Genomic DNA, 144,179 nt, shown 5'->3' with positions numbered 1-144,179 from the left:
ATCCCTTGATGATTGTGGTTATCATGAAAGACACTGCTATAAGATGAACACTAGTAGATAATGGCTCTGGCCTTAATGTGTGTAGCATTAATTTATTGCATAAGATGAATGTGGATACATCTCTTATTGAGCCTGACTCTCGTCCCATTCGTGGCTTTGACAATGTGGCTAAGACTTCATTAGCTATCATCACCTTATCTCTCACAGTGGGACCTGTTACTTTGCCTACTCCTATCCATGTTATGTCGGGAAATTTAACATATAACTTGTTATTAGGGAGGCCTTGGATTCACAACATGCAAGCTGTCCCCTCTACATTGCATAGACAAGTTAAATTCGTTTATAACAATAAGACATATACTTTGATAGGTGATACTAATTTTCAAGCTTATTTACAAACATCTAATTCCAAAGGAGATTCTTCTAAGCCATCCTCGTCTAGTGATGACTCTCTAAACAAGAAACCTATCGATGAGTCTTCGCTCTCCGATGATCAAAATCCTTTGGATGAGTCTGGAACTCCTGAAGAAGATCCTTCTCGACTTGAAATTACACATAAAAAGGATTTTGATCCTGAGAAGGTTCTCGCAGAAGATGATTGGGGATCTCTTGATTTTAACCCTACCTTTGTAGGTGAATATAAGGTTCCTTCTAGAGAGCTTAAAGTTGAAAAGAAGGAAGAAGTTGAAAATCATAAAGTTGAAAAGAAAGAAGAAGCTAAAAATCAATCAACCTTACCTGAATCTATGAGTAATAATTTTGTGGCCGCCTCTCAAACTTCTTCTCCTCACACCTCTAATTATGAAGAGTTTGATTCTTTGTCTTATGAAAAACCACCTTCTCTTCCTGAAATGGCTGATCGTTATGGTCGTGGTTTTCGCATTTTTGCTAAGCATGGGTATCATGGAAAAGGTTGTGGTGCTAATGAACAAGGGATAAGAGTTCCTCTAGAGACTAATTTTCAACATTATGCCTTTGGACTTGGCTATAATCCCTGCAGACGTACTAAAGCTTCTAAAAGACCATGCATTAGTGTTAATGCTATCTCTACATCTTTATCAATGCAACACCCTGAGTATATTGATGAGGATTCTTCAGGTGATTGTGCTCTGGATATCTTCCCTACCGACGATGCTTTAGCTGAGTTCTTGGGAGCCTATGACACTCTTCCTCGTTATCATCACAATAGGGGACTCCCTTATTGTTTGAACACTGAAGCCTATTTTGGAAAAGAGATTGATAACGATAAGATTGTGAAAGAATTCCCTCAGTTAAAGGATACTCCTCAACAAAGTAATCTTCTCATAAGTGACACCACTGATGTTAAGATGGATCCTTGCAACAAAGAGAAAGTTATTAAAATTGGGAAATGTTTGGATGAAGAGGAACATAAACAATATGAAGAACTATTGCATGAATTCCCTGAGATCTTTGCTTGGACATATTCTGACATGCCTGGTGTAGATCCTAAGATCGTTACTCATAACATTGTCTTAGTTCCCGATGCTAAGCCCGTGAAACAAAAGATTCGAAAAATGAATCCTAAGGTGGCTCTGCTTGTTAAGGCTGAGATTGAAAAATTATTGGAGGCTGGATTTATCCGCCCTATTGACTATTCCCCATGGATTTCAAATATTGTCGCTGTGGCTAAACCAGATAACAAAATAAGAATGTGTACCGACTTTCAGGATTTAAACAAGGCTTCTTTAAAAGACGATTTCCCTCTTCCAAACATTGACATGATAGTTGATTCTACAGCAGGACATGCCTTGTTATCCTTCATGGATGGATTTTCAGGTTACAATCAAATTTTCATAAACCCTCAAGATCAATTCAAAACCGCTTTCACCACTCCTTGGGGTACGTTTTGTTGGATAATGATGCCTTTTGGACTTAAAAACGCCGGTGCAACTTATCAACGAGCGATGACCCTTATCTTTCATGATTATATGCATAAGATTTTAGAGGATTATGTTGATGATATTTTAGCCAAATCCTTTCTTCGCATGGATCATGTTAAAATCCTTCGTCAAATCTTTGAAAGAATTCGCAAGTATCACATGCGCTTGAATCCCCGAAAATGTGTTTTTGGTGTGGATAGTGGAAAACTATTAGGATTCATAGTTTCACATCGTGGGATTGAGGTGGACACTAAGAAAATAGATGCTATTGTTAACATGCCACCTCCTAGAAATGTGTCTCAACTTAAAAGCTTACAAGGAAAGATTCAAGCTATTCGTAGGTTTGTGTCTCAACTTGCGTATCGTACCTTTCCTTTTACTCAACTTCTTAAAAAGGATATCACTTTTCAATGGAATGAGGATTGTCAGCCAGCATTTGAAGATTTAAAAGCGTATTTGGCTAGTCCTCCTATTCTTCAACCTGCCGAACCTTCTAAACCTTTCCTTCTGTATACAGCTGCTTCTTCTCATGCTCTCGCAGCATTGTTGGCACAACATGATAAAGATGGTAAAGAATGTCCGGTTTATTACATAAGTCGTACCTTACTCGATTATGAGACCTGATATTCTGCGATAGAAAGACAATGCTTGGCCTTGGTGTTTGCGACTCAGAAATTGAGACATTATCTTTTAAATTCAGAAGTCCACGTCATGGTAAAGTTTGATCCTTTGAAGCATCTTTTCTCTAAAACTGATTTATCAGGACGTCTAGCTAAGTGGGTTATGATGTTAACTGAATTTGACCTTAAATTTGTTTCACAAAGAGCAATTAAAGGACAAGCGTTGACCGATCACTTAGTTGAGGCCCCTTCACCTTTCTCCTTCCCTAACCCTGAATCTTTTCCTGACGACTTCATTCTTTCTATAGAGAAAGATGAAACTTGGGAGTTATACTTTGATAGCTCTAAGTGTCGTACGGGATTGGGGGCAGGTGTTGTCCTGATTTCTCCTACAAAGAAATCTATTCCCTTATCTTATCGTCTAAATTTCCTATGTACCAATAACATTGCTGAGTATGAGGCTCTTATAGCAAGAATAAAAGCAGCCTTAGCTCTGAATATAAAACACATACATATCTATGGAGATTCGCAATTGATTATAAGACAAGTAACAGGACTATATCAAGCAAAACAAGACAAATTATCACAATATAAAGACCTTGCTATCTCTTTACAAAATTTTGATTCTTACACCATGGAACCCGTTCCTCGAAAAGATAATCGACATGTGGACGCAATGGCATGTGTGGCTTCTCTAGTATCTGTAGAGGACCCTATGGTCGATCTTAATTTTGTTATTCACAACCTTATTTCCCCAACTATTGAAGACGATTCTAGCCTGGTAACATGTTGTGACCTTATAGACTCAAATGAATGGTACTCGCATATCGTAAGATATTTGACCGATGGTACCTTTCCTGATTCCGCTAATAGTAACACTAGGGCTAGAATCCGCAAGCTGTCTGCTAGATATATCATCCTTTCTAATGTCCTTTACCAAAGGGGTTATGATGGTCTTCTCCTTCGCTGTCTTAACAAATCAGAAATCCCCGTTGCTCTTGAAGAGGCACATTCAGGTGCCTGTGGGGGGCATTTTGGGGGCAAATCCTTGGTTCATAGATTGCTTCGTATGGGATACTATTGGCAAACTATGCAGAAGGATTCCTTTTCATTTGTTAAAAAATGTCATCAATGTCAACAACATAATAATCTGATTCATGCTCCTGCCCAAGAGCTTCGTTCTCAAGTAGCTTCTTGGCCTTTCTCCGCATGGGGTTTGGATCTTATTGGTAAAATCTCTCCTCCTTCATCTCAAGGACACACCTTCATTATAACCGCAACAGATTACTTTACGAAGTGGGTAGAAGCTATTCCCCTTCACTCTACTACTGCTGAAGTGATTTGTCAATTTCTTCTAGAAAACATCATTTCTCGATTCGGGATACCTTCCACTATAATCTCAGATAATGGGACATCATTTAAAAACAAGGACGTGAAGAAATTCCTCGAGAAGTATCATATCAAACATCGATTTTCTACACCATACTATCCTTAATCAAATGGCCAAGCCGAATCATCCAATAAGATAATTGAACAAATTCTTCATAAAACCGTAAATAAGCATGGTAAGGATTGGAGTAACCAGCTAATCTATGCTCTTTGGGCCTACCGAATGAGTGTACGAATTGCTACGGGAACTACTCCTTATAATCTTGTTTATGGTGCTGACGCTATTATGCCCTTAGAGTTAGAGATTCCATCACTTAGGGTTTCTCTCAAAGGTATAGTAGATGATGACTCTTATAGAGAACAACGACTTCAACAGCTTGAGATGCTTGACGAACAGCGTATAAACGCTCTTGAGCATATTCAAGCGTATCACAAAACTCTACAACGAAGCTATAATGATAAGGTTATTCAACGTTCTTTCTCAGTAGGTGACTTAGTCCTTTATGAGAATCAGCGCAATGTGAATGCCTTACCTGCAGAAAAGGGAAAATTTAGTCCTAATTGGCTTGGACCATATATCGTTATTGAGGATTATGGATCAGGTGCTTACAAAATAGCGGATGTAGATGGTACGCCTCTTAAAGAACCTATAAATGCTATGCACTTGCGTAGATATTATGCTTAATTCTTCGTTCCTCATCTATCTTCTTTTCAATTCTTCAACATTGGATAATATGTTAGTATCTCCTAATTAAAGCAAAATAGAATTAAATGATATGTTGTTTAATCTATATTGCTTCGTTCCTGACAAGTGTGTCTTCTTACTTTATATAGTTTGTCTTGAATTCATTTATGTAAATTGTAAAAGATTTACATTCTCATTATGCTAGCATATTATACAGTGTCGTTATGTGTTAAGTAGAATCATATCATGTTGTGTTTAAGTTCAAAAATTAAATCACATTAGTTATATGATTCTTAGACTTAATGCATATTTCTTCCTTATCATCAATGTTGTACTTGATTAAATATTTTAATTAAGTCACACATGTATCAATTTAATCATGGAGCATTGAGAAATCAATCACATGGAAATTAAAATCTGAACATACATGTACATTTACCAAATGTATTAGATTTAATCAAAGCAAAATATACATTGTTTTAAGCATTAAAGATAACACATTTGAGACAAAAGAGAAGCATGTATATATACACATATATATGTGTGGATCGTATACAAATATAGGTCACTGTATATCCAAAATGTGACCTCTCCTACATCATAAAATAATCTCCTATCCCTAGGGCTAGTGGCTGGAGAGTGTCGGCTGGATGCTCCCTCCTGATCTGGCCGTGGAGGTGGACCCATGGGTGTGTAGCGCAATACAGACTGTGAGTGACTTCGAGAGGAACTCCTACGATCCCTATCCATAAGGATCGCGCGATAGGTGGTAGCCTCGGCTTGAGCCACTGCTAGATCTCGCCGCGCCTAATGGAGGTCCTCTGATAGGACTCTCTCTCTCTGTCGCGCCTGCTGGAGGTCCTCCGATAGGACTCTCTCTCTCTCTCCCTCCATATATCTACCTGTACTCAGAATGGGGAAAACAAATCCTCATGCCGACCCGCGTTCCCCTGAGGCCTATAGGCAATCTGTGAGGAACTGGGGATCTGTGCTATCATGGAAATGTCTGTCATTGCTTGCTGAATCAGGGAACGCCACTCCTGCACATTAGCTGTAGCAGTAGAATAGATTTTTGTTAGTACCATTCTATATCATCAAAACATTAATCAATCAACATAAACCTACTATACCTGGGTCTCCCTCACGCCAGTAGGGATCATGATACGGTAGCATCTGTGACTGGGAACTACTAGGCTCCCCTCGCTCGAATGATCTGTGCACGATGGGTGTAGGCTGGACGGTACTAGGAACGGGTCTCCATGTCGCCTCGTGTTCCCCCTTTTGGGGAATAAGAGGTGGATCCAGAGCTATGGTGTCGTCTCCTGAATGGTAGGGAGCTGCATCTGACTCCTCCTCGTCGTCCTCCTCCTCATCATCCTCCTCGTCATCCTCATCCTCATCCTCATCTGCATCATCACCTGCATCTTCCTCGTCCTCCTCTCTATCTGTATCCTCCTCCTCGGCACTGGGTTGATCGTCTGTAGGTGGGTCAGGATCTCCTGCCTCCTCATGACCCTCTCCCTCCTCTGGCTCCTCTGACCTGGATCCCTGGTCCTCGTCTTGGTCTCCATGTCTCCATGGGCCTGGATAGCCTGTCGGATGATCTGGTGGAAAGATAGGACCTGGATATGATCTCATAAACCATGAGATGTACCTGCGCTGTGCTCCAGGCTCTGCAGAATAATCAGTGACTACATCCTGATCAGATCCCTCTAAGTCTGTCATCTCGATATCATCTATCGTCGGTCTCGCTACTGCTCTAGGTCTGGGAAGGACCTGTGAGTGTCGAGTATAGATGGCCACATCGGCTGGAACACACTGCTCTAGCCCGAACTGCCTCCATACTCGATCGAAGTAGAATGGGACTATGATGTGTGAATATCGTCCCTGCAGTAGGCGGTTCCTCTGTAGGCATGCTAACTGTCTCTCCATACCATCCCATCTGTGCATCCGTAGGTAAGGTCTCCACACTGTCACCTCGGCTGTCAGTCTGTCAAAAATCACTCTCCAATATAACAAATCTCCAAACCTCCACTCGCTGGTAAGTGGATAAGCGAACACCCTAGGTCGCTCGCTCGCTGTACTCAGTGGAAAGACGACGGGCCTAGTGCATGTGAAGTGCTCTAAAATCCACACCTGCAGAAGTGTGCATGTCATCAAACTGAACCCCTATCCGAATACGTACTCCTCAAGGTCATGATAGAGATGTGCAAGCATACTCCGACCCCAAGCATACACTCTCCTGTGTCTCTCCATCGCTCTGATACACCATGTGAGACCCCCGTGCATGTGCATCCCTCGCCCATTAGGGCAGACGGCTAGTGCTATGATGGCTATCATAAGGCGTCTCAGAAGTGGTAACTCCCTTGTAGGATGTAAGAGCCAGCTAACCATAATGCGACCTCGCGTCTCGCTCGACATGACTCTCCCTATGCAGTACACCTGCTCTCTCTGATGATCCTCCGCTGACCGATTGGTCGCATATGTAACTGTCGCTCCTCTGATAGGAAGACGAAGTATACAGTATACATCCTCGAGTGTGACCGTCAACTCTCCTACCGGAAGGTGAAAAGTGCATGTGTCAGGATCCCATCGCTCCATCAGTGCCATCAGCATCACAGGATGAAATCGAATGGCCGGCATGAGAATCATATACCACAATCCCACAATCGATAATGTGTCTCTCTCTGACTGAGTCAGCCACGGAATCTGATCTCGCAAACTGTGAAGAATATGTCCCGCTGTATGCTCTCTCATGTACGGGAGACCCTGCAACACGAAAACATGACCGTAATCAGTACTCAATCATCGAAATCGCAAATGCAAACAGTCGAACATTGTATGCTAGCCCTGAAACCTCTCGCCAAGCCCTGATTGGGGACCATGGCGCCCTGTCAGGGACCATGGCGCCCTGAGGGGACCATGGCGCCCTGTCAGGGACCATGGCGCCCTGAAGGGACCATGGCGCCCTGAAGGGACCATGGCGCCCCTGTCATGGACCATGGCGCCCTGAGGGGACCAGGGCACCCCACAGGGACCATGGCACCTTGGGTGGGCCCCGGTCAGCCTTCAAGGCCTGCATACGATCACGGAAAAGTCAAACATGCGAAAAATCAAAAGTCAAACGTTCAGTCAACTCAACTCATCTAGTGGCTCGTCGTCGATCACGGCCTGGCGCAGGATCTCGATCCTCGTGGGACGCTCCGGTCGTCGTGAAGGCATGATGATGGCTACGTGGGCTCCGCTGCACTGAATAGTATTCTGAAATCAACAAAGTGACGAATACAAGTGTCACTTTCGAAGTATATACTCTCGTTTGTTTACTCTTACTTTTTGAAACTCTAATTTTCCTCTATCATTCATTTTATCATAACTTGAGTTTGGGAGATGCGATTTTCGAGCTGTTTGTTGTGTTGGAATCGTATTTTCATTCCCCTACTCTCGGGATGTTCCAAAAAGTGCTCTGATGAAGCCTATTTAGTGAACACCCCTCATCAATACTCTCTTACACAATTTGTCGCAAGTAAACATGCTACCCTGTTTCACCTCCTTAATAAGAAAGTCGAAACAGGGGGGGGCATATAGCTACTCACAGATTTCATCACTTTCCCTAGTAAGCATTAGGTGATTTTGTGATCTAACGTGTGTTTTGTAGGGTGCGGTTCCTAACTGTGTACTACAGATACCGCTGGGGGCTTCGTCCGACAACTTATGGATATATCCTTTTTCAAATGATGTTTACTTTTCTATACTTTAGCTTGCATATGCACATAGTACTCATATGACCGCTAAAGTGGGGGCTAAATGTAGCGTCGTAAATTGTACGCACTCTCTAGGGTGGTACAATTTCACACCTAGTTTAGCACCCGCCTTAGTGCATTTTACATTTTGCATTGCATTTCTCCTTAAGCACTTAATTAATCGAATTAATTAGGTCTAAGGTCCTATTTCATCATTCTCTACATCATAAAGTTGGGCCCTTTCACTAAAGTGCACCCTTCGCATTTTATTCCTCTATACATCACTTAATCAAAAACCCTAATTAAGTCCTATTTTCGAACTTGGGGGCTTGGTTTTGGGGTCAAAACATCTCAAAATCACCTGTAACTTCGGGATTCTCTCTAAAATCATCATATCCGACGGCCCTGAAAATTTGGTGAAAAGTTGTCAGGACCATGGCGCCCAGAGTGCACATGGTCCCGAACATTTTTCCCAAAATTTTAGGAGCACAATCCAATCATAAAATAAAGCTTAACCCCAAGAAATTGGTGGGATATTCAATCTCTAGGTCGGCCAAAAGACGAATTTACGATCTAGGGTTTCCTACATAAGAGCTCTCTTTCTTCATTTGAAGGGATCCGATTTTTGTTTTCAGGAACTTCATATGCAGCGAAAGAGCAGATCTTTGAAGACTTCAACAACATTCAACATCCTTCTATCAAACATCTATCAATTTCATTCATTCACTTAGGGCTTGGAAGACATTGAAGAACAATAGAAGATTACCGACTGAAGATTGGCTTGTACTCCTCCCTTGAGGGTTGGGTATGATTTCATGTTGTTTTCATGTCTTAGAATAAGCTTCAATACATCATTTATTCATGCTTTAGATCACATTGCATTTTGATTTAGAGCATTTACATTATCATTTACAAGCAATTAGGGTTTACTTTCTAGGTTGCTCTAGTTTGCTTTCTTGCATTTTTGGACCTTGCACACACACTAGGTCTGCACACACAATACATTTTACAAACAACTTGGCTATTCGTGGAGGTGGAAATCACCGAAGCGGGGGTTTGACTAAGGCAAAACCCTATATAGCCGCCCATACACCCTTTTTCAGATATCATTGCAGGTTTCGGGAATCGGACGATGCCGCAGGATACAGATCCGGAGAGAGAAGGTCGAGATAGCACCCTATATCAAGTTGTAGAGTAGAAGACTGGGATAGGGGCGCTGGGCGCCCTGGTCCCTGGGACAGAGGCGCTGGGCGCCCTGGTCCTCCGGACAGACAGCTTACAGACAGCTTCCCGACAGTGTTTCAGAGTGCAGAACAGCAGTTTCTGGTGCAGTTTTTAGGACAGTGGCGCCCGCGTCCCCATCCCGAACATTTTCAGTTCGATTTTGACTCCGGGTACACATCTGCATTCTTATTTCATCCTTGTATTTACAGCTGTTCATTGTTTAATCTCAATTCTGCAATCTTGTTATTAGTTCATACTTGCATTTTGGGATTAGGGTTTGAACTTGCATTACTTGATCCTATAATTTCAACAAGGGAATAGAAATCCTAATAGATATCCCGTGGCTCTCTCTTTCACCAAAAGAAGTAGCCAATTGTGCGATATCTCTAGGCTCTTTCGTATTCCGTAATGTGTGTCAAAAGGTAGGATTAGGGCATGATTAACCTAGTCTCGCTTTTTCCCCTACACAGTTTGTATACTAGTTAATCTATCTTCTTAAAGTATTATCTTATCTTCATACATTGGGCAATTTATCACTTTAGATCATTTTTGTATATCCTTCCATTTATATATAATTATATCTAGGTACACTGATAATTAGGTCTATATGATCTCTTACTCTTATGTCTAGTTACTAAAAACATGTTATTTATTATTTTTCATCAATGAATTATCATCATTATTTTATTTTTTTTCAACAAGAGCATGCTATTTACAATCCTTTATTGTCATGCCTATTATTTTAGAGAATATAATAGATTATCACTATTTGATCACGCATTTTTGCATCTTAGTATCATATGATTGTTCCTCACATGATGATCTTGTATTGTCATTATCTTGCATGATCTTATGATCATATCTTGGTTTATAGAGTGTAATGATCTTACATTTCAATATCTTATTTTAAGCACTTACTAGCAATCCTTATATATTCTTACTCTAAGCGGGATCATCTTATTTCCCACTTCTTTATTGATCTTATGTATGAAATATTTTATATTGGTTTTAATTGTTGATGCATTTTACAAGAAATGAATGCATTAAATTGAATATATAATAGATTTATGAAGTTTCATTGAAAGTTTTTATTAAGTTTTGTGCGCAAATTTTATATTTAAAGATTCAATAGTATGTACATGTATATTTTTTTAAGTTCAATATTATATTATATTTCATGTGTATCTCATTCAATAACATAGAAATGTTACTATTTATAAATGTTTCTTTAAAAAACTAAAATAGATTCTTCTTTGACATAGAGTTGTATATAATTCATGTATATATTTATATATGTAGGAGCTCTTTGTTATCATGGATGTCTTTGACATAGATGAACTATTAGGTGAAAATCCCCCACTACAATCCCCTCCTCCTCCTCCTCCACCTCCACCTCCACCTCCTCCACCACCACCACCACCACCTCCACCTCCACCCCCTAGATTGGATGAAATTCATTTAAGAGAACGAATTATTGAAAACCTACAAGTGATTGAACAAAATATTACTGCTATCCAAAATGAGCCAATCATGCCACCCCATCTTACAGAGTTTGCAAAATCAATGCAAACTGTTGTCGAGTCAGTTAGATCTGTTGATTCTCAATTAGATCAATTTTATAGACGACAACAAGAGTTGCGTGATTTTTATGCCAATGGTTTAACTTATAGGCAAATCACTGATCTCAAAATAACCAAAGCTCATTTATGTCCATATTTTACTAACCCAAAAACAAGAGAACCAATGCAACCTAACCAGAAAAGAATTTCAATTAGGTGGTGTGTGCATCCAGAAATGGCTAGACACTTTTGGGATAGATGGTGGATGGTTTTTGATTATCCACCACATCGTAATTATGAGGTCCCTTTTTATTTTTCGAAGAAATTATACTGTGAGTTTGTAATGCACCAAAAACCAAATTATTTTGATATTAAGTCATTCCAGGGTGTTGTTCGTGGAATGCCACAGCATAGATTAGGGACAAGGAGTAATAATCATCTACCAGATCCACCCATAGTTCCACTTGTTGCTCCATCGATTCCTGCAAATGTGCAGAACACATCATTCATTTCAACATTAGATGCTTTGACTTCCCTCATAGGTAACCTGAGTGAGCAAGCTACTCACATGGCATCCGCTCCTTGATGGATCCCACATATGTGTTCGAGTTGTCATGAGACATGTGTAGGTCCTGCTGATCTAGGATCTACTTCAGTTTCAGCTGATCATGATGCAGCAGATGATAGTATGATGACATCATATATGGATTTTCTTTGCTCTGATGATCATCTTGACCAGGTATAGATATATATATACATGTGCATGTCAATCTTTAAATACTTCATTAAATATAGGTATAAATTAAGTGGATGTCTTTTTTTATACAATATAATACTTCATTAAATAAATTTGGTTTATGTAGATAAGGACTACACCTAATATTAGAGTCAATATTGCATCTACTGGAACACAACTCGGCACACCTTATGGGGTGTAGTATCAATTTCTATCTAGACATTGTACTAGCTTTTTAAGTTAATATGTTATCATTGTATACTATATAAATTTTCATGTTGATACATTAAATGCTTCTTTCTCCAAGATTCAAGTCATGAGGGACTCTCTACATCACATCGAGAAGAGGGTGTGACTACTGTGACACCATCTATGGTATGTATTTTAGAATTCATAAGTTAAATATGAACTCTTACAACATTGTAACTTAACTTGAAATTATTTAATACACACATATATATATGTTCACTAAATATGATTTCATTAAATGCATGTTTATAGGTGGATGCTACTATTAGGATAGGTTATCGTCATAATTTTTATCAAAGCCAATTTGAACGCACATCGACATCCTTTGAGGTCTGAATATGTAATACTTAATTTGATCTTATTTTGACTGTTAATTTAAGATTTAATTGGACATTTTGAATTTGACCTTGTACAGGAGTTAGCTAGCACTACATTTGGTGTTGATACTGCACAAGATACTGCTAGAGGATCTGATGAGCATATGGTAAGTTTGTAACTTAATTTATGAATTCCAACTGTATTTGATAAATGATTCTTTTAATAGTTAATTTCAAGTATTTTAATATTATTATTTTCTTGTACAGCATGAGACAGGTGGATCTGGATCACGTCCCAGGGAGAAGAGACCATGAGATGTTATTGATGATAGCACTTAGATTTTACTATTTATTTGGCTCTGATATGATGTACATGTACTTTTTAATGGACTTTACACATTTGTTTACACGTGTAATTATTTTTTAACATTGTATATATTGTCTTGGACGTGCACATACTTTATATATATGGATAGTTGCATAATAGGATTAGATCATATATATATATATATATATATATATATATATATATATATATATATATATATATATATATATATATATATATATATATATATATATATATATATATATATATATATGGATTAGATATTATATGCATTATGTGGACTTAAAATTTTATTTATGGAAGTTGTGCTTAAATAACTTTATACGGATTATGTGGACTTGAAATTTTATTTAAATAACTTGTGATTAGATAAAATAAAGGTGTACATCACGAACTAACAATGATGATAAGACCAGAGTATCGAAACATATCTTATAATTCTAACATATTCTAAATTAAAAAGTATTAATCATCATAGATAAGCAAAATATATAATCAAATATATAATTACCATTATAATAATAATGATGATAAGAGAAAAGTATGAAAATAAATATATTAAATAGAACTTGATTAAAACATAATTATCTCATTCAGTCTCTCATTTATGTATATTACACAAAATGTAATCAAGAAGACCTATCTAAAATAAAATAAACAGTCTATTTAAATTATAATAACAAGGATTTATATCTCTCAAAATACAACATAAAGTATGCACAAACAATAGTAGTCATTGAGGCCAAGTCTACTCTAAGAGACCTGGAAACAAAAATACATATGATTAGTTTTGTTTTATTTTTTAAGCAAAAGTGGCAAGCCACATTAATAAGAAAACTGATTCAAGAGCTCAATAGGGAAAGAATCAGGAAGAAAACCATATATCCTTGCTCAGATACAATGAACCAAAGAGGGAAAAATGCTATGAGAAGAAGCCCCCCGAAGATCCGGAGAGATAGATAGAACCTCCCCATAGAACAAGCCTCTTAGGGGCCAAATTTAGAGTAGCGGGTCAGGACGAGACCGGAAGAAAACTTAAAAACTGACCCCCACAACCGGTTATCATGCAGGCTTGGAAAGCAAAAATCTAGTTGTCGGAACACTATAGAGTTGCCACGACCGGTTACCGGTTGTGTTATACCAAAACTTTAATACCGATATGTTGTCCTCTTTGACCGGTTCATTAAAAACCTCCATTACCGGTACTAGCTGGCAGGCTAAGAAGATGACTCTGCTATCGGCATAAACGCATAAACCAACACCGGTAAACAAGGGACAGTCAAAATTTTTTGGGTTATACCGGTTGCCATCATATTTTTGACACATCAAAAAGGAGCATATTCTGAATAGCAAAAAACAAGGCCAGAATTACTTTACTTGTCCATGGCTGCATCCTCCTGGGTCTGAATTTTAGGGGCATCGAAAGCGGGCTGAAAGGAGGTAGTCCATCCCATGGCCTCATCCTACACCGGTGCATTGAGGTCTGGCACCCTATCTATAGCCTGTCCCCTTTCCACAGGTTGCGAAATTGGCAGATAGGGATCAACGTTTTCTATTTCTAGAATCACCATGAGAGCCCCGACTTTAAGTTTGAATCTATGCACAATATGGTCATCCAATTGTTTGCCAAATTTTTGCAGGCCATTCTTCACATGGTGGAAGTTTTGTCATTCGAGGGCATGTTTTATGCGGTCATAGAGCACCATGTAAGCATGACCGGTTTGAATAAAGTATCATGGAAAAAGGCCCCCGAGGAGAGCTGACCCCTGCCATAGATTATAGTTTACCAGGGCTTCATGGAACGAGGTCAATGCAACCACATCTTGTCTTACCAACTTAAGGAATACTAGTTCAAGCAGAGGAATAGATTGCAAGAGATCCAGGGCATTGGACATAAAGGAATTGAGAAGTTGATAGGGATAAAGAATTTGTTTGGCTTGAGGGGACAAAATCTCTCACCTATGAAGTCTTTGACAGCTCTTCTCAATTGTGGATTGTGCAAAAGAAAAAGTTGGTCGAGGTCCCTGTCATTGATGTGTCCATGAAAAGCAGCCAAAGGTTCTGAAATTTTCACTGAAACCCCATCGTTCCATGGCATATACTCCCAATACATTTGCTTGCACCCTACGCAAGAGCCATTCTCCATATTGTAGAGCCCTGAGATACTTCAAAAATTTAAAAAACTTTGATAATTTCCGTTGAGAACTATGTATATAAAAGCAGGCTGGTTTCCATTTATAAACAAAAATTAGCATCTCGAAGTGCAATAAATGATCGGACTTTAAAATCAAGTTTGTGATTTCTTGTATTAATTTGTGACCATAATGTAGTTGAGAGGATGTGTGAGAGGCCTAAGTCTGTTTTGCCCCATGTGAAGTGACATTATGAAAATCCCATAGTACTCCGCACTAAACTTTCATTCATACCAACAACAAACTTCTTTTGATTGCATAAATGCTAGTGTCCTATTAGTCTTCATGGTCGTGGGCACCGATTAAATGCCTACGTCGAGTACTTATTAAGAAGTAATTTGTGATTAGAGAGTTGTACGTTCCTTTTGAACCAATTCAAGCAATTTGGGAAAAGATGACAGTTTAGTGGGAATTACAACAGACTCAACTGAAATGCCATCGCAACCCATATTTGCTAACATGTCAGCAACAGAGTTGCCCTCTCTTAATGTGTGGCTGACAATGTAGTTCGAAAAAGTGTCGAGTAGATCCATGGTATGCTTCAAAACATATGATAGATGTCATGTCTTAGATATTTTCGAGGTAATTAAATTGATAATAACTAATGAATCCCCTTCTATATGTATATTGGAGAAGCCACACTTCCTTGCTAACACCAGGCCAACTAGTAAGGCGTTTGCCTCCGCCAAGTTATTTGTACCTAGAGGGATGGGTGAAGCTTGGAAAGCACACATTTTGCCAAATTGATCTCGAATACAAACTCCAATTCCCGACTTCCCTGGGTTTCCACGGGAAGAGCCATTGAAGTTGATCTTAAATAAATTAGGTGCTAGGGGTACCCATTTTATGGAAGACCTAGCTCTCACATGAGCTGAGGACCAGTTCGGGGGAATCCCTATTGGAAAAATAATACCATTCCATGATTTTGCAATTACCTTATCCCACTAGGTGAATGACTGGAAGTCCTTGGAATTAGCGAGAGAAGAATTTATGATTTCTACAATTGAATTTTCCAACTTGATCAAAACTTGATCCAGAGAAGAGGATGTTTTTCTGAAAATTCTTTTGTTCCTCTCCCACCAAATGGCCCAAATAATATGAGCAGGAGCACATTGCCAAATGCTTGAGAGGGTTGATGTAAAGAATAAAAGAGGCTAAGAGTTAAACATATCCCACAGTGATTTCAGAAAGGGCATCATAACTTGGAGTTTATTCATGATGAAGAACCAAAATTGGGAGGCAAAGGTGCATTGTAAAAATAAATGATCAACTGTTTCTTCCTCTAAGCCACAAATACACAATTAAAAGCTTGTGTAATGCCTAGTTTTGCTAGTCTATTTGCTGTTAGGATTCTTTTGTTCAATGTTAACCATGCAAAACAACCTACTTTTGGTAGAACAATGTTATTCCAACAGAATGAGTATGCCCAACTACTTACCTTACTACTATAAGGCTTTGTAACCTTCTTTAATTGAATATTGCCCTGATTTAGAAGCTACCCAAAATAACACATCATCTCTATTAGACATGAGAACTGTCCTATTCAATAAAATATTTGCCAATGAGGAAGATTGCTTGGTGGATATTGGGAGAAGAATGGGATCTATCCAGATTATTTTCCCTGAATATATTTCTACGGCAGACACATAGTCACTCAGTTTTGTACCCCAATGAGCTATAGCTATATTCATAGTGTCTTCCATGTTATCCAATTGAGCAATAGGAGGGTACCCACACCATGAGTCTATCCAGAAGTTAGCACTGAGACCATTATTGATTTCCCATGAAACGTACTTAGATATTACATTTCTTGAATCCATCATAAAATTCCAAATAGCGGACCCCTTTGGAGGATCTAAAATTGTCAACACTCTTGATGGTTGAGTGTTGTCCAAATATTTAGCTTGCATAATCTGGCACCATTTGGAAACCGGATTAGAGTACATTTTCCAAATCAGTTTCCCTCCAAAAGCCTTGTTGCGATGCTTCAAATTATGAAGCCCAACTCCCCCTTGGAATTTTTGGCATGACATATTTTCTAGAGAGACTAAGGGGATTTTTCTTTCATTTGTCATATTACTATTCCATAGAAAATCTCTAACAATTTTCTACAATTGTTGAATGACAGATGATGGAGCTTTGAGAATAGACATGTAATAGTTCGGTATTGATGTTAACACTGACTTGATAAGAAGAATTCTACCTGATAATGAAAGCCACCTTACTTTCCAAGCTGAAATTCGCGCCTTGATTCTACCAATAACAACAGACCAATAAGAAGGTTTGTTTGTTCCCAAAAAAAGGGTATGCCAAGGTAAGAAGATGGAAATTGATCCATTGAGAAGCCCAAAGTCTTGGATATTCTTAGTGACAAGATTGAAGGTGTGTTGAAAATGAAAATCTTAGACTTAGCAGCATTAATTTTCTGGCCTGAAGCGGAAGAATAGATTTCCAATGTTTGCTTGATGAGCTTGGCTTCTTTTAGAGAAGACTTACCAAATAACAATGTATCATCAGCAAAAAGAGAGTGATTTACTACTATTGAAGTTCTTGGAAGAGTGACACCAAGCCAAAGCCCTTTTGAAGATTGAAAATTGATGTATCTGCTAAAGGGATCTACCATGAGAATGAAGAGAAAAGGTGATAAAGGGTTGCCTTGTCTTATTCCCTGTGTACCCTGGAAAAACCCTGAGGGATGTCCATTTATTAGAATATAAAAATGCACACTTGAGACATAAGTTTTGATCCATTTGCACCATTTGTCTGAGAAGCCAAATTTTGATAATACCTTAAAGAGAAAATCCCACTTAATCCGGTCGTATGCTTTCATCATATCAAGTTTGACAACAAAATTTGCTTGTTGGTTTTCATGGATAGAGTGTAAAACCTCATGTGCTACTAGGGCTCCTTCCATAGTCTCCCTACCTGGGACAAAACCCCCTTGTTCTGGTGAGATGATCCTAGGTATGAGATATTACATTCTAAGGTAAATGGCCTTAGTTACGATCTTGTATATTGTGTTACAAAGAGAAATATGTCCGAACTCTACGAATGTTGATGGAGAAGGAGTTTTTGGGATGAGAACAATATTTGTTGCATTAAAACTTTTTAGCATTTCTCCCCTTTTCCTAGATGATTAGTTTTTATAATGAGGATGCATTGAATTTAAAATACAACATAAAGCATACATCACGACTCTTCAAAGGGATTTCCCTTAAGGGTACAAAAATTTAACTTGTAATTATTCAAAATGAAACATAAAGTATGCACAAATAACTTGGTTTTCATTGATGCCTTCTACTTGTGGTAGACCTGAAACAAAATTACTAGATTAGATTTTATAATTATGATGCATGATTTAAAATGCTATATAAAATATGCATCACGACTTTTAAAAGGGAGGTGGATTAAGGGTTCAAATTATAACTTACTTGATATTCATTCTGTTATACCATCTGCATCCTCTCTCTTTTGCAAAGCATCTATAATTGTCTTGTGCTCTTCCATAGAGAGAGTCCATAATTGTTTATTAGCAGGCCTACCATGATATCTATCCAATTTTATATTAGTTACCACTAGCAAATGCGAGTAATGTATAATCTTCTTCTCTAATTCATAAACTTCAAATGTGGGCAATCCATTCTTTCTTGTTAGATATTTGTGTAGCCAAGTGCCAACAACAACCATAGATCCTGTTGGATAGTCATAACCATCATCATCTACTCGAGGAGTGTTTAGCTTATGTTTTAACTCTACACATTGAGTCAAACAATACTCTGTCCCCTCTTCATTGTCCTCTGGTGCAACAATAACATAGACATGTCCTGTGCACAAAACAATTTTATTTTAATATTTAATGAGAAATAAAAACAAAAATATACACTGTAAGATTTCATATATATGTACTATTTAATAAATCAAAATAAATTTCAAAAATAATTTTACCTTGTTTTATAAGATCTGAAATGCGATCATAGTCATTTGATGCAAACATTAGATCCATATCTTCATCAGTTCTTTCATGCGGATCATTTGCATCTATGGGTGTCAATGATCTTTGTTGCCATTCTTCAACCCATTCTTTATTCTCACAAAATTCCCAATCTTCGAAAACACAAAACTGACAAAAGCAAGCAAGCTGCCTTGTGAATATAGTCCATGTGTTTGAATTAGAACTCTTAAACGAATGCCATTTAGCTGATCCAATGATGGTATTACAATCATGCCAAATAGGAATACTATCTTCCTCTACCAATCAGAAGAAATGTCATATTGCAGAGTTCTCAGTTGATCCTTTTGACAACTTTGAATTGCACCAATCTACAATTGCATGAGCATCTCTGAATTTCACTGCATCCTTGAATTTCAATTGTTCTCTAGCAAGAGCTCTTTTTACACAAGCACCAGCTCCATCATGTTCCCCCTTACCATGTCCCACTTCAAAAAAACTCCATAAATGTTGGACATTGGTTATCTTGTGAACTTTGCATAGCCAATAAAACATTCTTGCATTTTTGAATTGTCCAGTGTAGTTATCTGACCATATCATATGTTGTTTCATGTCAATTTCTCTTTCCTTAAGATTATCATGAAATACCTCGAAGAAATGTTGAACAAACTTTGACGAGTGTAATTGATTATCACTAACATAGAAATGATACTCCCTCAAAAAAAAATTGTTACCTTATGTACTGTCATGGTCATGTCTATATATAATGTGCAAAAATATGGCCACTTGCACTGAGTTGTAGTATTGTGATTGAGTTTCCTCTTGTGGTTTTAGAGTATAATTTTCTACAAAACCACAACTGATACTATTGTTCCAACTGGAAATGTGTTCTTGCATATGCGAAACTGTCCATCAAGCCATCGGGCATGTTGGGAATGTTTCATATATTTTGGAACAATGTGACTTTTAAACTCACCGATAAATAAATTCACACTATTCTATTCTGTAATCAATTCTAAAAGTTTCCCCATCTTTCCATCCTTTAGAGGGTATTCTATATTTTTAAATCTCCTAACATCAACCATTTTTTGTCCAAACTCAGATGAAAGATGTTCATGAAAACATTCACCTATCAAAGAATAGTTCCCACATAAATTGCAAAGGTCATAAATGCATGAATTGGAAAGAAATAATTGTTCATTAGGTGGTTACAAAATAAACATGTAATAAAATCTTTTATAGTTTCAGGTGGAACATAAACACCTCAATCCCGCACAAGATCATTACCATGCAACATACAACATATATATCGAAAAACATCATAATAGTAACGAAACTGAACATGAGTTTTACAACAACAAGATATTCTTTGTTTATTGATTTTAACATACCAAGGTTTGTATTTTTCATATGATCTTTGACTAATTCGTAAATTCATTAGCACAAATTCATCACTAATTTTTTTAAAGAATTCAGTTTGAGTCATGTCAAGAAGATGTTTTGGATGAGGATCACGAATTTTTGATCTCACCCTTAACTTTAAAACATCTCTAGCATTTGATGAAACTCTAGTCCGACCTTTGAAGTCTACCAGTAAAACTCCAACAATGGTTTAGTGGATCAATTTCAATTGTGTCTCTTCTTTTGGCCGCTCTTGACAAGGTTCTACGATGTAAGTTCAAATAGCCACTTATATCACTTAACATTCTTTTACTAACAATTGTTTTGTCAACTATAGCAATTGTTATAACTCTATGTGTTGCATTCGTATCTTTAGATCGACTTGTTTTTCCAATAGAATCGATGGCACTGGCAACAATAGATACAACTTACTTATATGATTCATCTTTTCTTTTTGGTTTTGCATAAATACCTATTTTTTTCATGACTTTACGCATTTTTTACATTTTTATTAATTGTAGCATTAATTGACATTGGAATCCTAACTTTTTATTATAGAAAAATTGTTTATATAATCTGTTTGCATGTGTTCTAATTTGTCTCCAAGAAGCTAACCCATTAAGATTATCTAGCACATTGCTATAAATAGTAAATAAATTACATTCATTTTCTTTCAAAGAGGGTGGTGTAATATTTTCAATTTTTATTTCTTTTCCTATTGGTGTATGAAATTTATATCCAGCTTCATTTAAATCAGCAATTTGATTGGCATCATAGTCTTGGGGATTTAAAAACATACCAGGATTCGCATCCACATGAACATTTGCATCAACAATCATACCCATGTTTGGTTCTACATTTCTTGTGTCCATCATGATCTCTTCAATGGTCTCATCTACAACTGGCACTGAACTAGATGCTTCATAAGTGTTATTCAATTGTTGTTATTGTGATCTTCGATCTCTTTGGCATTTTGCATCATTCTCTCTTTGTGCTTGAATTTCGTCTACTGTCATTGTCCTCTTTTGTTTCTTTTGACATTGCTTAGAACCCATCTTTACAAACTCCTCTTCAAAAAATAATATCTTTTTACTGAGTTCTTCATAAATTTTTGTAAAAAATATTAAAAAGTACTGCCAAATGATGTAAAAAATGTTTGTTAGTACGGATTTCAATGATAGTGTGGTAAATTGATGCAGTCTGTCTTTTTTTTTTTTACAGTAATGGTTATTTAGGAACGGGGGCCTGTTAGTAAATCCAATGGTCAAAAAAATGGAACGGGCCCCCGTTTTATAAACGTGTCCCATTTTGTGGAAGTTGATTCCACAACCCACCACTTGGCTCGGGATTAGGCCTGGGATAGGCCTGGGATGGCCACACCTGAGACATGGACCTGCAAATTCAAATCTCAATGAATGAAAGCACAAATATGAACTTTTGAAATAGTTTATGTGCCTCTAATTAGATAATTTTTATACGAAATTAAAACCCATTTCAAATTATACTATCTAGATTCTAAATATATAAATTTATTTAAATATTGATTATTTTAACTATTTTTCATTTAATTTATACTAAATCGGGTCCATAAACTTGAAATATTAACTAATTTTATTAATTTAATAACTTTTTTATTTTAATGAATTTTGAAAAAAAAATTATGTCATCAATCTACATAAAATTATTTTATATTTAAAAAAAATTTTAAAAAAAAATTAAGTTTATGTCAAATTATGTGGGTCGTACACGTCAAATTTTTAAAAAGATAATTACGGCCATTTAAAAATTAATTAAAAAACATATTAGAAAAAAAAATACAGAAAAATATGCTCATCAATCTTCAGTGTGTTACAAACCATTTCCCAAAATGGTTTGAGAAAATAATTTCAATTGTGTCAAAAAGTGTGTGTCGTACACATGCATGGTATGGTCCTGAAACAAGCATTTTTAAAACATAGTTTTTAGAACTCCATTCAAAAAGTTATTTTTTATAATGTGGGTATTAAAATAAATTACATATTTGGAAAGTACACTTAGAAGGCTATTTTTTATATTACTGATTTTTTCCAAGATTCAATCTCTAAGTGTTTCAAAATTTAAGCTCAAATGAGACAAAATCTTAAAATCAAGGAAAACACTTCCATTTTTTGGCCAAAAAGTGGACTCAACTTCTTGCACTGACCCTATTTGTATATGTATATATATGTATGTATGTATGTATGTGTAGCGTCATAAAATTATGATCCTTGCAATTTTTGACCGCATCTGGGTCTTTGCATTAGTGGATGAATCCCTAAGCCTAATTGGAGACCCGAGACATGCTCAAAACATTTGAAACTTGCATTTTCTACCACCCCGCACTGTCTTTCTGTCACTACCTATCCTAAATTACGGCAGGACAGGGGCATGGCACCCTTGTCCCAACTCTATTTTGGGCCTTTGATCAAACCTTGCATGGGGCTTGTCAATTGTGAGCGGGAAAAAGTTTTCCTATGTCGGCCTAAGATGAAAAATTAGCTAAATACCCCTAATTGGCAAGTATATAAGGATCATTTGCCCTCCTATATCAATAAGCGAAAACTAAGTTCAATAAGTGAAAGTAAGGTGAACAAATGAGAAGTCCCCATTATCATCATCAAACATTCAAGCATTCCTTCAAACATTGAGCATTTCAAGTTTCCTTTCAAGGCTAGGTGTTGCATTCAAGTAAAGGATTCAACCATTGAAGAGGACATCTCTATCAACATTCAAGACATCCTATTCCACATATCCTTTCAAGAAATTTCATCAATATTTCAATTGCATCCTCTCTTGAGGTGGATTTTACTTCAGACATTCCTTTTCATTCACTTGCAACATTTTTCAATTACTTGGTTAATTCCAAAATGGGGTTTGACCTGAAGGCAAACCCCCAATCCCAACAACATTTTCCTCTCTTTTATGTGTGTAGGCTACACGTGTGCGGTCGTAATTGCAAGTTTAGGCTTCATTTTTCAGAGATGGAAAAACCCTTTTCGGCGTGTAGATTTTTTGAAGGACGAGGTGCAACTTCAACCTAGTCCCAACACGTTTTGGTCAGATTTGCAGGGAATCTTCATCTCAACATTTTACTGCTAATTCCAGGTGCACAACTTCATCCCTCATCTCTATCTCAAGATATAATTGCTTCTTTGATATCTTTACACTTAGTCTCAATTTGCTTAATTCAACTCGTCTATTTTAAAAGAGGGTCAATTTACTTTCCAAATACACTCTAAATCCCCTACAATTCACTTAGCATTCAATCTCTTTCCATTAGAATTGGATCTAGTGAATTTAACCCATATCTTCTGGAGAGAAGCATTGAGCACTTCTATGTACACCTTGAACTAGATACAAGTAAATAAAGGGACAAATAAAACTCCCTATGAATTATGGTGTGGATACTCACCTAATGTCTGTTATTTTAAAGTATTTGGAAGCAGGTGCTATATCAAGAGGGATGAGTACTCTAGAAAGTTTGATCCCAAGAGTGATGAAGGAACCTTCTTAGGTTACTCCACAAAGAGTAAAGCATACTGATGTTTGAACAAAAGGACTCGTAATATTGTGGAAAGTGCAAATGTCTGAGTAGATGAGTTCTCTGAGAAAAATGAACATGACAACAAGAGTGAACCAGAGTATTATAAAGGATTCGAGTACACTGCACCGGTCGAACCTGCTGAAGAGAATCCTGTTGTAGTGGAAAATGAAGAAGCTTGTGAAGTAGAACCTATACAACCAGTAGAATAAGCTCCAAGAAATGAACCGGTACTAGCAAAGTATGTCAGAAACAATCACTCCGCTGAAAATATCATTGGTGACAAAGATGCTGGAGTACTGGCTAGAAGAAGAGCAAGAGAGAATGATTGTCTGCTCTCCATAATTGAGCCCAAAACATCAAAGGAGGCTTTAAAAGATGATGAATGGATCAAAGCCATGGAGGAGGAACTAAAGCAGATTGAAAAAAATGAAACTTGGACTCTAGTGGCTAGACTGGAAAACAAAAATGTAATAGATACCAAATGGGTGTTTAGAAACAAAATGGATGAAACCGATCAAGTGGTAAGAAACAAAGCAAGATTAGTCTGCAAAGGCTATGCTCAGGAAGAAGGTTTGGACTATGGAGAAAACTTTGCGTCGGTGGCTAAGCTGGAAGGGGTCAGAATTTTCTTGGCCTATGCTGCTTAAAAAAATTTCAAAGTTTACCAAATGGATGTCAAATCAGCATTCTTGAATGGTGTTTTAGAGGAAGAAGTATACATAGAGCAACTGGAAGGGTTTGCATCTGAAGATGGAAGAAATATGGTATGCAAGTCACAAAAGGTTCTATATGGGCTAAAACAAGCACCAAGAGCTTGGTATGAGAGGTTGCACTCATATCTATTAAGTATAGGGTTCAAGAGAACCAGTGATAATAGTAACCTGTATCTGAAGACCGAAGAAGAAAGAAAACATATAATTGCTGAAATCTTTATAGATGGCATTATCTTTGGAGGAGATGATGAGATGAGCAAAGGTTTTGTAGATCAAATGAAGGAAGAATTTGAGATGTCCATGATCGGTGAGAGAAAAAAATTCATCGGCCTTCAAGGCTCACAGCTAAAGAATGACATATTCATCAACCAAACTAAGTACATAAGGGAAATTTTGAAGACTTTTGGAATGGAAGATTGCAAACCTATTGGAACTCCAATGGTTACAGGTTTCAAGCTCTCCAAAAATGATGAGGCTCATGAAGTAAATGAGACATTTTATTGATCCATGATCAATAAGTTGTAGTATGCAGTACATAGTAGACTAGACATAGCACAAGTTGTTGGCTTGGTTGCCAGATTTTCTGCAAATCTGAAAGAGACTCATATGGTGGTAGTCAAGAGAATATTTAGATACCTAAAGGGGACTAATGAGTATGGTCTCTAGATCCACATAAGGGAGAATTCATCTTAAGTGTCTTCACTGATTCAGATTGGGCAGGGAACATTGATGACATAAAAAGCACTAGTGGAGGTGCATTTTTTCTTGAAAATAGGATTGTGTCATGGACAAGCAAGAAACAAAACTGCATCTCTCAATCCACAGCTAAGGCAGAGTATGTGGTTGCTGCAATCAACTGCACACAGATAGTATGGATCAAGAAATTATTGGAAGGTATCCAAGAAAAGGTGACTGGACTAGTAGTGATTCACTATGACAACACTAGTGCCATCGATATATTCAAGAATCCGGTGATGCATTCCAAGACAAAGCATATAGCTATCAAATATCACTATCTAAGGGAACAGGTTCAAGAAAAGGAAGTGAGGTTGGAGTATATATCAACAAAAGAGTAGGTGGCTAATATCTTCACCAAGCCACTACAAAAGGATACCTTTGAATACCTCAGAGGTAAGCTAGGGGTGATGCCCCTACCTGTAGTAAAATAAGTAAAAGGGGCTCTATATCAATTTGGTATGATTTCTTTATGAAAAATATCTAAGACTATATTGATAAGTGTGGGCTACTCTAGTTAGGGGGAGCAGTCTTGATTAGTGTACTGAAATATATCTTTGGCATTGTTGTCAAAGGGGGAGATATGATTATTGTTTGAGCATAGGTAAGTAGTGATTGAGCTAAAGTTGTTGAAATAGAGTATTACCAGTGTTAGGGGGAGATATTCATTACTCGGAGTAGAATTAATGATCGGTACAGAAATAAAGAAAGAAATGAGGAAAGTACATGCAACTGATAAGACAGATTCTAAAGTGTTGCCATCAATGCCAAATGGGGAGATTGTTGGCATTGACAAAACAGGTTAATCCAGAGAACTGGTATATGCACTGAGATTTGTCATTGATGTCTAACACTGGCCAGTGGAGTGGTATCGGTGGAGTGGTGTATCTCAGTAGTAGGTGATGACTTGTAAACACATGGAAACAGCATAAGAGACAGATGACCAAGGTTCAATCATCTCAAGGGAAGACAAACTAAGCTAACCGGTCTATCACTCAAGAAGATCGATGTTGAGGTTAGATCTTCAGGTTGGTCATTCTGATGATGATGAACTCACAAAAGGTGACTTAGGAAAGAAGGATTGAGGTTGTATGCAAACTAGAAAGTCATTGGCAAATAAGAAAAGAGACTTTATGTAAGCACAACAAACTGGCAATCAAAGGATGAATCGGTAATGTAGAGAACAGTGGTATACTGGTACACTAGCGAGGCAACAGAAAGATAGGTGATCACCATAAATCTTAGAGTGATGATTAGTTATTTAGATTCAGTGGCAAAAGGTGAGTTGGTGAGCTTGTGTCTACACCAAACTAAAGGTTGGTGAAGTCAACTTTAGTCATCATGAAATTAAGCCATGATTACCTGCGGATTTTCTGGTTCGCATTTATAAAACTGAACCTGACCCAGAAGTCACTATTTTTGGAGGATGCGGCGGCAGAATTGGTTGAGTATTTGGCAGAATTGTTGCATAGTGTGCAAAGAAAGAGCGGGAAAATTTTGAATTCTAAATCTACCAAAATTTGTGATTGCATTGGTTAAGGAAACACCTGAAGGTGACAAAAAAGAATGTATAAAGTATTTTGAGTTCATTCAAAATATTCTTGATCGTAAAATTTGCAAAGAACAGATCATTTGCAAGGTGATCCAAAAACTGCAGAGTAGAGTGTGAGGAAGTGCTAAAATATTTAGTAGAGCAGAGAGCATATGAGGTAGATCAACAGAGTGCAGAGCCGAGGATCAGAAGACCGACAAAGTGCAGAGTTGAAGGTATAAGTAGAAAACCGATATTGTGTAGAGAAGACACAACCGGTGTGGATAGAGTATAATTTTCATTGTGATCTGATCAAGCTATTAGTAGCTACTTCAGTAGATCATCTTTATGTTACTTTCTAACCATTGCAACTCAAATCCCTTAACTAGGTGGACTTTGATAGGTCCCTTTGTAAAATCCCTTAATCGGGTGACATCTTAATTGATCTTCCTAAGTCCTTTAACTAGGCTACCTTTAACAGGGTAAAAGCACTAACATGCCTTAAATAAAATCCCTTAACCGGGTGGCACCTAATAGTGTCTTTGTAATCTCCTAATAGGGATGGCTCTTCACCAGGCGTACTCCAGAAGAGTACAAATTTTGTGAGTTCCTACTCACATCGACATGGTTTTCTCCCATTTGGGTTTCCATGAGATAAATCTTGGTGTCACAGTGTATCTTTTCATGCATGCATATTCTTCTACAGTAATTGTTTATATTGATGAGTATTAAGTTAGTACAGACTTGAGTTAAAAGTTTTAATTGTGCAAAACTGGTAGTGTTGATTCACCCCTCCCCTCTCAGCACCGGTTGGGACTAACATTAGTTCCTATCATATTTTTATCCACTGGTCTTGGTACCACCTCCCACGTCTTATTTTTATGTATCTGATTCAATTATTCTTCCATTTCTTTTACCAACTTTCTTCTTCTCTTGCTTCTTCATATTATTTAGGTTCTATTAGAGAGAGAAAATAGTAATACTCTTACTTATTTACCTCTGTAACACTTCTTCTTGTCTAAAATCCTTTGTTTTTGTCTCCAATTATCTGATCTTCTAAATGATTCCTGTGCACATATCTCGGGGTCTTGATTGCTTTCTCTAGTTCTTATTTATATTCTTTAGTCTCATCTGTATCTTTCTCATTATTATCTTCTGAACCTGTCTTTTCTTCTATAGCAATAGACAATGATCTCAAATTTAATCTCGTGAATATATTTATGGGCAGTCTAATCTCATGTCTCAAATAATTTTACATTTGTACTTTCCATATCTTTTTCAATCTCTTATTTTAGCATTGATAGGCCTTATTGTTCATACAAAACCCCAAGAATATTCCTTCATCTACTCTAGTATCAAACATTCCAAGATCATTTTCAACTCTTCTGATGTAGCACTTACTCCTAAGGATTCTAAATACTTCATAGTAAGAGGTCTTCCATTCCATAGCTCATAAGGTGTCTTAGTATGATTTTATCTTATTTGTACCCTATTAAGAATGTAAACAATAGTATGCATAGCTTATTTATAATACACATTAGGCAAGTTAGCATCCTTCATCATAGTTCTAGACATCTCAATAACAATCCTACTCTTCCTCTCTACCACACCACTCTGTTGAGGAGTCATTGGAGCAAAAAAATATCTTCTAATGCTATATTTCTTTAAAAAATTGTCAAATTCATTTGAAGTAATTTCTCCACGTCTATCAAATCTCAAACATTTGATTTTTTAGTATCAGCTTGATTTTCAACCATTGAGTTGAATACTTTAAATCTTTCAAAAGCTTCAAATCTTTTTATCAAAATTATCACCCATGTCATCCTAGAATAATCATCAATAAGTAACATTTAATACCTTTCTCCATAAAGTCTTCTTGTCCTTGTAGGCCCACACAAATATGTATGAATCATCTCTAAGGGATATGAAGTAAAATACTCCTTATTGAAATTTCTCTGTTTGCTTTTCTAATTGACATTTTTTGCACAAAATATCAATATGTTTGATATTTTTTGGTATATCTCTCACTTATGTAATATTACTATTGTTTATCATGTTATCAAAGTTAACATGTCCCATCCTTTTATGCCATAACCGATATTCACTGCTTTGAGTCAAAAAACATCTTCCTCCACTCTTGTCTAATGTAATTAACATTTCCATTTATTCTAAAACCTTATGCTACCTTTCTTCTAGTCTTTCCTTTTCTAATTATACATTATGTCTTATTGAACACATCTTCATAACCTTTGTTGCACATACAGTTTTATGCTTACCATCAATCAAGATACTTCCTATTCTACAAAAAGGTGCAACTTCCTCTCTTGCAAACTTCACTGATTCACCATCATACTTCTTGAGATTTTTTGTCTTTATCTCTTGTCATGTGTTTTCAACATCTAGAGTCAATGATCCAAGATCTTGATTCAACATTAGCATGTAGTGCAGTCTTCTCTTCTGGTCTTCTAGACCTAGATCTTGATTCTTTTGTTCTATAACCAAAAATAAAGATTCTTAATCTGAGTCCTTACCTTTATCATCCTAGGATGAATGTGTCTCCATATAACAAAGGCTCTTTTTTTCTTTATCCCTATCATCTATCCTTTTCTTAGAGTCATGTCTTCTATATCTACTTTTCTTTTCACAATCATCAAATTTTCTATGGTCTTTTTACTATAAACATTTAGAAGCATACTAACCAAATTCTTCAACAATTAAAGAATTTTGAGGGTAGCTTACCTTTGTACTTTCTATTTCCTCTCTTCAGTCTTCTTACAAAGTTTGCCTCAATCGCATCCAATATTTAACTTATTTTTGGTTCATCTCCTGATACTTGAAACATTAAATGCAACTTCTTTTTGGAAAATTTTTATGTCATCCTTCTCTCCAATTTCATAGGTAGATAATGTTCTAATAAGCTAATCAATCAAATAGTTATTCAGATCATGATATTATTCAATAGAACATTTCTTCAATTTGTAGGGTTTGGTTAATGTAAATAGGATCTTTCTAATAACACCACGTTCTTCTAAAATTTCATCAATATCTTGGATAGCCTTTGCAATATTATTCACTCTATGTATGTTGTTCTCAATGCTCGCATCATCATCCATTGTGAAACCTTCAGAATTCTTCTTCAAATTCATAATCCTAGCTTGCTAGGTCTTCAAATCATCTTCATATGCATAACATAAAATATTTTTGATCTCCTCAGCTTCTTTCAATCCTTTAACCTTACAAAACACTTCATCACTTAGATAGCTAATAAGTACTGTTATAGCCTTTTCATTTGTCTCATGAGCCTTAAGTTCATCTAGAGTTGAAGGTCCATTCTAAGATCATTTATGACTAGTTTGAATAATCTCCTTGATTCCATTTTGGAATGTCTCTAGGTAAGATTCTATTCTTTCCTTCCAATAAGAAAAGTTTGTTCCATCAAATAGCGGTGCTTTAACATGAAGTTCCTATGCCATTTCCAAATCTACCTCAAGTGATTAAGCTTTCCAAAGAAGAACCAACACTCTAATACCAATTGTTGAACACATGGTGGGATTGAGAGGAGGAGTGACTTAGTCCAGAACTTCAAAACAAATTAATTTTAAATGACATCAACTAACTTAGTAACAACACATTAATCATCAACACATGAACACCAGATTTAGTCATTAGCAAAAGTAATGTGTAGATATAGAAATTAGTCAGCCACAAAACATTATTGATATAAAAAACTTCATGTGAATCTCCACACGCCATTATGAGACCCATAACAATATATCAATACAACTTATAACTCATATCTAGACCAAAAGAATATGATTTAATTAAGATAACTTAATTAGACACATCGAGTCATAACATAACTAAATATCCTAAACATAAAGCAACAAAGCTTCCTTGCGAAACAAATAAACCATTTGGGAAACATACTAAGAATACTACACATGCCATGAAACTACATTCACTATCTACAATACAATCTACAACATATCCAGAGGACACTGGAGCTTCTCAAACCACTTTGACAAACACACTTCCTGCCAAAGAAAAAACATAACTATCCAAAATAAAATGCTACACCCAACACCAAAAGTACTAAATGTAATCTGCAACATAAAGCACAACTGTAACAACTATGCACATATTCAGACCAACATCTATCCAAATAACTATGTTTGACATCAATGAGAACCATACAAGCTCATTCTTCCAGCAATGGATTCCTTTGTCAATGAGGGATTAAGGTTCGAAGGATGGAAATATTAGCCTAATGAGATATAGATTCTCCATCATATAAAAAATATTTTAAGTAAGAACAAACATGAAGGGTTTATTAATTATGCAGAGTAAGGAAACATTTAAAATTATGCTTTATTATTATTTTGGTGTGGAATGTCAGTGATTCTTTGAAGTTGAGGTAGAAAAGAAAGGATGTGGTGACTTGGAAAGGCTATGGTTATTTTTATCTTTTTTATATTTTTAACTTTTTCTTATTTTTATATTCTTATTTTTTATTTTTTTTTGCTATTCCTTCTTCTTTCTATCTTACCTTGGATTCCATGTGCAACTTCTCCCCTCTCCCTTTTAGTCAGTCTAGGCCTACAACTAACCATTTTTCTTCCCCTTATGAATTGTTTCATCCTGATGATGGATCATGGAGTATGATTCAAAACATTGATGCAAAAACTGTCACACAATTGAATCTAGAAGAAATTACTCACAACAATACAGATTGTGGAAATCTAATATCATTAATAATGATCGTCGACATGATATTAGAATCTATCTTTGGGAGATTTCTAAAATGAATATATATAATCACATGGGGGAAGAGTACAAGTACACCTAGAGAAGGACTTCTTGCAATACTTACCATTTATGGATAATTAAGGATATTATAGAGCAAATAAAGAGAATTAATTATATGTTAATTCTTTCATTCTATAGTAGGAAAAGAGCTTCATTGACGACCTCCACACTTATTATCAATCAATTCCCATAAAGATCCACTAAAAGATCATTTTTCCTTGTTCAAGGTCATAATACTATCAAGTGCTCTATTTAAAAATGTTAAAAATTTGCAATCATGGGAGGGCAAAGGCTACATGTTGAGTCCACTTTGTATACCTCTCTCAAGAAAAAAACTCAACTTTGGGACATTTTCAACAAGGGGGAACAACTCCCTTCTTTAAAATCATCAAGGGTAGTAATGAAGACCTATCATCATAGTTTATGAATAGTTGTAAAAATATCAGAGTGCCCATAAGGGGTGTACGAATGTAGCCTTTAGGGGAACTTATTGCATAACCCATTGGGCTTAATAGAAAAGTTGAGAAAAATTACTAATTAAGCAAAAAACAAGCATATGAAGGCTATATTTATCTTTTCCTAGAGGAAGGCAAAAGATTAAAAAGGTAGTAGAGAAAGGATTTAACATCTAGAAGAGCCATTGATGTCATCGAGAGCTATTAGCTACCACATGATTAAAACATTTCACTTTGGAGGGGAGATTTACTATGCTCCATGGTTAGCACTTTCCTCTCCTAAACCATTTGAGGCACCACAAACTTGTAAGCTACCCATTCTTCCTTTTCTCTTCAATGGATAAATATGTTATTGAGGGCTGCACTAAGGTTTTATCTATGCAATCTACAACTATTATTTAGATAATATACTTATTCTTGATCCTACTCTACCCTAAAATTTTCCTACCAACCAAGGTTAAAACCCTCCACCTCCGTGCAACTCAAAAAGAAAAATTGTCTTTTCAGGATGATGTGCCATCCTTATCCCATATTATTTCTCTATACAAAGGTTTACTTTCTCTTGCAAAAAAACAAACTCTGATCTTGGTTGTGACACAAATGCTCTGGTGATTGACATTAGCTCTAAAGTTATCCTAGACAAGGAAAATAATCCTATTAGTAACCCTAAAAGTGCATGCCCTAAGTCTATTCGCGCTAAAGACAAAGTGGTGTGTAAGTTCTCAAAGAACAACTTTATTGTTTCCACCTCCCCTACTATTGATATTTATGACACTGCACTGGTTAAGTATGTTAGTGTTTATTTCAAATTTGAATCTATTTATAAGCATAACTAAGCCAACCAATAACCCAAGATCCACAAACTAATTCAATAAAACTCAATAGAGAGATCTGTAGACACATAAATATGACCACCAAATTAAGTAAATATTTAATTTTTATTTAATTCACTAACAATTCAACTATTAATTAAATTGATATTTAACTAATTAATCGTAACCCCCTTCCTCTATTAATTAAATAAAGTACTCAAATTATTTGATTTAATTCATCTAGCTAATTTCAGACTTTTAATTAAATAAATCATATTTATTTAATTAAATCCCCCTTTCAAATTTAAATAAATTTACATTTAATTAAATACCCTTTTCACATTTAAATATTTCAATATTTATTTAAATCCATCCAAATGCAAGTTGCACCATAAATTAAAATAAATAAATTTTATTTCAATTAAAAACCTAAAATCCCCCACTTTCAATCTCCTACAAAATCCACTTGATCACTAATCCCTTCTTCAAAAATATTTTAATTCATTCTAATTAGCCTAATTTCCTCTTAAACATTTGCACATTCCTTAAGAAGGGGTCACTTCTCAAAAACATGCAAAGTCTTTATAAAACATTAAAGGCTTTATGTCTTCAACAAGTTAACCTCTAAAGTCTTCCAAAGCATGTAAGGCACTTACATAGCTATTAAAGTCTAGTGTCTAACTAACCCACCTTTGGCCCTTGATTAGAAACTTTCTCTCTAACTTAACCATCCATTTAACCCATGGGTCTCTTCAAGCATTCATTGCTTTGACTATGGTTATCCCTTTAACCCTTGCATAAGAGTTTATCCTTTGGATAAAGGTTTTGTATACTAACTTAACTTTATCCAAACCCCCTAGGGTAACCACCATGTATTCTCGGGCATTTAATGCCTCTTCTCTTTCCTCTCAAGCCTTCTTATGTTGATAATTGTCACCATTTCATTGGTGAAAATTGTAAACATGGATTGAGGATCAACGAATTCTCAAGAAATCCTAACCCTTGTTAAGATTATTCTATCTTGACCATCCAATTTCCCATTTCTTCTATAAATAGGCCTCATTCCCTCATTATCAACATCCTCCAAGTTTTTATGCATATAGGTTATTGTCTATCAAGGTCATTAAGTGTTACTTTTTCCTCTCTTTGTTTCAATCACCATATTAAATATTTAGAAGCATTTTTATCATTAACATAGCATATATCATGTTAGCATAACATAATATCCACATCATAGCATGTTTAGTTTCATTATCATAGTATAATCTTCATCACAGCTAGTTTTTTAACAATCTTAAAGATCTATAATGCATTGCATATAGATCATTTTCATCACATATCACTCATTCTTAGATTTATCATTCCAAAGGTCAGTTGCTCAAAGATCTAAGAGCAACCATGACTTGAGGCATCCTATGAGATAGAGAACAATGGGACGTCTTGCAAGGATTATTTATTTAACTTGTTTTGTTGGTTAGATCCTTACATATAATGTTCCATTGGTATGCTTATTATTTTTCTCCTTATTGACAAAACACCACATTTCAGGTATACAAGATCTACCATGCATGTAAATAAACCATACAACAATAAAGATTATACCTTTACATCCATGATAGACTTGTCTACATTGCTCTTCTATCTTCCATGATCTTGTAATTGATAGTTATTTCTATTAAATTTGTATGCACTTGCACAAGAGACCAAGGAAAAATGGATTTGGTTATGATGAAGTATGACTTCAAGTGTAATGATGTATGCTCTAACTAAATTTTGGCAGAGTATAGGTATGCTTGTGTGTATATCATTGAGGAATGAAGGGAGGAAGCCTCTTTTATAGAGATTATCCTAAACAAGGAGGGTTTAGATTAAGAGGTTAAAAGACTAATGGCCATGATCACATCGTTAGAAGAGACTCAATAGGATTAGAGGATAGGTAAAGATGAAGGGTGGAGATCAAGAGTTGAAAAGGTAGAAGATAAGAGTGAATAAGATTAAGATGTTAAATTTAAAATGGAGAGATGGGTAAGAGGTGGGTCAAATTTGGAGAAAGCACAGAGTGAATGAATGGACAATTAACGTTTGTCACATGCCTACAAATTTATATTATGATCCATGTGAACAAGATGGAGGGTCAGGATGAAAAGAGGAAAAAGGTAAGTAAATTAATTAATTAAATAAAAGTCATTATCTATATAATAAAGGAAAGGGCTAGATAAATTAAGTAAATCAAATATTTATTTAATTTAGGAAGGAGGGATCTAACTAAATAACAAATATTTATTTTCATTAGAAGGAAGAGGCTTAGAAAATCAATTGAATAAATTAAATATTTATTTAATTTATAGTGGAAGAGGCTAATGAATTAATTAAATAAATAATAAATATTTATTTAATTAAAGGATAATTTTATGTGTCTATAGTTAGAACTACTTCCTCTAGGGAGCATAGGTCTATTAGGCTTGCAAAATTATTAATTACTATACAAATACTAAGGCCATAGAGAATAACCATAATGATGATAAAACTAATGATATTAAGAAGACTCAAATTTTAATGGAAGTAATTCTAAGAGAAGAAAAGAGATCCAAGAAGAACTAGTCAATGCGAATATGAAATAATCACTCTCCTAGTTCGCCCAACAATGATTTAGTTCAATAAGGCTCTAGATGGACTAAATACCCTAAAGAATTATGGAATGAAGAAGAACAAGATGCTAGTTGATGCATGAATGAGCCCCATGGCTGGTGGGAAATGACAACAAAAATTAAGGATTTTAATGTCATTATCAAGAGCCTGGAAACCCCTCAAAATTGCTTGGGTTGTGAAAGAAATAGGGAGTGGATCAAATAATTGGAAGGTTGCATTGAGAACCTAACCAGAATTAACAATGGCTTAATCTCAAAGTGTGTGATGGAAGTTGTGACAGTGTCAAAGAAAATCGAGAAAATCAAGAAAAGAAAAGCTCTTGCCAAGATTGAGGATGGATAGACCTAGGGAAAGATAAACAACACCTTATTCCCATGGGAGGAGTTGAATGACATGATGGATGGATGGATGGGGCTATATTTCTTAATGCCCCTAACTATATTTTTATTTTCTATTTTTGGTCTTAGCTCTTTTTAGTTAAGCCCTAGTTTTTGGTGTTGATAGTTTTTTTATTTGGATATGTAACAAGTTGGGGCCCTTCCCCACCTAACTTAATAAAAATAAAATAAAAATTCTTACTTTTTAGCTTAAATTTGACAACATTTAGATTTCAAAATATTAATATTAGTTTAAACATAATATTTTCAAAATTATAACTTTTATATACATATAAAATAAAAATAAATATATTTAAAAAAATTATTCCACCATTTCATATTTACGAAGCATGCCAAATCTTTTTTAATTACTCTATATATTAATATTAATTAATTTTCTTAAAAATATATGTTTTATAATTTTTGTTTTAATAGTTTTTTAAATAACGATAAGAAGTTTAAAATTTATATATGAAAAAGGAGATGTAAATGATTAAATTTTAGAAATTAGAATTAAAAAAAATGTATTAGAAAAGAAAAAATAATGTAATGACAATAAAATTTAAATATCATTTGTATTTAGTAAATATAATTTAAAATAATAAAATAATTTTAAGGTAAATAAAATAGGTCCAATTGATTTATTAACATTTCTTTAGATATGTGTATTTAAGATATCTATACTAGTATTATATTTAAAATATATTTATTGTTTACATTATATAATAAAATAAAATATATAATACTAAATATAATTATAATATAAATTTCATATAAACTAAATATATAATTTCAAATTATATGTAATAATTATAATACCTAATCGATAGAGTAATTATATGATAATTGATGACTTTTTGGCTTTCTTATAATTATGTAAATGTGTCGTTTTGTTACCCTTAGGCATTTGAAGTTTGTGCTTTTTTTTAAAAAAAAATGTTACTTTTAAATATATTTTTATAATGGTAAAAATTATTATTTTTAATTATGCATATAAAATAATCATAATCTAGTATGAATCCAAAATTCTACAATTCAATTTAGATAAGCTTTATACTTCAGTAAACAACAAACAAACTCTCTCGTTCTTGTTTTTAGAAATTCTTTCTTGTCCAACATGATCTATTTCATAACACATTTCACTCTTTTATACTTAAACCTTGAATCGAAATGAAGTGTGATCTAAAATGTTAATAAAAAAATTCATATATAATTGAACCTCTATTAAATTCAAGAGCACAGCCAAAACTTAAAATAAAAAATACTTTAAAAACAAATCCTCACTCATAGCAACAAGGTTAATAAAACGATCCTTAAAAAACATCATTATCGGTTGAGGAAATCTTTCACAAAAATTTTAAAAATAAATAGTAACTCAGGCCACTCTATTAGACTTCATTGGAAGCAACACAAATTTAGGACAGGCCATCAAAAAAATCTAAAGAAGTGTAATGTAAATGAACGTATCTGTTATCTTTCGACGCTTCCTTCTTTCAAAACCTGGACAGCTGCAGAAAGTACTATTGAACAGATAAAAACGTCATAAAAACTAGGAGTGATGGGCCGCGCAGACCGTCAAAGTTTAATTCGCTGCAGTAAGTGGCAACGTAGCAAGTAGAGCCAATTATGTTTGAGATTCAAGTGGCGAAGATGTAGTCAAAGCAACGTGTTGCAGCTCACGATGAAAACTCTGGCATACGTTCACCTTCATTAATGACGAGAAGGACAATCGTATTTCATTTGTTTAGTTAAATGTTTTTTATAAAGATTCTTTTGTAGTCTACATTAAGTTGAGTGTAGGATATAATCTAGTACTTTTTGGGGACAAATAGATATGCATACCTTATTTTGTGAAATTTGAATTTGTGACTTTTTTTTCAAGAATACAAATTTTCTATCACAAAAAACATGTTATTTAATAAAATCAAATTTATGATTAGTTTGATTTCAAGAATCTTGATTAATTTATTGATTAGCATGAATCTTCTAAACTTCAGCTATGTTTTTTTAATGTATTCACCTCTATTTTGTAAAAAAATTTCTCCTTTTATCAAATTAAAAAAGAAAGAAAAAATCTTCCTTTCCCGATTTCAAACATACCCAATTTATGTTTACCCTGGATAAGTTTGATTGAAATTTCGATGTGCCTAAGTTCTGGGTAATTCTCATTGTCCACCGCTTACCTCTGCCACAATTGTCTTCTGGTTCCTTGGTTTCTTTATTTTGTGTTAATCCTTTTGCTAATTTATTTTATTGCATTGCTCTGTGTAAATGAGTGAATCCCTTATGGAAGAAGTGTTTCCACCTTACCATGTTTTTATTAATCATAGAGGACCTGATGTCAAGAAAACGCTTGCCAGTCTCATCTATCACGCTCTCGATACGCATGGGTTGAGGGTGTTTCTCGATGAACAGGAATTGCAAGTGGGAGATTCTTTAAACCCTGCATTCCGATCTGCCATTCGCAGTGCCTCCGCTCACATTGCTATATTCTCCAAAACATATGCGCAATCCCCATGGTGTTTGGATGAGCTGTTGTGGATGTCTGATTCTGACCCTGCTTTTACTAAGATTATCCCCATCTTCTATGACATCGAACCTTCAGAACTTCGCCATGTTGAGAAGGGAGCATATGCCACAGCCTTTGAGGAGCATAGAAAGAAACAAAGATATACCAATGAACGAGTTGAAAGCTGGATAAACGCCCTAAAAAAAGTCTCTTCGATTTCTGGCGTGGTATTCAGGACAGATAAAGAGTAAGTATTTGAACGATTTGAAAATTTATTAATGTATATTTAGTTAGATGAACTCTTGGTTTATGACAAGTTTTAAAAAAAATTTGAGTAAATTTTTGAAATTTATTTTGTGGGAGTTTTTGGATCAATGTTTTGGATCACACTCTGTTATCTATCATCAGGATCAAGATGAATGAAAGCACAAGGATGATTGATCAGTCTTTTGCATTTTGTGCTCTCATTCATCCTGATGGATCACGGAATGCGATCCCAAATGTTATCCAAAAAGTCCCACACAATCAATTCCAAAAATTTACTCTCAGAAAAATTCTATAAATTGTAAAAATCTCATATGCACAAGGATGATTGATCAGTCTTTTGCATTTTGTGCTCTCATTCATCCTGATGAATCATATTGATCCAAAAAATCCCACACAATCAGTTCCTAAAATTTACTCTAGAAATCTCATATCATCAATTTCTAAAATTGTTTCAGTGACTACGGAAAACGTTTGAAAGAAATAGTAGAGATTGTCTTGAGAAAAGTGGAAAGGGAACAACTGCATGTGTGTGAGTACCCTGTGGGACTTGGTCAAGTGGCAGAGCATTTCGAAAAGGAGGTTTTGAATCGGAGTGAATCAAAGGGCACCGACGCTGTGGGGATTGTGGGGCTCGGTGGATCGGGGAAGTCAACTCTGGCTACTCATCTCTACAACTCCATGCGTTCCCGATTCCACAGATGTTGTTTCTTGTCTGAGGTGAGTAAAAACGACTTATCGACTCTGCAGGAAACTCTCCTTAGGAATCTGCTGCGTGATCAGAATTTGCGTATTGAGAATACGCGTAGAGGTAAGACCTTGCTTCAAGATCGTCTGCGTGGGTTGACACGTGTTTTGATTGTTTTCGATGATATTGATAGTACAAAGCAAACAGACAATCTGTTATTTGTAAAGGATGTTTTGGGAAACGGCAGTCTGATTTTGGCGACATCTAGAGACCAAACTTTGCTTGTCAGATCTAAAATTGAAATATACAATGTCAAATTACTGGGTGCAAAAGATGCCCAGGAGCTATTCTGCTGGCATGCCTTCCGCAACACCAAACCACTCGACGATTTGAGAGATATGGTGGAAGAGTTGGTTAGAATGTGTAGAGGTTTTCCTTTGGCTTTGAAAGTTTTAGCGGGGCAGCTCCACAGTGAACGTGACCCAAGAAAGTGGAAGCAGCAATTGGAAAGCCTCCGGAAACAATTGCCGAAGGACGTATTAGGACGGATAGTAATGGATAGCTATCAATCTCTCGACATAATAGAGAAAGAGGCCTTTTTAGACGTTGCCCATTTCTTAATGGGAGAAGACAGAGATCTTGTGGAGAGGGTTTTGGATGGGTTGAATGATAACGGCTTTCGATGTCTTCAGACGCTTTGCCATAAATGCCTCGTGGAGTTTGATTTTGTAGATGTAATTCGTCCAAGAGCATTACAGGTAAAAATTACCTGCAACCCTTAAATAGGCGTAGATCTTTATCTCGATTTATATAAGTTATTAAGACTGTTAATTACAGTAATGTAGCTAATGAACTTGTTTCCAGGTTGAAAGCGAGAATATAAGTGTAGGTGTTTGGAGAATAGCAAAGGGGAGCTTCAAAATAAGAATGCACGATTTAGTGAGGGACTTGGCAAGACGAATCGGCGGACAGGAGTTACCTCTTCGCCTTTGTTGCTCATACGATAAAATGATCTCCACTCGGGTATTTGATCTCATTATTTTTCAACAGTTTCCGTTATTATTTTGCCATTAAACATAAAATTGTATGTCAAAAATAATCAGCAGTCTAGTTTTAAAAAAGAATAAACAAAATTGGAATCTTCAATCTGTTGGAAGTGGAAACAATCTGAGAGGGGGGGGTGAATCAGAGTGTGACAAATTTTAACAAGATATACTTTTATGAACTTGACAATTTTAATTCACAGTATGCACAGATGACTGAGACTTAACACCTTGATGAAATACATTAATGAAGCATGAAATATACCATAGAACCAACTAAAACACTTGATTCAGACTTTAAAAAATGGTATTAAATCTTTTACACGATCTTGAAACATCTAAATGAGTACTTCAAATATTGCATTACATAAACCCAACAAAACAGAGTATGAAATAAAGAGAGCTAAAATATGACATATCAGAGCATAAACTAGTAAAACAGAATGAGACAAGACAATGCACATAACACCATAGTTTTCATGAGTGGAAAACCCTCCTGGGGTAGAAAAACCACTCGGTAAGATCCCTTATATTAATTCAAAAAGAGCACCAACTCAGTTCACAAGTTTTAGAAACCACAAGGCCTCAAGGAGCACCAACCCCTCTTCTTATCAATAAATATTTCAACTTGAGCTACAGCCACTGGTGATTTTATGCATGCACTTAAATCTTGCAGTCACAAAACCATCAGGGATTGGAGCAAGAATATTTTACCAGTCTGTACAAATGAAAAATTTTGCAACAATATTCTTCAAGGATGAAATCAACACTATCAGAGAGAAAAAAAAATAAAAATTTCAATCTCTGAACAATATAGTTTCAAACAATAAAGCCTCATGTACTCTGCAACAAAAAACAGAGTATTGATTCTCAAGAAACCCTCGACTATCTCTGGTAAACTACAGCACTTCCTTTTTAAACAAATGCTATGTCTTTCACTTTATTCACACTCCTCTCTCTCTGTTTTTTCTTGTCTCAACTGTTCTCAATAAAACTGTTTTATACCCAACCAAAAACACCACATGTTCTTCCAGAATAACCCTCGTATAGGGTTACCAATAACTTACAGGAATTGCAAACTGAAAATCAAATAACCGTTTTTAACTGTGCAACGGAAAGGGAAGAAACTGCTTGAATACCCAGTCATGAAAAACAAAAACAAAGCATGAACAAACTGATTCGAGCTCCTTAGTGGCGGCTGCGTCTCTCATGGCGTTAGGGTTTGTGACGGACGCCAAACAAGTTCAAAAGTAAAATGAAACTCAAAACATTTCTCGAAAACCTTTTAACCTATCGGTCACAAAAATGTATTTTGAAGTATATGCTGTTTGTCCGTAGATAAATTAAACATGATTTAAACCAAAGATGTTGTTTCAATAAATGCCAAGTCAAGTTATTCATTGCATCCGTGTCACCCGTCTGGCTCGAGAGAGAGAGATGTTTTAAACACATAACACGTCAGCCAAGACAAAGTGTCCGTGTCACTAAACTGACCCATGAGAAGGACATTTTAAATAAATAACCACATGCTTATTAAAAACACAGCTTCCCCTTTTTTTTACTTTCTTGTCATCGAGGACAAACGTACCAAAGAGCAACAAACTCCCCCTTTGTCCTTGATGGCAAAAAAAGAAAAAAAACTTAAACCATCATTGCCATGAAATATGTCATCAACTGAAAGGACCAAAATCAATGTAAGGAATTCCACTGTCAACAAAACCTTGTCATATGCAAACCTGTAAGGAAAAACAACATCCTCTGAACCTGTAATATGCAATTCTGTAAAGAATAAATACTGTCAGAATAATGAACTCCCAATCTGATCTGTATCAAACAAGAGTACCAAACTGTAATACCCAAATAAAAATGTCTTATGCCACTGTAATGAAATTCCAATGCCTGAAAAGTCAATTGTCATTGTAATATCACTGTAATATCAAAAAAATGCCAATGCCAATGAAATGCCAATAAAATGCCAAGTCTGTAATGGCAATGCCAATGCCAATGAAATGCCAAGTCTGTAAAGTCTGTAATAAAATGCCAATCAAAAATGAATACCAATATGTGAAATGCCAATATCCAATGTCACTATCAAAAAAGTGAAATACCAAAGTCACTGTTCACTGTTGCACTGAATGTACTGAATACTAATATGAATACCTATGTCACTCACTGTTGCACTGAATACCAATATGAAACTGTCAAAAAAATGAAATACCAATGTCACTGTTCACTGTTGCACTGAATGTACTGAATACTAATATGAATACCTATGTCACTCACTGTTGCACTGAATACCAATTTCTCCCCCTTTTTTTTAACTTTTTTTTAAAACACAAGGACAAAAGGAAAGAACAGAGCAACACTCCCCCTCAAAGTATGCTTTAGGTGGAGACAAGAGCAGATTGAGAAAATACTCCCAATCTATCCCTTAACCGTTCAAAGACTTCTTTAGACAAGGCTTTTGTAAAAATATCAGCAACTTGGGCTTGTGAAGGAACAAACACTAATTGAAACTCATTAGCCAATTCCTGATCTCGTAGAAAATGGAGTTTAATGGCAACATGTTTAGTGCGAGAGTGCATAATAGGATTTTTTGAAAGATCAATTGCACTAGTATTGTCACAATAGATTGAAATGGGCTTAATAGTAGAAATGCCCATATCAGTAATTTGATGAGACATCCATATCAGTTGTGTGCAACATGCAGTGGTTGCTATATATTCTGACTCTGCGGTGGACAGAGTGACACAATCTTGCTTTTTACTGTGCCAAGCAACAAGACAATCACCAAGAAAGAAGGCAGCTCCACTGGTGCTTTTACGATCATCTAGACAACCAGCCCAATCAGAATCAGTGAAGCCAACAAGAGTGAAGTCATTATTACGGGGATACCAAAGACCATAATCTAGTGTGCCTTGAACATATCTAAAGATTCGTTTTACAGCATTCAAATGAGATTGTTTAGGTGCAGATTGAAAGCGAGAGACTAGACATACTGCAAACATTAAATCTGGTCGAGATGCAGTTAAATATAATAGACTTCCTATCATTGACCTGTACTCAGATTGATTTACTGCAGGTGAGTCATCAGATTTGGTCAATTTACAGCCTATTTCCATTGGAGTGCTGACTGGTTTACAATCTGCCATATTAAATTTTCTAATCATCTCTTTGGCATATTTGGTTTGTGACAAGAAGATACCTTGCTGAAGTTGTAACACTTGAAGACCAAGAAAGAAATTCAGTTCCCCAAACATAGACATTTCAAACTCAGATTCCATGATTTTAGAGAACTTTTTGGATAAAGAGTCATTATTACAGCCAAAAATGATATCATCTACATATATCACAACCACTAGGACATCATTACCTTCGAGTTTAACATATAAGTTGCTATCTACAGCACCTCTAGTGAATCCATTTGCTCTAAGATGATTATCCAGTCTAGAGTACCAAGCTCTTGGAGCCTGTTTAAGGCCATAGAGTGCTTTCTTTAATCTGTATACACAATCAGATTTGTCTGCAACTTCAAAACCTTCCGGCTGTTCCATATAAACTTCTTCATCAAGATAACCATTCAGAAAGGCAGTTTTGACATCCATCTGATAAACTTTAAATTTTTTATAGCAAGAGTATGCAAGAAAAATTCTGATTGATTCTAATCTAGCTACTGGTGCGAATGTTTCTCCAAAATCTATTCCTTCCTGCTGAGCATAAACTTTACAAACAAAATGAGCTTTATTTCTAACAACCTTCCCAGATTCATCAAGCTTATTTCTAAAGATCCATTTGCCTCCTATCACATTCTTATCATCTAGCCTAGGTACTAACTCCCAAGTTTGGTTTTTCTCTATTTGACTGATTTCATCTTTCATTGCATTTAACCAACATTCATCAGATAAAGCATCAGAAACATTTTTGGGTTTGAAATCAGTTACCAAACAAAAATGTTCAGCCAGTTGAGCTTGTTCAGTTGTTTTTGCCCTTCTTCTAGTCAAAATACCTGCATCTATATTGCCAATAACTTGACTTTGAGGATGTCTCTTTGTTATAATTTTTGAGGGTGTATAATGGAGAATACCTGTCTCTGCATTTGAATTCTCTGTATTTTCTTCATCAGAACTTGATGAACATATTTCATTTTTCTTTTCTGTTTCTGCAGGTTTAGGAACTTGATCAACCTTTGTTAAAGTAATTTCCTCTTCCTCAATATCCTGCAAATCATTACTTAACAAAAATTGTTCATCAAACCTTACATTTATTGTTTCAACAATTTTATTCAGTCTATTATTGAAACATCTATAGGCTTTGCTATGAGTAGAGTATCCAAGAAAGATACCCTCATCAGTTTTAGCCTCAAAATTTCCTAGATTTTCTTCATCTCTTTTTAGATAACATTTGGCACCAAAAATTTTGAAATATTTGATAGAAGCAGCTTTTCCATACCAAAGTTCATAAGGAGTAAAGGTAGATTTTACCCTGATTTGTACACGATTCAAAATGTAAACAGCTGTGTGTACAGCTTCTTTCCAATACCTGTCTGGTAGATTTGCCTCATTAAGCATTGTGCGAGCCATTTCTTTGACTGTTCTATTTTTTCTCTCAACTACTCCATTTTGTTGAGGTGTACGAGTAGCAGCATATTGTCTCTTAATACCATGTCTTTCACAGTAATCAATGAATTCTTGTGAAGTGAATTCACCACCCTTGTCTGATCTTAAGCATTTCAATTTTAGATCAGATTCTCGTTCAACCATTTTTCTGAAAATCTTAAATATATCAAATGCTTCGGATTTGTGTTTGAGGAAAGTGACCCATACCATTCTGGTATAGTCATCAACAAAAAGCATAAAATATTTTTCACCATTTATTGACTGTGTCCTTGTAGGACCACATAAGTCTGTGTGTACAAGCTGTAATGGTCTAGTAGAAGAATGTTCTTTAGACTTGAAAGACACTTTTGTTTGCTTTCCTTTCAAACATGCTTTACAAACTGAATTGAATGGTTTACTCAAAATAGGCAAACCTCTAACATTCTGATTTTTACTGATTCTAACCAAATTGTCAAAATTTATATGTCCTAGGCATTTATGCCATAACCAATTTTCTTCTATTTGACCCATAAGACAAATGCCTTCATTATTCTCATAGTCAGTGGAATCAAGCAAACTGTAGATATTGCCAATTGTTCTCAAACCAGCAGCAACAGTTTTACTAGATTTATTTTTGATAGTACAATCTTGAGAGCTAAAAAACACACTGTAACCACTATCACAAATTTGACTGACACTCAATAAATTGTGCTTTAACCCTTCAACAAAGTACACATCATGAATAGGAGTATCATCATTTAGCAGTAATGTACCTTTACCTCGTACATAAGCTCCTGAATTATCCCCAAAGCATACAAAGCCACCATTAAAGTCTTCAAGATGCAGAAATTTATTTCTATCTCCTGTCATATGGTGTGAACAGCCACTGTCCAACACCCATAAAGATTTCTTATTTGAGAGAAGTGCAGTTTGCACTATCATTGATTGCTCAATACCAGATACAAACTTAGGTTTCCATATTTTATTAGGGCTTGCCTTTGTTTTGCACTGTATAGTAGTATGCCCAAAAGAGTTACACTTATTACACTTTACTGTGTTTGGAAAATCATATCCTTGATTGTAACCAAACATAGGAGATCTTTGTTGCAGAAATCTGCAAGTATTAACCTTATGACCAAACCTATTGCAATAGAAACAGTATCCATGAAAAAAGCCAAACCTAAAAGGTTTTGTTCTGTTATAAGTCTGAAATGATTTTCTAGTTGCAGGCTTAGTGTTCTGTCTTGATGACTCAGCTTTATCAAACCCTAATCCAGCCAAATCTTTATGCAACTTCTGCTTGCTCAAGATATCATTTAGATGTATTGTACTTTCATACTGTTCAATTTTTTTTTGAAGTTTTGCGAACTGTTGTTCTAATGTTTCAATTTTCTTTTCTCTTTCTTCAAGAAGGGACTTCAAGTTTGAAGTCACTAAATTTGCATCATTCAACTCGATTTGTAAAATCTGATTTGAATTTTCATGTGAAGCTACAAGTTTCTTTAACCTCTTTATTTCTTTTAAAGCACAAAGCAATTCTCCTTCAAGATCAATTTCTCCTTGATCTAAATCTTCAAATTCATTTTTTTTGCTAGTTACATCTTCTAATTCTGCCATAAATAGAGTTTCATCACCTTCACAAGGTGAATCATCTGATTCATTTCCAGAGTCTTCTTTAGTAAAAAGACTCTTCTTTTTCTTGAAGGTATTAAATCTCCTTTTAGGATTCCACATTTTCTTTTTGTAGAATTTTTCTGGTTTTTCCTCTTCAATGTTTTGATCACTTAGAGGACATTGAGCAGCAAAGTGTCCAGCTTTGCCACAATTAAAGCACTTAAAAGGTAATTTGCCCTTATATTTCTTTTTTAGTTTTCTAACAAAAAGGGCTTCTATAGCATCTGAAAGCTCAGATTCACTATTAAGTTCTTCTTTCTTTTCTACTTTAAAAGCTGTTTCTTTTGAAGAAGAAGGATTATTACCTATCCTCATCTCATAGGCAGTAAGAATGCTTTGTAGGTTATCAAGTGTCATGGTAGAAAAACTTTTCTTTTCTTCTAAGGTTGAAACCTTAGTTTCAAATTTGGGTAACAAGGTTCTAATCACTTTATTGACAACTTCCTTTTCTTCAACCTCTTCACCAAGACCCTTTCTCGAATTTACTATTTCATCAACTCTAAGAAAATAGCTTGCTACTGTTTCATCTTCTTTCATTCTTAAAGATTCAAACTGATTTTTGAGTGTAAGAATTTTAGACTCCTTAACCTTAGCATCCCCTTGATAAATGGTTTCAAGTTTTTTCCAAATATCATAAGTAGAAGAACAATGCATGACTTTAACAAAAACATCTTTAGTGAGACCACATAAGAGAGCATGCTTAGCTCTGGCATTTAACTCATACTTGGTTTTATCATCAGGATCAGTAGGAATAATGGAAGGAACTGTATATTTTGTGGTCACAATATTCCACACATTAAGATCAACTGAAATGAGATAAGTTTCCATCCTAATCTTCCAGAACACATAATCAGTTCCATCAAAAAGAGGAGCTCTTGAAAGTGAAGCACCTTCCTGAGTTTGAGCCATAAAAAAAAACTTCCAAGTGACTAGGAACAATCCCTAGGACAGACCTATATGAGGGACCCTATGCTCTGATACAACTTGTTGGAAGTGGAAACACTCTGAGAGGGGGGGGTGAATCAGAGTGTGACAAATTTTAACAAGATATACTTTTATGAACTTGACAATTTTAATTCACAGTATGCACTGATGACTGAGACTTAACACCTTGATGAAATACATTAATGAAGCATGAAATATACCATAGAACCAACTAAAACACTTGATTCAGACTTTAAAAAATGGTATTAAATCTTTTACACGATCTTGAAACATCTAAATGAGTACTTCAAATATTGCATTACATAAACCCAACAAAACAGAGTATGAAATAAAGAGAGCTAAAATATGACGTATCAGAGCATAAACTAGTAAAACAGAATGAGACAAGACAATGCACATAACACCATAGTTTTCATGAGTGGAAAACCCTCCTGGGGTAGAAAAACCACTCGGTAAGATCCCTTATATTAATTCAAAAAGAGCACCAACTCAGTTCACAAGTTTTAGAAACCACAAGGCCTCAAGGAGCACCAACCCCTCTTCTTATCAATAAATATTTCAACTTGAGCTACAACCACTGGTGATTTTATGCATGCACTTAAATCTTGCAGTCACAAAACCATCAGGGATTGGAGCAAGAATATTTTACCAGTCTGTACAGATGAAAAATTTTGCAACAATATTCTTCAAGGATGAAATCAACACTATCAGAGAGAAAAAAAAATAAAAATTTCAATCTCTGAACAATATAGTTTCAAACAATAAAGCCTCATGTACTTTGCAACAAAAAACAGAGTATTGATTCTCAAGAAACCCTCGACTATCTCTGGTAAACTACAGCACTTCCTTTTTAAACAAATGCTATGTCTTTCACTTTATTCACACTCCTCTCTCTATGTTTTTTCTTGTCTCAACTGTTCTCAATAAAACTGTTTTATACCCAACCAAAAACACCACATGTTCTTCCAGAATAACCCTCGTATAGGGTTACCAATAACTTACAGGAATTGCAAACTGAAAATCAAATAACCGTTTTTAACTGTGCAACGGAAAGGGAAGAAACTGCTTGAATACCCAGTCATGAAAAACAAAAACAAAGCATGAACAAACTGATTCGAGCTCCTTAGCGGCGGCTGCGTCTCTCATGGCGTTAGGGTTTGTGACGGACGCCAAACAAGTTCAAAAGTAAAATGAAACTCAAAACATTTCTCGAAAACCTTTTAACCTGTCAGTCACAAAAATGTATTTTGAAGTATATGCTGTTTGTCCGTAGATAAATTAAACATGATTTAAACCAAAGATGCCGTTTCAATAAATGCCAAGTCAGGTTATTCATTGCATCCGTGTCACCCGTCTGGCTCGAGAGAGAGATGTTTTAAACACATAACACGTCAGCCAAGACAAAGTGTCCGTGTCACTAAACTGACTCATGAGAAGGACATTTTAAATAAATAACCACATGCTTATTAAAAACACAGCTTCCCCTTTTTTTTACTTTCTTGTCATCGAGGACAAACGTACCAAAGAGCAACACAATCAACTTCTAAAAATGTTTCAGCAATCTCCATCTTGTAAAAATCCTCTGTAGAATAGTTATTCCCTTTTTCGAACTTCCATTAGAAATTGAGACCAAGTCCTCCTCCTGAAAATAGGTTGACTGGTCCCGTTCTTCTATTTGAATCTTTTCATTTAGGACCTCCAGTACCGATTGAATCTGTAGTTTCTCTGCATTCCATTACTTTTTCCAGTATAGTTGAACTCTAATGTTCTGTTTATCTATGTACACTTTCTATTCCGTGGTTCTATATCTGTCAAACTCTAGTTATTCACAATCTTTTTAAAATCCACATAGGGTTGAATTATCGTCGACACTCCTCTCTGGTTCTTTTCAGAAATCTTCTCTAAAGCATTACTAGTGCATCAGATATAAGGATTTTCCTAGAAAATGAATGCTGCAATCTTTTCTGCTATAACCTCATCGGTCCACATGTATAGAAGGATTTGTTATGTTATCCGAGAAGCTTTTGATTTTTTACAATTGCCAATTAAAATGATTTTTAGGCAGGTGATCATAGCACACCCAAAAAAATTCGCAGCTTCCTGGAGATCGCCATCTATTCCATCTTCGTATCAAGAGATCTTTCCTCGTGAACATTTTCCTCAACTTTCATAAATTCTCCTAAATTGGTCCCAATTTCAAACAAAAGAACGTCCCAATATCTCTTTGGGAGGCTATAAAATCTGATTTAGGCAGGATGTAACCATAGAGTACAATTAGTGGGATAAAAGTTAATTTCCAAGCTTGCATGAAAACACCATCATCTCCACAGATAAAGTAAAACCCTTAATTGAGAATTTGATGGATTCTCCGGAGATCATCACAAATCTTGAGCATGTTGGTATTGGTGGAGAGGGGCGTGGTAGTTCTGGACAAGTTCAGTTTCTTTTTTCTATCTAAAAAGGTTTCCATACGAATAATCGTATGGAGGCTCTTTCTATTTTGGTTGCATTGGAACACAATTGTTCTCTTCTTTGGCAGCGGATTGTTGTTGAATTTGACTCCCAGGTTGTGGTGTCTTTGTTGAATCGGCAACACTTTGATGGTGTTAGTTTGCAGTTGTAGTTGGTTATTCGGCAGATTCTTTTGTTTTGTGATTCTATTGAGTCAGTCACTTTCCTTCATATTCCTAGGGTATGGAATGGGGTAGTTGATTGTCTTGCTAAATGGGTCTCTGAATTTATTGAGGGTTGGCCTATTGAGAATAGGGCTCAATTATCTCCTGAGTTGTCTCATATGCTGGATCAACTTGTTGATTTGGATAACTCTTTGTAATTTTCTTAGCTGGACAGTTCGCCTTCTTTTGTTGTATCTCTCATTCTGATTCGAATAAATTTTTACAATCAAATGAAATTGAAGGCCATAATAAACACATTTCTTGTCTGCTCTCGTTATCTTATTCTGAACTTCTTCGTTGCCTAAAACATTGCAGGGATTTTTAAACTCTGTGATTTCTGGGTCCCTCGTTTGCTACTCTCGGAAGACCTTCCAATGCCCTCTTGTATAGCATTTAATAATGTGGTCTTTGACTAATTTAAAAAGGATTTTTGTGAGGACATATTGCTTCTTCTGCCCATCCTTGTAAAGGTCATCTATATATGTGATTCTTGTGGAGAAAAATAATGCGTAGAGGAAAACAATTTATCATCTGTCCTGTTTTTTTTCCACTGTAGTACTGTTTGTAGCTTTATTTTATTATAGTCATCTCCGCAGATAATTAAAGGTAATGCTTGAGGAAAAATAACAACAGCTTACAAGTTTTTGACTATAATGCACATCTCTAATTTATATCAATGTAATTTTGATCAAAGTAGAATAAAGTTTATTTTGTGGAGTCACCTGTTTTTTTTGGTTCTACAGCCGTACTGAAGGTTCCAATACATCTGCAGCGTTTTGAAATAACCACAAGCCCTTGTTTAGACAATATGCGTGCAAGCTGAAATTATCTATACATTATTTTATAGTAATTGTTTTCAAAATGTATTTTTACATAAAATAATAAACTCTGTTTTTCCCTATCTAAGGTTTCTGGTTCCCATGGCTCTACCCAACAGTACGATGTAAGAGGAATTCGTAGAGATGAAAATCACCCGCTGCCACAATTTCTGCAAAATCAAGATATATACGGACTAAACCTTCTAGTGGTTCAAAATTCCGCTATCCTGCAGCAATTAAATAGTGTGTCCGGTGACTTGATATGGTTTCGCTTGAGAGGATCCAGGGACACTTTAAATCCGTTTGCCCTCCCATGGAATAGTTTAAGGAATATTCCTTCAACTCTCTTACTGAGAAGTTTAAGAGTGTTGGAAATTCATGGTGTTAGCCCTCAAGATTTCAGCAACTTGTTTCATGATCGTGAGGTATGTGGATCCTTCCTCAGCCAACGCTTTAACTAGAGCAGAGCTTTTCCATTATGTAATCGTAAATATTCATAGCAATTAAAACACTGTTGGTATCGCAGCTGTGTGCTTTGGAAGTCGCATGTACTAAAGATTTTGGAAGCGCAAGCGCAGCTGATCCTTCAACAGCCTTTTCCACAAAACAAGGTTCAGCTTCAAAAACTGCACCTTCATTGCATCCTCCAATTAATATGGGACAGTGGTTTCAGGCGTGGTTAGGCAAGCTGAATTTCAAGCATTTGGTTAAGATAGTTTTACAAAATATCGGAGGCCTGAAAACACTCCCAATTAAGTTTGAAGAAGTAAGAAATCTGAGACGTGTAGATCTATCTGGCTGTAGCGATTTGTGTCATTTGCCCCATTCTTTTACTGAAGAGCTGTTGCAACTTCAATATTTAGCTTTGCGAGATTGCTGGAACCTCATTCTCCACGATTTGGGAAAAATCTCCACGCTTGAGTACCTCGACTTTCAGGGTTGCTCTATGCTAAGGGAAATACCCAAAGGAACTGAGGTTCAAAAATCTTTAAAGCATTTAAATGTGGTCCATACTCAGTTGAGGGAATTGCCTCACAATCTTGAACAGCTGGAAGATCTTGAACAACTACTTATAGGGAGCTCAGGATTGACAGAGATGCCATCTTCTATATATAATTTGAGCAGTTTGAAAGAGTTAACTTTCATAGGATGCACTAATCTACTTTATATTGACAACTCTATTGAAAAGTTAGTACATTTGGAAAGTTTCAGAATATATAAATCTGGAATGAGAGCGTTACCTGAAACAATTGCATGGATGAATTTGAAAATTTTGGATGTTAAAGATTGTCCACTTGATTTGGAGCAGTTGCTGAAAGGAGCGGATCCGGGAAATATGTCACTGGATAGTTCTCAGGCACAGGGAAGTATTGGTCAGGCTGCTCGTCCGAATCGCTCAGGTTGTTTGACAGATTTAATCATTAGAGACAGCCACATTTTAGAGATAGACATTCCTCAGGCCGAAAGTCTTTTTCCCAAACTTGAAATTGTTGATCTGTCCGACAATCGTCTTTTGACAAAGATTGGAAGGTTACCAGGCAATTTGACAAGTCTGAAACTGAGGAACTGTACAAAGCTGACAACACTGGCATGCCTCTCTAACCTGGCAAGACTTAAAGTTCTTGACATAAGCGGATGTTGTGAACTAAGGACGCTAAAGAAGGATGGTCTGAGATCAATACAAGTTATTAACGCCCATGGGTGTTGGAAGCTGAGCAGCATTGAGGGTCTGGATGCATTGGAAAATTTGTCTTGTTTTCAGATGTCCGTTCCTTGGGGGTACAGCGACATATCATCTCACCCTGGGTATCTGGTGAGTCATAAAAACAATTCATTATCTTTACCTGAAAGAATCCTAGAACATTTTTTTCCCTTTATTTTTGGCGTGCTTAACAAATCTGTCGATAAATTGTGTTTCTGGCACACAACTGTTGGAATTTCTATTAGAGACTATGCATATATATACACACAGATTTTCTTTAGACAGCCACTTTCATCTATTTTCTTAATTATGTGAGAAAAATAACAAGTGAAGAAAATTTGCAAAGAAAAACAAAAGCACATAATTCACAGATTTACATGGAAAAACCAGGTAAAAATATACCAGTAAAAAACTATGAGCAAATTTTGTCTTTCGTATTGATTCTCAGGAATTACAGAATTACAACAAATTTAAAAATTGTCTTTCAAAACATGACTTCGAGCAGCCTTAAACAACCGAGTTGCAGAGTCCTACTTGAAGACAACTTACTAAATACAGTAAGTATGACTCACACAACTACATGTAAAACACATGTTGAAATTACAATTTATTGAAAGTTTTCCAACAAAACTTTCTATTTATAGTAAGTCTCAAAAAAATTACTAGTGGGTAATCCATGATGACGCAACCACTACTATCTAAGAAGGCCATTATGACTCAACCACTGCTAGATGGGAGTCCAAGGTAACTCAACCATAGCAAGCTAAGAGCCCAATTTGGACTTCACATTCCAACAAATTACTCATGCAGGGAGGTTTGTGAGCCAGTGAAGGCCTGCAAACCAATCAACTTCTAGAAAATGAAAACCATCATCAAAAGTAGCTTGTAAGAAACATTAAATCAAGGAATTTCAACATGACAATAGGCAGTTTATTACAACGGCACAAGCCTTGCAAAACCTAGTAGATGCAAGCGCACAATTTACTAGAATTACAGTTTTCACTTAATAGTAAAGTTCCCTTCAGGGACGCCCAATATGTTGAAATATTCAATAATTATTGATGTCATATCCTCCACTCTCTCCTTCAAACTTGTTTCCCTTTTTAGTTTTTAACGAGGTTGTGGGTTCGAATTTAATTTGTAGCAAACTGTTGCTAATTCATAAAGAGTCCACCTGAGTTATTGTGTTGGAGTTTGGAACTGCAATGGTAGAATAGGCATAGTCATGAATAGGGGAAGCATATTAGTAATCATTATATTTAATTTTGTATGTCCACAGATTTTGAATGGTACATTAGACTTTAACGATTTTTTTTTGTTTTCTTTGTATGTAACTTAATTGCTTATAGCTATTGTTTTGGCTTCTGGATAGTAACGATGCATGTTGTGGGATCCATTATGCACATAAGGGTCAAAAGTAAACATTTCAAAGTGTCACCCAATCCCTGTTCAAAGATGCCTCTATAACTGTGCATTTAAATTGCCAATACTTCTGAATAAATGCTCTAGTAGTCTTGTACTATGGGTATCAATAATGGTGCACAAATGGGCCAATTATGGTCCAAAACTGCTAAAAAATGGGTGACCATTGGTACATATGAAATTTATTAATGGGCTTTTAGTTATTCTTTTTTTGGTTTCTTTTTAATTAGTAATAGGGGGGTTGAGTGTGCAAGGAGTGAACACTTATTGGAATAGGGATGGTAAATGGTGCTCTTCCCCTAATGGGTGCCCCACTTGTAAAGAGTTTATGGTAAGAAGGAGAAATTCCCAACGACAAGCTTCCCATAAAAGACTACCTCAAAAACTACCTCTACCATAAAAGACATTCCCTCTATGATAAGCTTCCAATAAAAGACAACCTCAAAAACTATCTCTACCATAAAAGACATGGTATGAGATCCCAAGGTTAGTGAAAGAATTACAAAACACATAAATTGCTAGAAAATAATATTTATTCAATTTGATAAAATGATTACAAATATTTAAATCTATTCTTTTGATATTCATTAAATTTTACTCATGATTACATTATTTGATCATCCAATCTAATATAGACATTAAATATATTATACGATATTTGAGGCTTTGCATACTTCTTCTAGAAACTTATCATGTTGATGTGGTGAAAATTTGGATTCTAACTTATGTATGCAAATTAAGATCTCAAATTTTCATTGGAAATTAATGATAGGGTTCAAATTCAATCTTAAAAGGAGAGCTGAATACTTTGATTGATTTTTCCCTTTTTTAGGTTTGTGCGATTGGAATTGAGTATGCAAGATCTAGGCTAAATGATAAGAAATTGATATCTTTCAACAATAATAGTGAAATTCAAAATTGGAAATCAACACAATAGCTCAAATCTGGAAAGAGGATGCAAAAAGAAACATGTTATAGCGAACCGAGCTTGAGAATGTTGGACACCATTGTTTAGTACCTTAGTTTGAGATGCTTGTGACCAAAAAGTACTAGATTCCCTATTAGAGGATCTTGTAGATCTATCTTCCCAAAATTCAACCAAAAAGTGTTAGACAAGGTTAGATGGCACCCTAGTACTGTAGGTGTTTTTGCCTCTTCGAAATCTAAGAATGTCTTTGTTGTATTCTTTGCACAACTATAACACTCTTTGTGATTGGATTTGAACCTACACACACAAAAATAGGGAAGAAGGGTTGTCTGGTATAGGGGCTTGCCTAAGTCAAATCCTGTGTTGGTGTTCTCACCTCCACTATAATAATGAGGGATAAAAAAGAGTTTGTCCTTAGAAGGACAAAGGTTAGAACAATAATTAAAATGCTCAAATTGAAAAATTATACCTTAGATATGGAACCCTAGACTTGATATTCCTTAATGGATGTTGATGCATGCCTTCATTATGAAGTGACACATTATGATTGATTATGATTGTTGAAACAATGATGTATGGTTGAATGCTTGACTTCTTGATTATAGATTTGTGTTCAATTGCCTTGAATGTACTTAATTGAATGCTCATAGTAAGACTTAGAGTTTGAAAGAAAGGGGGAGTTGTATTTATATGAAACTTATAACCTTTTCAAATTTAAATTTCGAGGAAGATTGACATCAAAGCATGATTTTTCTACTTCCAGAGTTGCCATTTGAAACTCAAATTTTGAATCCAAATGCTAGGATAGGGGTGCTAAGTGCCCTAGTCCTTACACTTTGAGCTAGGAAAAATGTCATGAATAAGGTAATCCACCAAGTTACCAAAAAAAGGTCTAAAACCAAAACATAATCAAAGATGAATTAAGTGCATTAGGATCAACCACCAAATTGAGGTCAAACGAACTGTGAACTTTGTAAAAGGATATAATTTACTATTGAACACAAAATACCACTGAGAGGGGGGTGAATCAATGCTTTCTCAATCTTCCTTCTTACCAATCTAACTTCAGACAATCAACTATTTACTTAACCACTAAACAATCATACCAGTAATGCAAGAGACAGAAACAAAGAGATCATTCACACACAAGAGATTCACAACACCAGATTTACGAGGAAAACCCAATATGGGAAAAACCTCAGTGAGAAGAGCTGCTAAAGACTACTACTCCAATCCAGCCTCACAGGTAAAACACTGACTTACAAAGATTTTGGGCACCAACCCAAGGAGCACCAACCCCTACACCAAGCTTCAACTTGGTGATGTATATTGAAATACGATTTGAATACAATTGGGGGTTCTTGTTGCAAATGAATTTTGCAGCTCTAGAATCAAATCACTCTCTATTATCTTACTCTCCCTTTCACACACAGTCTCTCAACACACTGTGTCACACTAGGATGTTGCCTGCTCTACCACATCTTACCTGTTAGGTTCAATTAGCAGCCTATGATACTGTCGGTAGAATCCTCTCACCAGTTTGCTCGCTCACTCACACTGCAACTTGCTCAGAACACCTTCAAAATTTTTTCTCCTCGCTCACTCTCACTTCTCTTCACTTCACAATCTTCACAGCATCAACAAAACTTTTTGTCCAGAGCTCTCATCACTTATCTAGTGATTTCCCCCCAAAATGCAATTCAAAAACCTGAGCGATAAGGGTTTCCTTTTTCTGACATAATCTTCATGAGATCCAATCCCCCTATCTTGGATCAATCAACTATCCTTGAAGACTGCTTCTGCACACGGTTTCAATTATCCAATGCATGTTTTCCTCGAAGTGGCAATCACAAATCAGATCTTTTGTCATCAAGTCAGACGACACATAAAGTATTCTAGAAGTTTCCTTTATGAGAATGTCATGAATCAAATTTCCTTTGCATTGATTCAGGTGCCAACTACTCCCTGATCTTCCTCGAACCGCAATCAGTCTGACGCAATCCCGTGATTTGTGGCTCCTTCATTAATGGCGATTATCTGGTTCATCAACCCTATCAATGAGGCTTCATCAACCACAACACACTTGCCACCTCATCTTCATATGGCATCACAGCGATCAAGACACAGCCTACCAACACACAATCAATCCGGCAAACACATACTGGTAAACCCTTTGCCAATAGAGTGTTCTTCTTCTGTTAACCGGTATAGCATCCTATACCGGTTGCACATCTTCACCTCCGGTGGTGTGAGACAACTTTTAACATTCTGCCTCTTCATCATAAACAAGCAACCATCCTTCAGACCAGTTTGTACTTTACCAGTAGACCTTCATTCTTTATGCTCACCCTTATGTGGATCTCCATCATGCCGGTTGACATCAATGACAACTTAGTGCCAAAATGCCAACAATCTCCCCCTTTGGCATTGATGTCAACTTCTCACAATGCACTTCATACCAAAATTTCCCCCCCTTTAACACAATGACAAAGGGTACTTGTGCACTCCCCCTTTGATCCATAACATGCTCCCCCTGAGCCACATAAAACCTTCCTAGGCAGATGATACAATGCCCAACTTGTGTCAGAGGTACTCAAAAGTGCTGACCGGTAATGGTTTGGTGAAAATGTCTGCTACTTGTTCACTAGTAGGAACATAATCCATTCTTACCTCCTGTCCTTCAACCTTCTCTCTGAGGAAGTGATATTTGATTGCAATGTGTTTTGTTCTGAAATGCATGACCGAATTCTTTGCTATGTTGATTGCACTCAAATTGTCACACCGGATGAGAATAGGTTCAGTGATGTCTACCTGTATATCTTTGAGAGTATGCTTCATCCAAAGCACCTAAGGCAGCATATGTAGCAACAACAATGTACTCAACTTCAACAGTGGATAAGGAGACTGAGTCCTACTTCTTGCTATGCCAAGAGACCAACCGGTCACCTAGAAAGAATGCACCACCACTTGTGCTCTTTCTATCATCAATGCATCCTACCCAATCAGCATCAGTGTATGCTTCCAAGATAAAATCTCCCTATTTAGGATACCACAAACCATAGCTGAGAGTTCCTTGTAGGTACCTAAAAATTTTGCAAATAGCATTCATGTGTGACTGCTTTGGTGCATCTTGGAATCTGGCTACCATGCATACTGCCTGAACTATATCTAGTCTTGAAGAAGTAGATACAGTAGACTGTCTATCATGGATCTGTACAAAGTCTGATCCACTACCGGTGATTCATCATTCTTACTCAATTTGTTGTCGGTCACCATGAGAGTACTTACCGGTTTGCAATCTTCCAGTTGGAATTTCCTCAGTATCTCCTTTGCTTACTTGACCTGTGAGATAAAGACTCCTTTATCTTTCTGTAGTATCTGCAAGCCAAGGAAGTAAGTCAATTCACCAAGCATTGACATCTCAAATTCTAACTGCATCTGATTAGCAAACTCTTTGTAGAGAGTATCCTTGTTGCCTCCAAAGATGATGTCATCTACATACACAACCACAATAATCATGTGATTCCCATCTTTCCTTATGTACAAATTACTGTCAGCACTTCCCTTTTTGAATCCTTGCTCCTTCAGATACTGATCTAATCTTGAGTACCATGCTCTAGGAGCTTGCTTCAAACCATACAGAGCCTTCTTTAACCGACACACAAATGTCTCATCATCATGCAACAGAAATCCTTCCGGTTGCTCCATGTATACTTCTTCTAAATTTCCATTTAGAAAAGAATATTTTACATCCATTTGGTATACCTTATAGCCCTTGTAGGCAGAGTAAGCACCTAATTGCTTCTAGTCTAGCCACAGGTGCAAATGTTTCTTCAAAGTCAATCCCCCTTACTTGAGAGTATCCTTTGCACACTAGTCTAGCTTTATGCCTTACATTTTTACCTTCTTCATTCATTTTGTTCCGGTAGACCCACTTTGTGCCAATGATATTCTTGTCTTCCAGTCTAGGGACTAATTCCCAAGTCTCGTTCTTCTCAATCTAGTGCAGTTCTTCTTCCATGGCATCCATCCATTCTTGTCTCTCGCTAGCCTCAATGAAAGTTTTGGGTTGATCTTCATTCATGAGGTATAGGTTGACTTGTTCATCATTCTGAGCAAGTCTTCTTCTATTCTGCACACCATCACTCTTATTTCCCAAAATTTGTTCTTCTGGGTGATTCAGTTGTATGTACCGGTTGGGAACCTTCTGGGATGCTACTTCTGGTTTAGTTTCTGTTTAAGTTTCATAATATTCATCACTGGAGTCATCATACCGGTTAACCTGTGGTTGAGATCCTCTATGCATATCTTCATCAACTTTCACATGCACACTCTCAATGACCCTTCTTAGTCTTTTATTGTAGCATTTGTAAGCTTTTCTCTTAGATGGGTAGCCAAGAAAGATTCCTTCATCACTCCTGAAGTCAAAACTTCCTAAACCATCCATATCTTTCTTGATGAAGCACTTGCTTCCAAATACTTTGAAATATTTGACTGATGGCTTCCGGTCATACCATAACTCATAAGGTGTCATCTTGTTGTTTGTTCTTAATTGAACCCGACTCAAAGTGTATGCAATAGTATGCACAACTTCTTTCCAATAAGTATCTAGCAGATTGGCCTCATTCAACATGGTTCTGGCCATCTCCTTGATTGTCTTGTTCTTCCTTTCTACCACACCATTTTGTTGTGGTGTTCTAGGAGCAAAGTATTGCCTTCTAATTCCATGTTTTTCACAATAAGCTTCAAATTCATTTGATGTGAACTCTCCACCCCTGTCTGATCTTAGGCATTTTAATTTGTACCCACTTTCCGTTTCCACCATCTTCCAAAAGATTTTGAATCTTTCAAATGCTTGTGATTTATCTTGCAGAAAGGTGACCCATGTCATCCTTGAGTAGTCATCAATGAAGAGCATAAAGTATCTTTCACCGGTAAGTGCTTTTGTTCTAGTCGGACCACACAGATCTGTATGCACAATTTCAAGTAGCTTTGAGGTGTTGTGCTCCTTTGTCCTGAAACTCACTTTTGTTTGCTTACCTTTTACACATTCATCACAAAATGTGTTTGCCGGTTTGATGATGAGTGGAATATTCCTCACACACCCCTTTTTGCTTACTGCAACTAAGTTATCAAAATTTATGTGGCGTAATCTTCTGTGCCACAACCAACTTTCATCTACTTGTCCTAACATACATTGGGACTCATAGCATTCCTTCATATTATAAACATTTCCATCAGTTCTCTTTCCTTCTGCCACAACTTTACTGGTACTATCTTTCATTATCTGGAAACCTGTGGAGTCAAAGGTGAATTTGTAACCTTTGTCACACATCTGACTCACACTCAACAGATTATGTTTGAGGCCTTCCACATAATATGCATCATGTGCCTTCAGTTTTCCATCAATGCTTAGTGTTCCTTTTCCCTTTATTTTGATGGAGGAATTGTCTCCAAACCTTACCGATCCACCAATCCAATCTTTAAGTTTAATGAATTTCCTTTTGTCACTAGTCATATGGTTTGAGCAACCACTATCTACCACCCATAGATTTTTCCTCTTAGCATGCAAGGCAGCCTGCACTATGAGACTTGATTATGCCTTTTCCTTTTCTTTCTCAACCCAAACTGGTTTGATTTCCTTCTTCTTGTCAGCTGCTATATTCAGCTCAGGTTCAGTTACCGGTTCATGATTTGGATTTTTCTTCATTTGCTTGATCTTCTTGTTTTTGCATGACTTTTCTATGTGTCCAAATTCTTGACAGTTATAGCATTTTATATTTTCATTAAAGGGAACATCCTTAAAATTATTGTAGGGTACTGGTTTGTTCTTCCTACAATCAAAACTCTTTTGTCCATATCCATTGCACTGATAGAAGACAACATTCATATCCTGGAGTGCATTAAATGAATTTCTACTTTCATAATTCATAGAAGGCTTATTTTTTAACCTACAGTCAACTATTTTGTGCCCAAATTTATTACACCGGTAACAATAACCATGAAAGTCTGATACATACCGGTTGGGTTGTCTTGGTCCTAAATGGAACTGCCTCATTGGGGGTCTTCCATTCATGTTGTTGAATCCGGTGAATCCTTCTCAGTCAATTCTGGCGTTCCTCCTTGGGTTTGCATATTTATGCATGAGATGTGGCCTCCGACTCATTTCTGTATACCGGTTTGGATGTCGATTTCCAACAGCATTTGCATATGTCTTTTTTTCGGTATCCTTGCCTACAGTGAATGTCTTCTTTTCTTCACCTTCAATTGAAGAAGTGAACATTATCTCTTTGTTGGATTTACCTTTGTGGGTTGAACCTTGACCAACTTCAAAGCCTAAGCCTCTGGTGTCTTTGAATTTCTTTTGTTTGCTCAATGTCTTATCCAAAGCCTCAGTGTTGCCTTCATACTTCTTATTTTTATTTCTTCCTTGCTTTCTTTGAGCTCCTTTCTGAGCTTTATTATTTCTTCTTCTAGTTCTTGATTCTTTTTTTCTTTCTTTGTCAAATCAAGGGTTGTAGCTTCATCGATCCTCTTAGTTTCTTCCAGTTGCAGCTTCAAGTCAAATATAATTTGATCGGACTCTTCCAAAGACTGCTTCAAGAGATCTTGTTCATCTACTGCAACAAGCTTAACCCTCTTGATTTCTCTTCTTGTTTTACTCAATTTTTCAAGTGCACTGATAAGTTCACTCTCCAAATCCACTTCAGCCTCAATATCCTCTTCTTCCACATCTTCATCAGCAGGTCTTTCAAGTGCCATGAAAAGATTTACTTTTCTATTGTTCTCATGGTCATCATCTTCTGATGGATCTTCATCATCTGTTGTGTCATCCTCAATGGTATATAGATTGTTTTGGTTCCGGTAGCCTCTTCTTCCCTGTCGGTAGTCATTCCTTTCTTTGTCTTTGCCGATAGATCTTCTGAACTCTCTTGACTCATCTCCACCGGCTTCTTTGTGAGGACAACTTGTAGCGAAGTGTTATACCTTCCCACAGTTGAATCATTTAAGTGGTATCTTTCCTTTGTACTGGTCAGATCCTCTTTTGAGCTTCCTAACAAAGTTTGCTACTTCAACATCAGATTCTTCACTGGATTCTTTACAAGTAATAGCTTCTTTTCTCTTTTTGGTGATTTGGAATACTGCTTCTTTCCTTGTGGAAGTCTCATCGGTTTTTCTCATCTCATAGGCTGTCAGAGAGCCAAATAGTTCAACCATTGTAAAATTCTTTAAATCCTTGGTTTCTTCTATGGCTGACACCTTAGTATAATATTTGGGAGTGAGAGATCTAAGTATCTTTTTTACAAGAATCTCATCTGTGATTTCTTCTCCAAGTCCTCTAATAGTATTCACAGTTTCATCAAATCTGTGAAGATAGTCTGCAATCTTTTCATCATCTTTCATTTTAATGCTTTCAAGTTGTCCCCTTAGTGTTTGCAACTTGGCTTCCTTGACCTTTTCATCTCCCTCAAACAACCTCTGCAATTTGTCCCATGTCTCCTTTGCTAAAACATAGCGCATGACTTTGACAAATTCATTATCGGATAGTCCACTCAAGATGGCATGTTTTGCCTTTGCATTATTCTCATACTCCTTTTTTGCATCTAGATCAGTGGGAGGAGTATTAGGAACGACATATCCATTCTTGACCGACAATCCACACACCAAAACCAAGAGATGAAATATAGGTCTTCATTCTTCTGCTCCAGAAGCCATAGTTGGATCCATCAAACATTGGGGCTTTTGAGGAAGCAGACTCACTTCTTGCCATTGTGCTCAAAGTCCAGAATCTACCCAAGGTTTAAAGATAACTGGGAGCTAGGCTCTGATACTAATTGTTGAACATAGAATACCACTGAGAGGGGGGTGAATCAGTGGTTTCTCAATCTTCCTTCTTACCGATCTAACTTTAGACAATCAACTATTTACTTAACCACTAAACAATCATACCAGTAATGCAAGAGAGAAAAACAAAGAGATCATTCACACACAAGAGATTCACAACACCAGATTTATGAGGAAAACCCAATATGGTAAAAACCTCGATGAGAAGAGTTGCTGGAGACTACTACTCCAATCCAGCCTCAAAGGTAAAACACTAACTTACAAACATTTTGGGCACCAACCCATGCACCAAGCTTCAACTTGGCGATGTATATTGAAATAATATTTAAATACAATTGAGGCTTCTTGTTGCAAATGAATTTTGAAACTCTAGAATCAAATCACTCTCTATTATCTTACTCTCCCTTTCACACATAGTCTCTCAACACACTGTGTCACACTAGGATGTTGTCTGCTTTGCCATACCTTACCTGTTAGGTTCAACTGCTAGACTATGATACTAGCGATAGAATCCTCTCACCGATTTACTCGCTCACTCACATTGCAACTTGCTCAGAACACCTTCAAAAAAATTTCTCCTCGCTCACTCTCACTTCTCTTCACTTCACAATCTTCACGGCATCAACAACTTTTCTGTCCAGAGCTCTCATCACTTATCCAGTGATTTCCCACAAAAATGCAATTCAAAAACCTGAGTGATAAGGGTTTCCTTTTTCTGACACAATCTTCATGAGATCCAATCCCCCTATCTTGGATCAATCACCTATCCTTGAAGACTGCTTCTACACATGGTTTCCATTATCCAATGCATATTTTCCTTGAAGTGGCAATCACAAATCAGATCTTCTGTCATGAAGTCAGCCGACACATAAATTATTCCAAAAGTTTACTTTATGAGAATGTCCTAAATCGGATTTCCTTTGCATTGATCCAGGCGCCAACTGCTCCCTGATCTTCCTCTGTCATTCCTTCTTCCTCGAGCTACAATCAGTCTGATGCAATCCCATGATTTGTGGCTCCTTCATTAATGACGATTATTTGTTTCATCAACCTTGTCGATGAGGCTTCATCAACCACAACACACTTGCCACCTCAGCTTCATATGGCATCACACCGATCAAGACACGACCTACCAACATGCAGTCGGTCCAACAAACACATACCGATAAACCCTTTGCCAGTAGAGTGTTCTTCTTCTATTAACCGGTATAGCCTCATGTACCAGTTGCACATCTTCACCTCCGATGGTGTGAGACAACTTTTAACATTTTGCCTCTTCATCATAAACAAGCAACCATCCTTCAGACCGGTTTGTACTTTACCGGTAGACCTTCATTCTTTATGCTCACCCTTATGTGGATCTCTATCATGTCAGTTGACATTAATGACAACTTAGTGCCAAAATGCCAATATTTACGATACTACAGTTATCCCCCACTTTAGCAGGAGTGTGAACATATACTCATGACAAATTATGGAGAAGAAAAAGATTCTTTCATTGAGATATAAAAAAGACAAGATAACAGCAAACTTGGCGAAGTGGCAGCTCTAGAGACTTGGGATCTTATCAACCTATAATGTCAAAGTAAAAAGAAAGCACAACATGAGCAACATGATCATGCCCCCAAGATTTAGGATTTTATCAATCTATACTATCAAGATAAATGGAAATCACAACATGATCGACATGATCATCATTAAATATACACAGGGATCATGCAAAACATTAAAGGTGTGGCATCTACGAGAAGCAAGAAACCTCGGATCCTCACTAGGACTCATAAAAAAGACATGACGTATAGAATCAATAATATCCTTAGATATATTCTAGGAATCATGTTACAAACATGCAAAGAATGGCCTCTAGGGCTAGTAAGATCTTCGTATGCTTACTAGGAGCCAAGTTCACAAAGAGTCACAAGGCTAGGAAGTTGTGTCATGTTAGGTGGCTCATGCACAAGTGAAGGTCTCACAAGGGCTACCAAGTTGTGTTAAGGTAGGTGAGCTTCACGTCAACTAAGATTACACAGTTAAGAAAAAATATATTCATAGGGTAATCTTGATAGAAGACTGCAAAAGGATGTTGTAGTGGCACAAAGAAGTTTGTGGTGTATACTCAAACTATACAAACCACGTATAGCCTTATGATCATTTTGGATTGACCTCATCCCCCAAATGCAATGGAACTATGAGTACAAAGAAGGAAGAGCATATAACCTAGAAGTATAAAGGGTCTTTTTGGGTCAACATGGAAGAGACCAAAAAGCCCCAACAGTTTGCATTAGCCCCAAAAGATAACATAAAAGGACATTTGTAAAAAAAAATATTTATGACATATAGAAGGATTAAGATACAAATAGAGGAATGCCACAATGAGATGAGTCTCTTTATATCCTTGTGCCAATGGATCTTCAAGAGTCATCCAAAGAGAACCTAACAATTAAAAGATATACAAAGAAACACATCACTAGGAGTCACATTACATACAATAAAAGATACAAAGACAAAGAGTATTTGCACCAACAAGATAATCTAACATATCTCCCACCCCCCAATCTTTCTTATCATTATAAATTGATGTCAAGCATGATGCTAAAGGAGCTAAAACTAATATAGTAGAACAAGCTTTGTCTAGTTCCAAACATGGACCATTCTCTAGAAAGGAGCATTATTATGTGTGTCACTAGTAGCTAAAGCTAATTCCTTAGAAAATACCATAGATAGCTCAACATCATTTTCAACAATTTTAACCATGTCATCAATATCATCATCCAAACTTATTACCATGGGTAGTTTAATAGTATGAGTAGATCAATATCTTAGTATTAACAAATTCAAATTTCAATGAGGTTGTGTAAGGAAAGGGTCATTTTCATGTTGCCAAAAAAAAAAAATAGGGGACTACCTCAAATCCCATTCCATTTCGTTGACTCTAAGATAAAATTTCAGCCTTCAACCAACTTTTCTTTTCATTATGATAGTTTCTTAGACCTTCTTATGTGCCTTCACCCCTCTCCTAAATATCCTACAAAGGACATTGTGAGGCAAGAGGATGATTTCAATAACACCTTTATTAATTCTCTCCCTTCAAAAGATGAAGTATTAATAAATAATGCTTGTTCCTCTCCCAAAATTGACCCTGCCCATGAGGACATCCCAGTTCAAGAAGAGACTACTAATATTTCTCTCAAAAATCTCCCTCTTAATGATGCATATTTGAAGAGAGATGTTGATCCTTCTTCAAGATATTACCTCTCCCATTCAGAACATTTAATGCGAGAGGATGATATGGTGGCTACCTTTCCCAGTGACACTATACCTTTTTTTCATTTCAATAACCTTTCCTCTAGGGATGAAGAATTAATGACTAGTGCTTGTCTCTCTCCTAAAATTGATCCTATCAATGATGACATTCTGGTACAAGAAGAGACTATCAACACTTCATTTAATAGTCTCTCTCTTAGGAATGATGTTGACCATTCTCCTAAAATGTACCCCCCTTATAAGAATACTTTGGAACAAGAGAATTCTCTTAGGATAAAAGGGTTCAATATCACTAACAATCCCCTCTATGAGGATTTCCCTTTCATTCAATTCAAAGAAAATAATATCCACGAAAAAGCGCTTAAGGTTGATAATCCTCCTTATGAACCACTTGATGATTTCAGCTCTACTAGAACTTCCTTTATTCCCAAACCATCTTTGATCAATATGATACATGTCAATGGTTATGAAACACCTAAAAAGCACGTGATTGTTGTTCAGGGTGATAGTACTCCTCAAATGTCTTAACCTCTTAATAAACTAGTTATTGTGGCTAAAGGTGGTTATAATCATGATACTTTTTTCACTCTTAGTAAACCAATCATTATTGTGAAATGTGGTTATGCCAGTAAAAATCCTTATGAATATGCCAAACAAATCACTCAAAAAATTTATAATACAGTTGCTCACACATAACAAAAAAAAACAATAGGAAACCTAATCCTCCTTGGTTTATCCCAAATTCTCTTCCTATTACTCAACTAATGCTTCCTCCAGCACCTCATCTTTCTCAACATATTGGAAAGGAGTATGATCTCATTGAACAAATTCAAGCTACTCCTGTCAAGATATCTATTTGGGAGTTGATTCAAACCTCACCCACCTATCATGGAATGTTACAAGATTCTTTAAAGAATTTAGATGTTCCACCTATGGTGATACCTAATAATATGGCTTTGTTGATTGATTATATGAAAATATCAAAAGGTCAAATTATGTTCTCTCAAGATGACTTACCTCCTAAGGAGATTCAAAGTCAATATGACCCACTTATGATTGTTGTCCTTATTACTAGTAATGCTATAAGATGAATATTTGTGGACAGTATATTTGGACTTAATGTTTTAACCATTGATTTCTCTTATTCAACCCAAATCTCTTTCTATTCATGTCTTTTACAATGTTGCTAGAGAATCCTTAGGTACTCTAACCTTTCCTATAAGGCAAGACTTGTTATTTTCCCTACACCCATCCAATTCCTACCCAATAGTCTTACTTAGTCTTCTAATAGGACAACCTTAAATTCATGCCATGCAAATTGTCCCTTATAATTATGACAATAAAATGTATACTTTGCAAACTTCATCTAATTCTAAATATTATTCATATTCTCCTAATTCTTCTACTACTTAAGATGAAACACCAACTCCTCTTGAAGATACTTTTTCATCTAAAGAGGTACTCTTAGAAGATGATTGGGGGTACTTAGATTTTATACCTACATTTATAGGAGAATATAAACTCACCATAATAGGTCCTAAGACTAAAAAGGATGGTGATATGGTGGAACCTAAGAAGAAATCAACCTTATGTAAACAACTTAGTAACAATTTTGTGGTTGATTCTATTAGTTCTTCAAAATCTTCTTCTAGTTCATATAATTATGACATTGAAACCTATGAGACACCACCATCTATGACATCCCTTTATGGTTTGATTTTTCATAATTTAGCTAAAAGTGGATACAATAATAATGGTTGTGGTACAAGTGAACAAGGGATTAGAGTTCCTTTATAAAATAACATACATTAAATCTCATGCAAACTTGGATATAATTCTTCAAATCCCACCAAAGCATCTAAGAAACCATTTGTCAATATGAATGTCATATTTAGTAGTGATGATAGTGATATGTTAGATCAAGCTCTTAATTACTTCAGCTCAATTAGATCATCCTCTACATCTCTCAACACTTATCCCACTCATAAGTAAATTATGATTATTGATAGGCCTTTTTATGAGCTTCCCAAGAGGTTCATAGGACTAAAAATCCCATTTGTGAGGCTTTACCTTCTATTCATTGCAATACCCTCCCTTATAGAAATTAGGCCCTAATGAATTATACTTGTCCCTCTCCTAAGGTTTCTTTTACGCATGAGGAAGTTTGTGTGCAAGAGGAACGCGACTTAGTGGCCTATTCTTCTCCTAGAGACTACTTTGTTGATCAGATCATTCTAATTCTTATCATCTTACGTATGGTTTTACTTTCATTGATTTTAGACACTTTAACATGTCACATTCAACTTATTCATCCAATATATCATATCACTAAATAACATTAGTGGCTATTATGTTTCTCCTCATTATGTGACATTAGTAGATTACTTATTGGGGGCTCATTTTCATTCATGGTGGTACAATTTCATGTGCAATCATACTTTGGTAGCAATATAATAGCCTATTTTGTATCTTCTCTAATCTCTATGCTAGGGGGCAATAATGATTTCCAAACATCTCTCCTTCTATACATTAAAATTTCCCTTTGTGAAGTAGTATCTTCTATAGTGATATCTTATTGATTATGGAGTTGTATAAGATTGTTGAGAATTCCCTTCGTGTAATTGGAATAAGTATCTTTGATCGAGAACTTATCATTGCATAATAAGTACATGCCCTTAATAGGTACCTCTTCCTTAGTGTTAAAAGTCTATAATTATTAATTAAATCCTTTCCATTTATTGAGTGGCATCTTTTATAATGAACCCTTCTATATTTTGGATGTGCATATCCCTATTAAGGATCTCATCCCTCTTGTAGGAAAACATATTCCTGATGAGGATATTTTCCTTTATTTAGAAGAGTGTATTTTATAACTAATCTCTCTTTGGTGTTCTTGTATCAATGTTTGGGGGGAAAGAATAGTGTTTCGTTCTCTCTCTTCTACAGATTGTCTTTTACTTTGTTAGATTGCATCTTTTATTTCATGTCATTTCTTGCATAAAATTATCCTTCATACGAGTACATACATGTTTCTTGGTTATGACCTATTCTTTGTTTGAAATGATACGTCTTTCATGAATAATATATGCTTAGTGAATGAGTGCAATTATTCACTAAGTATCCACTTTTTACTAGCAATGGGAGAATGTGTGTATTCTTAGTCTCCTTCTCCTTTTTCAAATATGGTATCTTTATCAAAAATCCCCTCTATTTTTGGTGGTGGATATCTTTTCAAATGATATCTTCCTCCTTATATCCGTGAAAAGGATCCCTTTAAACTTATTACAAGATATCTCTTTTACAACTTTTTCCTTGCTAATAGGAGTTATGCCTCTTTAGCTTGGATTTATATACATTGTTTTCTAAAGGATATGTCCTCACTGATGAAGGTGTGCATCCTTGTTTCTATCTTCTTTAAGACATGAACATGATGTCATGTTGACATCTTAAGGGGGGGCATACATCATGGCTTAGTTGTACCATATATTCGACTCTTGCGGATTTCCTTGCATAATTCCTTGCTTGGTTGTTCTTTTGCATGTCTTATATGGGGTGTACACTCTTGAAACTATACTTAACTCTAATATGATATGCTTCATTCTTGAAGCTAGACACAATCATTTTGTATGTCTTATATAGGGTGTACATGCTCGAAACTAGACCGAAGTCTTAGACAAGATGTTTCATTCGTAAAACTAGACACATCATTTTTTAGTTGCAAGTCTTATACAAGTTGTTGCATTCTAGAAACCAAATGTAAATCTTATATGAGTTTCTTAAATCCTAAAACCAAATGACATTTTAGCCATATGATTGGAACTAGCAAAACACAATTTTCTAGATTATTTTAACTCTTCCTTCCTACATGGATCACCTAGCATAGCACAACTTGCTAACCCATGGAATCCATGTTCATTATTTATTTCCCATGAACTCATAATATAACACACTTTTCTAGTGTTGGATCATGATTGATTGTGCTTTCAATTGGCGTGAGTCTTTATTCTTTCTATAAGCCCACTCGTGCTTCTATAATAACATGTTGAGGCTAATATTAGTGGTTGAGAAATTTTTTTTATCAATGTCTCTTCAATTAGTTGAGATGGAAATTTTTGTTTTAGTGCTAAATTTGTTTTCTTTTGTTTATATTTGAAGGTTACTTGCACATGAATTTATAGGATCCTATGCTTAGGAGCTTGATTATCCCTTAGTATTATCCTATCCCTGGTTTGTCTTTCTCTCAGATGCTCTACCTTTTCATTTCTATGTTACTGAGAGTATAACTATAAGATCATACTCCGCTAAAGTGGAGGCTAAATGTAGCCTTGTAAATTGTACACCTATATTAGTGTGTCCATTTTCACACTCTCCTAGCACCTATTTTAGTATTTCCCTTTCCTCTATGCATTATGTGAACTTTATTGTAATTAATTAATATTTAATTCAATATCATGGCCGTCTTATCCCACTTTATTACATCATCACACTCTTATTTGAGCCCTTAATTCTAGATGTGCCCTTTATCATTTTATCATGATTTATCCTTAATCCAACCCCAATTTCAACTTCTAAGACACATTCTTCATGTCAATACATTATGGTTTGAGCCATTGAGCTAGAACCAACATTAGAACCCTATTATCTTGCATTCCTCAAAAGTTAGAAAAAAATTATCTAGACCAGGCAACCTACTGCCAGGGTGCTACACTTTTTTCCCCAAATTTTGGGAGAATAATTTAGCAGTCTTATCTAATTAAAATCCCGCATTGTGTGAAATTATACCAAATCTAAGTCCACCTAAAGACTATTTCAATTATGAAATCCCTATATAAGGCATCTTTCTTAAATCATTTTTATAATCTAGGAACATTACATCTTATGCAATCATTATCATCCAATTCATGAGCAATTCTTCTTCCTCAAGAGTAGATTTGATTCAAGGAGTAGAAAATTGTTAGAATGTTGTCATTGATGTCATTGATTTGTTTTTGTGGTCCGACAAAATGAGTCTGGTATAAGCCAAACAAGCTCCAACATACATTTCGGTTTGACATATACCTTTTTGGTCTACATTGATACATGCTACCAGATACTCTTGTAAGATTTTGAAAACATGTTTTGATTTTGGTCTAACATCTATATTCAAGAGCTTAGATGATAATGTAATCTTCTGACATAGTTATGGGTCCAACAATTGTATGCCCTACTTACTGGCATAGTGATTTTCAAAGGGTTTGGTCTGGTCTTCTCTAGAAACATCGACAATATGTTAGTTTCAATTATTCCATCTATTCCTTAGATCATGGGGGAGTTCTTTTCTACTTTGTCTGACTTCTCTGGTATGGTTAGAACAACTGAGTAGTAGCGTGTAAAGGTTTTTGGGCTAACCCTTCCTCTGGTTGAGATGACTTAAAGTAGATTCAACTTGGTATATATGCAGTTGCTTAGCGAAGGATACATATTATGATCATTGATCATATTATAGTTGTATGTGAAATGTAGTGAATGTGAAAGTGATTATGTATAGTGAATGTGAAAGTGATAATGCATAGTGAATGTGAAATTAACTATGTATAATGAATGTGAAATTGATTATGCACCTCTGTGGAATTATATCTCATGCATGCATGTGATAGATGCAATCTTAACAATTCAAATTTTGTGATATTGGCTATAAGCCATCCTCGAGAAGTGATCCCTTATATTTTGGATAGTGAGTCATCTAACAATAAGCATCCCTGCATTCTATAATCGATTACATAATATTGAGAGTTGATCCTCTCCATGGTTTTTCCTGTCTTGGGTTTTCCATGTATAATTTCTAGTGTTATGTGGTGAACTGTGTTTTTCTTATTGTTCATTTCAATTTTGAAATTAGGATATGTTATGTGGATGGTTATTTTAATTTTTTAATATGTTCAAGGGAATACCAATTCACCCCTCCCCTATCATTATTTTGAATGTTCAAAAATTGGTATCAGAGCAAGGTCCTTTAGAAGAGTCTAATAGCTCGAAGGAGATCCAAAAAGTTGAACATATGGCACCTATATCTACTTTGGATTAGGAAAGATACTTTGATGTAAATGGAGAACTTATATTTTGAAGGAGAATGTCCAGTTGGCAAATGAATGCATCAGAAAATTAAGAAAACAAATTAAAAAATTTAGAGAAAGACATAAGAAAGTTAGTGAAGAGCTTAAGCAAGAAAACATCACTATTCTAGATCTAAAGACCAAGAGTGAAGAAGATGAAAGAAATAAAGAGAATTTAAACAACATGGTTAAATGCAAATCAAAAGAATGTGAGAAGCTTGAACAAAAAGTCATAACTCTAAAATCAGATCTAGAAAAATCAGAGAAACAAGAGGACAAATTTAAGATGAGTTCATATAAGCTTGAAAAGATGTTAGTTGTGCAAAGGTCTTCGGAAATGTAAAATGGCTTAGGATTTAAAGCTCGTGAAATTTCACAATTCAAGACAAAAAGAAAATAAGGTCCACTTTTGGAAAAAGAAGCAAAACCCAATAAATCTACTAAGGATGACAAAGGGAAGTTTCCAGTCGAGCAATAGGTAAGTAAAAGAAATACTTCTTTCAATGGCTATTGTTTTAATTGTAATAAACTAGGTCACAAATAATTTTTATATAGAAATAGAGTGAATCAAAATGCTAAATATTTCTTTGGTAGATGTTATACTTGTAATAATTATGGTCATAAACCTAGTCAGTGTAGTAATTAGGCTATAATAGATCAAAATAAAAATAGTTATTTTGAAGGTTGTTGTTGTACATGCAAAATGTTTGTACATAAGGCTAACTAGTGGAGGTCAAGGAAACGATGGATGTTAGAACTGCAACAATACTAGACACATTGCAAGATATTGCAGAAGAGGAGAAGCTAAGACAAGTGAGTCAGTAAAGAGAATCAAAAGGGAAGAGGTGAAGGCTGACATGAAGAGGATTTGGAGAAAGAAAAAAGTCTGAAATTTGTTTTGACAATTAAGATCAAGAGGCTTTATCTCAAAGGGAGAAAATCAAGAAATATATTTCCCTTGTCAAAGAGTGTGAGGTTGTAGTTATACCATGTTGTTCAATACACATGTAATGATGAACATTTCAGTGGAAATCATTGTACTATGGTAGAATGTAGAAGTCTGGAAGGTCACCGTGGACTCAAATAGAGCATTCAAATAGTATAGAAGTACTATTTTCTCTCTCTACATTTATCATGAGCAAGTGGGCTAGAAAAGGTTAAAAGAAGAATTAGTTAAGTCATTTTTATCACTCAAAGTGAAAGAGAGCTAAAGGAGTGAAAAGGTGATTCAAGGGTTAGGGTTTCTCAACAAATTGTGGAAGGTATGTTTCTTGCAAATTTGTCATTTCTACATCTGGATCAATGGCCACTCCTACTAGTGTTGATATCAACACTCGGTTCCAACCAAATTTCTAAAGATATCGAAATAAACTAGTTGATAATGATACATATGGGTTCTCTCTCTAGAATTCCCTTTTGAGTTTTGCTGACAAAAGATATCAGGTCTTAGATTCATGTAAAGATGGGAGAATACAACCATGGTAAGTTGGTAAGTTTATGGAAATATAAGCTAACATGAGATAATTTTGAGATAAAAACATAATTTCAAGCCCTAGTTGAAAAGAAGCTGAATGTGTGGGACTATTTCTTGAATATTTGTTTTGATGACAAATGGGTCAGAATTGCGATGAGCAGATTTCATGATGAGTTTGTGTGGCTTTAAAAAATATAGAAAATTAACAAGAATGTAATTAAGGTCATTATCGGATTGAATGACTCGGGGGAACTTTTGACAGCTAAATCTACAAATAAAAAAGATGTTGAAAATTTGACCAAGGAAACCTTCGATAGGCTGTTTGTTCGTTAGTACGGTTGAAAACGTTGTCATGAAATATGTGTCACTAATGATCAGTAATAAGATTTACCTATGAGATGGTGGATAAAAATGTTTCCTATGATCTGTGTGAGTTGTTGAGATTGCAATTCCTTGAGAATCTGATTCAGTGCAAAGAAAAGAAACACACATTCAAGTATGGAACCCTAGCGTTGTGTATTCTATCCTACTTCATGCAAGAAATTCCCGAACATGGCATGGTGTTTTGGGCACCTGATAGACCATATATGAAATCAGATTGTAGACCATTTAAGGAGTTTTGTAGATAATATTGAACAGGATATTATGTTTACCTCTATTTTCTCTATTATTTAGTATCAAATACACAATAAGGAAAGGATCCTAACTCAATTGTGAAAAAAAACAAAAATGAAATCACATTTTTTATCTCTATAGATAAGTGTATCATGGGAGTTTTTGTATCAAGAACCAAGTGGATTCTTGTTTTAGGTTATGAAGTTTCAACAAAATTTCAATTAGAAAGTCTAGTTGATGAAACTCAAAAAAGATTTGGGACTACTCAAGAGAAGTCCATGAAAATTCACCTGGAACTAACCAAGAAGGAAAGAAAGAAGAAAGTACAAAAGGTTATTGATAAATATTTGATGCAAGATGGTATTGCAGTAGAATATGTTGAGACGATCAAGAGATCCTATAGGATCGTTGCTACATCTGAAACCCCTATCAAAGAGAAGGCGTCACTAGAAGAAATAAAAGAGAAACCGACAAAAAGGAAGAAGGAGATTCCCTCATCTACACCATCAAAGAGGGGAAAAGCAAAAGAGGTCAAGAGGAAGATCGTTGATGTAGATTCAGAGGAAGATGAAGAGTTAGAGGAAGCAAAACCAAAAAAGTATAGAATTCTAGTAAAAAATAATAAAGGTAAGAAAGTAATCAAACAACTTCTAGATGTGGACACATTATTCAATTCTATAGAATAGGAAGGCAACTTAAAAGAGGTAGGTAATTTGTATATTAATGTTGATGATGAAGGAAAGGAAATTGTAATAAAATACTTTATACAATATTATGTTAGATTAGATGGAGTTTTAGAAGATTTCAAAAATGATATTCCATAAGATCTTTGGATAACATTGGATGAGCTTAGGTAGAATGCCATAAGAGAAGATAAATAAATTAAGGGATATGCCTTAGAGAGTGTTGGTAATACTCTTTTTGAGGCAAAAAAAGCCTCCCTTGAACAAGTTTGTAATATTGAACTTTGGACCAAGAAAAGATTAGATATCCTTATGCAAGATAAACAAGTTGTAGATAATTTGAAAGTAAAAACTATAGAAATGCTTAGGACCATGGTAAGTAAACTTGGAATGGTTTTAGTTGATAGTACTAGTCCATGTATAAACACACCTGAGATTGCTTCTACAAAAGCCAACACGGACAATGTTCTTACAAATAATGTTGTTATGGATGAAGATCCTATAGTGGATGCACTCAAAGTTGTTGATGTCCCTCGATAAAAATCTAAAGAGGAGAAGGATAAAAAGGAAGAAAAGAAAGAAGAGGAGAAGATATCATCTAAAAAATGTGTCACATTGGATGACACTAATAAAAAAGAAGACGCAGGTACCAGTTCTGGTACCTTTAATGTTTCATTAAAGAGTTTACTTGTTGCACCTCTAAATTTCCAACCAATTACTTCCTCTTGGTTGATTGTTGATTTTGACAAAGTTGATCTATTTCATAAGTTTCAAATTGGAGAAGCCATTCAGGCTTAGCAAAGAAAGATCTCTTAGAGGATCTCCAGGAAAAGAAAAAGTTGATTGAAGAGGCAATAACTGCACTTTAGACTTCCATTTTGGATAGCATCTACCTCTAGCCTACAAAAATGTAAAGTGTTAATAAATTCATTGAATAATTAGTCAACTTCTTTGGAAGAAAAAATTACAAAAGAGAAGGAAGCAGAGAAAGAAAATCTTGTGCAAGACTTGAAAGGCAAGTGTGCAAGTGCACGCAATCATCTCTCTCAACTTGTAGCTTAAGGGAAGGCTTGTCTTATTGTTAGTAATGCATTATATATGTATAGCATGCAATGACTAGAGGCCACCAAGAGTATCAAGCATGAAATTGACTCCATTGAGTCAAAAATAAAATGAGCCTATCACATTTTTTACCTCTCTCAAGGTCTCATCAGCTGTGGAAGATGGGAAATTGAGGAACTACACAAAAAGTATTTTGGGCTTCAACGGAGGAGAGATAATATTATCCTTCCTTTAGGACATTTGAGAGATATGTGCAATGACAACTTTTCATTGATGAATCGTTCCCTATCCAAGGCACAATTGTTTACTTTCTCAAAATCGATCTTAGTAGAAGAATTAGAGAACATACTTGTATCCCTCCAAGTGCAGACAGAGCTTCTGACAAATTCCATTTAATAGTATCTCATACTTAGAAAACCAAGGCATTGGGTTGTCTTGGTCCTACTTGATCAGCACCAGGTTTTAGATATAGATGCATAGTCATATTCCCAATCCATTTCTATGTCTTCCACAACTTTTTTTATTATCTATCAGACATTTACAACAACTTAAATGTTTACTTTCTTTATACCTTAGTCATAGTTTAACATCATTTTAACATATCTCCATAGTTCATTCACTTTCAATAGTAGTAAAGGAATAGAAACTCTGGAAGTGTCATTTGACTCTCTTTTACAAGAGTTAGTCAAAGGCAATCACTCCTCTAAGTGATTTTGTATTCTAATGTTAGTATGAAAGTGGATATTGATATTGTTTTGTAACCATATTAACCATACATACTAAATTAATAAGCATCCCATGTGTGATTTTGTCATTAATTCTAGCACTAATGTATAATAATCCATCAAATATCTTTATTAATTGGCATAAGGTTTATATTATATTTAAGCTTACACTTAGATTTATCTTATATCTAGTGGTCCTTGAGTAGTTTAATAAATATTACTTCTATAGTCTTGTTGAGAATTTTAAGTTATATTGGAAGCTCATGGTGTTAGCCATTAAATTTTTTTAAACTTGTTTAATAATCGTGAGGCATGTAAATTCTTCAACAACTAACTTTTCAACTAGAGAAGAGAGTTTCCAATTTTGGAATTGTAAATATTCATAGTTATTAAAAAACAATTGGCATCACAATTATATGCATTGGAAATCACATGCAAAAAAGATTTTGTAAGTGTAAGCATAGCTCGTTGTTTCTATAAAACACAATTTAGGTTCATAGATTTTCGATTTATTGTATATTCAATTAAATCTTAGGGATTTCTCTATTCTAAGGGAAACACTCAACGGAATTGAGGTTCAAAAGTATTTAAGGCATTTAAATATGGTCATTACTAAGATGAGGGAATTTTCTCAGCATCTAGAATAATTAGAAGATCTTGAAGAACAACATATAGGTAGCTTAAAATTAATAGTAATACCATATTTTGTATATAATTTGAGCAGATTAAAAAGCTTGAGTCCATTAGGATGTTATAGTGTACTTTTTATTGGCAATAGTTGAAAAATAGTACATTTAGATTATTTTGGATTATATGAGTGTGGGATGAGAGCATTACCAGAAACAATTGCATTAATGGATATGCAAATTTTATATGTTCAAGAGTGTCCACTTGAATCAAAGAAGTTAATGATAGGACTAGATATAGAAAATTTGTCATTGGATGTAGGGTAGTAATTATCAGGGTACTCATCTAGTCGCCGAGGTTGTTTAGCAAGTTTAATCATAAGAAACAACTTTATACATTCGTTAGGCCAAAAGTATTTCTCTTAAAAATGAAATTTTTGATAAAAAAATCTTTTGATAGACTTTGGAGGTTTACCAGGCAATTTGATAACTTTTAATTTGACAAACTATTCAAAGATGAAACACTAGCATGCTTCTCTTGCCTAGCAAGACTTAAGGTTCTTAACATAAGAAGGTGTGATGAAATAAGGACACTTAATATGGAAGGTCTAAGATCAATACAAGATACTGATGCCAATGGAAACGACAAAACTTTCAAGGTGTAGATCTATTAGAAAAGTTGTCTTGTTTTCAAATCACTTATGTCCTTTCATGGCACAATTCCATATTATTTCTTTGTGGGTATCTGGTAAGTAAAAAAAAACAAATCATAATCTTTGATTCAAAGTATTCTAGAACAATAATGAGCTAATAAATTGTGTTTGTTGCATACAACTAATGAATTTCTATATATCACTCACACATGCATGCACGCATAGATCTATTGGAAAAGTTGTCTTGTTTTCGAATCACCGCTATTTTTCCATGGTACAATCACAGTATTTCTATGTGGGTATCGGGTGAGTCAGAAAAGAAATTAATAATATTTACTTGAGAGAATTATAGAAAAAAAGTTTCCCCTTTATTTTTTTTATGTATAATAAATTGTGTTTGTTGCACACACACAATATGTGTGTGTATGTGTGCATGTGCGTGTGTGTGTATGTATATAGATACACATATGTAAATATATACATATATATGTATACACACACATATATACACATGCATACATATTTGTGTGTATATATTTGTATATGTATACATGTACATATGTATATATATGTGAATGTGTAATGACTAGGTAAAATGATAGAAAATGGACAATATTTATAATCGAACACATAAACTTACATATTTGGAAACGAGATGTAGACAAGAACCCATCACTAGAACTTGAGCCTAAAAATGTCAGTCAAGTGTGTTAAGTGCCCTAGACTTGGAGATATTTTTGTTAGCTAAAACTTTAGATTCTAGATTAAGATGCTATATAGATAATTTCGTCCAAAATTTAGCTACCAAGTGTCGATCACATGTGCAAATTGGCATAGACCTTGGGCTTTCACTTGTACAAATTATAGAACTATTCATCTCATTCAAATCTTAAAAAATCTACAAATTTCTACTATCGAATCTATAACCTTTACATAGAGAAGAAGGAAAAATGGTTGTATTGTATAGGGGCATACCTATATCAAACCTTGTGTTGGTGTTTCTATCTCCAGTTTAGCTATGATGATGAAAAATAGATCTTACCCTAGGTAGGGTACCTCCTCGCTAAATTTGAATTCAAATTATTCAATTGAAATGATATTAGCTTAAGATTGATAATGGTAGTGATGCAATTCTCTTTAGATAAGTCATCCAAGTGTTTATGAAATAACATGAATAAGTCATAGCAAAATCCATCATGAAAACTTACTTGAAGATAACTTACATGTTATTGGAATTAGGAATGCTTTAATTATAACTTGTGGATTAGTAATTCTTATATTGTGAATGATAAATTGTTTCCTTGTATAGGGTTCTCAAGGTATTTTTGCATTTAGGCTGACTTCCAATGGTCATATCAAAATATCAAGATCAGATCACAAATGGTGGGAATTGTCACTTCAAGATGTTCAAATTTGGACCCCTTCTAGAGGGAGTATGGCACCATAGTTCACTAGAAACTTAGTCAAGCTAACAAGGGATTAAAAAAAAGTGGTTGTATATTTCACATGCTTGGGACATAGGATCAGGTTATCTCCTGACCATATGACAAAAATTTGGATGAGATAAGGCCAAAATAAGATGAAAATGACCCATAAGAAGGCACAATAAAAGATAGGGCTCAAGAAGGAGTATGAAATTGTAAGGGGTTATAATTTACAACACTATAACATACATACACACACACACACACATACATACATCTAAGGTATATATGTATATATATGTATATAAATGTATATATACATATATATACATATATGTGTGTGTGTGTGTGTGTGTGTGTGTGTGTACTTATACATATACATATACATATATAATTTAATTTGTGTATTCTCTTTACTTAGCCACTTTAATCCACATGGAGGGGATTTATGAACCTAGTGAATGTCTAGAAACAAATAACCTTCTAGATAATGAAATCCATCATCAAGTTAGTACCTTGCAAGCAACATCAAATTAAGGTATTTAAACATGAGAATTACTTAGTTTATTACATTGGAAAAAGCCTTACCAAACCCATTAGGTTTAGGCATAAAGCCTACCAAAATTATAGCTTTAATTATACAATAAAGTTTCCTTCAGGTGTGCAATCAAGTTACCAATATGTTGAAATATTCAAATATTATAGATGTCACATCATCCACCCTTTCCTTCAAACTTCTTCACCTTTTTAATTTTTAATGAAATGAGCTACTTGCCAAGGTAGTGATCATCCAACCATTCAATAGAAGTGGCCAATTTTTTTAGATATTCAAGGTTGTGGGTCCAAAATTTGTTTGAAATGGTTTAATTTGTGATGTGTGATGATTATTGATAGAGTTTCATACACATCGTTCCAGAAATTATAGAAGCCTAAAAAGACATAAGTTTTGCTAAGAGATATAGGCTTCACCGAGGGGCTATTGTATTGGAATTTGGAACTAAAATAGTAGAAATAGACATAGTCATAAATGGTTGGTGCCTCACTTGTAAGGAATTTATGACAAGTAAAAGAAATGCTCGATGAGAAGCTCCCAACCTATAGTAACTACCGCTAAGACTATTTTTTTATTATACCCAAAACCTCAAGTATTATTTCCACCATAAACCACATGGTATAAGATCCCAAGGTCAATTAAAGAATTATAAAACACATAAATTGCTAGAAAAAAAATTATTTATTCAATTTGATTAAATGATTATGATTCTTTAAATATAATGTTAAGCTATTCATCACATTTTACTCATGATTACATTATTTGATCAACTAATATAATATCATAGACATTGAATGAATTATAGATAACCTCTCTATATAGAAACTTTTCAATATAATACTTCTAGAAACTTCTCATTCTAATGCAGTAGAAATTTGGATCCTAACATATATATGGGTAGCATTGTAAATTATATTTTTGTACAATTTTCATCACTTAGGCCTCACTTTGGCATTCTAGCCTTTTATGCTCTGACCATGTTTGATTCTTCACACTGGCTTTACTTTTTAAACTTCACCTACCCTAATTGGGCGGACAAAGGAACCATAAGTACCATTGTCCTAGGATAAGGGTTCCCTTAGCACCCTTGTCCAGACAAAAAGGGCCCAATTTTGGTCTTGACAATAATCATAAAATATGGGTAGGAATTCCCTTCCCGTGTCAATATTTTAAACATGTTTTCTTGTAGTGGGGTATAAAAGTAAGCCTTACCCCCTCATTTGAACTTCTACTAAGTCCATCTATGCTCTCTACATGATTGAAGTTCAAATTGAAGTGGGAAAGCAATCAATCATAGTCAAGACATTGAAGGAGAGGTCAAGTATTTATATTCAAAACATTCAAGATGGCATCTTGTTGGGAAAATGGTGTCTCAACCTTGCATTTACATGAGGTTACTATTTATAGTAAGTTTTTGTTTGAGCATGAAATGGTACGAATTTTTCCCCAAAGTTTTGGATTGGCTAGATAAGCATGCCAGTAAATTTTCATTGGGTGACCACAACTAGTTTTGAAGATATTAAAGTTTCTAGTTTTGAAGGTGCGATGAGATGTTTAAATTTAATTTTGAGGAATTTAAACCTTTTGAAATTTCCCAAAAAGTGGGAATAACTAGCATATCAGGTTATGAGGTGATAAAGCACTTTGCAAGCTTTCTAGCACTTTAAACAGTTCGCCAATCGGACACCTGGTTCACAAGTTATGGCCTCCAAAAGTTTAAAATTACATCACACATAAATGAGTTGTAAAGGGGAGAGACAAGTGTTTTTACATGTCATAGGGAATCTATATTGGAGATAAGGTCGACTACAATTTATTAGATGGTTTTATCCCATGGTTTTGTAATACTGCTTGATGGTTTCTTGTATTGTATCTCCTATTTATGAGGTATGTGAGATAAAGGTTGTGTGTAAGAGTCTTATAACTATTGAGTTACCTTTGAATCTCTGGTTGGTGGTACTCATGTGATGAGCTTTCTCTACAAGTATATTGTAATCTAATATTAATTTCTGAATAATATATTGGGTGGATTTTGGAGTGTTGGGTTGGGTTTCCCCCATGTAAATCACTGTGTTGTCATATCTGTGCTATTATTTTTATTTCTATTAAGTTTTTGTAACTGTTGTAACAATATACAAAAGTTTTTACATTATCCTCCTCTCAAGGTTAGTGTGGGAAGTTGTTCGACTACTTAACTTCCTTGCAAGTGGTATCAGAGCTTGATCACCTTTGGTTTCAATTGTGGGTTGTTGGGTTTTTTGAACTAATCCATATTTGAGTGGGAGCTTGTGCAAAAGATATTTTTGATCTTGTTGCAAGAATTTTTAGATCACAAGTTCATCAAGGAGAATAGAGGTGGAGAAATTTTTTGGAATTAATTTTGAGATGTGAAAGATGAAGATGGAAGATTTGCTAATAGATTGAGATCTCTGGGATGTTATTGATGTGAATGTCTCAAGATGCTCAGATCCTACTACGATTGCACAATATGATTTTATGGATCAAAAAGCCAAGGGTATAATCAAACTGTGCTTGGAAAAATTTGTTCTAATCAATGTCCATGAAGAGACCTCTACAAAGAAGCTATGGACTAAGCTTGGTGAAATGTATCAAACGAAATCTTTGTTGAATCATTTTTTCTTGAGGAAGAAATTGTATTCCTTAAGAATGGAACAGGATGGATGAATTACAGACCACTGAGAAGCATTTAATATATTAGTAGATCAATTGGTATCTATTGGTGTTAAGATGGACAAAGAGGAGAAATGCCAAATCTTGCTTTGTTCTTTGCCTGATTCACTGGATTCTCTTGTTATGGCTATCGGTAGTACTTTTGTTGTTTTAAAGTTTGAATATGTGGTGGGTGCCCTTCTTGGCGAAGAGATGTGGAGGAAGGTATCCATCAGTTCAAAAGAATCCATAATTGTTCATGTAAGACCTAAGGAAAAAGGCAAGAAGAATGAGTAGTGCAATAAGTCCAAGTCCAAAAGGAGATAAAAATCTCTTGGAAAGTCCAAAGTCAGTTTATGGAATTGTGATAAATCAAGTTATATCCATAAGGACTATAAAGAAGAAAAGAAGAAGTTTGATTCTAATTATGAATTCCAAGAAGGGAGATGGAGATGCATCCATTGCATCTTTGGCTACTCATGCAGGTATTGATGCATGGTTAATTGACTTAGGTCCATCTTTTCATATGAATTCCAATAGAGATTGGTTTTCTAAATAAGAATAATTTAATGGAGGTAAGGTGTAATTGGGTGATGATTCACATTTAGATATTGTTGGTCGTGGTAAATTTGGAATCAGGTTTCTTGATGATATAATAAAAAGAATTGCCAGTGTGTCGCATATCCCTAGATTAAAATGAAATTTATTATCTATGAGCAAACTGATAGATTTTGATGTGTAGGTAGTCTTTTCTTATATAGAATATAAGATGATTAAGGGTTCTATGTTGATTGCTAGAGATGTCAGGTTTGACATTTTGTATAAGCTAGAGGTATACATTGTTCAGTGTAATAGCACTTCTGAAAAAGGTAAATCATTGGATACTTCATCAAAAGATTTGAAGGTTTCACTCTTAGCAGATGGACATGGCTTTTGGGTACCTAAGGGTTCTCTTTTTTCTAAAGCAAAGTTACTTATAAAGAATACTATGTTATGGCACCAGAGACTTGGCAACATTGGAGAAAAGGATCTAAGGACCTTGAAAAATTTAAAACCTTGTTGAAGGTTTGAATGATTGTAATATTGACTTTGATTTTTGTGAGCATTGTATTTATAAAAACCAAAACCGCATTTAGTTTTACTTGATTTCTCATAAATCTTGTGGTGTTTTGGATCTTATTCATTCTAATGTGTTTGGTCATGTAGATGTTCCTTCCATTAGAAAATCCACATATTGTGTTTCATTTATTGATGAATTTAGTAGAATGACATGGGTATGTTTTCTAAAGAGTAAATCTAAATTTTTTAATCGACTTAAAGAATTTAAAGCAATGGTTGAGTTGTAGACTAGAAAGAAAATAAAATATTTGACAACTGACAATGGCAGTGAATTTTTCTCTAATGATTTTGATAGATTATATAAATACTGTGGCATTAATAGACAGAAGACAACTTTGTATTCTCCATAATAGAATAGAGTTGTAGAAAGAATGGACATGACACTAATGGAGAAGGATAGGAGTATGCTAAGTGGTGTTGGTCTAGAACAAAATTTTTGGGTTGAAACTATTTCCACTACTTGCTACCTAATTAATAGGTCTCCTACATCAACTCTTGTTGATAAAATGTCTATGGATGCATAGTCAGGTCACAAGAATTCGCTGAGACATCTTAGAGTTTTTGGACGCAAGGCATATGCAAATGTGCAAAAGGAGAAGCAAACAAAGTTGGAGAACAAGGCTATGAAATGTATCTTCATTGGATACAGTTATGGTGTGAAAGGATACAAGCTTTGGGACTTTGTTGCAGAAAAGGTAATTCATAGTACAAAATTTATTTTTAGAGAAATTAAGCCTCCTTCTATTACAATGTAGCCAAAACAGACTAAACATGAAGATGTGATTCAAATCCCTTCCACATTTGAAAGAGTTGAATCAAGGCCACTTCATAGGAAAGAAGTTCAGGAGAGCTCATCTAGTTCTGAATCTTCAGAAGAGGAGGAAGAACTTCCAACTCAACTTGTTTGAAGCTCTACAAGATATAAACAACCACATAAAACGTATTCACTTGATGATTGGAAATGTTTTTTTGCTTGAATACTAATGTGGAGGAACCTAGATCTGTAGAAGAGGCATTAGGTATGAATGATGCAAAATTTTGAAAGATTGTTATGGAAGAAGAAATGGCAACATTGAAAGAGAATGATACTTGGGATCTTGTGCCAGTGCCTGAAGGATGAAAGCATGTTGGTTGTAAATGGGTGTTCAAGAAAAAGATTGGCTTAGATGGAGGCATTGAAAACTATAAAGCAAGGTTGGTTGGAAAAGGCTACTCTAAAGTTGAGGGCGTTAATTATGGTGAGATATATTTTCCTATTGCAAAAATGACATCCATTAGATTTTTTCTTTTTGTGGTTGCTGCTTATGGTATAGAGGTTGAGCAAATGGATGTGAAAACTGCTTTCCTTCATGGTGATTTGGAGGAGGATATTTATATGGCACAACCAGAGCACTATGTGGTGAAAGGTAAAAATAACATGGTCTGTAAATTGAAGAAATCTTTGTATGGCCTCAAACAGAGTTCTAGGACGTGGTACCAAAAATATGATACATATGTGTTGATTTTGGGATTTAAGCGTTCTAAATCAGATCATTGTGTTTATTATAAATCTGATGGTGATTGTTCCCTGTACATTGCATTATATGTTGATGGTATGTTATTCATTGGTAAAGGGAAAGGTATGATTTCAAAACTAAAGTGTCAACTTGCTTCTAAGTTTGAAATGAAAGATATTAGGGCAGCGAAAAACATTCTTGGGATGGAAATTAGAAGAGATAGATTAAACAAAAAGCTATGGCTAGGTCTAACTAAGTATGTGAATTTAGATTTATGGAGGTTCAACATGCAGGATTGTAGACCATTGTGTGTTCATTTTATAGTTGGATCAAAACTATTTTCTTTAGATTGTTCTACATCTCCATTGAAGATGGAAGACATGAGTAGAGTACTTTACCAAAGTGTAGTTGGAAGTTTGGTGTACGCTATGGTTTGTACTAGACTAGACATTGCCCAAGCAGCGGGAAATATTTCTTGATATATGTGTAGTCATGGTAGAGTTCATTGGGATGCATAGTTAAAAGAGTCTTCATATATTTGAAGGGCACCTTAGAGTATTCTTTGTGTTATCATGGTAATTTGGTAGGAGACATGATTTCTCTTGATATTCATAGCTATGTGGATTTAGACTGGGCAGGTTCTATTGATAGCAGAAGATCCAATAGTGCTTATGTGTTTACTTTATTTGGTGGTGCAATTAGTTGGATGAGTAAGGGACATGTTGTGGTTGATTTATCCACTATGGAAGCAAATTATGTTGTGGCTACTCATGCTTGTAAAGAAGTCATTTGGCTTAAAAGACTGTGTTCATATATTGGAATAAAACAAGGTGTAGTGACAGTTTATTGTGATAGTTAGAGTGTGATCTGTCTAGCTAAGAACCCAACATTTCATGCCCAAACCAAACACATCGATGTTCAGTATCATTTTGTCAAAGATATGGTTGAAGATGATAGGGTGAAGCTAGTTAAGGTAGATACTTTGATGAATGTTTTAGATGATAACTCAATGATGAACAGTGAGTACCAAACTGGTACTGAGGGGGGGGGGATGAATCAGTACAAACACAAAAACTTTTCCTGAACCGGTTTGACTGCAAACAGTGAACTTGACTGGCAATCACTAACACCGGTCATAAACCAGTTTACTATTGGTTAAGCACAATGAGACTGTGAAAGATATAAACCGGAAACACTTATCTTTCCACACAACCTATTCCCTCGTTTCCACATTATCCTTGTGCATAAATAGGTAATCTATCATCAAAAATATAATAACTTACTACATCAACATGATTCACCGCTTAAACAGGAAATAACAAAACATCACAGGAAACAAGCATCACACATGACACACATATTTTTCACGTGGAAACCCAACTGGGAAAAACCACGATGGGGATGAATACCCACAAGCTGTTTTTGAACTCTTTATAAGTCCGCTCGGTTAGGAGCCTAGTCCGGTTAAAGACTGTTACAACAAGTTCTGTTAGGAACCGATCCTGTTAGGGATCACCCGGTTAAGGGATGGCTAGAATACCCAGTTAGGGGTTAAACCCTATTAGAGGTTACCTTGTCAGAGGATTTCATGAACTTATGGCTTTGAGTCACCCTGTTAAAGGATTTACAGTAAGCTAGTTAAAGCTACCCTGTTAAGGGATTTTCCAACTATTGAAGTGGTTAAAGATCAACAGGTATTACAATGATCTGGTAATAGCACTCAATGCCAATGCAGATCCACTTTAGTTCCTTCCTTCTACGTAAACACTCTGCAGGTATCACTCCTCTTATCTGGTCTGCCAAGAATCACGTATCTTTGCATTTAGATACACACACAACATCGACCTTATAGAAAATAGATAGGTCGGCAACAAAAACCCTAAACCCTAAACATCTGGGTTGAGCAATTCAAACGGTTCAATCCTGACCATTGAACACTTTGCAGATGAATACAATGGTCTTGAACAGATCTCAAGACATTCTCCATTGTTCATTCTTCACTGCTTCATTGAGGTGATAACCCATCACGCGTTCTCCACCTTTTGCAGGGACTTCACACATTCCTGAGGTAGATAGGATCAATCTCCTTCACGCACACAAGGCTGACGTGGTAACACGGTCTGATCTCCATTAGATCTCCATTACAATGCTAACTCATCACACAATACCATCGGTTGAATAACACAAACTTGAAACACTTCAACCGGAAACCTTGAAGCTGAGACTACCAATCGGTAGTCATACCATAATAAACCTTGATAGGAAACATTCCATATACCGGTTCACTTGAACAAGCATACCGCTTCATATATGTCGGTTCTCAATATCATACCGGTTCACTCTTTAGCATATTACTGATTCACTTCTTCAGCATATTGACATCAATGACAACACAATATCATCATGTCAACATAATCTGCATATATGCCAACAATCTCCCCCTTTCGAATTCATGGCAATATACAAAGATTTCTGCATCACATCTTCTCCTTAATACTGCAGATATCTTCTTTGCTTCACATCTTCTCCGCCTTTGACAACAATGCCAAAGTGGAGGCACAAGTTCCCTTGTTCCACTATGTTGCTCCCCTTGAGGAGTAGCATCCTTCAACACATCAATCCTAAAGGGATATAACAAAGTAATATCTGATTGATGTGGAGCACAAAACTTTTAGTTTACCTCTTGAAGGGGCAACACCCCTAATTCACCTCTCAAATAGGTAAATGTAGCTTTCTCTAGAGGCTTGTTGAATATATCCGCTAAGTGCTCCTTACTGGAAACATGTTCCAATACCACCTCTTTGTTTTGTACCTTTTCCCTCAAAAAATGATACTTGAGTTCAAAGTGCTTAGTTCTAGCATGTAAAACCGGATTCTTGGAGATGTTAATTGCACTTGTATTGTCACAAAATATGCTTACTGGTTCAGATACAGGAACTTTGAAGCCATTCAACACATGCTTCATCCAAATAGTCTGGGTGCAATTCATAAAAGCTGCAACATACTCCGCTTCTACTGTAGACTGAGAGATACAACTCTACTTCTTACTCACCCATGAGACCAGTCTACCTCCGAGAAAGAATGCACCACCGGTTGTGCTCTTCCAATCATCCATATTACTAGCCCAATTAGTATCAATGAACACTCTTAAATTGAAATCATCATTGTATGGATACCATAATCCATAGTCAATAGTTCCCTTTAGATACCTAAGAATCTGCTTGACTACTACCAAGTGAGATTCTCTTGGGCTCTTCTAGAACCAAGCGGTAATCCCCACTGCATGTGCAATGTTTGGTCTACTATGCACTACATAATGCAACTTACCAATCATTGATCAGTAATCCTTCTCATTTACCAATGACAAGTCATCCTCTTTTGATAGTTTACAACCGGTTTGCTGCCTTCCATGCCAAAGGTCTTCAACACCTCTTTGACATACTTGGACTGAGTAATAAAGATTCCATCTTTCAATTGTTGAATCTACAATCCAATGAAGAACTTAATCTCCCCTATGAGTGATATCTCAAATTCCTTCTTCATCTCATCTACAAAGTCATAACTCATCTTGTCATCTCCACCAAAGATTATGTCATCAACAAATACTTCACAGAACAGAATCTGATCTCTTTTTGATTTCAAGTAGATATTGCTATCTTCACTTGTTCTTTCAAATCCAATCTTCACAAGATGGGAGTGCAAGCGTTCATACCATGCTCTAGGTGCTTGCTTCAGTCCATACAAGGCTTTATGTAGCCTACACACCATGTCAGTGTCTTCTGATAGGGCAAACCCATCTGGTTGCTCTATATATACCTCCTCTTCAAGTATTCCATTTAGAAATGCAAATTTGACATCCATTTGGTATACCTTGAATCCTTTAAAAGTTGCATATGCAAGAAGCATACGAACTCCTTCCAATCTTGCTACTGGAGCAAAGGTTTCTCCATAGTCTTCTCCTTCTTCTTGTGCATATCCTTTACACACTAGTCTGGCTTTGTTCCTTACCACTGTGCCATCCTTATTCAACTTATTTCTGAAAACCCATTTGGTTCCAATGACATTTTTATGCTCTGGTTTGGGTACCAAAGACCATGTACCATTCTTCTCTATTTGGTCAAGTTCTTCTTCCATTGCCTTGATCTAGTCTTCATCTTTATGTGCCTCTTTGAATGATTTAGGCTCAAATTCAGAGATCATACATGAGCTTTCTCTGACCTTTCTTCTTGTAAGAATTCCTGCATCTTTGTCTCCTATGATTTGCTTTGGATCATGATTGAGTTTGACATACCTAGGTATATTCTTAACAGATTCCTCTTGCTTTTCTTCTTCATCCTCATCTTCATCAGCATCAGCATCTACCGATGCAGGAGCACAATTACTGGTACTAGGCTGATTTGCAACCAGTTCCCAGAAGGTTACTACCGATTCATCTCCTACATGCTTACTACCGGTTTCCTTAGGTTTCTAAGAGTTTTCATCAACCCTAACATTGATGCTTTCAACGATTCTCTGAGTCCTATTATTGAAACATTTGAGAGCTTTACTCTTGGTGGAATATCCTAGGAATATTCCTTCATCATATTTTGCATTGAACTTGCTTTGATGTTCACTTCTCTTGATATAACATTTGCTACCAAATACTCTAAAGTAGCTTACCACTGGTGTCTTACTAGTCTAGTACTCATAAGGAGTCTTATCCTTTCCCTTTTTGATGAGTACTCGATTCATTGTGTAGATTGCAGTGCTTACCGCTTCTCTCCAAAAGGTGTGAGCAACCTTTCCTTGAATCAACATAATTCTAGCCGCTTCAACCACAGTCCGGTTGTTTCTTTCTGCTAGGTCATTCTATTGTGGAGTCTGGGGGGTAGACAGTTGCCTCTTGATGCCATTCTCTTCACAATACTTATTGAATTCACTGGAAGTGAATTCTCCTCCTTGATTAGTTCTAAGGCATTTGATTCTTCTACCACTTTCCTTTTCTACCAGTGCTGTGAAAGCTTTAAACTTTCCAAAGGCTTTAGACTTGTCCTTCAAGAATGTGACCCACATCATTCTTGAGCAATCATCTGTAAGAAACATAAAATACCTATCTCCCTGCACACTCCTAGTTCTCATAGGACCACACAAATCAGTATGCACAAGATCAAGTAAATTGTCTACAGTGAAAGATTTACCTTTGAAGGTTGAGGAAGACATTTTCCCCAATTGACACTCTCTGCATAGAGGATTTTCTGATTTGCTCAGTACCAGTAGTCCTCTAACTACCTTAATCTTACTGGCCTTCACAATGTTACTAAATTTTACATGGTAGATTCTCCTATGCCATATCCAGCTATCATTAAATTTAGCCATAAGACATGTACTTATACTAGCATTTAGCTGAAATAGGTTACCTTTGGTCTTCATATCGGTGGCCATCAGTTCACCATTCTTTCCTTTGATTTTGCATACTCCATTTTTCAATTCCAGAGTGAGTCCACTATCATTCAGTTGGGCAACACTCAATAGGTTATGTCTGAGACCTTCCACCCAATACACATTGTCAGCACTGCTCTTTCCATTCAAAGAGATGGACCCTCTGCCTTTGAGCATACATGGTGCATCATTGCCAAAATGAACCACACCACCATCATACTCTTCTAGAGATAGGAACTTGCTCTGGTCGCCAATCATATGGTGAGAACAGCCACTGTCAGTAATTCAGTCATTGGAATTATCAAAGCGGGAGACAAGAGCCTTCTTGTTTGACACATCTTCCTTGACTGCAACAAACACAATATCTTCATTTTCTTCATCTTCAGATTCCTCATCTGTGACACCTTCATCAACTGCTACAAAGCAGTTTCTTCAGTTTCCTCCTTTGGATTTCTTGAACCTTTCAGGTTTATCCTTGTTATCACCATTAGGACAGTTTACAGCAATGTGTCCTATCTGGTTACAAGAAAAGCATTTCAAAGGGAGCTTACCTCTGTATTTACCGGTTCCCTTAGGAAGTCTCTTGGCAAGAAGAGCTTCAAATTCCATCAGGATCTCCTCATCATCCATTTCTCTACTCTGTCTTGGTTCACCACTGGTGCTTTCTTCTTTACCTTTTCTAGATGGTGCAGCAGATGTTCTGAAAGCTGATTCAGTCTTCTGAATACTGCCATCAAAACTATTTAGCTCATAGGCTGTCAATTTTGCAATGATGGAGTCTAGGGATACCTTAGTCTTGTCTATTGACCTCAACTCTTGAATAGCAACAACCCTTATTGCATAGACCGGTAATGAGGACCTCAAAACTTTGCTAACAACAATAGAATCATCAATTTTGCCTCATGCACTCTTGATATCTCCGACAATAGTTTTGATTCTTATTCCATATTGTTGAATGGTCTCTCCTTCAACCATCCGCATGTCTTCAAACTTTCCCCTAAGGCTTTCTTCCTTAGTTTGTTTTACATGCTCATCACCTCCATAGATATTCTCAAGAGTATCCCATACCTCCTTGGGATTATCTTTATCTTGGACATCAATAAACTCAATGTTAGATAAGCTGCCGATTAGGGCTTCCATAACTTGCCCATTTTCTTGGATCTCTCTTTTGGTCATCGGTGAGAGTACCGGTAGGAATAACATAAGCATTCTCAACATAGCTCCAGTGTTGAGCACCCATGCTTCTAATTTATATCTTCATTCTATCCTTCCATATTTTGAAATTGTCTCTGTTGAACTTTGGACCTTCCCTCTTCATCATTACAATAGGATCTTTCCCTCAAGTGGTTAAGCTTACAACACAAAGGACCTAGAGGACGCTCTGATACCAATTGATAACTCAATAATGAACAGTGAGTACCAAACCGATACTGAGAGGGGGGGTGAATGAGTACAAGCACAAAAAATTTTCTTGAACCAGTTTGACTGCAAATAGTGAACTTGACTAGCAATCACTAACACCGGTCATAAACCAAATTACTACCGATTAAGCACAATGAGACTGTGAAAGATATAAACCGTAAAAACTTATCTTTCCACACAACCTATTCCCTCATTTCCATATTATCCTTATGCATAAATAGGTAATCTATCATCAGAAATATAATAGCTTACTAGATCAACATGATTCACCGCTTAAACAGGAAATAACAAAACATCACAAGAAACAGGCATCGCAAATGACACACATATTTTTCACGTGGAAACCCAACTGGGAAAAACCACGATGGGGATGAATACCCACAAATTGTTTTTGAACTATTGAGAAGTCCACTATGTTAGGAGCCTAGTTTAGTTAAAGACTATTACAACAGGTTTTGTTAGGAACTGATCCTGTTAGGGATCACCCGGTTAAGGGATGGCTAGAATACCCGGTTAGGGGTTAAACCATGTTAAAGGTTACCTTGTCCGAGGATTTCATGAGCTCAATGGCTTTGAGTCACCCTGTTAAAGGATTTATAGTAAGCTAGTTAAAGCTACCCTGTTAAGGGATTTTCCAAATGTTGAAGTGGTTAAAGATCAATAGGTATTATAATGATCTGGTAATAGCACTCCATGTCAATGCAGATCCACTTTAGTTCCTTCCTTCTGCATACACACTCTGCAGGTATCACTCCTCTTATCTGGTCTGGCAAGAATCATGTATCTTTACACTTAGATACACACACAACATTTGCCAACAACTTCAACATAGAACACAACATCGACCTTATAGAAAACAGATAGGTCGGCAACAAAAACCCTAAACCCTAAACATCTGGGTTGAGCAATTCAGACGGTTCAATCCTAACCATTGAACACTTTGCATTTGAATACAATGGTCTTGAATAGATCTCAAGACATTCTCCATCGTTCATTCTTCACCGCTTCATGGAGGTGATAACCCATCACGCATTCTCCACCGTTTGCAGGGACTTCGCACATTCTTGAGGTAGATAGGATCAATCTCCTTCATGCAAGATCCTTCACGCACACGAGGCTGACGTGGCAACACGATCTGATCTCCATTAGATCTCCATTGCAATGCTAACTCATCACACAATACAATTGGTTGAATAACACAGACTTGAAACACTTCAACCAGAAACCCTGAAGCTGAGACTACCAACCGATGGTCATACCATAATAAACCTTGATAGGAAACATTCCATATACCGGTTCACTTGAACAAGCATACCACTTCCTATATGTCGGTTCTCAACATCATATCGGTTCACTCTTTAGCATATTACTAGTTCACTTCTTCAGCATATTGACATCAATGACAACACAATATCATCATGTCAACATACTCTGCATATATGCCAACATTAGGTTCTTTAACTAAGGCTATTAGCACAAAAAATTTAAGATGGTGTTCGGAGTATATGGGCCTCATGGCCCCTAGAAATTAATGTATTGTATAGATACTCCCTTTTCTCTTGCAAGGTGTTCGAATGTTGGGAAACTGGTATCTCAACCTTGCATTTACATGAGGTTAATATTTATAGTAAGCTTTTGTTTGATCACGAAATGGTGCGATTTTTTTCCCAAAGCTTCGGATTGGCTAGATAAGCATGCCGGTAAATTTTTGTTGTGAGATCATGACTAGTTTTGAAGATATTAAAGTTTCCATTTTGGAAGGTGCGATGAAAGGTTTAAATTTAATTTTGAGGACTTTAGACCTTTCAAAATGGCCTAAAAAGTAGGTGTAACCATTGTAGTACATTATGAGGTGATAGAGCACTTCACGAGCTTTCTGATGCTTCAAGTAGTTAATCAATATAACACCCGGTTCACATGTTATGGCCTCTAGAAGTTTGGACTCCTAAAATAGGAAATATAAAATTAAATCAAACACATAAATGAGTTGTAAAAGGGAGAGACACATGTTTTCACACATCATAGGGCATATAGATTGGAGATAAGGTCGGCTACACTTTATTGGATGGTTTTAGCCCATGGTTTTGTAATACTGTTTGACAGTTTCTTGTATTGTATCTCCTATATAGGAGGTGCAAGAGATAGAGGTTGTGTGTAAGAGTCTTATTGCTATTGAGTTACATCTGAATCTCTAGGTGGTGGTACTCCTATAAAAATCTTTCTCTGCAAGTATATTGTAATTTGTTATTGATTTTTGAATAATATATTGGGGAACTTTTGGAGTGTTGGTTTTTTCTCCGGAAAGGGTTTTCCCCACATAAATCATTGTGTTGTGGTATCCATGCTATTATGTCTATATCTATTAGGTTTTTGTAACTATTGTAACAATTTGTAAAAAAAATTGCATTCTCCTCCTCTCAAGGTTAGTGTATGATGTTACTCCACTACTTAACTTCCTTACACATCCATGATCAAGACTTTATGAAGACATCCTACATCATACATGAAAACATAAATCCTTGCATGAAGACTTCCAAGAAAGACTCAAAGCATAATATTTAAATTTAAATCTACCCTCTGCCCTCAAAAGGTATGCTTTACATTTCCATTACATTTCAATTTCAATTTTAATTATAGTGTTGATTCCAAACCCAAGCTTTGACTTAGGAAAACCCAGATCCATGACACCTTTACTCTTCTTTTTTTGTGTGTGGGTATGTGCAAGATCATGGGGGGCCAAAAAGTGGCAATAGAGAAAAAAAAGTGTTTTCAACCTTTCCAAACACGCCAAAAACCGCTTTGACTTTTTGTTTGGGTCGGCTAAAATTTGAATTTGGTTTGGTAAACCAAATCGGATATTCATTTATATCGGATATTTGATATTATCGGATATCCGATTTGTGATGTCACAATTGTGATATCATACTTTTTCAAATCGGATATAAATCAGAGATCCGTTTTTCTCAACATAAAAAATATAGTTTAGTAAAATGGGCATAACTTTTGTGTTTCTTATCAAAATTTTGATTTTTCACAGGCGTTGGAAAGGTAATTCAAAGACCTATCAAATAGATGAGGTAGTTTGATGATATTATAGACTGAAAATTAATTATAATCATTTGAATTTAGTCCTTCAATTTTAAAACTTTAAATACTCACAAACTTTGCATACAAAGTCTCATTTTTTTCCTATCACCTCCTTTATCTATCACTTGTCTATCTATACTTATATAATATATTTTATATATCTCTTTCTTCTCTACTTATGTCACTTATTTTCTCATTCCATCTACATAAATAAATTCTCAAGTTACATGCATCTCTGCATATATCTCCATCTTTCTATTCCTATCTCTCCCTCTCCCACTCCATCATTGTCACTCCTTATTTCTATATTTCTCTCTAATAATCTCTCTTCTCTCTATTCATCTCCCTCCTCTACCTTATCCTACCTATACTTATATATTACTTGTCTCTATCACATCCTTTCTCTCCCTATCTTGTCTCCTCTATCTCTATATCCCTATAGATCTATCTTCATGTATATTTATATCTCATTATCTCTAAATCTCACTTATTTACTCCTTCTTTCCCTCCATTTGTCTTACTCTCGCTTTCACTTTCTATCCATATCTATCTCTATATCCATCTTCACATCTCCATCTCTTTCCCTATAAATCTCTCTTTTTATATGTTCCTCTATCTTTATATATCTTCCTCTATACATGATTACTCTACTTCTTTGTCTCTTCCTCTATCGCCCTCTTGAAGTATCTTTCCCTTTCTCTACTTTTATCTCTTTATTTACTCCATCTTTATATATCTTTGGCTCTATCCCCACATCCTTCTCTATAGTGCCTTTATATATCTCTATATCTTCCTCTTTCTCTCTCTCCCTCTCTATCTATCCCTATCTATAATCTCTATCTCCCTTACTCACTCTCTTGCACTGTCTATATATCTATATCTATCAATATTTCTCTTCCTTTATATCTCTCTATCTCTTCCTTTTTTAATCTCTCTCTTTACCCCTCTCTATCCATTTTTCTCCATTTCTTCATATATTTATCTTTGTCTTTACCTCTCTCTTTCTGTATATCTATTCACCTCCCTCTCCCTTTATCTTCATTTTTTATCTCTATCTTCCTATCTCCTTTCCAATATCTATATATGTCTACCTCTTTCTATCCATCCTTGTCCTTTAGTTTTTCTCCCTCTCACTTCATACTCCTTAATATCTATATCTCTATTTATGTCCTTGTCCTTTAGTTCTTTTCCCTCTCTTTAGTTCTTCATCTCTCTTCACCCTTATATCTCTCCTTATTTGAAACTTAGTATATATGGTCTCCTAAGGGTTTATATCATGTCCTAAGGGGTCATAGAAAATCATATGACCCCTAACGACACCATATGGTGTCCTAAGGGGTCATAAAACACCATATGACCCCTTAAGACACAATAAGACCCTTAATGACACCATATGGTGTCCTAAGAGGTCATAAGACACTAAATGATCCCTTAGGACACCATACAACCCCTAATGACACAATGTGGTGTCCTAAAGGGTCATATGGTGTCCTAAGGGGTCATAGGACATCATATGACCCCTTAGGACACCACACGACCCATAGCACCATATAGTATCCCAAGGGGTCATATGGTGTTCTAAGGGGTCATAGAACATCATATGACCCATGAGGATACAATACGACCCATGACGACACCTAAGGGGTCTTATAGTGTCCTAAGGAGTCATAGGACACCATATGACCCCTTATAACACCATACAATCCTTTACGACACCATATGGTGTCCTAAGGTGTCATATGGTATTCTAAGGGGTCATATAACACCATATGCACCCTTATAACACAAGAAGACCCATAATGACATGATATGGTGTCCTAAGGGGTCATATGGTGTCAAGAGACACTATATGACCCCTTAGGACATGATATGACCCCTAAGGACACTATATGGTGTACTATGGGGTCATATTGTGTCCTAAGGGATCATAAGATACCATATGACCCCTTAGCACACCATACAACCCCTAATGACACCATATGGTGTCCTAAGGGGTCATATAACACCATATGACCCCTTAGGACACCATACGACACATAATGACACCATATGGTATCCTAAGGGGTCATAAGATGCCATATGACCCCTTAGGAGACCATACGACCCATAGCAACATAATATGGTGTCCTAGAGGGTCATAGAACACCATATGACCCATAACGACACCATGTGGTGTCCTAAGGGGTCATAAGACACAATATGACCCCTAACAATGTCATATAGTGTCCTAAAGGGTCATAAAAAACCATATGACCCCTTAGAACATCATACAACCCTTTACAACACCATATGGTATCCTAAGGGGTCATATAAAACCATATGACCCCTTAGAACACACGAAGACCCATAACAACACGATATGGTGTCCTAAGGGGTCATATGGTGTCACGAGACACCATATGACCCCTTTAGACACAATACGACCCCTAACAATATCTAAGGGGTCATATGATCTCCTGTGGGGTTATATGATGTCCTAGGAATCTTTCGGACACAATATGACCCCTTAACACACCATACAACCCCTAACGACACCATATGGTGTCCTAAGGGGTTGTAGGACACTATATGACCCGTTAGGACACAATATGACCCCTAACAACACCTAAGGAGTCATATTGTGTCCTAACGGGTCATAATACACCATATGACCCCTAACAACATTGTATGGTGTCCTAAGGGGTCATAGGACACCATATGACCCCTAATGACACAAAATGATTCTGAATGATACCTAAGGGGTCATATTGTGTTCTAAGGGGTAATAAGACACCATATGACCCCTTAGCACACCATACAACCCTTAATGACACAATATGGTGTCCTAAGGGGATATAGAGAACCATATGACCCCTTAGGACACCATATGGTGTCCTAAGGGGTCATAATATACTATATGACCCCTAACAACATTGTATAGTGTCCTAAGGGGTCATAAGACACCACATGACCCCTAACAACATAAAATGATGTCTAATGATACCTAAGGGGTCACATGGTGTTCTAAGGGGTAGTAGGACACCATATGACCCCTTAGCACACCATACGACCCTTAATGACACAATATGGTGTTTTAAGGGGTCATAGAACACCATATCACCCCTTAGGACACCATACAATGCATAATGACACCATATGATGTCCTAAGCGGTCATACAACACCACATGACCCATTAGGACACAATAAGATGCCTAACGATACCTAAGGGGTCCTATAGTGTCCTAAGGGTTCATATGACACCATATGACCCCTTAGGACACCATACGACTCCTTGCAACACCATATGGTGTCCCAAGGGGTCGTATGGTATCCTAAGGGGTCATATAACACCATATGACCCCTTAGAACACAATAAGACCCATAATGACACAATAGGTGTCTTGAGGAGTCATATGGTGTCCTAAGGGGTTATATGATGTCCTAGGAACCTTTAGGACACAATATGACCCCTTAGCACACCATACAACCCCTAGTGACACCATATGGTGTCCTAAGGGGTTGTAGGACACCATATGACTAGTTAGCACACAATAAGACTCCTAAGAACACCTAAGGGGTCATATTGTGTCCTAAGGGCTCATAGGACACCATATGTTCCCTAACGACACTGTATGGTGTCCTAATGGGTCATAGAACACCATATGACCCCTAATGACACTGTATGATGTCCTAAGGGGTCATATTGTGTCCTAAGGGGTCCCAGGACACCATATGACCCCTAAAGACACAAAATGATGCCTAACGATACCTAAGGGGTCATATGGTGTTCTAAAGGGCATAAGACACCATATGAGCCCTTAGCACACCATACAACCCCTAATGACACCATATGGTATCCTAAGGGGTCATAGAACACCATATGACCCCTTAGGACACCATACGATGCATAATGACACTATATGGTGTCCTAAGAGGTCATAGGACACCATATGACCCCTTAGGAGACCATACGACCCATAACAACAAAATATGGTGTCCTAAGGGACCATAGAACACCATATGACCCCTTAGAACACCATAGACCCATAACGGCACCATGTGGGGTCCTAAGGGGTCATAAGACACAATATGACCCCTAACGACATCATGTAGTGTCCTAAGGGGTCATATGATGCTATATGACCCCTTAGGACACAAAATAAACCCTAACGACACCTAAGGGGTCATATAGTTTCCTAAGGGGTCGTAGGACACCATATGACTCCTTAGCACACCATATGACCCCTAACGACACCATATGGTGTCCTAAGGGGTCATAAAACACCATATGACCCCTTAGGACACCATATGACACAAAAAAACAAAAAATAGTGTCCTAAGGGGTCATATGGTGTCCTAAGGGGTCACATGACACCATATGACCCCTTAGGACACCATATGATCCATAACAACACCATATGGTGTCCTAAGGGGTCATAGAACACCATATGACCCATAACGATACCATATGGTGCCTTAAGGGATCATAAGACACCATATGACCCCTTAGAACACAATGTGACCCCTGACAATATCATATAGTGTCCTACAGGGTCATAGGACATCATATGACCCCTTATGACACAATATGACCCCTAACGTCATATAGTTTCCTAGGGGGTCGTATGGTGTCTTAAGGGGTTATAGAACACCATATGACCCCTTAGGACACCATGAGACCCATAACAACACCATATGATGTCCTGAGGGGTCAGATGGTGTCCTAAAGGGTCATGGGACACATATTACCTCTTAGGACATAGTATGACCCCTAACAAAACCTAATGGATCATATGGTGTCTAAGGGGTCATACGATGTCATGTCACCCTTTAAGACACAATATGACCCCTTAACACACCATACAACCCCCAACGACACCATATGGTGTCCTATGGGATCATATGGTGTCTAAGGGGTCATACGATATCATGTCACCCTTTAGGACACAATATGACCCCTTAGCACACCATAAAACCCCCAATGCCACCATATGGTCCTAAGGTGTCATAGGACACCATATGACCCCTAACAATACATAAGGGGTCATATGGTGTCCTAAGGGGTCATAGGATACCATATGACCCCTAACGACACCATATGGTGTCCTAAAGGCTCATAGAACACCATATTACCCCTTAGGACACCATAAGAACCATAACAACATCATATGGTGCCCTAAGGTGTCATATGGTGTCCTAAAGGTTCGTGAGACACCATATGACCCTTTAGGACATAATATAACCCCTAACAACACCTGAGGGGTCATATGGTGTCCTAATCAGTCATATGATGTCCTATGACCCTTTAAGATACAATATGACCTCTTAGCACACCATATAACCCCTAACGATGTCATATGGTATCCTAAGGGGTTATAAGATTCCATATGGTATCCTAAGGTGTTATAGGATACCATATGACTCGTTAGGACATAATATGACCCCTAACAACACCTAAGGGGTCATAGGACACCATATGAACCCTTAGGACACAATATGACCCCTAACAACACCTAATGGGTCATATAGTGTCCTAAGTGGTCATATGACATCAACCTAATGGGTCATATAGTGTCCTAAGTGGTCATATGACATCATATGACCCCTTAAGACACAATATGACCCCTTAGCACACCATACAAGCCCTAACAACACCATATGGTGTCCTAAGGGGTCGTAGGACACCATATGACCTCAAACAACACCTAAGGGATCATGTGTTGTCCTAAGGGGTCATAGGACACCATATGACCCTTTAGGACACCATATAGTGTCCTAAGGGGTTATAGGAGACCATATGACCCCTAACGACACCTTAGGGGTCATATGGTGTCCACAGTAGTCATATGATATCTTATGACCCCTTAGCACACCATACAAACCCTAACGACACAATATGTTGACCTAAGGGGTCATAGGATACCATATGACCCATTAGGACACCATACGACCCATAACAACACCATATAGTGTTTTAAGGAGTCATATGGTGTACTAAGAGGTCATAGGACACCATATGACCCTTTAAGACACAATACGACTCCTTAACACACCATGTGACCCCTAACAATATCATATAGTGTCCTAAGGGTTCATAGGACACCGTATGACTCATTAGGACACATTATGACCCCTAACAACACCGAAGGGGTCATATGGTAAATTTAGAGGTGAGGATGGGTATGACAAAGAAATGGCATTTGGGAAAGAGATAATTAGAGAGAGTTGGGGGTAATTAGGGGTTGGGAGAAGAGGGGGATGGGAAAGTATCAACAAAGGGAGAGAGAGAAAGATGAGGAGAGAGGTTCAAAGAGAGAGGTCTAGAGAGAAGGTAATTAGGGGAAGGGGAGGGGGGAAAGAGAGGGAGGTAGTATCAACAAAGGAAGAGGGGGGAGAGATGGGGAGAGAGCCCTCCGATTACCCTCTCTCTAGTCCATCTCTTTGTTAATACTTCCCTCTTCCCCTCTGCTCCCCCTAATTTTCTTCTCTCTATCACTCTCTTCACCTCTCTCCACATCTCTCCCTCTCTCCTTTTGTTGATACTTACTCTTCTCCCTCTCTTCTTATCCGATAATTACACCCAACTCTCTCTCACATTATTTCTTTCCCTCAATAACCCTCGATCACCTCTCTCCTCCTATGCGTTTATAGATACTTCCCTCTCCCCCTCTCCCCACCCCCTAATTACTCTCTATGTCTCTCTTCACCTCTTTCCCCATTTCTCTTCTCTCTTTGTTGATACTTTCCCCTCTCCTCCTACCCCCTAATAATCTCAAACTCTCCCTCTCATTCTCTCTTCACCCCAATCATCCATGCCTCTCTCTCTTTGCCTTCCACCTAATTACCTCTATCTCTCTCTCTCACACACTCTCTCTTCCCCACAATTAATCTCTCCTTGTCACCTCCCCCCCTCTCCTTTTTTTGATACTTCCCTACGCCTCTCCTTGTCTCCTCTGAATTTTGTTGCTAGAGATGAGAAGGAAATGCAGAGAAACTAGTCTAGATCTTAGGGAAGAGAGAGTGATATAGAGGAAAAAATTATGAAGAGGTAGAAATATAAGCACCTTGTAGAGCTTGAGAGAATGAATGAGGTATTCAATGATAGTTAGAGATATAGGTCTAGAGAGAGATGTATAAATATGGACAAAGGAGAGGGAGGAAGAAACAAACAGGTGGAGTGATAGGTTTAGGAGAGAGAGAGGTGGAGAAAGGAACAAACATAGATAACATGGTTTATCAAAATTTATCAAACTCAATAAAATTCATAAATTTTCTATTATTAATTACTTATTTAGAAAATAAATGATTGTTACAAAAATTCATGCAATGGGGAAATCATATGAAAAAGTCATGAGTTTTTTATGTTTTAAAAATGAAGGATGAATTTAAATGAATTATAATTATTTTTTAAAACAAATAATTTAAAATATACCTATTTCATATCATAGAGCTCTTAATTATCTTTCCAACGCCTGTAAAAAATCAAAATATTGATATAAACACAAAAGTTATGCCCAATTTACTAAAAAAAATAAATTATTTTTTCAAAAACGGATATCCGATTTTAAAAAATATTTTTTTCCCTCCACCTTTTCGTTCGGGTTTTCTTTGTGATTTGTCTTGGAGTGACAAGCCTGGAAAGTCAACTGAAAAAACGTTTTTTTCAGTATTCCTTGATTTTCCAGACTTTATACTGGTGGTTGATGGCTTTTTTTATAGCCAAAATTGATAAAATGAAAATGGTTTTTTAAGGACGTTCTAAGGTTTCCAACAATATAAGGCTTGTCTTATTTTGACTTTAATAAATAATTATTATTTATTTTCTAATTGAATTCTGACAAAAGTCCTGATTGATAAACTGATTGAAAAACACTCATAACTTTCAAACCATATAGCATTTTTTGAATCTGAAACATGCGTCACATCCTATGCTTTGTCTACTATAGGTAAAAATTTTAAAAAATTTAAATTTCATAAGTTTTTGACTGAGTTAATGTGGTCAGACGTAGGAGTTTCTGAATTTCTGAAAAGTTGTAGTAAAAAATTCATAAATAATTATTTACTTTATAAAAAATTATAAATTTTTTTGTGTCACATCTAGACATAAGTCTAATAATTATATTATAAATCTTATAAAAAAATATCATGATTTGATTGTGATTAGGGTGGTCATACACCTACTTCTTATCTTTTTCCTGAAACTTTAGTACCACTGCATTGAAATTTGAAATTTTCATCAAATAGGACTTTTTTTTTCAAAAAACAACTAGTAGCTTAGAAACTACATTCAATTTTCTATAGATTCTCTTCTTACATGTTTTAGAAATAATGTTCATAACTTATTCAATTTTTCATGTCAAGTTGCATAACTCTGATTTTCTGAAATTTCATTGCCACTTAAGGGCCTATTTTGGCACACCATGATCATGCACATACTCGTGTAGGAGACAAGTTCGGTAGCTATAGATATAAAATTAGGTAGAGTGGATAGAGATGATTAGATCTAGATTTTATAGGCACGAAAAGTGGAGGACAAGGTCACCCTGTACTTCTTTGTCCAATGAATTTCTTGTGAAACTTTTGGGGTAGATTTTGAGTAGCATCCTAGTTTTAGAACAATTAATTTCATTTGCTTCTGACATTCTGAGGACAAGGTCACTCAAAGCTCCATTGTCTTCCTTTTCTAGGCTCAGATTCTAGGATAGGGTTTATTAAGCTTCCTCATTCTAGATCTATGTTTATAGTTTCATATCAAATCTTGGACTGCTTGTTTATGCTAATTCTTCGCAAATTTCCATCTTTAGCCCTAGATCTAGCATTCAATTTTCATATTTTTGGTATCTAATTCAACCCCCAAAATAAAGAGTAGAATCTAATTAGAATTGAACCCTTTTCATGCAATTGAGTTTGAATCTATTGGTCTCACTCCTCTCCCCAATGTACTGTTTGAGAAATAGGTCTAGTTTGCATGCCTGTACTTATAAATGCTTATTTGCCTTCATTACAATCTTGGTGAACCTGACATAGTGCTTGCATGAATTTTAATTTTTATTCCAGATCTAATTAATATGATTTTAGTTAATTCACATTTGCACTTATTTTTTAAATATATCATTTATGCACTTAAATTATATAAATTTAGAGGTTCAATTCACAAACACCCTAATTTATTTTGATAAAATTGATTTTTGGGTTACTTAATTTATGATTTGTATGCTTAGATTTGATTGTTAAGTAATATTATTTTCAGATTTGAAGCATTTCTTATTCAAATTCATCATTTATCTAGTTTCTTTTGGTTGTTAATGAATCATTTTATTGTGGAATTTCATTGTTTAATCATATCCTCTACTTGCATAACCATTTTTATAAGAGGAATTGTGAGTACAAATCCATTTCATTAGTGTTTTCTACTTTATGTATGAGTTTCACTACCCTTTCATCTACATGAAATTTCCTGATGAGAAGAAGTTATAGACTTATGACTTCCCAAAGTTTAAAAACTAAGGGGTGTGGGGTGTGAGCCTAGGTTTAATAACCTATTCCATGAGACCTTGGGTGAATCCTATATTCCTACATTGTAAGACATGCCTAACATTATGGAGAACCATTGTTCATAGCACTTCGCATGATGAGGATGAATCCTTATCTCAAGTAACTATTAAAAAATTAGGGAAGCTTGAACATGTGTTGGATATGCTTCAACAATCGATGGGTCAAGAACACCTAAATAGTGAGGCAATATTGTTGATTGAAGGCTTGAGGAGGATGATTCAAAGTGGTGAAATTGGTGTGGAAGTGTTACATGGCATTTCTCATATTATTGACTTTAACATTATGCCAATGAAATTTGTGTTGAAGCTATTGGATTTTCCAATCCTACAATTCAAGTTTTGCATTCCATTCCTATGTCTACATGTTTGCCTAATGTATCTATATATACATATTCCACCATGGTTACATCTACATAACATGTTAATCATATACATGTTAGTAATAGGATAAATCCTATTAATCAATACTCTTACATACCTCCTTCCAGTAGCCTTCAATTGTGTCACAACCATCTCCTATATCCACCTACCATAATGTTCCACATTCATATTCTCAGTCTCCACCCATGTATCCTAATGTTTGTCCTACATCACAAACCAACATGTCCAATTCCAATTCGTCCACCAAGGCCACTATAAACAATCTAACTCAAAGTGTATCATCCTTAAAATAAAAATTGACTTCTTTAACCCAATCCAAATTCAATATTCCTACATGTGATGCATGTATCCCACTCTCCAATGATATTTTTTGTGTTATTGCTCACGAATATATGAAATTATCCCCATTTAGAGTTATACAATAAAAAAAGTGACCCCTACACTCATGTGAAAATATTTCAAATGTTGTCTAGGGACTTCTCTCATGGTCATAAAATTATAGCAAAACTATTTAATCATACCTTTAGAGATGAGGCTTTGCAATGTTGTTGTTCCTTGCCTCCTTGATCAATACATTCTTTTCAATAATTAGCTCATGCATTTGTCCAACAATTTCAAAACAATATTGGTTGTTAAATTAGTTTAACTTATTTGATGCATTCTAAGCAAGGAGTTACATTGTCAAACATTTTTGAAAGTTGAAAATAAAAGTTTCAAATTCAATTTTGAAGGCCTTGGAGGCTTCAAAACAGCCTTAAAGTGTTCATAACTGATGTAGTGGGTTATAGATTGATAGAGCATGTCATGATGTTTATGATGCTTCAAATGATTCACTAATCAAACACTTTGTTTAGAAGTTATGGCTTTCAAAAGTTGGGTCCCTTGAAATAGGAAATATAAAAACTCATTGGACATAGAAATGAGCAATAAAAGGGAGCTACACATATTGGTGTGTGTTTTAACACATCACAAGGCATCTAAGATTGGAGATAATTTAGGCACCACTTGTTGGGTAGTTTTAGCTCATGGTTTTGTAATACCATTCGGTGATTTCATGTATTGTATCTCCTATATATTAGGTGCATGAGATGGAGGTTGTATGTAAGAGTCTTATAGCTATTGAGTTACCTTTGGATTTGTGGTTGGTGATAGTCCTATGAGAGGCTTGCTCTGCAAGCATATTGTATTCTATTATTTATTTATAAATATTATATTGGGTAGCTTTTGGAGCATGGGGTTTTTCTCCTATAAGGGTTTTCTCCATGTAAATCACTATGTTGTGGTATGCATGCTATTCATGTTTATTTATATTAAGTTTTTGTAATTGTTGTAAGATCGAAAAAGTTTTTACATTACCCTCTTCTCAATATTAGTGAAGGAAGTTGTTTTGTGACTTTAACATTTTTACATAGTATCCAAATATGATTTTTGAAGCATAGGGAGGAATGAGTAATCACTAATCAAAATCTAAATGAACTAAGAGGCTATTTTTTTTTAATTAGCTAGGAAATGACTATTAGAAACTTAGTAGGTTGGGCGAATGATAGTTAAGAATTAGCAGAAGTCCATCTAATATTTTTTTATCACAAAATAAAGCTTATATGATCATAAAATAATGAAATGTTAGAATTATTGCACCAAAAATTGTATACTCATGCTAATGTTAAAAAATTAATGAATGAAAAAATTATTTTCAATAAACATATTATATATTAAAACATTAGAAATACACCACCAAAAACATAAGTTCATAGAACACTTGAAAAAATATATCTTTATAATAGAAAATATGGATATCATATCCTAAAACTTATTATGAAAATGAAAACTAATGTGTGGAGAATTTATAGGTTCAAAATTGTTTAATGTATGCAATATTTTACCATAGTATTTTCTACAACTTAAGTCGAGTTGTGTCACTAAGTGACAAAAATATGCTAAAACATAGAAATAGAAATGTGAAAGAAATAACATTTAAGGTATATGTAAACTATTCAAGTGAGGAATCCATATTCCTATGTTATTAGCTGATAGACTATATATGGTGGGAAAATCCTCATTGAATTCCATAATTCTCACAACTGAAAATTTTCCCGTTTGTTTGTAAATATTCGATACTAAAAAAAGGAGTTTGCAACATATGAACTGATACTATTGAGAAGTCTACCACTAAAAGCATATAGAGGAATGGTGTAGAAAAACACTCATCTGTATAAGGTTTTGATACAACTTCTCTTGTTTGCACCGCTTCTTTCAAAGCTCTTGAAAAATTCTCATTTTTCCATCTCACTCAATAATATTGATTTTTGTTAATCATGCCAATACATTTCTTATGGTGTGCTTCTCTATTTTTGTTGTAATAATTGGAATATGTATCTTTAAATATATTTTCATAAAAAGATAAAAATATTTATATTATAAAATAATTTTCAAGATAAGAAATACATATAATAGTATATAATTTTTTCCACAAACATTTGCATATAAAAAAATATTATAATTTTATAATTTAAAAAAATAACTGATTAAAAAATTAAATATTAAATATTAATTAATTAAATATGAAGAATAAGAAAATATTTGATTGATGATGATTGAAATATATATAACTTCCTTATCTCACATATGAAATTATGAGTTCCGAATCAAGAAGAATAGTAGAATAATTACGAAAACAATATAATAATAATATATAAAATTTCATATATCTTTTCATAATAATAAGGAAATAATATAATAATACATAATAAGAAAAATAGTCTAAATTATATAAAAATTTATATATCTTTGCATAATAATATAATAATATAATTCAAATTAATAAAATGATACTATATAATGATATATAGATTTATTGTGCTGCATGACTACCACTAGCATATATATCTCAAATTTTAATTTAATCCATATAAAATATGCCCAGAGATATCCTTCTGAAGGCACCTATTTTTAATCAATCTTATATCCTAAAGTCAAATAGACACCTTGAGAAGGATGTCTCTTGGCATATTTTATATGGATTAAATTAAAATTTAAGATATATATGCAATTATATAACTTTCTTATCTCACATTTGAAATTATGAGTTCTAAATCAAGAAGAATAGTAGAATAATAAGGAAAATAAAAATCTTTAAAATTTTTAAGTTGCTATAAAAATTTCTTAACATCTTGTTGTTTAAAATAACTATTAAATAACTTTCAATTATTTTACAATGGTTTTTGTTCACCTTCATACTATTTGAAATGTCTTATTATGTTTTAAAATAAATATCAATACGGATTTTTAATTTTCTTAATATAAACTTGATTGAAAATTGATTAAAAAAAATATTTTGTGATAAAAATTGATTAGAAAATATATAAAATTATTTGACTACAATATGTAAATTACCATCCTTGATGAGTTGGATTACAATCCTCAATATAATGAACAATAATGTGCAATTGAAAAAATGTACAAAAATTTTTAAAAACATTGAAAAAATTAAATCAATTTAAAAGTTTACATTTATAGGTTAAAGCTATTTACTTTCTCAATTAGTTTCAATTGACACTTTAAATATTATAAACATAAGAGATATAATGATATCGAGAGTTCAAATATTATAAAATAAGAGATATAATGATTTTAATAATGTTAATAATATTATTATTATCAATGTATTCATATTTTTTACTTTTGCCATAACCTTAGCATTTTAATGAAGTTTTTAAAAAAAAATTGATTTATAATATTTAATGATATGCTTGTATGATAATATAACTTTAGAAAAAATGTTACTAATAACAACATTGCTTCAAGCTATGTTATAGAGGTTTTAAAGGGATGAACTATTATTTTCTAAGTGTTTTTTCAATGCTTTGATATATAAACAATTTTATTGAGTTTATTATATTAGTTGTATGTTATGGCAGCAATCATAACCTAAAAATATATTGATATTTTATGATATCATTAAAATGAGATTGAACTATTTTACAAGAAGTCTATACATTTCTAGCACAAAAAATGGAGGAGAATAAGAGAAAGAAAAGGATGCAAATGCATGAGGTAATTTGAAAGATGTTTGGCCACCAGGAAATATGAGGGAATGGTTTATAATCAATCTAGTTCTTATTAATGTGAGGGAATAATAGCCCTAGAATTGCACTCCAACCTTTGTCAATTGTCTTTTTCCCAAATCAAATCATAGATCATATTATGCATATTTGACTTTACATGCAAATTTATTAGCTGATACACTACACATTGTGGACATTGCCCACTAAAATTTGGTATTCTCACTTTAGAGGAATTCCAAGGTTCCTCCTATTCTTTGTTCTCCTAGTCAGACCAATCCAAATACACCAAAGATGCATTCATTGTGAATTTATTAAAGTAGTGGTTATACAAAGAGAAAAGGAAATTGACAAAATTCATTTTTGTTTACTATTTGAAACAATATCAATACTGAGCTTGGTTTTAGTTCATTTGATTTAAAACGAATTAAGCAATGCAAGGGTTTTTTAAAAATTCTCTCAAACTCTCTCAATTTTTTATGATTGATTTAGTCACAATTTGTATAAAATTGTGGCGTTTATTTACTATCAGCATAACTATTGCACCTCCTTTTGGTCTGATTTTATTAAAAAGATGTGTCAGTAAAATAAAACCTACAACACAATTGTATTGATAAATCAAAAATTATATATGAGAAATAAAATTAGTTTAGATAATGAAATTTACTAGAGAAAATATTAAATGACAATCTCAAAGTTATGAGTAGAATATCATAGCTTGACAGAATAAACTAATATGTAGATGTTTAAGAAATATAGTTAATATGAAATACAATACTTTATTCAAGCTATAGCTTAACCTATCATTAGAAATCATGAGAACTAGTCGAAAACATGAATCGCATATACTAGAATGCTCTATTTCTAGTTGGTTCATATGATGCTCTATTGAATAACAAGCACCAATACACTTTGTTGTTAGGCGATTCATGCATGAATAACATGCTTTTCCTCCAATTAATCAAAATAATTTTTGTCATGTCTAAGCATTCTATATGTTCTTTGGGCAACTAGGCACTAATGATAAGAAATCATAGCAAAAGTGCAATAGATCTAATGACACATGCCCTTTTAAAATGATTGTATAAGAGATGATGCAATTATTCTAAAGAGATTAGATAGAAATGAATGTGCTGACATAAAATAATTGAGAGCAATATATTTCATCAAAATAAAGAAATTAAAAAAAAATTGTCTCAAAAAAATCATATGTTGTGCTTTCCAAGAATATAAGTATTGCAAATCGAAAAGAAAAAAATAATAATGATTACAAAGAAAAATAGATGTGTTACTACCAAAGATAAAATTTAATTTAAAAGAAGTTAATTAAAAATTTATGTTATATCTGATTTTGTTTAATCTATGAAATTATTTTCTTAAATTATAATTTAAAATTTAAAATATTATTACAACAATATATTTAATGTGATAATAATCATCAATTAACATACATTAAGATTAATATATTTAGAGAGCTTCCTAATGTATTAATTATTTATATGAATAAGATTTTGAGAGTTTAATTATTAGATCTGATACATGCTACAATATCGCAGTGCATACCTGTTAAATATGGATCAAATCTGTAATATGGCAAACATTAAACAACTTTTACATAAATTTGACATTAAAAACATTCCCGAAACAAGAAACAAAACCAGCATCACTTTACTCATTACTTTTAATGAGTCATTTAATATACCTGTCGAGAGTGAATTAATGTGGATGTCTTTAGGGTAAGTGATAATGACATAGTTGGTGTCCAAAAACATTGGCATTAGTACTATTTGACATTTGATAATGATTTTTGATTGATTTATTATTTTAAATGTGCGCAGTCCGACGTTAGAGAAATAGCTGGAGGTCGAGTTCTGAAGGAGTTCAAGAATTGCACGGAGACTTCAGTCGAAATAAAGAAATGTTACTTTACTGATGTCAACCCTAGCGGTGCAATTTTGCGATTCCTTGTACCAGATACGAATTGTGAGATTGAATTATCATTCCTTGGTCATACTTACACCACCCACTGTTCTACTGATGATAATTCAGGACATATACTGATGTGGTCAAAAGATTCAGAAGTGTTTAATGACTTCAAATTCTCTAACGATGAGGCTATACATTTCAACTTCAAAGTACGCAATTCAGATCCAGTGTTAAGACTGGAACTCAAAATGGGATGGATAGTAGAAGCCCTAAATTGGAAGGTCTCCATGGAGTTGCTCAAGTTATTTTGGTTAGAAGTCGCTACGAACTTATTTGAGATATATAGCACAATCAGTTGATATCTGATTTCTGATTTCGCAAGTGTAAACACCGATGCATAGTTATATACCAGAGATGCTCAACAACGGACTCAACAACCTTCCTACATATAAGCAAACAGTTTGACAGCAAACTAGTATAGATTGACAGCGAACTGGAGCTGGAGAACAGTCTACAGTTCTTTATTCACTCTACTCAAACTCTTTTGACACATGAGCAAAACATGTATAATGCAATTTGACTTATTCTAACACTCCACTTCAAGGAATAACTGAATTTTGATGAATTCCTATCGTATCCTTATACACTACAAACTTTATCTTGCTCAATGGCTTAGTGAATGAATTTTGATGAATTCTTCTCATATTCTTATACACTACAAAATTTATCTTGCTCGATGGCTTAGTGAATGCATCAGACATGTTATCATTTGTCTTACAATATTCAGCGTCTCACAAAATGATGTTGAGTTTCAATTTGTTCTGATTTTGAATGATAAACTAGATTGTTTGCAAGCTTGATTGTTCTTTGATTGTCACACTTGATTGGAGTTGATCCTTCTTGTTTTTATACCATATCCCCAAGAATTCACCATACCAAATTGCTTCACAAGTAGCACTGCACAATGCTTTGTACTCAACTTCAGTAGATGACAAGAAAATTGTTGGTTGCTTCTTGTTAGACCCTAAGAAATAACACTTGATTCTATGTTGAATATTGTTGGTTGCTTCTTGTTAGACCCTAAGAATTAACACTTGATTCTATGTTGAATGCATAACCAATTGTTCCTTTACAATCATCTGGATCACCTGCCCAATCTGAATCTAAATAATCTATCAACTCAACACTCAAATGATTAATATATTCAATCCCAAAATTTTATGGTACCTTATAGATATCATATGACTTTCTTTTCTACTTTCCAATGACACAGCTTAAACACCACACATTAAGATTTAACCACTTAGTATGTCATGTCATGGAGTCCACCCAACCCACTTCTGTCTATCCCCGTACCCATTTCGTATCTACTCCTCTCCATTCCTCATTATCATTCCTGTTTCCGTTCTCGTTCTCTTTCCAACTACCCTTTGAAAAATTTAATTATCAACTACTCTATGAACGTTTTAATAGTTCATGTATCCCACGCTATATCCAAGTTCTCCAAACAATTTGGGGCACCATTCATCAAAACCCTCTGTGTCCCAGCTAGAGTCTCTCGTTGTGAATGGTGTGTATTTTTTTTCCTTGTGTTTTAAAAAATGCCCATGTTTTCAATTTTATAAATGGTTCATTGTATTATCATTGCTTCCACCTACTTCCACAGTTTCCAGAGATTGTGTCATTATGAACCCGTATTTAAACTTATTGTTCATAGCACAAAAAACAAAATCAATTTATAATCTACTATGCCCCTGTTTCAACTCCTCTTCTTATCTATTATTAATCTTCATTCTTGTTAGCAGACTCATTCCATATTTACAAGCAATGCCTGTTCAAAAGGCATGAACAACTTATCCCACTATTGAAATCAAACAGAGCAAGTATTATTCAATTTGGAATTTAGCGTGGCAATTTCTTAACTTCACCTCTCCTCCATTCCATAGCATCACATAAATTTAGAGTTCCCAAGTTTGGCTAATTGCTTTATTTATCATTATGCACACAATATATTTTCAAATTCTTAAATTGCATTTGTAAAACTCCTTGTTTAACTCCTCTTTTTATAATTCTCGAGCTATCTTTTACTCGAAACTGTGCATGATGGAATTATCACATTATCTAAGATCATATAACCTTAATTGAAATTCCAAAGAGATCTCAGCTCTTGGTCTTCTTCATTTGTTGTGAATTTCGTTGTCTCTTGGTCAAATTACAGGCGTAAAAGAGGTAGCACTAAAATAGGAACAATGTGAGCTGAAAATGGTATTCATCATTGAGTTGATGAGGGCGAAGTATTCTCTATTAGCAAACTCATTTCATGTTCACAAGAACTCAATGCATTTTGAATTTGAAATCATTCTCTCTCCATTCCATAGAATTCTCCCTTGTTTATGGTTGAAATCAATTTTCCCACCTCCTTTGGTGCTATCATATGCTAGTTTTCTTGTCCAACTAATCTATACCTTCTTCCTACCTCTTTCTCTATTCACGCACTTCCAATTCGAACAACATTCAAATTGTCCTATAGTTTACCAATCCGACTCTTTAAATATTTTTGTTTTTATCTACACACTAATGTGGCTCCAAGTCTTTTCTTTGTTCTTATAATTTACTACACATTTTTAGTATGTTCTTCCCTCTCTGTCACATATTCTTACATCTTTCTCGGCATAATACTTTGTTTTTACTTCATCTTCTCACTTACTGCATCTTCGTTGCTCTCTCTTCAACTTTCTTGCTTTGGTTTTCTAGGAACATTCTATTATTTTTTTGTGCCTCACTCCATTTACTCATTATCTCTCTTCTTCTCTTTTATTGGCTCAACAATTCCTCTTCGTCCCTTGTTAGAGACCAATGCCCTATTTCAAAGATGTCATTTAGGGACACAAACATACCATAGTTTGTTCTACTTAAGCTTCATAAGATACCATTTTGTTTAATGTATTATTTGGTTTGTTTTATTAGTCATAGTCTTCTTTAATTAAATTGTAAAAATGTACTAAAGGAATTAAATTTGTTAAATTATACTCTAGAACTGATTTTCCTTCTATTTCAATTAAACCTAAATCTTTTTCATATTTATAAAATTCTTTAGAAAATTCTAATCCATTGATCTAAGAATATAAATCCTACTCATTGATCAATTAAGATATATATCAAGAAAAAACTTGTCGGAAAAAGGATGATTTGGATTCCTATCCTAGTTTAGCTAGAATCAAATCAATTTAAGGTACAAATTTATAAAAAAATTACATTAGTTTTAAACTATCTAAGATATTATAGACTTCATAGACTTCAAGATCCAATAAAATTGGGGAGAAACAATGCCATTAAAATTAAATCAGAGTTGGCATCTATCTCCTTTGTGGATCTTGAACACTGATGGTACACTAATGCCATTAAAATTAAATTAGAGTTGGCATCAATTTCAAATGGGGCAATACCTTTACCTCTCTGATGGTTTTCGGTCCTCGGGGCTACACATGACCATTGGAGGTCAACCTAATCAATAACTTACCTAGGTAACCCTATATAAAGACACCCTATCAATTCATTTAGACCTAGGAGAAATCCATGAGCTACCTAATGTATTCGTGCATCCATGAAGCATCCATCATTGAGCATCTTTAGATATTCAAGGCTGCATATTCTTCATTCAATCACTATGTAACAAAGTTACATCAATCTTCATGCAAACATGTGTGTGTGTGTGTGTGTGTGTGATTGGAGTTTCTCATGTCCACGTGTTTTTCATACCATTATATTCAACATTTTTTATTACATTCAAAGAGCATTGCGTCAACATCAACAATTAGAGATCTGATGTGTATCTCCTTAACATTTAGTTCAATATTTGCATTATTTTAGTCAAGGTCAATTCCTAAACCATGGTTTGAATTAGGCAAACCCCTATCGATAACATCTTTCCCTTTCTTTTTGTGAGCAAGAAATAAGTGCAAGATAATTGAGAATTCCAACAATGTTGATAGTGATGATCATGATCAACTTTTGATGGTGGAAAATTCAAAGCAATAGGTCAGATCTGTGCTACTTGGTCCTAAAAAATCAAGCCGAACTTTTGTGAATAGGTTTTGAACCTATTATTTTTCCTAGATCTCAATTTATGGCTTTGTGGGACATCTATAGCATTCTATAATTGTCAAGTTACTTCAAATATCCCTCATTTTGCCCTAATTTCATAACTAAATTCCAAATTCAACTAAGAAAGAGGATAACTAACAATAACTAGTTGGATCCAATCAAAATCTTAGATCTTTCCTCTTTAGGATTAAGCCTTGATCTATTGGGTTCAACCCTCTTTCAATGAAGTGATGTTAATTGGGTTATTTAGTGTATTTACTTGGTGAAACCCTAATTCCTAATTTTCACCACATTACATTTTGATGAACCCGACATCTTTCATACTTAATTATAATTTAAATTGTCTTAGATATGATTTTGTATGCATTTTATCTTTCAAAGTTACATTCATAGAACATATTTTTAATTAATTACTTAATTTAGAGGTTAAATTCTTAAAACTCCCTAATTTAGTCTACTAGATTTGACTTGTGGGTTGCATAATTTTTCACTTGTATTTTCAAATCTGATTTTCAAGCATTCCTAATGGAATTTATTAAATCTGATTTATTTTCCATTTCACATATGATTACATTTCCTTTTACTTACATGTATCGAAGTCATTTGTTGGATAATAAGTTCTTTCACTCTACATTGCTTCTTTTCATTCATAACACTTCTACATATCGCATTTTTAGGGTTTCAAAGCTATTTCCTATTATCCAATCATATCAAAGATTTTATGCATATTACATATTTCTTTATCATGATATTTTTTAGACAATGCATTGCATATGTAGATCACATAAAAAAATTTGTAGACAATGATAATTCTAGAGATGACATTGGAAAACGTAACACTTGTACCTCTCCTAGGGTATCTAATATGAATGAGGGAAGAATATATACTCCTATCAATGATCTCTCCAATTAAGAGAAAGCATTAAAGAGAAAAATGACACCATCCTCTTCTAATTTGTATACTCTAATGCAAGGGGCACATGATCACAAAGGATATTCCTTCCTCATCTAATTCTCCCTTTTATCCTTCCATTTACCTTTACACTACAAATTTTAAAGATATTCGTGATATTGGTATTTCTTCTTCACAACTAAAAAGTTCTTATAGGAGTGGTTATAACATACTCTCAAAACAAGGTTATAGTGGACAAGGAATTGGAAAATATGAACAAGGCATTGAAGTCCCTATAGATATTCCTTCACAAGCTAGTATAGAAGGTCTGAGACATCCCCATCAGTCACCTATGGATGATCTCCTTAAAGTTAAAAATCTTAAGGACTATTTTTCAAGACACAAACTCTATCATCCATCTAAAGGTCATTCTTCTTCAAACAATCCCTTTTTTCTCATATCACCAAACCTATGATCATCATGTCAATGATTGTCCTGATTTTAAAAGGTAATACACGGACTCATTGATAATGGCACTATCAAAATAATAGAAAATAATCCATCTCCTACTACCACACCTTGTCCTACATCTCAAGAGACAAGACCTATTCATATTCACCGAAGCTTCACTAGAAAGACAATATCATATCATGTGGATTCATATTGGGGGGTTTAATATCCCAAAAATGAGGGTACAACATATTGCCTATTGGTGAAAATAGGGAGGTTTTTAATTCAAGCTCTAAACAAATACAATATTTGGTGAAAATGGGGGGGTTTTAATTTGGGCTATGTATTGGGAGGGGGTGACAAAAAAGGTGTTTAAGGCAATATTTTTTGAAAATAAGGGGATTCTTTAGTATGTCATGAACACATGTGATATTACCTAGGTTCACTAAGTGAAGCCTCCATGTTTCTATTAATGATCAAGAGAAATTAGCTACAAGAATCTTTTGGAGTTTGTTGTATGATAAGAATTTTCTTTTTACCTTTATGAAACTTAATCACAATTATAAGAATGAGGAATATTATGAGCATTGTCTATTTAATTATTGTTACTCTCATTATCGTGTAAATTGTAAGGCCTTTAAAGTATTTGTTCAAGACCAATATTATTGAGCTTTTATAGCTCTTACAACTAATCTTAAAATTTTTCTTGGTAAAGAGGTAGCTCCTTAGCTCTCCATTCACCCTATCATGTTGCTCCTCACTCTATGACACTAGTAATTAACTTCATTGGGGGCTCTATGTCATAAGTGATGGTGCTTTTTCAATAACAATTGTCTTGGGGTAGAAACATCATTCTTTCTTGTCTCCTTGCTTAGGGACCAAGCATATTTCATTGAATTCTTTCTATCCCTTTTCAGGATTACTTCTTCTTTTGATCTGCATTATGCACATCTTGATGTATTTTCTTGCATTGAATATTCCTTCATGTGAGTACATGTGTGTTCCCTATTAAGGACCTTTATTTGCTTGAAGTAGTGCATCTTCTTATGTATAATGACGTTTTGGAGGTTGTGTAATACTTTCCATTTTCCCTATGCTTGGAGGACATTTATCTTTTTCTTATACTTTCTAAGGATTCACTTTTCCTTTGTTGAGTGGTGTTTTCCTATGATACAATTTCATTCCTTTTGTGAAGTTGTTTGTTTTCTCAAGGATTCTCTCTTATGCAAGAGGTGGGTATTTTTGTCTACAACCTCTTCACTTGGCAATGCATATCTATTATAAACAAACGCTTTGATTTGGGTTAAAAAAATTTCATTCTCATCAATAATCATTTTTACTTAGCAATAGGAGGAAGGTATGCATTTTTGTTGTTATTCCTCTCTTTTGGTCAATTTTGTTATTTTTGTTCAAAAATCTCCTCTTGGAGGTAATGTCTTTGAGAAAAGATATCTTCCCCTCTCATGGGGGATTCACTAGATAGGCAATATTATATCACATTCATTCATATTGGGGATCAGTGCGAGAAGATGAGTCCACTTTTTGGCCAAAAAGTGGAAGTATTTTCCCTGATTTTTCAGATTTTGTCTCATTTGAGCTTAAATTTTGAAATACTTGGAGATTGAATCTTAGAAAAAGTCAGTAATATAAAAGATAGTCCTTTGAGTGTACTTTCCAAATATATAATTTTTTTTAATACCCACATAATAAAAAATAAATTTTTAAATGGAGTTCTAAAAACAATGTTTTAAAAATGCTTGTTTCAAGACCATACCATGCATGTGTACGACCCACACTTTTTGACACAATTAAAATTATTTTCTTAAACCATTTTGGGAAATGGTTTGTAACACACTGAAGATCGATGAGCATATTTTTCTGTATTTTTATTTAAATATTTTTTTAATTAATTTGTTAATGACTGTAATTATCTTTTTAAAAATTTGACGTGTACAACCCACATAATTTGAGGTAAACTTAACATTTTTTTTATTATTTTTTAAATAGAAAAGTATTTTGTGTAGATTTATGAAATTAAAAAAAATTCAAAATTCATTAAAATAAAAAAGTTATTAAATTAACAAAATTAGTTAATATTTCAAGTTTCTGGACCCGATTTAGTATAAATTAAATGAAAAATAGTAAAAATAATCAATTTTTAAATAAATTTACATATTTAGAATCTAGACAGTATAATCTGAAATGGGTTTTAATTTTGTAGAAAAATTCTCTAATTATGAGCACATAAACTATTTCAGAAGTTCATATTTGTGCTCTCATTCATGGAGATTTGAATTTGCAGGTCTATGTCTCAGGTGTGGCCATCCCAGGACTATCCTGGGCCTAATCCCAAGCCAAGTGGCAAGTTGTGGAATCAACTTCCACAGAGCGGGCCCCCATTTTCAAAATGGGGGCCAGTTCCTTTTTTTAACCGTTGGATTTAGGAACAAGCCTCCATTTTTAAAATGGGGGCTCGTTCCTAAATAACCGTTACTATAAAAAAAAAGATAGATTGCATCATTTTACCACACTATCATTGAAATCCGTACTAACAAACATATTTTACAACATTTGGCAGTACTTTTTAATAGTTTTTACACAAATTTATGAAGAACTCGATAAAAAAATATTATTTTTTGAAGAGGAGTTTGTAAAGATGGGTTCTAAGAAATGCTAAAAGAAACAAAGGAGGACAATGACAGCAGACGAAATTCAAGCACAAAGAGAGAAGGCAAAATGCCAAAGAGATCAAAGATCCCAACAACAACAATTGAATAACACTTCTGAAGCATCTAATTCAATGCCCATTATAGATGAGACCATTGAAGAGATCATGATGGACACAAGAAATGTAGATCATCATTATTATTGTAATGGTAATTATATATTTGATTATATATTTTGCGTATATATGATGATTAATACTTTTTAATTTAGTTTAAAATATGTTATAATTATAAGATATGTTTTGATACTTTGGTCTTATCATCATTGTTAGTTCATGATGTACACCTTTAGTTTATCTAATCGCAGGTTATTTAAATAGAATTCCATAAATAAAATTTTAAGTCCACATAATCCATATAAAGTTATTTAAGCACAAGTTCCATAAATAAAATTTCAAGTCCACATAATCCATATAATATCTAATCCATATATATCTGGATGGTAACATGATAAACTCCACACAATATCTAATGTGCACAAAATATATAAAGTATGCACAAAATATATATGATCTAATCCTATTATGCAACTATCCATATATATAAAGTATGTGCACGTACAAGACAATATATACAATGTTAAAAAAATAATTACATGTGTAAACAAATGTGTAAAGTTCATAAAAAAGTACATATCATATAAAATAGTATGTGTACATCATATCAGAGCCAAATAAACCATAAAATCTAAGTGCTATCATCAATAACATCTTGTGGTCTCTTCTCCTTGGGACGTGGACCAGATCCACCCGTCTCATGCTATACAAGAAAAAAATAATATTAAAATACTTGAAATTAACTATTAAAAGATAATCATTTACCAAATATAGTTGGAATTCATAAGTTAAGTTACAAACTTACCATATGTGTGTGCACATAAACTCTAGTAACTTGTTCTACATGTACTATATGCTCGATAGTTGTTCCATCCTATATACAAGATAAGAAACGTGATATAATGAACATGAGCACATACACGTGTTTATTTTTTTATTAAATAAAAATGAATATTTATAATTTGATTTTAAAATAATCATATAATAAAATATCGTACATAAGGTTGCTCATCTCCTCTAGCAGTATCTTGTGCAGTATCAACGCCAAATATAGTGCTAGCTAAGTCTTGTACAAGGTCAAATTCAAAGTGTCCAATTAAATCTTAAATTAAGAGACAAAATAAGGTCAAATTAAGTATTACATATTAAGACCTCAAAGGATGTTGATGTGCGTTCAAATTGGCTCTAATAAAAATGATGAGGATAATCTATGCTGATAGTAGTGTCCACCTGCAAACATGCATTTAATGAAATCATATTTATTGAACATATATATGTGTATTAATAATTTCAAGTTAAGTTACAATGTTGTAAGAGTTTTGTAAGAGTTCATATTTAATTTATGAATTCTAAGATACATACAATAAATGGTGTCACCGTTGTCACACCCTCTTCTCGGTCTGATGTAGAGGGTCCCTCATGACCTGAAGTGTGGAGAAAGAAGTATTCAATGTATCAACATGAAAATTTATATAGTATACGATGATAACATATTAACTTAAAAATCTATTACAATGTCTAGATAGAAATTGATACTATACCCCATAAGGTGTGTCAAGTTGTGTAGGAGTAGATACAATATTGACTCTAACATTTGGTGTAGTCCTTATCTACATAAACCAAATTTATTTAGTGAGGTATTAGATTGTATAAAAAAAGGCATGCACTTAATTTATACCTATATTTAATGAAGTATTTAAAGATTGAAATGTACATGTATATATATATCTATACCTACTCAAGATGATCATCAGAGAAAAGAAAATCCATATATGATGTCATCATACTATCATCTGTTGCATCATGCTCAACTGCAACTAAAGTAGATCCTGGATCAACAGTAGGACGTACACACATCTGATGACAACTCGAACACATATGTGGCATCCATCGAGGAGCGCATGTCATGTGAGCAGCTTGCTCACTCAAGTTACCTATGAGGGAAGTCAAAGCATCTAATGTTGAAATGAATATTGTATTATGCACATTTGCAAGACTTGATGGAGCAACAAGTGGAACTATGGGTGGATCTGGTAGGGGATTATTAGTCTTTGCTGTAGCATTCCACGACCAACACCCTAGAACAACTTTATATCAAAATAATTTGGTTTTTGGTGCATTACAAACTCACAGTATAATTTCTTCAAAAAATATAAAGGGACCTCATAATTACGATGTGGTGGATAATCAAAAACCATCCACCATCTATCCCAAAAGTGTCTATCCATTTCTGGATGCTCACACCACCTAATTAAAATTCTTTTTGGCTAGGTTGCATTGGTTCTCTTGTTTTGGGGTTAGTAAAATATGGACATAAATGAGCTTTGGTTATTTTGAGATCAGTGATTTGCCTATAAGTTAAACTATCAGCATAAAAATCACGCGACTCTTGTCATCATCTATGAAATTGATCTAATTGAGAATCAACAAATCTAACTAACTCGACAACTATTTGTATTGATTTTGAAAATTCTAGAAGATGGGGTGGTGTGATTGGCTCATTTTGGATTGCAGTAATATTTTGTTCAATCACTTGTATGTTTTCATTAATTCGTTCTCTTAAATGAATTTCATCCAATCTAGGGGGTGGAGGTGGAGGTGGTGGTGGTGGTGGTGGTGGAGGTGGAGGTGGAGGTGGAGGTGGAGGAGGAGGGGGATGCAGTGGGGGATTTTCACCTAATAATTCATCTTTGTCAAAGACATCCATGATAACAAAGAGCTCCTACATATATAAAGATATACATAAATTATATACAACTCTATGTCAAAGAAGAATCTATTTTAGTTTAAAAAAATAATTATAAATAGTAACATTTCTATGTTATTGAATGAGATGCACATGAAATATAATATAATATTGGGGTATGTGCAGGATCATGAGGGGCCAAAAAGTGGTGATATTCTGACTAAAGTTCTGATTGATTGGCTTATTGAAAAATATCTATAACTTTCAAATGGCATCACATTTTCTGAATCCGAAACATAAATCACATTCTATGATTGATATATTATTGGATTAAAAGAAAAAAATTAATTTCATAAAGTTTGACCAAGCTATGGTGGTTAGACATATGAGTTTTTTATATTTTTAAATAGTTGTGGTAAAAAAATGTAATTAATTATTTATTTTAAAGAAAAATATAAAAAACTATGTTTCACATCTAGACATGAGTCTTCTAATTATATCTAAAATCTTATGAAAAAATATTATGATTTGATTGTGATTAGGGTGGTCAGACAGACACCTACTTCATATATTTTTCCTGAAATTTTAAATTTTAGTCAAATATATTTTTCTTTATTAGAAAACAACTAGTAGCTTAGAAACTATATTCAATTTTTCACAAATTACATTCTTACATATTTTTGGAATAATGTTGGTAACTTATTCAATTTTTTATGTCAAGTTGCCTAACTTTATTTTTTTATTTTCATTGCCACTTAAGGGCCTATATGGCCCACCATGATCTTGCACATACCCATTGAACTTAAAAAAATATACATGTACATACTATTAAATCTTTAAATGTAAAATTTACACACAAAACTTAAAAAATTTCAATGAAACTTCATAAACCTATTATGTATTCAATTTAAAGAATTCATTTCTTGTAAAATGCATCAACTATTAAAATCAATAAAAAATATTCCATACATAAACTTGTGAAAAAAGTAAAATAAGATCAACATATATAAAGTAATTTATATAATAAATAATTAAGTCACAGTTCTAGTAAACATGTTACATTAGTACTTTGTGTTCGAATAGTACTAATATATTAGATGGTAACCTCTCTAAGTGATCATTTACTAAGTAAAGATGTTGAATTAGTACTTCAGTGTTGGAGATGAATTAAATGATGAAGTCGGCAATTCGAGAAAATCATGTCATGTCATGGCTTAATAGGTCCTATTATGGACCTATTATGCCATGATGGCATAATAGGTCGACTATTATGCAATGTCATGGTATAATAGGACTTATTATGTCGTCATGGCATAATAGGTCCATAATTGGTCCTATCATACTAAGTAAACATGTCGAATCAGTACTTCAATGTTGGAGATGAATTAGATGATAAAGTTGGCAATTCGAGAAAATCATATCATGTCATGGCTTAATAGGTCATAGGTGGACTATTATGCAATGTCATAGCATAATATGACCTATTATGCCATGATGGCATAATAGGTCCTATTATGCCATGATGGCATAATAGGTCCTATTATGCCATGACATGATATAATAGGACCAACTATGGACCTATTATGCAATTTCATGGCATAATAGGACTTATTATGCCTTCATGGCATAATAGGTCCCATTATGTCATGGCATGGCATAATAGGTCCATAATTGGTCCATAATTGGTCCTATCATACTAAGTAATGATAGTTCTGATACTAAATATGATTAGTACAGATGCCAAGCTAACAATATGAGAGGGGGGGGGGGGTAAATCATTCAAACGTAATCTTCAATAAAAACAATAGATTCAACCTCAGTAACCTTATCAGAAAAATAGTAATGCATGCAGACCCATAAATAGATAAGATCACACACATATAACACCAGATTTAACGTGGAAACCCAAATAGGGAAAAACCACTGTGGGATTTCGGACCCACTAAGAAATATACTCTTCTAGAGTATGCTTGGTTAAAAGCAAATCCTGTTAAAGATTACAAACACATTGCTAGATGTGACCAGGTTAAGGGATTTCCCTCAGATCTGTTAGGATCTTCACCTTGTTAGAAGTGACCTTGTTAAAGGATTTCCAACACTCAATAAGAATGTCACCTTGCTAGAGGATTTACAAATAAGACTGTTAAGTCCACTCGGTTAAGAGATTTTCTGCTACTTCTCAAAATAACAGTAATAAAAATATGTCTGCAACTTCACATCTAAAAATGCTAAAGCAGATTCCTATTTGTTCAATACAATTTAGACATAGAACTAATCTTGTCTATCTGTTGGGCATCTATACTCTGTTATTCTAATAGGTCTTCAAGCTTCTGTGCTCGGTAATCACTATGTAGCATCCCTGTGCATACACTTGCTCGCATACATTGTTTATCAGCAATTTCCTATTTATAAACAATCTTCCAACCGCTTAGTCTCCTTGATCACATTTCCCATGATCAATCATAGCCATCAGATCTTCAATCTTGTCCAGGTTCAATGTATCCTTCGATCTGAAAACATTTTACCCCACCTTGGAACTTGCATTTTCACCTTGGAACTTGTGTTAGGGTATTGTGGTTCAATCTGAGTTTTAGATCTTCCTACCGATCTTTCTTTACCATAGATTCTTTAACAATCTTCATACACGGCTTACCAATCATTTAATCTGCTCCAACTCATCAGCTTCCTTCATTAAATATCACATGTAAACATTTAATGCATTCTGTTATAGCTTGGCTGTAACTCGGTGAATACTAAACTTCACTCGGTAGACATTCTGCCTTCATTAACCAATAGCGATAACCTTAGGGTTATACCAACTAGGTTCCTTAGGGTTTACTAACTAGGTTCTTTGCTTTGTAACATAGTATACTATTAACCTTTCAAACAATAGCATATGTAGGATATCAAAACAATCTAAACATCATGATCTCATCATTGTCTAACTCGGTAATAGTTGCCCATTGAATAACTTATCCCCTTATTCATCATATTCTTTCTGTGTCTTTTACCGACATCTTTATACTCATCAAATCATACTTCTTAAGATATGGCAACATCATACTAAATTAGAAAATTAATTTCTTGACATCAATGACAAAATAATAATATTAAGACAGTACTCATCCTTAATCAGTTATATCCATAGTCATCAACAACCTTCTCAATATCCTTATTGAAATGCCTGGAACAATCTCTCATTGTAATTGGAATGCCAAACTTCTTCTTGTCTGTTATAATAATGCCAACAAGTAATCATGTCGAATCAGCACTTCAGTGTTGGAGATGAATTAGATGATGAAGTTGTCAATTCGAGAAAATCATATCATGTCGTGGCTTAATAGGTCCTATTATGGACCTATTATGTCATGATGGAATAATAGGTGGAATATTATGCAATGCCATGGCATAATAGGACTTATTATGTCGTCATGGCATAATAGGTCCTATTATGCCATGACATGATATAATAGGACCAACTGTGGACCTATTATGCAATGTCATGGCATAATAGGACTTATTATGTTGTCAAGGCATAATAGGTCCTATTATGCAATGACATGATATAATAGGTCCTATTATGCCATGGCATGGCATAATAGTTCCATAATTAGTCCTATCATACTAAGTAAACATGTTGAATTAGCACTTCAATGTTGGAGATGAATTAGATGATGAAGTTGGCAATTCGATAAAATCATGTCATGTCGTGGCTTAATATGTCCTATTATGGACCTATTATGCCATGATGGCATAATAGGTGCACTATTATGCAATTTCATGGCATAATAGGACTTATTATGTCGTCATGGCATAATAGGTCCTATTATGCCATGTCATGGTATAATAGGACCAACTATGGACCTATTATGCAATGCCATGCCATCGTGGCATAATGTGTCTTATTATGCCATGACATTGCATAATGTGTCCATAATTGGTCCTTTTATACCATGACATGGCATAATAGTACCATAATAGGACCTTTATGCCATGACATAGCATAAACCTAAGCCTAAACTTTGATATCTAAAATTTGAAGAGTAATGTTAATTACTTTTAAGGTTATACTAATAGTGGTAACTTTTATATTTCCTAATGACGATTAAGAATAATTTTGGTACATATGTTCAATTTAAGGAATTGGAATGGTGGCTTGCTAGAAGTGGTTAAATTTTTTTGTTTATTGGTTGAAAGGCCCAATACCTTAAAAAATAATTCCTAGAAACATTTAACGGTCCTATTGTGCCATTTCATGGAATAATAGGACCTATTATGCCATGATGGCATAATACGTCCTATTATGCCATGTCATGGTATGACAGGACCAACTATGGACCTATTATGCAATGTCATGGCATAATAGGACACATTATGCCATCATGGCATAATGTGTCCTATTATGCCATGACATTGCATAATAGGTCCATAGTTGGTCCTGTCATACCATGACATGGCACAATAGGAACATAATTTGCCATCATGGCATAATGTGTCCTGTTATGCCATGGCATGGCATAATAGGACCTACTATATTCCTATTATGCCATGACATGCCTTAATTTGACATGATGGCATAATATGTCCTATTATGCCATAATAGATCCATAATTGGTCCTATTATGTCATGTCATGGAATAATAAGAAAATAGTTATCAAATCTATAATAATTTGACTATGTCAATTGCTAATTCTTAATGAATATTTCGTTTTGGTTTTGGTTTTGATACATCCATTTGTAGACACCCAAAATTGTCATGTCTAATTAAATAAATATTTTATTTATTTAATTATCTAAGCCTAATTCTTCTATTAATTAAATAAATCTTTATTTATTTAATTAATTCATTTATCCTCTTCTAGCCTTATTTCTCATTTAAATAAATACATTTATTTATTTAAATTATCCTTTTCCTAAATTAAATAAATATCTTATTTATTTAATTATCCCACTTCTTCTATTAATTAAATAAATCTTTATTTATTTAATTAATTCATTAACCTTTTCCACCCATGACACATGTCATTCATCTCTTAATTCATACACTACCTACCCATTTCATTATTTTATTATTTCTTTTACCTACCCTCTAATCATAGCCGATCTCTTTTACACCTCTCAATCTTATCCCTCCATTTTTTATAGTGTCTTCTATATAAGAAGATGCTTCCTTCATTATCAAACCCTAATCAATCATTCTAGCTAACTAATTAGCTAATGAATCATCTTAGTGACTTGACTACACTACGATCCTACTTGCAACCACATTCCATTCTTTGTTGAGCTCTTGTGCACATAAAATCTGAGAGCAAATATATCAAGCAAGATCAATGGAGATAGGAAGAATGGAGATTCAAACCCTATTGGACATGTAATGGTATAATCTTTGTGATTTCATTTGATTTGCATTGTCTTAGGTAATCTTCATATGTTATGGTGGATCTTTGTTGTTGTTAGGCTAGGGTTTGGTGGTTGAATTCATTTAGCCTTTCAATATTGTTATTATTGTTATCCATTTTCACCATAAACATTTTGGCATGCCCGGTGGGACTCTTGTCTTTGTATTTAACCTCCTTGTTGCAGATTTTGTGTTTTTGAAGTTGCAGACCGGACGTTTTCGACAACATTTTTGGTATTTTTGCATCTGCATACATTCGGATCGCATTCTTGATTTTCTAGCACGTCTGTGTTATCGGCAACATTTTGTTTTTTAGGTTTTGGAACTTGCGTTTATGTCTTGGAGTCGCATCTATGATTATTTAAGCCGCGTCTGTGTTGTATAGTCGCGTCTGTGACTTATAGTCGCGTCTGTGTCTCACAGAACCGCGTTTGCGTCACAGAACCGCGTTTGCGTCTGGGGTATCCGCATCTGTGTTTAGCAGTTTCAAATTTTGAAGTTTATTCATTCAATTCCAGTTTCGCATTTAGGGTTTCAGATCTGGTTTATTTTGCGCTAACATTTTCAGATCTAGCTAACGAAATTGGTGCAGCTTGTCTTGAAAGCAAAACGTTTGGTTGAAGGCCCCTATTTTCACAAAGTCTTTTGAGTTTAAAATTTACCTAACTTGTGTGCTTGCAGGAAGGGGTGATCATTTGAAACAATACAAACTACTAAACAACCTTTTGTTTCAGGTCCTTGGCAAGGATTTTTGGATCTTTATTGTGTGCCTTGTTTTCATAGACTAGCAAACACTTCAATTGGTGCACTAAAATTGAATCATTGTCTTTTGTGTTTTGAGAAATAGGCTCTTTTTGTTTAATCTTTAGAGGGCCTATCTTCCCGTGTGGTCATTAGGACTACTAGTGAGAAGAGAACGACCCAAGTGGTAGCGAGGAAAACCCACCTCTTCTGAACCACTATAAACAACTGTATTCATGGTAAAAACTATGGATAACGTGTGCTGATTAGTTCATACCGACACTATGTCTCCCCATAAACCCGTTTGATCAAATTTATTTGATCATTTGTAGGGCGTAACCCCTACCGGTTGGGAGCCTTCTGTATTTACAGAGCTGAAAGTGTCACATGTATGGCCACATGAGCGGATGCCCTTACTAGCACCTTTTTGTTTTAGAAGCCCAAATCCTTCTAGTTGTTGGGGCAGGAGGTCGGACCTCTGGTAGCGGCCCACACACATACGGTTCTTAGTAGAGATACAAAGTTCGCCACGGGGAGTTTTCATGGGGACTGATGCTTGGCTAACCCGAGAAGTGAGTGCTGAGGGTGGAGCCAGTGAGGTCAAGCATCTAAGTATCCACTCTGAATAGCGTAGCCTCGGGGGTAAAACCCCATGTGGGATCAACAACTATTGTCTTGGCCAGCCATAAGAATTGTGCTTGACTTATTTTAAACATTCAAACATTCAAGACCAAAAAGCAAAATATTGTGTCTTTTGTGTCTTCAAGTGTATGCAAAACATTTTTACATCAAACAACACACTTTTCTTGGTGTCATTTTGAGTCTACACACTTGCACACATTGAGTCCTCATCAACATTGTGTCCTCTTGTCACGAAAAATAGTCAAACATTCAGATTTGGTCACAACAAAGAACTTCACAAATTGGAAAATTTTTACAGTCCAACAAACAAGAGCAATCAGTTTCGGAATTCTTGAGCTTCCTAGGTTGTTTCTCTAGGTTTTCATCTAGCATTCAACTTGTCTTTGGGTCTCACAAAGTCCATCATTGCTTTACACCTTACATTACATTTACATTTGTATAAACTTGAGTCAAAAGGTCACTTGCTTGTCCTCATCATACTTTGTCAACACACTACATACAACAACACTTTGCTAAGTGGTCCCTCATCAAGGTCTATCACCTTTGGGTCTCATTTGGTCTTACTTACAGTCAAGGTCAACTTACCTCATCAAGAGAAACTATCCTCTCTTTGGAAGTCACACCTCCTCTACTACATACATACTTGGTCTTACACTTTGGACATTGCAAGTTCACCTCATATTCATTTACACTCCATCCAACTCTTGGTCTTCCATACTTTTTCCATTTTCATCTAGTCTCACACATCTTGGTTAATACCTAGTTCATGGTTGAAAATCGTCTTCAAAAATCTAGGAGAGAAACTAAAGAGGCTCAAGAATCTGCAAACATGAGTTCTTATGAGTATGACAATGATGTCTTTTTCAATACTGATCATAACACATTACCTGACATGGATGCCTATAGAAACATTCCAAATGTTGAGAACATGGACACTACAAACAACAATGATACATACAATGACAATATGGACAACTTTTCAGTACATTCAGCAAATGTGGAAGAATCCATTATGGACCCCCACTTCAATCGACTGATTGAGGAAATAATGAGGAGAGATAGACAATACTTCTTACAAATGATGGCACAAAGTGGAGCCAAGATACCTCATGATTTTGACATGTCTCAAATAATGGAAAATCGCCCTTTGCAACAAACTCACTCCAACATGGATCAAAGGAGGCCCAATAGTGGAGGAAATAGAGGACCATATATGGTGCCTGAATCACCATCATCTTTGTTTCAAAAACCAGAGGTCCCACATACACATGGTCAAGCATATGACACTCACCTTCACAGACCATTATGGAAGTTTTATGCAGAAAGATATGCTCAATCACATACCCAAGCTAAGGATCAACCACCAAAGCAATTGGATATTCAAAGGCATGCTCAAAATTTGGACACAAGGAAACCCCGTGTCAAATTTGGGGGCAACGCATTAGAACATGACATGCCTGTAGAGTATGGTATACATGGACAAAATAGATATGGTGTTCCTCAACATGAATCTATACCAAGTGGTCCATATATGCAGCATCATTATAGACCTCCTCCATATGAACATGTGTATGATCAATATCATCCATATATGCAACATGCTCCTCCTCCAATTGGTGCCTCAAGCATGGGGTATGGTCCAAGAAGTCGATCTCCACCTAAGAGCAATTTGGAGCAACAAATCAGGGACTTACAAAAGAAAATGGAGGACATAAATACACCGAAGCCAACATACACAATGAGAGACATATGTCCTTATCCATTTGACAAGAGCATTCCAATGCCTCCATTTCCTACACACTTTGTGACACCTAAATTTGATAAGTATAGAGGAAAAGGGGATCCTAAGGCACACATAAGACAGTTTTTCACAACTTGCATTGAAGTAGCTTCAGAAGAGACATATTTGATGAGATTATTCCCACAAAGCTTAGGTGGTCAAGCTATGGAATGGTTCTCCCAACTCCCACCTGGTATTAAGTCATGGGGTGACTTAGTAGAGGCATTTATTCAACATTTCTCCTACAATATAGAGACAGACATATCAGTCACTACCTTGTGCAACACCAAGCAAAAAGAGGGAGAGTCTTTTGCATCATTTTTACAAAGATGGAGGAATCTAGCCAGCAGATGCTCTTGTGAAATTCCACAAAAACAAATGGTAGAAATGTTCACCCAGAATGTTAACAAAGACATTGGCTATGATCTAAGGAAAGCTTGTTTGTCTACCTTCAAGGATGTCATTGAAAAAGGCTTAGCAACAGAGAAGGTCCTAATTGAACAAGGAGTCATTAAGATATTTAAGGAAAACAAAGATGACTTTAAAGGAAAAGACAAGCCAAGATTTTGGAACAAAAACAAGAACACAGTCAATGATGGTGTTGTTGATGCCAATACAGTGCGACCCAAATTCATCTTTTCGGGATCAAATTCTACAAACAATCAATTGAATACTCAAACAACTTCCAGATCACGAAGGAAGTACACCCCATTGGGAGAACCACTTGAGTCAGTCTTCAAAAAGCTAGTGGCGAACAAGGTAATCATGGTTCCATATTTTCCTCCATATGAACCAAAGGTTAAACCAAATTGGTGGAACAATGATGAGTGTTGTGAATTTCATAAGAGCAAGGGTCATAAGACAGGAAATTGTCATCAACTGAAGAACATCGTACAAGATCTCATTGATAGAGGTGACATTGAGATTGAGGGACACTCATCCAATCAAGAACATGAGATGTTTAAGGAACCATTCCCAAAGCATGACAAGGGAAAAGCCAAAGCCACAGATGATCAAACCAACTATACTAGAGCATCCTACAACTATGATTCAACCATCAATCACATCTCAATGGACAATCATGTCTCTACTATTATCATCAAGGACAAAACTCCTGAGAGTACTACCCAGCGACCCAAGATTGTCCTAAAAGGTGTTGGATCTTCTTCCGAACCTACCTCCGAATGTCATGCTACAACTCATCGAGGTAAAATCACTTTGCAAGGTTCTCCAGCCAAAAACACCGCTTCCTCATCAACCAAACCTGAGTATGACCTTGTAGAACAATTAGGGAAGACACCCACGCTCATCTCCATCCTTGAGCTATTACGCATATCCCCCGCACATAAAGCTATTCTTGACAAAATCTTGAGAGACACTGTCGTTCCTACTGATCTGAACGTGGACCAGTTTCAAGCCATGGTGGGATACCTTTCCATTCCACACTCCCTTACATTCACAGAAGCTGACGATGCCTCCGTAAGTCAGCCACATAATGCACCTTTACACATTGAAGCCTTCATACACAAACATAGAATCAAACAAGTCCTGATAGATGGAGGAGCTGGTCTAAACATTTGTACATTGAGCACCATTAAACAATTGGGATATTCTGATAAAGCTGTGAATTCAACAAATCAAATCACCATCAAGGCATATGATGATGAAGAATGCTCATCCAAAGGCACGGTCACCTTACCTCTAAGAATTGGGCTAGTTACAAAGGATGTGGTTTGTCAAGTCCTCGATCTAAATCTCACTTATAATATATTGCTAGGACGTCCTTGGATTCATGAAATGATGGTAGTCCCATCGACATATCACCAATGCATTAAGTTTCCTCACAATGGAGTCGAGATAACAGTTAACGGTGATCCTAATCCGTTCATATATTGCAATAACCTGAGATCGCAAACTGAGACCATCATTCCTAGTAATCGTGAAGTTGTTCCTTCTTCGACATACATTGATCCTAAGTCATTGAAACCTTCTACATCAAAGCAAGGTGAGCTTAAAGGCAAATTTCAAGACAAAGGCATGGGAGAATATACTTTAAATCAGACCATGTACTTAAGACAAGTCATGAGTTCTCCAAAAGAATATGGAAGACCACATCCTAACAAGCAAGTATCCATCGTGGTACTCGAATGGGACCCTACTACCTTTCAAAGATGGGGCAAACTGGAAGAGGAAGATCTATAAAAAATGCTCTACAAAGACATTGAAGATGACACACAGGATCACATCAATATACCCTGTGAGAAATATGGCAAAGGCTTCAAGATTCTACAAAAATTCGGGTATGATAGAAAAAGCCCTCTTGGGTTACGAAAGGAAGGCATCATTGAACCTTTACAACCTGAATTGACCTTCAAAAAGGAATGCTTGAAGGGACTTGGTTTCCTGACTTCCAAAGTCCACACTAAACAGACAGAGAAATCCTTACAAATCAAAGCTGCCAAAATTCAACAAGAGGATCGCTATTCCACAAATTCTAACGAATGGGAATGGGGTTTAGACAAATCCTCCAGTGACTACGAGCTTGCCGAGACATTCAGAGAACTAGATGAACCCACAAAAGAAGAGGAATTTTATAAAAAGTTCAAAGTTGGTCAAGAAACAACCCATGAGGATTCCACACAGTCTTCATCTCAAGGTTCTAGGTTGAAATCACATAGGATGAGAACACCTATCCCAAAATGCGCTACTAGTGATGACAATTTGGATTCGCTCGCGATCGAAACTGATGAGGAGAGTGCCATCGATGACCTCAATAATTACCTTGACATACCCGAATATAACTGCATCTTCACTCTTAGCCCCGCAAACTTTAAAGACATTAAAGGCCTTCCCCTTGTTCACCATCAACTCATTGACTGGGATCATGAAGGACCAGCGCAATTTGACACATTCCAAAATGACGAAGTTGTTATTGACTATCTTGGCATACGAGATGACCTTCCCCCTGGGGACCATAAAGTAGGATACACTATAGAACTCAACAACATGGCATATTTTGGTGAGGGTGTCAGACCTTCCAGTCGCAAAAATGTGAAAATAAGAACAAACCAAGGGTCTTATGGCAAAAACCACACTGTGGCGCTGTCTGACCCCAAAAAAGTAAAAAGAAAGGACTTATCTGAGGGCAAAAACCTCTCTGAGGCACCCGAAGATGGAAGGCTCGACATTCTCCCAGCATCATATGAGGAAAAGTCATCCATGTTGGTAGAAGAGACTATCAAAACAAACATTGGTACAGAAGAGGTTCCACATAACATATTCCTGGCTAAATCGTTGACAGAGTCCGAAAGGTCAAAATTCATAAGTTTCTTCAAAGAATGACAAATCAACTTTACATGGTCATACGCTGATATGCCTGGACTAGATCTGGATTTGGTAATGCATCATTTGACAGTCAAACCAAGGGCAAAGCCAGTGAAACAGAAATTAAGAAAAATGCATCCACAAGTGGCATTACTAGTCAAAGCAGAACTTGAGAAATTATTGGATGTCAGATTCATATGCCCAATTGATTATCCCGAATGGATATCCAATCTAGTGCCTGTCAGTAAACCAGATTGCAGCATCAGAATATGTACAGATTTCAGAGATATCAACAAAGCTTGTCCAAAAGATGACTTCCCATTACCAAATATTGACTTGATTATTGATCTCATAGCAGGCCATGAAATGTTATCATTGATGGATGGATTTTCTAGTTATAATCAAATAAGGATCGCAACTGAGGATCAACACAAAACATCATTCACTTGTCCTTGGGGAACTTTCTGCTGGAATGTCATGCCCTTTGGGCTAAAAAATGCAGGTGCTACATATCAAAGAGCCATGAATACTATCTTTCATGATCTCATGCATGTAACGGTGGAGGATTATGTTGACGATCTCTTGGGTAAATCAGTAGACAGAGATACACATTTGGACATACTTTCAGTCATCTTTGATCGGTTGGAAAAATACAAAGTAAGATTAAACTCCAAGAAATGTGTCTTTGGAGTAACCTCCGGGAAACTCCTAGGATTCATTGTGTCCAAAAGAGGAATCGAAGCCGATCCAGCAAAAGTCAAGGCCATCTTGGATATGCCACCACCTAAAAAATATCAGTCAACTTCGATCCTTACAAGGGAGACTCCAGTCTATGTGGAGATTCATAGCACAACTTGCAGATAAGTGTAATCCTTTTCAACACCTGCTACATAAAAATATCAAATTCAAATGGGATGATAATTGTCAACAGGCTTTCCAGACGCTCAAAGATTATCTTTTGAATCCACCTGTTCTGATGCCACCAGTTCCAGATCAGCCTCTGTTACTATACATATCAGCTACTCCAACAGCACTGGGGGGACTCTTAGCACAACAAATTGTTGGGGGCAAGGAAAAAGCAGTATACTATATCAGTCGCACATTGGTGGGATATGAGCTAAACTACACACCAATCGAGCGTGCATGTCTCACTGTGGTCATTGCTTCACAAAAATTACGACATTATATGTTCACTCATAAGACTAAGTTGGTTGCAAGAATTGATCCATTGAAATACCTTCTTAATAAAGCAACACTTACTGGGTGACTAGCCAAATGGGTAATGATCCTGAGTGAATTTGACATCAAGTATGTGGACAAAAAAGCAATAAAAGGACAAGCCATCGTAGATCAATTAGCAGATGCCCCCATGATTGATGATGTTCCTCTAAATTCAGAATTTCCAGATGAATCCATTTTAACAATATCACATGCAAAGCCATGGCAACTGTACTTTGATGGCTCATACACACAGCCTGGGGTAGGAGTTGGTATCCTCTTTATAACTCCTCAAGGGGATTCTATACCAAAATCATATCGCTTATCATTTCCTTGCACTAACAATATAGCAGAATATGGGCATTAACAACTGGATTACGAATTGCAGTTCGGTGGAAGATCCAGGAACTTCATGTTTTTGGGGATTCTCAACTTGTCATCCGTCAAGTAACCGATGATTACCAAACAAAAGATGAAAAATTAATGCCTTACAAACAAATGGTGGATGACCTGAAACAACACTTCACAAAGATAGATTTTGAGCAGATACCAAGAGAGCAGAATCGTGCCGCAGATGCCATGGCTACAATCGCTTCATTGATCGATCTACCTCCAAATGAGACCTGCTATGAGTTCTTGGTGGATAACCTTTTGGTTCCTTCATATGAGATCACTCCCACTGAGATGATATGTGTTGTCGGTCCTGAGTCCCATTTATATGGTTCCATGTTCACATACCTTCGTGACAATATCCTACCTCTTGATCTATCAAATAACCAACGTCGCACCTTCATTCGCCAATCCTCTCGATATGTCATTTTAGCTGATATCCTATACTAGCGAGGTCTAGATGGCACTCTTCTTAGATGTTTAGAAAGCGACAAAGCTCAGATTGCGTTACGTGAAGTGCATGAAGGGATATGTGGTCCACATGCTAGTGGTCCTACCTTGGCCAAGAAACTCATTAGGACTGGATATTACTGGCCCAATATGGAAAAAGACTCATATCAGTTTGTCAAGAAATGTAAGCAATGTTAAATTCATGGAGACCTCATACATGCGCCAGCACAAGAACTACAACCAATTGCATCTCCTTGGCCCTTTTGTCAGTGGGGACTCGATCTCATAGGCAAGATTCACCCTCCTTCTTCTAATGGTCATAAATTCATTATCACAACCACAGAGTATTTCACAAAGTGGATTGAAGCCGTGCCTCTCACACAAGTCACTGGAAAACAGATTGCTACGTTTATCCTTAACTATCTCATTTGCCGATATGGTATTCCTGTTTCCATTATCACTGATAATGGGCGTCCCTTCAAAAATCAAGATGTTCATGAACTCTGTGACCATTTCCATATTTCCCATCATTTCTCCACACCATATTACCCCCAAGGTAATGGCCAAGCTAAGGCATCTAATAAAACAATCCTTAAAATCCTCAAGAAGACAATTGACGACGCTGGCCGTAATTGGCATATCCAACTTAATCCTGCACTTTGGGCCTATTGCACAAGTGTTCGCACACCTACAGGAGCTACACCCTATTCACTTGTCTATGGCACTGAAGCCATCTTGCCTATTGAGGTCAAGTTACCCTCTTTACGGGTCTCTTTGCAAAACATCATCGGTGATGAAGATTATAGAGTCTCTCGCTTACAAGAACTTGAACTACTGGATGAATGGAGACAAACTGCTTTTAATCATCTCAAGGCTTACCAACAATGAATGAGTCGCAGATACAATCACAAAGTCAAGCCTTGCACATTTGAGGTAGGTGATTTGGTTCTTAGAAAACCCCAAAAATCAGCAAGACAGAGAGAAGAAGGGCAAGTTCGAACCAAATTGGCTGGGTCCTTACATCGTTACAGCAGCATATGGATCTGGGGCATATCAGCTCTCAACTACAGAAGGTGAACCTTTGGAGGATCCTATCAACAGCATGCACCTTCGTAGGTTCTACACATAGCTCTTCGGAATATCCTAATTCAAAAATACAAAAAAATTCAAAAAATTCAAAAATACAAAAAAAATTATAAAACAAAAAATCGTTACTTGGTGAAAACCTGGCAAACAGGCACCTTGTGACACAGAAAACATTGAAAAATCGAAAAAAGTAAAGAGAAATAATTTCGTCCAATGGTGAAAACCACTTTGGTGGTGCCCTGGGAAAGTACCATGGTGAAAAATGGGTCACCAGCACCATGCGTAGAGACATTGCTCCTCCCTCCTTCAGGATCCACTTTCATCCTTTCACTTTGCACACACTCACAACCTATTCGTTCATAATAAACTTACCCATTCCCATCATGGCTTGTTATTGATCTACCCAAGATTGGTTAGCCATTCATAATAAACCTCCCTTTCCATCCATAATAAATCAGATCCTATCTGTGGCTACGGTAAATCCTACATCTAGTGATGGGTGTGGAACTAAGAACATCACATGTTTCGAGGAGTACAGTTCTTCCAGCTTTCTTCAGTCTATTCGTGCACAATCTGCAATAAAGCAGCATTTGCATCACAGATCCGCAATAAAGTTCCATCTTCTTCGCAAATAAAGTATCAGTTTCATGGATTCAGTCAATTTCAGATGAGACAACAGCAACAATGGGCTTCAACAAATCAAATCTTTCAACAGACTCAGACAACATTATGGTTCAGTGCTATCTATCCATTTTGTGAAAGTAAACATTGTGACCACAATCAAATAAGACTTATACAAGTGACAAGAGACACTAAACTTGAGGATTACAGTGGATGTTGGTGTTGAGTCTTGGTTTTCTTTTGATTTCATCTTTTTTGGTGACATGTCTTTTAGCTTTTCCGGGATGTCTCTGACTAGAGATTCTATCTCTAGGATATCTTTGACTAGAAAGGTGAGGATGGGGTATCGTCACCTATTTGTATTTGCTATCTGTGGATTGTCTTTTAGTAATGCTATGACTTGTCCAAGGATATGAGGACACTGTGAGTCTAGTATGAACTGGGGCATTCCTCGTTTGTGACTGTCTTATCTCCATGCAAATGGGTACAATGACTTTCTAGGTCGAACATATGCCTCAATTGTCATAACCTACTTGCCATAATAAAGCTTAATGATGATAACACACAAGAAGCTCTTTCATTTTCATATCTTTTGTCTTCCATCACCCTTTCTTGATTGACTTCCTGAGTCCGCGTAGCCTGCTATCACATGACTGAGTATAATGACACACCAAAAACATTTGCATTTCATGTAGTTTGCACCTACATTACCACATATAAGCATTTCATACATACATATAGATATCACAACTGCATCACATCCTGCACACAACACATGTTAGCACAATTTACATTTGCATTATCATATTCATTTGCATTACATACATTCACATTTGCATCATGCATACACATATAAAACATAAAAGAACAAAAAAATATATATTGCATTGCAGCATATACATATTTTCATCCATATCATAAGCATCACATAAAACATACATCATGAAAAACCTCATCAAATAGGAACACATGCATATAGCTGCCGCAAAGATGAATCATCTCATATATATAATCAAAAGTGTCATGATACAATGATGTCAAAATCATATGGCTACAATCACCCGAAGGTGTCTACATCATCATACAAAAATGGTACAAAACTGATATATAGGGAGCCCTCTACGGCTATGATGAACTCCCTCCCTCGGAGCCACCTGGCCTCGGTGGAATCTAAGCCCCTAAAGGACCTACCCCAGGATCATCCCTCCTGTCTCCTCTATCTGGTGGTGGTGGAGGACCCATGACCCCACCACTAGATGTCTGCCTCCTCCGGCTCCCTCCCATAGCTGTCGCTGTACGTGACGGTCTATGGAAGCTCCTCGCCCGCTGATCTGCTGGCACTGCACCATAGTAGAGATCTCGCCAGTAGGCAATCTCCTCCCCTGCTCGCAGGACATAAGCATATCCTACCCCTGTGTCCTTCGCTGCCTGTCTCCCTACCCTCAGTGCTATCTCAGCCTCCGTATAATGCTGAATAGCCTAATCACGCTCCCGCTCAGTATCTCTAAGCCTCCTCCTGAGCCGATCCCTCTCCCTCTCCAAATCCTGGATCTCATCCACCTGGCCCTAGCAGATCTCCCTCAGCTCTATCAGCTCATCCTCCTCTACGTCAGCCCCCTCCGCCTCTGCCTGTGGCTCTCCCTATACGGGTGCCTGCCCCTGTGCCTATACCTATACTGGTGCCTATACTGGCACCTGTCCCTGTCCCTGTACCTATCTCTGTACCTGTCTGGGACCCTGTGCTGCTAGTACCTATAGCGGCAATCCACTGCGACCCCTCACCACCCGAGCCTGTCTCTCCTCTCCACCCTCCCTCCGAGGTGCAACCCTCCTCTCTCCAACTGCTCCCCTCCTCCTCCATCGGCCCTTGCCCCCATCACCTCCACCATCATCATCATCCCCACCATCATCTCCCTCAAGTAGCTCTCCCAGATCCGTCAAGCGTGGGAAGGGATGCTCTGCCCAGTATGTTGTATACTCGGCATCCATGTCGGCATCGTCGACCTCTGGCCACATGTCCCAGGGTAGGGGCACCATCTCTGCTAGCTATGCGACTGCCTGATCATATGACAATAGGGGCCCAAACTGTGCCTGATCTCTAACTGTCCGTGCATACATGCCTGAGCCCCGTGGCATCCTTTGGATCCGGCCAAACTGCCTGCAAACCCTATCCACAAGCTATCTCTCTAGCACATAAGGCATCCGCCCAATCAGATACCTACTCCGGAAGGTGTAAGGAAGCTCAGCTGCATCGTCCTCCCACTCCTCACATCCCAGTATGGCCTCCATACGACCATATCAATCTCATCCATCACCCGTCGCAAGTGCTCCAACCTACCAATCCATGGCTGCGACGTGATCATATCATAAAGGTGCACAAAACTGCGTCCATGTCCGCTGCCTCTGAAGTGTATCAGCCTCGTCACTGGCAGATGCTTGTAAGCTGACACTTGCAGCAGTGTCACCCCGCAGCCCAATCCCACTGATCCGTGGTATACGAACTGATGCAGCTCATAGTAGAGGTGTGCCAGCACACATGGTCCCCAAGCATATCTGGTGTGTTGCGTCACCAGTGTCTCCAGTGCTCCTCCCCAACCCATAGCCAACCCCCATGTTGCCCTATCAGGACACAAGAACCCACTGATCGCTCCTCCTATCACTGTTGGCAGTGCTAATCCTGTCGCAGTCATCGTATCCCAGGCCACATGCCCAGCCCTCATCTCCAATCCAGGGTCCTGGAACACTCATCTCAGGGCCTCCCTATCTCCGTCTCGATCGTATGGAATTAGATCCCTGTCGATAGGCATCCTGAGTATCCTATAGACATCCTCCAAGGTGAAGGTCATCTCCCCCATCAGCAAGTGAAAGGTACATGTCTCTGAATGCCATCTCTCAGCTAATGCAGTCAGTAGTCCCATGTTCGCCCGAAACTCAGGCACATACAACACATATCTCAATCCCATAGCCTCGATAGCAGCTTGCTCCTCAAATGTCATCTCAGGTCACAATCTCTGAGTCGATGGGAATCTCTCCCGTGACTCCAGCATCGGCAAATACTCCTGCAGTCAAGCAACTCAATCATGTCAGTCATCGTGGCATTCACTGTTCATCACAAAATGCTACTTTTTATCTAAATGCATATTGCTATCTACCCTAGTGACACTCATTGTTCATCACAAAGTGTTGTTTCTATCCTAGTGGTACTCCCTGTTCATCACAAAGTACTACGTGTGTGACACTCACTGTTCATCACAAAGTGTTACTCACATTTGCACTCACTGTTCATCACAAAGTGTTGCTCACATTTGCACTCACTGTTCATCACAAAGTGCTACTCATATTTTAGTACTCCTTGTTCATCACAAAGTACTATATTTTGGTACTCACTGTTCATCACAAAGTGCCTTGATCTATCTTATCCTAGGGCCTATGCTTGAGTGAATCCTCTTGAGTAGTTTCCTAATTGGCAACGTATGTTCTATCACAGAATTGTCAATCCTAGCCCTATTTGTTATCCTAGTCTTCCCTAGAGGACCTGCTTGAGTGTATCCTCTCAGCAGCTTATCCAATCGACAGCGTATGTTCATCACAGAACTGCCGATTTGACCTAAAAGACACAAATTCACATTTTTTGGACACAAACCCGCTTTCCTGACGTAAACACGCTTAAAGACTGCACAGATGCGCCTGAACAACACAGACGCGCCTGTATGACATAGACGTGCCTTCTTGGCACAGACGCCCCTACACTACACAAACGCGTCCGCATTTGACATAAACGCGGTTCTAAACACAGACGCGACTGGCACAAACCCAGATGCGCCTAGCGGACACAGACGCGCTTGGCACCAACGCAGACGTGCCTAGGTGTTTTTTGACATTTTTGACCCCTAACCTAATACGCATTTATTGCCTTATCTACCATGCATTAATGAAAAAATTAAATGCGTCAAAGTATGAGGAGGTTTGGTGGTACTTACCGGCTCTCCTGCCTCTGCTGGCCTCTGGAATCGGCGAACACGGTCGAATCTATGAACAAAAGCCATCGCTGCTGACTGCTGCTGCTCTTTTCTCGCTCTGCACTATGTTCTCGTGGATGTGTGGATGACAATGAGGATGTCTTTTGCCCATGGTCTATCTTATAGCCTACCCTAGTCCTAGCCCTCGCCCTCATTTTTCAAGTCAGTCTTCTTTAACCCATGACTTTGTCACTTTATCCGGTCAGTCCATTCTATCCTGTCTTTCTTATCGAGAGATTGTCTGCAATCTTTTCAGACATTTTTCATCCAATCTCTTGAGGGGGCATATCATTCCCATCTTGGGGCAACTCTATATCAGTTCATCTTATCTTCTTTGAAACAACGCGACAAGCCACATTGTCTCAAAGAGGGGCAAAATGTAGACACCCAAAATTGTCATGTCTAATTAAATAAATATTTTATTTATTTAATTATCTAAGCCTAATTCTTCTATTAATTAAATAAATCTTTATTTATTTAATTAATTCATTTATCCTCTTCTAGCCTTATTTCTCATTTAAATAAATACATTTATTTATTTAAATTATCCTTTTCCTAAATTAAATAAATATCTTATTTATTTAATTATCCCACTTCTTCTATTAATTAAATAAATCTTTATTTATTTAATTAATTCATTAACCTTTTCCACCCATGACACATGTCATTCATCTCTTAATTCATACACTACCTACCCATTTCATTATTTTATTATTTCTTTTACCTACCCTCTAATCATAGCCAACCTCTTTTACACCTCTCAATCTTATCCCTCCATTTTTTATAGTGTCTTCTATATAAGAAGATGCCTCCTTCATTATCAAACCCTAATCAATCATTCTAGCTAACTAATTAGCTAATGAATCATCTTAGTGACTTGACTACACTACGATCCTACTTGCAACCACATTCCGTTCTTTGTTGAGCTCTTGTGCACATAAAATCTGAGAGCAAATATATCAAGCAAGATCAATGGAGATAGGAAGAATGGAGATTCAAACCCTATTGGACATAATCTTTGTGATTTCATTTGATTTGCATTGTCTTAGGTAATCTTCATATGTTATGGTGGATCTTTGTTGTTGTTAGGCTAGGGTTTGGTGGTTGAATTCATTTAGCCTTTCAATATTGTTATTATTGTTATCCATTTTCACCATAAACACCATTTAATTTTGGTTTGGTTTGGTTTGGATTTGGTTTTGATTTCCATTTAGATTCGGTTTTGTTTTGGTTTTCATTTTTATTCCATTTAGTTTCGATTTGGTTTTGGTTTTCATTTTGATTTCCATTCAGTTTCGGTTTTGTTTCGATTTGGTTTTGGTTTGGATATTTATGAGATATCTTGTATCTTGTAAATTTGATATTTTGTTTTGTTAACTATCTAGATTTGGTTTTGATTTGTAAATTTGTTGATTAGGGTTTAGGTTAATTGTTGAAGAATATTTCAGATCAAAATTAAGAATTTACAAATGCAAAAACAAATTTATTTATAGGCTAATTTTAAAAAAAAAAACTAAAATAATACCAAAAAAATCTAAATAATACTAAAAAAAAAGAAAAATATACAAGAAAATTACAAAAGGTGAAAATAGATGATTGAATGTGTACCTAGGGTAGTGGTGGAGGCTTGAAATGGAATCCACGGCATGAGGGGCCATTTTTTATCTCCTGTTCTCACTTCAGTTCCAGGGTGAAAATGACAAAATTCGCCCAGAAAAAAAGGGTAAAATACAATTTAGAAATAGGGGCCCGTTTTTAAAAACCGGGCCCCTGTTTTGTTTAAAAGTGGGCCCCCGTTTTAGAACAAAATGGGGGTCCATTTATTTTTTCTTCGGGCCCCCTTTACCTTTTAGCTCGTGGGCCCAAAGCATAAACAGGCCCCCATTTTTTGAAAATGAGCCCCCATTTTTTGAAAATGGGCCCCCGTTTTTAAGAGCGCATTTTCCAATGCACACACTTCGGAAAATTTGTGACACATCACCTTGCACTTTCCCTTGGGGAGGTTTAATATCACAAAAATGAAGATACAATATATTGCATACTAGTGAAAATAGGGGGATTTTTAATTTGGGCAATGAGAAAATGCAATATCTTGTGAAAATAGGGGGCTTTTAATTTAGGTTGTGCATTAGGAGGGGGTGACAAAAAACGAGTTTAGGAAAATATTTTTTGAAAATAGGGGGATTATTTAGTATGCCATGAACACATGTAATATAACTCAATTTCACTAAGTGAAGCCGCCGTGTCCCCT

General features: G+C 35.6%; 1 protein-coding gene across 1 annotated transcript; it reads left to right on the top strand.

Moving 5' to 3' along the window:
- The first annotated feature begins 38,070 nt into the window (after nt 1-38,070).
- On the top strand, nt 38,071-112,006 carry LOC131065399 (disease resistance protein RUN1). The gene is made up of 6 exons (XM_059221660.1): nt 38,071-38,707; nt 39,183-40,170; nt 40,277-40,435; nt 51,252-51,587; nt 51,689-52,975; nt 111,257-112,006. Exons 1-6 carry the CDS (start codon nt 38,223-38,225, stop codon nt 111,701-111,703), a joined length of 3,702 nt encoding a protein of 1,233 aa, XP_059077643.1. The 5' UTR covers nt 38,071-38,222; the 3' UTR covers nt 111,704-112,006.
- The last annotated feature ends 32,173 nt before the right edge of the window (nt 112,007-144,179 follow it).

Source organism: Cryptomeria japonica, chromosome 5, assembly GCF_030272615.1.
Source record: "Cryptomeria japonica chromosome 5, Sugi_1.0, whole genome shotgun sequence".
Classification (NCBI taxonomy): Eukaryota; Viridiplantae; Streptophyta; class Pinopsida; order Cupressales; family Cupressaceae; genus Cryptomeria; species Cryptomeria japonica.
This window is presented reverse-complemented; position numbering and strand designations above follow the sequence as displayed.

Excerpts from the sequence above, each read along its gene's own strand:
- LOC131065399 (XM_059221660.1), top strand. The coding sequence starts at position 38,223 with ATGAGTGAATCCCTTATGGAAGAAGTGTTTCCACCTTACCATGTTTTT. Across the intron at positions 38,708-39,182 it reads GTATTCAGGACAGATAAAGA|TGACTACGGAAAACGTTTGA; the intron begins GTAAGTATTTGA and ends AAATTGTTTCAG. Across the intron at positions 52,976-111,256 it reads CATCTCACCCTGGGTATCTG|TCCGACGTTAGAGAAATAGC; the intron begins GTGAGTCATAAA and ends AAATGTGCGCAG.